This window comes from Oryctolagus cuniculus, chromosome 21, assembly GCF_051225735.1.
Source record: "Oryctolagus cuniculus isolate XC-2025 breed Fujian yellow rabbit chromosome 21, ASM5122573v1, whole genome shotgun sequence".
NCBI lineage: Eukaryota > Metazoa > Chordata > Mammalia > Lagomorpha > Leporidae > Oryctolagus > Oryctolagus cuniculus.
Window position 1 is genome coordinate 48,913,246 of NC_142887.1, and position 141,755 is coordinate 49,055,000.

Genomic DNA, 141,755 nt, shown 5'->3' on the forward strand with positions numbered 1-141,755 from the left:
GTTCCATACTACTAAAACATAAATACTTCAGTTTGTTTTAATGCCAAAAATGTATTTACAGGAGAGGCATAAATCCTCAGGGAACTAAGTCTCTTGCAAACACTGCATGCAATGAAAAGCATCCTCTACCATTGCAGAGCTGAAGGGTGATTTATCTTCCCCACCTGGTGTGAATATGCTGAGAAATAAATGGAGATAAACAGAACTTCTAGGTTAAGTCGAATTCTCCTTGGTGAGCTGCTCATTTGAGGACACAGCCTTTCTGCACTCTTGTGATACTTGCAATGGATTAAATTCAAGTCTAATTCACATTTGCTGGCCAGCAGCTCCTGGAATGCTTCTGACCACAACAGTGCTTCCTTCAGGGAAGGTCTGCAAGAGCAGTTCTCTAATGAGTTGTGCTCAGAGCAGTTGCCCTCCCAGCTCAGCAGTGAGCTGTTCAGATTGCAAACACAGGAATCTCAACTTACTTGATGAAAGCTTGCTACCTGCTTTTCTTGCCAATTGTGGCCTTCCCAGGAATGGTGGAGTTTTGCCATAGGTAGCTCAACCCAGTCTTCAATACTCTTAATCTTAAAAAAAAAAAGACAATTCATTAAGTGGTCATCCTTGAATACACTACTGAGCCTGAATGCATTTTTACCAAATAAAGTCACCTAATAGCTATAAACCAAAAGCCAACAACAGGCTTACCCACCTAAAATTACACTCAGTCCCAAAGTACTGAGCAGTTTCATCAGTTCCTCAGAATGTAACTACGCTGTGAGGACTAAAGATAGGACTGCCCAAATTTTAATTATCAATACACTGCATAGCTAATAAAGCAGATGCTGTCTCTGGCCCACAAAAGGAGACAGTTTCCCTGCAAGGTTTACCACAATCGGGAGACATTTTGCTCCTGATGGAACCCGCAGCGGGACTGCCTTGAGCCGGCTCCTCTGCTTCCCTTTCCACCTTTGGTCCTGGATGGGCCAGAGACCACACACAGGAGGTGCCATCAGTCACCCATGTCCCCCTATCCACCTGCAATGCTCCTGGGAGGCAGATGCCACAGAACAGTGATTTGTTCCATGATTGCCACTGTGTGAGATCAGCCCATCATGAGAAAATGACCATGGACTCGAATGAGATATCAACGGCAGAAGCACTGCCCCCAGCAGCAGTGCAGGAGGGTGGATGATGGAAGCACAGCACAGCCAGGATCTCTAGGGACCCCGCAAGACTCTGCTGCCCTGGATGCCTACAGCAGGCAGCTGCACAAGGGCCCAATGCGCCTCCAGAGCCCTCCTACCAAGCCCTTCCCCCTGTTTGCCCATGCAGACCACACAGATGCTGCGTCAGTGAGCAAATCAGCACCACACACTTGGTTCTCCTGCTAAGACTCGGCCTTCATTGCTTCCCCAAGTGCAGCATGTTCTGCAAGCCTCAGCCAGCAGGGCTGGCGGGAGAGGTGGGTGGTCACACTCACCAGGTCTGTCTCTTCTTCTCCTGCCCCTCCTGACTCTCGGGTCACCACCTGCATTCTAGCCCCAAGGTACAAAATGGACAAGAACCTAACCACACCCACGTCATCCGCACACACTGCAACTACCAGCTGCCCACCAATGACCACCACCTTTATAGCCAGCCCGGCATGGGGCACATCTGGCAGCCCTGGTCCTGCCCCAGGGCAGCGAAGATTGGCCCAAGGCCCCCCACCAGGTCGAGCCTGAGCTGCCCTGCAGCAGATTCTGGAAGCAAGGGAGCTGCTGATGGCTGAGGCCCTGACTCAGAGCACACTTAGGGAGACCCCATGCCCGGCAAGAGCACTGGGGCCCTGGACTTTCCCAGGCTACAGTCCTAGGGTGGAGGCTGGCTTGGCCCTTCTTCCCCCAACCCTGTCCACAGGTGGAGTGGGGTTCCCATGGGGGCATCTTCCTATGTGGGAGAGCGGGTGAACCCCAAATGCCACGACTCCCGGTGCCGGGTGCTGGCCTGCAGCCTTCCGGGAGGGAGTAGGAGACAGTGACTTTGTGGGGACGTGACACTTGAGCTGGGCCTGTATTTTGGGTTAGCTCTGGATGCACATCCCAGTGCGCCTGGACCTGCAGGGATGCTGCAGGCCTCCTGGAGGCTCTGGGAGCCGGGCGTCCTGGTGGCGAGGGCAGGAGGGCAGGAGGTCGAGGCGCTGAGCTCCTGTTGGGTGCACCAGGCACTTTGGAGCTGTCCAGAGTAAGGAGTCGAGGTCACCTCCTGAACCACTCCTGGTCCCAAACTCCTGGTTTGGGGTTTGCCAGAACCCTGAATTAGGGGTGTGGTGGGGGTGGTAGTGGTTGGCTTCAATGCACTTTATTTGTGAATTCTTCAAACACAGCTTCTCCCTACTCCTGCAGGCTTTCAGGGGATTGACAGGACAGAGTCCCTCAGCTGCAAAGTGACTGAATTTTGGAAACTACGTCCAGAACTTCACAGTGTGTATTCAGTTGGTCATCCTTCAGGCCTGCAGGTGGACAGCAAGAGCAACAGTAAGATATTAATCACTGTAGACACTCTCCTTTCTTTCCGGTAGACCCACCAAAAGAGAATGGGAGATGAGTACTTGAACATTGGAACCAGTCACCATGCTAAGGTGAGCTGCCAGTACTTGGAGCTTAGGAGTGGACATGGAGAGCAAAACATGCATTGCTACTAAAGAGGGCAGCTAGGTGTTTTACTGTGAAAAGGGAAATCATTTAGATGTGAGCAAGACACCTTAAGAAAAGGTCTGTATATTTATTTTTGTTTATTTGCAAGCAGAGAGAGTCCTTCCATTTACTGCTCATTCCTCAAATGTCTGCACCAACCAGAGCTGGGTCAGGCTGAAGCCAGGAACTCAGTGTGGGTCTCCCACATAGGTGGCAGGGACTCAAGTACTTGAGCCATCAGCTGCTGCCTCCCAGGGTTCTGTTAGCAGGAAGCCAGAAGCAGAAGCAGGGCTAGGGCTTGAGCCCGGGCATTCTGACTGGGATGTGGAAGGCTTTCCCACTATGCCAAACACATGCTCCAGTAAGGTGTTTCAACACGTTTGCAAAATGTAAGAATGTGGTTTTAAATATATGCTCTTCATTCTAAAAATTTGCATAATCTTATATTCAGTTTCATATGATTCAATACTTATTATTAAATACAAGTAACATTTAGACACATGCTCTACTCACCAATACAAACCTCAGTAATTTTTTCACTTAGAACCTTGAATATTAGCATTCATTCAGACTGAAGTTCACTCATAGGCTGGGAATTCTGACAAAGAGACAGTAGGGAAAAAAATCTAGATGTGTATCTGATACCTAATAAGATTCTGAACCTGACTGATAGAATCTGAGTAACTGTTCAGAGAGTCACTTCATACCTCTCCCCTCAGTAATGAGAAGACTGTGTCCTTTGGCCACTTTCACATGATGTTATGTAAATCTTACCTGAAAAGCCTTTTATAAATTCTGAAGTACCATACAGAAACATATTATGCATTTCCATATGTGTGAAAAAAGGCAATGTCAAAGGCATAGCTATTCCAGAGAGAAGTTAGGGGGATTAGCTCAGTTTGTAAGTGTGTAAGTACCATTAAATACCAACATATTTGAAACAGATTATAGAGTGTGAAGTTCATGATAGATATTTAATGAATGCAGTCTGGATAATAAGCAAATATCAGAAATAATGCCACACCCATCAGTGTTTAAACTCTTCAGACAGCTCCATGCCAGGGAAGTGCAGTGATCCCTGTAAATTAACAAAAATCAATCTGTGTATACCCATGGAAGCAACTGGTTTATATGCAGCCTATACTGAATGGCAGACAATTTTTTCTGAAAAGTATGTGGTTGCAAAATATAAACATAAATCAGTTTATAATTTTTGTGTCTGAATATTTTTATGCATTGAGACAATACCTGCAATAATCAGAAGACTTTTCCTCAAAAAGTTGCTATATGGATGCATTTTCATTTATTTATGTAATGTATGTTTAGGTAAAAGGAAGAGAGAAAGAGAGAGAGAGAGAGATCTCTGTCTTTCATCTGCTGGCTCACTTCCAGATGGCCACAATAGCTGGGGCTGAGCCAGGCCGAAACCAGGACCCTGGAACTCTGTCCCAGTCCCCCATGTGGGTGCAGGAACCCAAACTCTTGGGCAATCTTTGCTGCTTTCCCAAGCAAAGAGCTGGATGAGAAGTGAAGGAGGTGAGTCTCAAAGCAGTGCCATAAGGCATGCTGCTGTTGCAGTTGGCAACTTACCCCTTTGTGCCACAATGCTGGCCCTGGATTGATGACATATTTAAGTGCTGCCACTGGATTTTGGCTAAATAGGATGACTTAACATGTTTTCTACTCTGTGGAAGAGGAACAAATAAGGCAGTTGGTTGTAAAAGTTGCCCATGGAAACCACAGCCTCAGAAGGATGAATCAACTCACCTTGCATTTTCCACGTTGCATCTATACCACCCTTTTCTGGACAAACATCTGATTGTATGCCCTTGTGATGGAGGTTCTCACGGTGCTGGAATTTTTGTAATTTTTTTTTTAAAATATAGATTAAGAAGAAGGCAAATAAACAAAAAAATTATAAACTGCTGCCAATACCAAGAAGAGATTATTGAGAGTAAAAGGTCACCTGTTGGAGCCAGCACTGTGGCACATCAGGTTAAAGCCCTGGCCTGAAATACAGGCATCCCATATGAGTGCTGGTAGAGTCCCAGATGCTCCACTTCCAGTCCAGCCTCCTGCTAATGCACCTGGGAAAGCAGTAGAGGATGGCCCAAGTCCTTGGGCCTTTTCGCCCAAGCTCCTGGCTCCTGGATTCAGATCAGTGTGGGGAGCAACTGGGAGCAACTCAGACTAGACTAAGTTACTGGAATTAAGACTTATTCTATGCATCTGCTCTCCCACAATATGGCGCTGGGAGAGGAGAAAACAGCTTCTACGCAGCTGCCTCTTGCCAACTTGAGTGATGACCTCCAGGAGCTGATCCTGCTCCTGATTGGAGGAGAGCAGCGTACTCGGCGTGTGGGCAGCCGAGTTAGGATTGGTGGAGGAGGACTATAAAGGAGGAGAGAGACAACATGCACCAGGAACATCTAAGGGGAACATCTATCTGAAGGAACACCTGTGCAGCCCCCGAGAGAGCCGGCCGGTGGTGTGCCGCTCCCCTGCAGAAGTGGGGAAGGTGGCAGGGGGAACCGCCCTTCCACGGAGGTGGAAGGGTCGGTAGCCAACCCCGGAAGAACCAGCAGGAAACCCAGGGAGGGCAGAGCAGACGAAAGAACAGCGCAGGATCCTGTGTCGTTCCTCCACGAGGATGGGGAGCGACATAATGGTGCCGTGACTCGGATATGAAGCCTAGGCAGGATTTAGTGTCGTTCCTCCACGAAGAGGGGGAGTGACAGATCAGCTCAGCTCTGTCCATTGTAGCCATTTGGGGAGTGAACCAGCAGACAGAAGATTCTCTCTCTCTCTCTCTCTCTCTCTCTCTCTCTCTCTCTCTTTCTCTCTACCTCACTCTCTACCTCTCTATATAACTTTTTCAAATACATAAAATATTTTTTTTAAAAAAAGGTATCCTGCCATACTTCTTTCTTACCTGTTAATTACTAGGAATTAAAAATTGTTACAGGGCCAGCACTGTGGCAAAATGGGTTATACCAGCACCTGCAGCACTAGCATCCTCTATGGGCACCAATTGCATGTTCTACTACTGATCCAGCTCCCTGCTAACATACCTGGGAAAGCAGCAGAATATGGTACAAATCCTTGGGTCCTGCACCCAAGTGAGAGGCCTGGATGAAATTTCCCTGACTCCTGGATTTTTTTTTAAAGATTTGTTTATTTGAGTTACACACAAACACACACACACATACACACACACACAGAGAGAGAGAGAGAGAGAGGGAGGTCTTCCATCTGACGGTTTACTCCCCAAATGGTTGCAATGGCTGGAGCTGCACTGATCTGAAGCCAGGAACCAGGAGCTTCTTCCATGTCTCCCACTTAGTTGCAGGGGCCCAAGGACTTGGGCCATCTCCTACTGCTTTCCCAGGCCATAAGCTGAAAGCTCAATCAGAAGTGGAGCAGCCGGGTCTTGAACCAGTGACCTTATGGGATGCCAGTGCTTCAGGCCAGGGTGTTAATCTGCTGTGCCATAGCACTGGCCCCTACTCCTGGCTTTGCCCTGGCCCAGCCCCAGGTTTGCAGTAATTTGGGGAATGAACCAGCAGATGGAATACCTTTCTCAAGTAAATAAAACAAATCTTAAAAATATATAAATATATTTATGTAATAATCATGTTCATGGTTTAGAAATTTAGGGACCAAAATGTATGCTTTTCTGTATATTGCTCTTTGCTTTGCTTTTTTCAATCATTAAGATGTTTTAGGTCCTGAATTTATCAGTGCTATAAGCTTCTTTCTTGTATACCTTTGAAAGCTTAAGTGGTTTTTACTCTTATTTTTTAAAGGAAGATTCATGCATGTATTTGAAAATGTAGCAGAGTGGAAGAGAGATTATCTATCTGCTGGTTTACTCCTCAGGTGGCTGCAGTGGCCTGGGCTGGGCCAGACTGAAGACAGGAACTTCATCGGGGTGTCCCATGTGGGTGGCAGGGCCCCAGTTATCTTCTGTTGCCTTTCTGGGACCATTAGCAGGAAGCCAGATTGGAAGGGGAGCTGCAGGGACTCAGCTAGCACCCATATGGTATACCGGCATTGCAGGCAGCGTCTTACCTCATGCTACAGCATTGGCACCAAGTGGTCACATTTTACCTAGGGAAAAGAAAAATGAAAACTTAGGAAATTAAATGTCATGGGAAAAGGATGTGGTGAGTGGAAAAAAATGAAAACTTTTAGTACCTAGTGGATGGTCATATGAAAGATGTGGGACACTTACCTATATTATTACCTTTAGTCCAGTTTGAGTTTCTTTATTATTTTTTTTTTTACTTAATTGGGAGGCAGAGGGAGAGAGAATGAAAATGCACTCTGATTCTCTGCCTTACTCCCCAAGATGCCTGCTACAACCAGAACTGGGTCAGGCTGAAGCCAGGAGTGTGAACTCAATTTTTTTTTATTTATTTGACAGGTAGAGATAAAGATAGTGAGAGAAACAGAAAGAAAGGTCTCCATCTGCTGGCTCATTCCCCAAATGGCCACTACAGCTGGCACTATGCCAATTCAAAGCCAGGAGCCAGGTGCTTCTTCCTGGTCTCCCATGAAGGTGCAGGAGCCCAAGCACTTGGGCCATCCTCCACCGCCCTCTTGGGCCACAGCAGAGGGCTGGACTGGAAGAAGAATAACCAGGACTAGAACCCGGCTTCTGTCCCTCCCACTCTTCATGGAGGAACGACACTAAACCCTGCGCTGTTCTTTTGTCTGCTCAGCCCTCCCCGGGTTTGCTGCTGGTTCTTCCCGGGTTGGCTACCAACCCTTCCACCTCCGTGGAAGGGCGGTTCCTCTGCCACTTTCCCCACTTCCGCAGTGGTGCGGCACACCGCCGGCCGGCTCTCTCGGGGGCTGGACAGGTGTTCCTTCAGATAGATGTTCCTGGTGCATATTGTCTCTCTCCTCCTTTATAGTCCTCTTCCACCAATCCCAACTCTGCTACCCACACGCTGAGTACGCTGCTCTCCTCCAATCAGGAGCAGGTCCCACAGTCTATTGGTTGAACTGGAGGCAGCTGTATAGAAGCTGTTTCCTCCTCTCCCAGTGCCATATTGTGGGAGAGCAGATGCATAGAATAAGTCTTAATTCCAGTAACTTAGTCTAGTCCGAGTTGCTCCCCACAGGCACCCAAATGGAATGCCAGTGCTACAGGCAGAGGATTAACCAAGTGAGCCATGGCGCCAGCCCATGAACTCAATCTTAATCTCCCATGTGTGGGCAGAAACCGGAATACTTGAGCCATCAGTGCTGCCTTATAGGATCGGTATTTGCAGGAAGGTGGAGTTAGGAACCCGAGCTAGGCACTGAACCCCAGTACTCTGATGTAAGACTTGGGCATCTTTTTTTTCAAAGATTTATTTATTTATTTGAAAGGCAGAGTTACATAGAGAGAGAGAAGTCTTCCATCTGCTGGTTCACTTTCCAGTTGGCTGCAACGGCTGGAGCTGGGCTCATCCAAAGCTAGGAGTCAGGAGCTTCAAGGTCTCCCATGCATGTGCATGGGCCCAAGCACTTGGGCCATTTTCTACTGCTTTCCCAGACCATAGCAAGGAGCTGGATCAGAAGTGGAGCAGCAAGGACTCGAACCAGTGCCCATATGGGATGCCCATAATGTTTTCTTTAATTGGAGAAATGTTCCTTTGATGGAATGAGCGTATGACCCCACAATATTCTCTACTTACTCATAATAGGGTCTGAGATGTAAAAGTCATGATTAAATTCTTAGAATAAAATTTACATACCCAGAAGCAAAGAGAGAAAATTAACCTTTTATTTTTCTCATGAATGAATCAAAGTTTAAAAACTAACACTTAACTTGTATTTTAGAGGAGTTAATGACTTAACCAACTCTTCTATTAGAAATACTACATTGTGGCCAGTGCTGTGGCACAGCGGGTTAAAGCACTGGCCTGAAGTGCCAGCATCCCATATGGGCTCCGGTCCTAGTCCCGGCTGCTCCTCTTCTGATCCAGCTCTCTGCTATGGCCTGGGAAAGCAGTAGAAGATGGCCCAAGTCTTTGGGCTGTTCTGAGGCTCTTAGCGTAGTGAAGATATCTTAGATTCTCATTAGTGAAATCTTTAGAAATGTCAAAAAGCATGTAACTTTCTTTAACGATCTGAAACAGAGATGAGATCCATAAGGGCAGAACTGCTCAGCAGCCACACTTCAGGAATATGTATCTTTCTGATGATATCTTCATCTGCTTCTTGCAGTTGCAGCCAGTCTATGAGCTCTTCTGTTTCCTGCCCTTGGGAGGGCCTAGGGTGCTCTATATTATCTGTAAGGATTCAAAATTTGTTGTATATTAGTGTCTAATCATAAAATTTCCAAAGTGACAAGCTGGATGTAATAAACTATGCCAGAATGCAAAAAAAAAAGAAAAGAAAATACAAACATGGTGCACTGTCCATAAAGTACAGCGGTAAATCTGTATTATAGAGATACACATCTCTACACAATTCTCTGTTTCTTTCACTCTGAAAGTCTACATTTAGCTCTCGATGTTATGATTACTTAGGAATAGATTTCATATACTTTCATAATCAGTGAACTTGGAATTATTATTGTAGTATTGAGGATTGTACTGACTAAAACACTATGTTTATTCCACGTTAAATAACATCATCGTATCTTTGGATTCCATTTGTCCTGCTACTGATGTATTCACAGGAGAGGGGAGGTGGGAGGAAAACCCAAAATCCATCAGGGTGGAGGAGGAATGTCAGAGGCTGTGGTTCTATTGTACTGCAGCTTTGGTTCTGGAAGAACACATTAATGGACCCAGATGGCTTGAAGCTAACTGAGGGCCTATGTACTGTACGCTTGTCTGTGGTACTGCATTTTCATTTATGTAAAATTTATTTTCTTCAAGTAATCTATTAATTTGGATGGAAATGAAGATGTTAAGGAATTTTCAGAATGGGTCTGTTTAACCCTCATTGGCTTTGTTTTTAGTCACTTAACTCAGAAAAGATAGAAAAATACATTTTGGGTTCTCTTCATCTCTACCATGGCACTCTTTGGTTAAGATTTGTCATTTTGTCATATTTGATTCTCTAGACTCCCTGAAAAATCCCCTACTTCATTAGATGGAGTCCGTGTCTCACCATGGCAGTGAAAAGTTTAAAATGTTCCAGCTTTGCATTTAGCTAGGTCATGGACACATGCCATGGCACTTGCCAGCCAATTGTGTCAGGGACATCATCTGAATCAGAATTACTTGCATGAAAAAAAGGAGTTGCAGATTCTTCCAGTGAAAGTGGAGAGGAGCAGGAGCTGCAGAACACTGCCAGGGGTGAGTGTGCCATGGGATGCCATGTGGTGGCTGGTGTCTGGGGTGCTGGTTCTACAGAAGATAGGGTTTATGGGGGCTGGTGCTCTGGCGTAGCAGGTAAGGCTGCCGTCTGCAGTGCCAGCATCCCATATGGTCACCAGTTCAAGTCCCGGCTGCTCCACTTCCGATCCAGCTGTGCTATGGCCTGAGAAAGCAGTAGAAGATGGCCCACGTCCTTGGACCCCTGAACCCACATGGGAGACCTGGAAGAAGCTCCTAGCTCCTGGCTTTGGATCAGCTCAGCTCTGGCCATTGCATCCAATTGGGAGTAAACCAGCAGATGGAAGATTCTCTCTCTCTCTCTCTCTCTCTCTCTCTCTCTCTGCCTCTCCTCTCTCTGTGCAACTCTGACTTTCAAATAAATCTTTTCTTTAAAAGAGCTTATCCTTCGGGTAGTGGTCATGGAAAATGTATGGGACATTTTGCAGCAAGATTTTGGATGAATTTTCCAACTCCTGAACCTCCTAGAGATTAGAATAGACTTCTAATGCATAACTTCCCCTTATGCTTAATTAGGTTTTTGTTTTGAATTGTTTTGATGAAAGAGCAAGGAAGTCTGAGTTATAGACTTCCTATTTCAGAGACAGGAAAACACTGATGCCTGCATTATAATTAAATAATGCCTATCACCCTTTCTTAAGCAACAAATGATCACAGCTTCTCTCTTTGCTGCTAATTAATGAGCATCGTGATTCTTCCCACCGTAACCACCTTCCCACCTACACTCCCTCCCCTCTTCCTCCTCCCTCTCCTATTGACATGGAATGCCTTACATAGCTAGGGTGAACATTTAACCCGCTTGGCCCTAGGTGTTCATACACTTCAACTCTGTGGAATTATTAATATGCCCTTTTCATGACCAAGCTTATGTCAGAACAAAAAATTATATATTCACCTAATACTGAGAGTCATCAAATTGATTTCTATTTCCTTCTCTATTAGGCAGTTATTGAGAGGCAGAAATATTTATTTTGTATATCATTTATTTATTCAACTAAATGACTGTCAAGATGCTGAGTTTTAGTGTCAAAGCAAATATGTTTCTAGGCCCCATGAAGTTTACAGTCTGGCAAGAAAGAGCAATCTACCCAAAGAATATTGTTTAACATAGTGAATGCTGGTGTGAAGTCAGTGGATAAAGATTTAAGTATTCTTAATCTAGCACCAACTCTAATCCCATGATCTCTAATTGAGAGAAGTAATCAGAAACACAGAACTCCATGTTACCCAGTTATCTCTTTGAATTTCTGCTGAAAAAATAAAACATATCAAACAACACAAATACCTAGGAGTGTGTAATATTTATATACTACCTTGATATTAAAAATAAGAAAAAATAACCATGAAATAATAGCAACTTTGAATCTCCTTTGTTTTCTAGACAAGTTATAATCCTATGTGGTTCTTTATGGTAAATTATTACAGTAAATTATAGTAAATCATTACAGTAAATTATTACAGTAAATAATTACAGTAAATTATTTTTAGGTACTCTTCATCTCTCTCACATTTTTCCCTTTGAGAAATCAGATTTTAAAAACTGAGACCCAAGACAAAAGAAAGATTTTTAAGCTAGTATTATATGTTGATTAGCTCTCTAAAAAGATTTATTTATTTATTTGAAAGTCAGAGTTACACAGAGTAGAAGGGGGAGAGAGAGATAGAGATAGAGAGAGAGAGAGAGAGAGAGAGAGAGAGAGAGAGATCTTCCATCTTTTGGTTCACTCACCAATTGGTCACAATGGCTGGAGCTGTACTGATCCGATGCCAGCAGCCAGGAGCTTCTTCTGGGTCTCCCACACAGGTGCAGATGCCCAAGGACTTGGGCCATCTTTCACCGCTTTCCCTGGCCATAACAGAGAGTTGGATTGAAAGCAGAGTAGCTGGGACTCAACCTCCACCCATATGGAATGTCAATGCTGGCGGTAGCTTTACCTGCTATGCCACAGTGCTGGCCCCTTGATTGGCCTTTAACTTAGACTTTTTAATGATATTAAAAAACACCATGTTTTTCTAAGCTCTTTCCATTCAGTTTCTACTTTGTAAACTCCAGATAATACTGTCCCCAGAATTAATCTAAGGTATAAATGATATGATATAAGGCATTTAACCCCTTAACCTGTCTCCTTGAATACTCAGCTATGTAAGCTCTGTGTCCATTCTTCTGTCTCTGTAGTAGATGAATAAAAAGACAGAGTAAAATGATTTGAAAAGAACTATAAGGGGTCGGTGCTGTGGCACTGCTGCCAATTGGGGAGTGAAACAGCGGATGGAAAACCTCTCTCTCTCTCTCTCTCTGCATCTCCTTCTCTGTAAATCTGAATTCCAAATAAATAAATAAATCTTAAAAGAACTATAAACATCAATAAAGCACAAATGAAAATTGTATTCTCAAAACTGGATATTAAACCGTGCCTACTACACCTCTGTTAAAAGTTACATTCTATCATAGCCATTTATGATTTCTAGGGCCAAAGTAGTAAATAAGATTTTTCTGGAAGAGACAGAGGGTATGAGGGAGCCAGGATTTGGGGTCAGTTAGCAGCAGTGAGTGTCACTCTTTAAGATTTGATTCAGGAAAGGAAGAACAGCAACTGATCCTTGAGATTTTGGGGTGGGAAGGAAAGGAAGGAGGGACTTAACAAAAGCAAATGCCCTCTGGTTGTGGGCACCCACCCCAGACTGCAGCCCTTGGGGAGGGCCAGCTGGTGTCTCTAGGGATGCTGCGGCCTGGACTCCATTTCCCAGAGTTCCCAGGAGCTCCGATGTATTCTGCCTACCGAATGCCTGTGCGCATGCGCGTGCTAGTGCCAGTCCCTGGGGCTCTGAGTTGAACCAGAGGGAGTTCATTCCCTGCTCAGGGTCAGCCCTGGGGGCTGTGCTGCTCCTTCTCTGGCATTTACTGCATCTCCTCCTCTGCACGTGCGATCCCAGGCAGTTTCCAAGTGCTCACCCCAAGCCTGCCTCCTGCTGCTTCTTCCCTCTTCATCCTCCGCCTGTGGGTCCCACGTGCCAGGGAGTCTCTTCCCCGCACTCCCTGCTTCGCTCCCCGTGTGTCCGGAAGAAAGGGTACCTGCTCCCAGGACTTTCTCCTGCAGGTTTGGCATGCAGGAAGGGGCGGGGACGTGTGTGGGAGAAGGGTGGGTGCCTGGGTGCCGGAGATCATGGCAGTTTCCCCCGAGGTCAGGGCTGGGACCCGGGCTGTTCTGTCTCCCACCTCTGCTTCCCAGGCTCCCAGCGCCCAGACTCTCCCCTGCAGAACCTCACCCAAACTGTCCCTAATGTGCTTTATTTAGTGGTTACAGGAGAGAGAGGGCACCGTTCTGGGAACCTGCACATGCAGGGAAGGAAGGCGGAAAGACTCCTGCTCTCCACAGTTAAATAAGCTGGGTTCCCACTGTGGGTGGTCTCAGAATGCAGTCTGGCCAGGTCTCTTGATGTTTCCTGGGCTGGTTCCTGCAGGGTGGGGCTGGATGGCCTTCAGCAGGGAGCCTGGGGCAGCAGAGGGGTGGGAAGGAGGATCTGACTAGGATCTGCCCCACTGCTCTCATCCTGCACCTCATCTTCCTGGTGGGGTTCCCACAGACACACCTGCCGGGTGTGGCCCTGAGTGTTCAGATTTTTCCCAGAGGGAGCAGTGTGAAGCGTGAATAGCTGCTTTGTGCATTGATCCCTCTCAAGTATTAATTATCAGATTTTTCCAATCTGGAATTTGAAGCTGTTACAGAAACCTGGGGTGGGAAAACTCCCTTCTTTCAAACAGGCACAGAGACAGTGGAGGATCCTGGGAGTTTATATTAATGACCCTAGGCTCAACTGGAATGATTTCCTGAGAATTGAGCATCAAATTCAAGTTTCTTAGCTGTTACAGCATTGGTGAGTTTAAATGGCAGCCTACATGACTTAGGACCACATTTCCAATGGTCAGTGGGTCCAGTATGTTTGTAAAAGAGATGCCAGGGACAGATTTATTAGGACAGATTTATGACTGGAGTTTACAGAGGCAGAACTTAGGACACCTTCCCTCCCTAGAAAAGATTTCAGTGGGCAGCTGTTTCACTCGTTAATTGTGAGCATCCACTTTTAAAGGTTTGTGTTGGATGGGGTCCACTTCTCTTTCTTTGATGATTTATTTGGCTGCTTTTCATTTTCTGTCTTCAACTATTTCTTCTCCTGTTAGCAAGGCTGTCAACTGTTTTTACCTGCCACTGATCCCTTTGCAAAGTGAGAAGGGAACTAAAATCAATGCAAGTCTACTGTGTTGTCAAGAACTGGAGCTACTTTTTTAAAGATTTATTTATTCATTTGAAAGAGTTACACAGGGAGGAGAGAGAGAGAGAGAGAGAGAGAGAGGTCTTCCATCCGATGGTTCACTCCCCAATTGGCAGCAACAGCTGGAGCTGTGGCAGTCTGAAGCCAGTAGCCTGGAGCTTCTTCTGGGATGAAGCTGTTTTTTAAAATAATTATTTATTTATTTGAAAGGCAGAATTACTGAGTGGCAGAAGCACAGAGAGATGGCTGGAGCTGTTTGGATCCAAAACCAGGAGCCAGGAGCTTTTTCCAGGTCTCATAGGTGGGTGCAGGAGATAGGGGATTTGGGCCATCTTCTACTGTTTTCCCAGGCCACAGCAGAGAGCTGGATGGGAAGTGCAGCAGCCAGGATCCCAACCGGCACCCATATGGGATGCTGACACTGCAGGCAGTAGGTTTACCCGCTATGCAACAGTGCTGCCCACTAACTGGAGCTCTTTTAATCTGAGTTTGCATAAAGTGGAGAATTACAGCATCATAAATACAGATAAGTAGCAGTTTTCCTCTGCCCAGTACTTTACAGTTACCCAGGGATCCACTGAGAATCTTACATTCCACACTGTGTAATTAAGAAGGCCAGTTACTTGTCTTATTTTGGGTTCTGTGTTTAAACCCATGACATTTTTGACATGGGAGGATATTAGTTCTACAATTTCATAGAGACTGGTCTCTGGAAGCATCTATAGAAGTTATAACTGTGAGAGTGGTAAGAAAGAAGAGGGGAAGAAATAAGTGCCCCTTTCCCCCCACAGAGATGTCTGCAAGTGGAGTAGAAGATGTGCCCTTGAAAACTATGGCTGACTTTCTGGGACAAACTGTGTTTGAATGCTTCACATGTTCTGATAGAAAGGTATTGCCACCAGGTTATTACTATATTTATTTAGTTTGTTTTTAAAGATTTATTTATTTATTTGAAAATCAGAGTTACACAGAGAGAGAAGGAGAGGCAGAGAGAGAGAGAGAGAGAGAGAGGTCTTGCATCAGGTTCATTTCCCCAATGGCTTCATCATTGTGAACTTTGCTCAGTTCCTGACCTATACCTTTCCTTTAACCTAGTACTTTGCCATGTAGTAGCCCATGAAAACTGCAGACTGCATAAATGAATGAATACTTTGAGGGTTGTAATTTCTTAGAGAAACATCATGAGACAGAAGGAATAAAACAAAACAAAAGTATCCTCAGTATATAGAAGGTATACTGGTTTTGCAAGCCACAGAGAAGAGGAAGAAGAAGGAAAGTAGTGAGACTGGAAAGTATGTGGCAAAGGTAATAGGCACTGGTCAAGAATTTAACAAGCCCATTAGGAAAACATTAAGGTTTCCTTACTTCCATGTAGACTCTGCCCTAATGGTGAACAGGGTCCTCTAAACCCACTTGTTGCACAAATGAAAACCCCAGCATTGTCTTCTCCCACAGATGGAGTCTGCTATTGGTTTTGGTTTACATTTCCCTAATGGCTAGTGATATTGGGCATGTTCATATATGTCTTGACCATTTAGATTTCTTCTTCTGAGAAACATCTATTCTGATCATTGCCCATTTCTTAACTGTACATTTTGCTTCTTGTTTGGAGTTTTTCCAGTTCTATATATGTATGTTCTGGCTATCAATCGTTTGTCATATTCAGAGTTTTCAATGTTTTCTGCCATTCTGCCCATTGTATCTTCACTCTGTTGATTACTTTGTTGTGAAGATGTATCTTAATTTGATATGCTCAAATTTGTATATTTTATTTTTGTTACTTGTGCTTTTGGAATCTTACCCAAAACTGTTGTCTATGCTAATGTTTTACAGTTTCTCATATGTTTACTTAGTTTTTGGTTTTATATTTAGACTTTTAATTCACCTTGAGTTGCTTTTACATAGTGTATGAGGTGTTGGGGCATATTTTCAGGCTTCTACATATGGATAATCACTTTCCTTTAAACCATTTGCTAAAGGGATTCTTCTTTCTCCTGTTGGTTTTATTTCCTTTGTTAAATAGGAGTTGCCTGTAGAAAAGTCAGTTTATTTCAGCTGCCTATTCTTTTCCATTGAACTATGTGTCTGTTTTTCCAACAGTGCTAACACTGCTTCTATTTTTTTTAAGATTTATTTATTTATTTGAAAGGCCAGATGCTTCTTCCAAGTCTCTCATGTGGGTGCCAGCACCCAAGAACTCGGGCCATCTTCCACCGATTTCCCAGGTGCATTAGTAGGGAGCTGGATTGGAAGTGGAGCACCTGGTCTCCTAGCAGCAATATATGGGATGCATGCACAGCAGGTCAAGGCTTTAACCCACTATGCCACAGCACCATACCCTTCCTTATTTATTTCTGCTGTGATCTTTCATTATTCACTTTTTTCTACTGCCCTGCAACTTGACTCATTCCTGTTTTTTTCTGGGTCCTGGAGGATGGTAGTAGGTTGCTTCTGGGATATCTTTTTTGTGTTAGGAGATACTTGGTAATCTAAAATCATAGTTTTTAGTTTCTATATGTGTCTGCTAATCACGAGGACCTTCTAGATGACAGCAGAAAATGCTGGCAGAAATGAGGATATATTAATTTGCTAAGAAAATACCACAGAGAATATGATTTAAATCATGGAATTTTACTTCTCAGAGTTGTGAGGTTGAAAATATCAGATCAAGGTCCTAATAGGCTCAATTTTTCCAGAAGACTTTCTCCGATGAGGCAGACACATCTATCATTTGATCTGCTTAAATGCACTTTCTTCAGGTAGAGTCATGTTGGTGGTTAGCACTTCAGTGTTTGAGTTTTAGGGAGGCACATTTCAGTCCATAACAGCAAAAGGGGGCCCTGTGGTCTACTTCAATGACAGCCATCTCTGTGGAGGACAGAAAGTATGAAATCAGCGTTAGGATTTCTCACAGTATTACTGTCAGTGCTATCTCCATCAAATGTGCATTCATGTACACACAAACAAAACTGCCTGTACACATAAACACATTCAACAGTGGAAATGCCTGACGGTTGTGTACAGGTAACATCAATATAATAATCCATAAGATGGCCTATTAGCAGACATTAAAAAGAAAATTAGAAAGAATGACAACAAAATCTGCAGTTACCTATATTTATGTCTATATGTATGATATTCAGTATTTATAGTTGCTAAAAGATGAATACTGATGTGTGGGAATAAAAGCTAAACCTTACCTTGCAATATTGCAGCCTAGTCTACATGAAAGATGTCTTCCTAAAACCTTTCACTGGGCCCACTCTGTGGCATAGTAGAGTAAGCATCCACCTGCAGCACCAGCATCCCACATGGGCACCAGTTTGAGTCCCTGCTTCTGCACTTCCAATCCAGCTCTTTGCTAATGGCCTAGGAAAGCACAGGACTGCAGTACATATAGGAAAGATGCATTTAAAAATTATAAATCTAGTGCATTTTAGCAGACGTTTTAACAAATACTTCTGATTTTCTCAGCATTATGTACTAAATAAATGACATAATGAGTCACTGTCAGGTTTTTAGCTCTTTGACAGCCACTTATAATATTTAACAGCATTTTGAAATTTATTGCTAGTGTGTTTTTCTCAACACATGCACTGGATTTTACCAGTTTAGTGAACATGGAGTTGCCTATTATAGGATTTGCATTTTAATGGGTTTTCATGGCACATGTAATCAACATCTGCAAAGCCTCTAAAACACATAGATAATAACATGAATCAGGTTTTTTTTTTCTTAAAGATTTATTTATTTATTTGAAAGAGTTGCACAAATAGAGGAGAGGTAGAGAGAGAGAGCGAGACAGACAGACAGACAGAGACAGTGAGATCTTCCATCTGCTGGTTTACTCCCAGTTGGCCACAATGGCTGGTCTGTGTTGATCCGAAGCCAGGAGCTTCTTCTGAGTCTCTCACATGTGTGCAAGGCCCCAAGGACTTGGGCCACCTTCTACTGCTTTCCCAGGCCATAGCAGAGAGCTGGTTCAGAAGTGGAGCAGCCACGACTTGAACTGGCACCCATATGCCTTGCCAGCACTGCAGGCAGCAACTTTATCTGCTATGCCACAGCGCCAGCCCCGCATTGCATCTTTTTAAGATGATATGGATTTAATCAGGGGGTAAGTAACACCGCAGGGCACGGCTGTGCAGAATTGATGGTATTTAGCTTCCAGTCTTTGGCTCCTCTGGACACCCACTGGGTTGCCTAGGCTACTGAATTGTAGTGACTCAGTTCCTTAGCTCTCCCCCATTGATATGTAAATCCAGAGCGCAGGCCTGCTCTTTGTCTCTTGGGAATTCTAGCCTTGCAGCCTTGTAACCTTTGCAAGGTTAGGGGGAAGAGAAACCCCGAAGCTTTTTTTTTTCCTTCTTTCCGGTAGTGAGTTTGCTGCACTTTCCGGCCCCCCTCTAGATTCTGACCCCCGTTTCCCCACCAATGTCTCGGGTTATTGAGCTCACCTCCCCTTCCAGCGCCGATGTGTGGAGCGTCCCAAGTCTCCCCGCTGTTGTCTGTGTGGCATGCACTCCCCTTGGAGCACTGGGGCTTCTGAATAAATAAATAAAAAGAGAGAGATTTACCACGCATAACCTGAGGGTGTCACCTTTGCACACCCTTAACCTGGAAGAACCAGGCAGAGCTCTCAGGCCGCACCCATCTCAAGCCTCCAAGGCTCCTCCAACAGCAGGCAGTCCACTTAACACGGACACAGTATAAATAAAAAAAAAAAAGAAAGAAAGAAAAAAAAAACGCACAGTGACGCAAGAAGAATTAACTCTGCCGAGTAACAAACACAGAAATAGAGGGAGCAAGATCAACGATGACACTATGATGCCTCCAAATAAGCAAAACACCCCAAGCCAAGAGTATGAAGATGATGAGATAGAAGAAATGCAAGATACGGATTTCAAAAAATTTATGATAAGAACATTTAGAAGTTTTCAAAAGCAAATCCTTGAACTACAGAAATCCTTAATGGACAAGATTGAAAATCTCTCTCGTGAAAACGAAATTTTAAGGAAGAGTCAAAATGAAACTCAGAAACTAGTAGAACAGGAAAGTGTTATAGTGAAGAGAAATCAAAATGAAATGAAGAGCTCAATAGATCAAATGACAAACACATTAGAAAGCCTTAAAAACAGAATGGGTGAAGCAGAAGAGAGAATATCGGACTTAGAAGATAGAGCACAGGAAAACATACAGTCAAACCAAAGAAAAGAAGAGGAAATTAGAAACCTAAAAAATATTGTTGGGAATCTACAGGATACTATCAAAAAAACCAACATTCGAGTTCTAGGAGTTCCTGAAGGCATGGAGAGAGAGAAAGGATTGGAAGGCCTTTTTAGTGAGATACTAGCAGAGAACTTTCCAGGTTTGGAGAAGGACAGAGATATCCTAGTACAGGAAGCTCATAGAACCCCCAATAAACATGACCAAAAGAGATCCTCACCACGACACGTGGTAATTAAACTTACCACAGTGAAATATAAAGAAAAGATCCTAAAATGTGCAAGAGAGAAACGTCAGATTACTCTCAGAGGATCTCCAATCAGACTCACAGCTGACTTCTCATCAGAAACCCTACAGGCTAGGAGGGAATGGCGAGACATAGCACAGGTGCTAAGAGAGAAAAATTGCCAGCCCAGAATATTATATCCTGCCAAGCTCTCATTTGTGAATGAAGGTGAAATAAAGACCTTTCATAGCAAACAGAAATTGAAAGACTTTGTGGCCACTCGTCCGGCCCTGCAAAAGATACTTAAAGATGTGCTACACTCAGAAACACAGAAACACGGCCATCAATATGAAAGAAGGGAAGGGAAGAACACCTACCAGTAAAAGAGCATGGGAAGCTCAAAGCATATACTAGAAAATATTTCCGGGAAAATGGCAGGGCAAAGTCACTACGTATCAATAGTCACATTGAACATTAATGGTCTGAATTCTTCAGTTAAAAGACACCGTTTAGCTGACTGGCTCACAGAACACAACCCAACTATTTGTTGCCTACAAGAAACACATCTCTCTAACGAAGAGGCATGCAGACTGAAAGTGAAAGGTTGGAAAAAGATATTCCATGCCAACAGAAACCAAAAAAAAGCAGGTGTAGCCATATTAATATCAGACAAAATAAACTTTAATACAAAAACTGTTAAGGGAGACAAAGAGGGACACTATATAATGATTAAGGGTTCAATTCAACAGGAAGATGTAACTATTATAAATGTATATGCACCTAATTACAGGGCACCGGTCTATTTAAAAGATATGTTAAGGGACTTAAAGGGAGATTTAGATTCCAATACAATAGTACTGGGGGACTTCAATACTCCACTCTCAGAAATAGACAGATCATCCGGACAGAAGATCAACAAGGAAACAGCAGATTTAAATGACACTATAGCCCAAATGGATCTAACAGATATATACAGAACTTTCAACCCTACATCTACAGACTTCACATTCTTCTCAGCAGCGCATGGAACCTTCTCTAGGATTGACCACATACTAGGCCATAAAGCAAGTCTCAGCAAATTTAAAAGAATTAGAATCATACCATGCAGCTTCTCAGACCACAGCGGGATGAAGCTGGAAATTAGCAACTCAGGAAACCCCAGAAAGTATGCAAACACATGGAGACTGAACAACATGCTCCTGAATGAACACTGGGTCATTCAAGAAATCAAAAGAGAAATCAAAAACTTTCTGGAAGTAAATGAAGACAACAACACAACATATCAAAACTTATGGGATACAGCAAAAGCAGTATTGAGAGGCAAATTTATAGCAATAGGTGCCTATACCAAGAAATTGGAAAGGTACCAAATAAATGAGCTTTCAGCGCACCTCAAGGACCTAGAAAAACTGCAGCAAACCAGACCCAAATCTAGTAGGAGAAGAGAAATAATTAAAACCAGAGAAGAAATTAATAGGATTGAATCCAAAAAAACATTACAAAAAATCAGCCAAGCGAGAAGCTGGTTTTTTGAAAAAATAAACAAAATTGACACCCCATTGGCCCAACTAACTAAAAAAAGAAGAGAAAAGACCCAAATCAATAAAATCAGAGATGAAAAAGGAAACGTAACAACAGACACCACAGAAATAAAAAGAATCATCAGAAATTACTACAAGGACCTGTACGCCAGCAAACAGGGAAACCTATCAGAAATGGATAGATTCCTGGACACATGCAACCTACCTAAATTGAACCATGAAGACATCGAAAACCTAAATAGACCCATAACTGAAACAGAAATTGAAACAGTAATAAAGGCCCTCCCAACAAAGAAAAGCCCAGGACCAGATGGATTCACCGCTGAATTCTACCAGACATTTAAAGAAGAACTAATCCCATTTCTTCTCAAACTATTCAGAACAATCGAAAAAGAGGGAATCCTCCCAAATTCTTTCTATGAAGCCAGCATCACCTTAATCCCTAAGCCAGAGAAAGATGCAGCACTGAAAGAAAATTACAGACCAATATCCCTGATGAACATAGACGCAAAAATCCTCAATAAAATTCTGGCCAATAGAATACAACAACACATCAGGAAAATCATCCACCCAGACCAAGTGGGATTCATCCCTGGTATGCAGGGATGGTTCAACATTCGCAAATCAATCAATGTGATTCACCACATTAACAGACTGCAGAAGAAAAACCATATGATTATCTCAATTGATGCAGAGAAAGCATTTGATAAAATTCAACACCCTTTCATGATGAAAACTCTAAGCAAATTGGGTATAGAAGGAACATTCCTCAATATAATCAAAGCAATTTATAAAAAACCCACAGCCAGCATCCTATTGAATGGGGAAAAGTTGGAAGCATTTCCACTGAAATCTGGCACCAGGCAGGGATGCCCACTCTCACCACTGCTATTTAACATAGTTCTGGAAGTTTTAGCCAGAGCCATCAGACAAAAAAAAAAATCAAAGGAATACAAATCAAGAAGGAAGAAGTCAAACTATCCCTCTTTGCAGACGATATGATTCTGTACTTAGAGGATCCAAAGAACTCTACTAAGAGACTATTGGAACTCATAGAGGAGTTTGGCAAAGTGGCAGGATATAAAATCAATGCACAAAAATCAACAGCCTTTGTATACACAAGCAATGCCATGACTGAGAAAGAGCTGCTAAGGTCAATCCCATTCACAATAGCTACAAAAACAATCAAATACCTTGGAATAAACTTAACCAAGGACGTTAAAGATCTCTACGATGAAAATTACAAAACCTTAAAGAAAGAAATAGAAGAGGATACCAAAAAATGGAAAAATCTTCCATGCTCATGGATTGGAACAATCAACATCATCAAAATGTCCATTCTCCCAAAAGCAATTTATAGATTCAATGCAATCCCAATCAAGATACCAAAGACATTCTTCGCAGATCTAGAAAAAATGATGCTGAAATTCATATGGAGGCACAAGAGACCTCGAATAGCTAAAGCAATCTTGTACAACAAAAACAAAGCCGGAGGCATCACAATACCAGACTTCAGGACATACTACAGGGCAGTTGTAATCAAAACAGCATGGTACTGGTACAGAAACAGATGGATAGACCAATGGAACAGAATTGAAACACCAGAAATCAACCCAAACATCTACAGCCAACTTATATTTGATCAAGGATCTAAAACTAATTCCTGGAGCAAGGACACTCTATTCAATAAATGGTGCTGGGAAAACTGGATTTCCACGTGCAGAATCATGAAGCAAGACCCCTACCTTACACCTTACACAAAAATCCACTCAACGTGGATTAAAGACCTAAATCTTCGTCCTGACACCATTAAGTTATTAGAGAACATTGGAGAAACCCTTCAAGATATTGGCACAGGCAAAGAATTTCTGGAAAAGACCCGGGAGGCACAGACAGTCAAAGCCAAAATCAACTATTGGGATTGCATCAAATTGAGAAGTTTCTGTACTGCAAAAGAAACAGTCAGGAGAATGAAGAGACAACCGACAGAATGGGAAAAAATATTTGCAAACTATGCAACAGATAAAGGGTTAATAACCAGAATCTACAAAGAGATCAAGAAACTCCACAAAAACAAAACCAACAACCCACTTAAGAGATGGGCCAAGGACCTCAATAGACATTTTTCAAAAGAGGAAATCCAAATGGCCAACAGGCACATGAAAAAATGTTCAAGATCACTAGCAATCAGGGAAATGCAAATCAAAACCACAATGAGGTTTCACCTCACCCCGGTTAGAATGGCTCACATACAGAAATCTACCAACAACAGATGCTGGTGAGGATGTGGGGAAAAAGGGACACTAACCCACTGTTGGTGGGAATGCAAACTGGTCAAGCCACTATGGAAATCAGTCTGGAGATTCCTCAGAAACCTGAATATAACCCTACCATTCGACCCAGCCATCCCACTCCTTGGAATTTACCCAAAGGAGTTTAAATTGATAAATAAAAAAGCGGTCTGCACCCTAATGTTTATTGCAGCACAATTCACAATATCCATGATCTGGAACCAACCTAAATGCCCATCAACGGTAGACTGGATAAAGAAATTATGGGATATGTATTCTTTAGAGTACTATACCGCAGTAAGAAACAACGAAATCCAGTCATTTGCAACAAAATGGAGGAATCTGGAACACATCATGCTGAGTGAAGTAAGCCAGTCCCAAAGGGACAAATACCATATGTTCTCCCTGATCGGTGACAACTGACTGAACACCAAAAAGGAAACCTCCTGAAGTGAAATGGACACTATGAGAAATGGTGACTTGATCAGCATAGCTCTGACTGCTAATGGACAACTTAATACATTATCCCTCATAGTATTTTTTTTTGTCTGTTCTACTTAATATGACTGGTTTAATTCTGTAATTATCACACAGTTATTCTTAAGTGTTGAAAATTAACTGAAATGTGATCCCTGTTAAACATAAGAGTGGGAGTAAGAGAGGGAAGAGATGTATAATTTGGGACATGCTCGGGCTGACTTGCCCCAATTGGTAGAGTTGGAAACATACCAGGGGATTCCAATTCAATCCCATCAAGGTGGCATGTGCCAATGCCATCTCACTACTCCAAGTGATCAATTTCAGTTCACAATTGATCATAATGAAAGGACTAAGAGTCAAAGGGAGCACATAAACAAGTCTAGTATCTGCTAACACCAACCGATAGAATAAATAAAGGGGAGAGTGATCCAACATGGGAAGTGAGATACTCAGCAGACTCATAGAATGGCGGATGTCCTAAATAGCACTCTGGCCTCAGAATCAGCCCTAAAGGCACTCGGATCTGGCTGAAAAGCCCATGAGAGTATTTCAGGCATGGAAAGCCAAGACACTCTGGCAAAAAGATCTCTGTGAGTGAGATCCCAGTGGAAAGAACAGGTCTTCAAAGAGGGAGGTGCCTTTCTCTGAAGGGAGGAGAGAACCTCCACTTTGACTATGACCGTGTCTAAACAAGATTAGAGTCGGAGAACTCAAGGGGTTCCATAGCCTTGGAAACTCATAACTGGTGCATAGGGAGATTACTGATGCCATAAACAGGAGTGTCAATTGGTAAAGTCAACAACAGGAGTCACTGTGCACTTACTCCTCATGTAGGATCTCGGTCCTTAACGTGCTGTACACTGAGGCTTAATGCTATAACGAGTATTCAAACAGTATATTTCACTTTGTGTTTCTATGGGGGTGCAAACGACTGAAATCTTTACTTAATGTACACTAAACTGATCTTCTGTAAAAAAAAAAAAAAAAGAAAGAAAGAAATTTTCAATTCCCAACTTGACTCTCACTGGGATTAAACATGACAATAGGTCTGATCTGATTTCATCATCATTTAAAAAAATCATCTATTATTTTTCACTTTATGTTTCTGTGTGGGAGCAAACTGTTGAAATACTTACTTAAGGTATACTAAGCTGATCTTCTGTATATTAAAATAATCGAAAATGAATCTTGATGTGAATGGAAGGGGAGAGGGAGTGGGAAAGGGGAGGGTTGTTGGTGGGAGGGACGGTATGGGGGGGGAAGCCATTGTAACCCATGAGTCGTACTTTGGAAATTTATATTCATTAAATAAAAGATAAAAAAAAAGATGATATGGATTTATGTTCATGAAAAATTATTAGCAGAGTGGGAACTGATAGATATGGATGAAGCAGGATGGACTTGTTAGGAATGGTGATGTTAATTTTCTTATAAAATAAATAAATAAGAAATTAAATATGGTCAGCCATAAATGAAGACTAAATTTTATTAGTGGTGATCCAGAAAACATTGATCTCAGGTCTTTTTCTTCTAGTGTTAAGTTTATATTTTTAAATGCATATTAAGTGAACAAATTTCATGTAATTTATATATACAGATTTAAGAGCAAACTGATAACATCCTACCCTATCTTCCCTTGGTCTCATATTTCCAACTCCCTCCTTCTTGTTTTATTTTCTTTTAATTTTTACAGCTGCATGCTTTGATTTTATTTTAGAATCACAAGCTTTAACCCTCTACAAAATAAAGAATTCAGCAAGTAGTAGCAGAAATATCAATGAGTATATGTTGTATACTCTATCAAAGAGTACAGAAAAGTGCTATGAACAATACTCAAATCTCAAAATGTCAATTTAACTCCTATGCTACTTGTTGTTGTCTATATATTAATTACCACCAGCCAGAGAAAACATATGGTATTTGTCTTTTGGGGACTGGCTTCTTTCATGAAGCATAATTGTTTCCAGTTCATCCATTTAGTTACAAAAGATAGGATTTCATTCTCAATTGTGGCTGAATAGTATTTTACACTGTATATATAGCCATATTCTTTTTCCAGTCACCAGTTGATGGACATCTGGGTTGATTCCACGTTAGCTATTGTGAATTGAGCTGTAATAAACAAGAGGGTACAGATAACTCATGCCTATGCATATTCTATTTCATTTCATGTGGATAAATTCCCAGGAGTCAGATGGCAGGATCATATGGTATGTTTGTTTTCATATTTCTGAGGAACTTTTATACTACCTTCCATAATGGCTGTACTAGCTTCATTCCCACCAACAGCAGTTTAGGGTACTTTTTTCTCTACCTCTCCACCAGCCTTTATTGTTTGTTGACTTTTTCAAAAGAAGTATTTATTTGAAAGGTGGAGCTACAGAGAGGGAGAGGCAGAGGCAGAGGCAGAGAGCCATAAGTATTTTCTCTCTTTGTTATTCTCCATATAGCCCAACAGGTGGTGCTGGTCCAATCAGAAGCCAGAGTTAGGAGCATCTCCCTGGTCACCCAAGTGGGTGCAGGGACCCAGGCACTTGGGCCATCCTCCACTGCCCTCCCAGTCCAGAGCAGAAAGCTGGACTGGAAGAGAAGCAACCGGGACCAGAACTGGCACCCATATGGGATGCCGGCTCCACAGGTGGAGGATCAACCCAGTGTGCCACAGCACTGGCCCCCATCAGGGATATTTTTCTATAGTTCTCTTTCTCCACTGTATCTTTTTCTAGTTTAAGAATTAAGGTGATGCAGGGTTAATAGAAGGAGTTTGAGAGGCTTGTCTCTCTTTCAATTGTTTTGAATAGTTTGAGAAGAATTGGAATTAGTTCTTTAAAAGTCCTGTAGAATTCAATAGTGAGGCTGTCTGATCCTGCACTTTTCCTTGTTGGGAGGGTCTTTATTACTCATCCAATCTCTGTCTTGGTTTTTGATTTGTTTAGCTTTTCTATGTGTCTTCATGACTCAATTTTGGTATATTGTGTATGTCCAGGAATCTGTTGATTTTTCCTCTAGGTTTTCCAATTTGTTAGCCATCACAACAGATGCCCACATCCTATATTGCAGTGCTAATCTGAGTTTTGGGTACTCCACTTCCAAATCAGTTTCATGTTAATATCCCTGGGAAGCAATGGATGATAGCTCAAATTCTTTCATTCCTGTCATCTAATTTGGAGAACTGTAACCTAAATGGGGACTTGAGAACCTGGTCTTGCACAGTTGTAGCCATATAGAAAGTGAACCAGCAGATGGGAGATCTCTCTGCTTCTCTTTCCTTCTTGCTTTGTCTCTGTGTCTCTCTGCCTTTTTTATCATATTAAAATATTTAATTACTTATTTGAAAGAGTTACAGAGAGAGGGAGAGGCAGAAATCTTCTACCACCTAATTCATTTTTGAGATGACTTCAATAGCCAGAGTGTGGCCAGGTTGAAGCCAGGAGCTTTCCTCCGATGTGTGTGGCTGCATCCCAGGCACTTGGACCATCTTTCACTGCTTTTTCAGTCCATTGGTAAGGAGCTGGATCAGAAATGGAATAGTTGGTACTTGAACTGGTGCACATACAGGATGCCAATGTCATAGATAGCAGCTTTGTCCACTTCACCACAACCACCAGCTCCTCTTTCTGCCTTTCCAATAAATAAATCTTTTGAAAAAGAACTTAAGGTAGTAAAAGTCATCATGACTGAGCAATGGCAAATTTATTGAAGTGATCTACTTTCTAAAAGATCTATTTAAGAACTTGAAAGGCAGCACTAGAAAGAGAGAGTGGGAGAGATTGATCTTCCTCCTGGTTTGTTCACTCCTCAAATGGCTGCAATGACTGTGGCTAGGCCAGACTGATATCAGGAGCCAGGGGCTTCTTCCAGGTCTCTCACATGGGTGCAGGAGCCCCAATATTTGAGTCATCCTGTGCCGCTTTTCCAGACACATTAGCAGGGAACTGGATCAGTTTGGAGCATTAATGTCTATGATATTCTCCTTGCAGTTAAAGGATTTAGAATCCATTTTGTTTATGGGTGGGCCAAGTACAACAGCTTCCAATTGTCCAAGGTTTGGATTAGATGGGTTCTGAGAAATTTTATTAAAATAGTTATTAATCATAACTCTCAGTTTAAGCTTTTCTTACCAAATTCTCATGTTTGATGATGTTTATATCTATGGGAAAATTGGGTTCTGGATTGCAACCAATGAAAGCATCCAGACTAACAGTAATAAGGTCAACAGTCAGCAGAATGATGTCCAGCTGAACTGAAATAGCTTTTCTTATTTGGTAGAGGGGTTGCCTCCTGCATTATACTGACATACAGACATAGACAGTAGATATTGGAGCCTGTCCCTTCTGCCAAATGGAGAATGCCCCATTTTGGTCCATCATTTCAGTTAAATTTCAACACATAAGAATAACTGTGTATTAATTACAGAATTAAACCAGTCATATTAAGTAGAACAGACAAAAAAAAAAAAACTACTAACAGGAATAATGTATTAAGTTGTTCATTAACCGTCAGGGCTATGCTGATTAAGTTACTGTTTCTCATAGTGTCCATTTCACTTCAACAGGTTTCCTTTTTGGTGTTCAGTCAGTTGTCACCGATCAGGAAGAACATATGGTATTTATCCCTTTGGGACTGGCTTACTTCACTCAGCATGATGTGTTCCAGATTCCTACATTTTGTTGCAAATGACTGGATTTCATTGTTTCTTACTGCAGTATAGTATTCTAAAGAGCACATATCCCATAATTTCTTTATCCAGTCTACCGTTGATGGGCATTTAGGTTGGTTCCAGATCGTGGATATTGTGAATTGTGCTGCAATAAACATTAGGGTGCAGACCACTTTTTTGTTTGCCAATTTAAATTCCTTTGGGTAAATTCCAAGGAGTGGGATGGCTGGGTTGAACAGTAGGGTTATATTCAGGTTTCTGAGGAATCTCCAGACTGACTTCCATAGTGGCTTCACCAGTTTGCATTCCCACCAACAGTGGGTTAGTGTCCCTTTTTCCTCACATCCTCGCCAGCATCTGTTGTTGGTAGATTTCTGAATGTGAGCCATTCTAACCGGGGTGAGGTGAAACCTCATTGTGGTTTTGATTTGCATTTCCCTGATTGCTAGTGACCTTGAGCATTTTTTCATGTGCCTGTTGGCCATTTGGATTTCCTCTTTTGAAAAACATCTATTGAGGTCCTTGGCCCATCTCTTAAGTGGGTTGTTGGTTTTGTTTTTGTGGAGTTTCTTGATCTCTTTGTAGATTCTGGTTATTAACCCTTTATCTGTTCCATAGTTTGCAAATATTTTTTCCCATTCTGTCCGTTGCCTGTTCACTCTCCTGAGTATTTCTTTTGCAGTACAGAAACTTCTCAATTTGATGCAATCCCAAATGTTAATTTTGGCTTTCACTGCCTGTGCCTCCCGGGTCTTTTCCAGAAACTCTTTGCCTGTGCCAATATCTTGAAGGGTTTCTCCAATGTTCTCTAATAACTTGATGGTGTCAGGTCATAGATTTAGGTCTTTAATCCATGTTGAGTGGATTTTTGTGTAAGGTGTAAGGTAGGGGTCTTGCTTCATGCTTCTGCACGTGGAAATCCAGTTTTCCCAGCACAATTTATTGAATAGACTCTCCTTGCTCCAGGAATTGGTTTTAGATCCTTGATCAAACATAAGTTGGCTGTAGATGTTTGGATTGATTTCTGGTGTTTCTATTCTGTTCCATTGGTCTATCCATCTGTTCTGTACCAGTACCATGCTGTTTTGATTACAACTGCCCTGTAGTATGTCCTGAAATCTGGTATTGTGATGCCTCCAGCTTTGTTTTTGTTGTACAAGATTGCTTTAGCTATTCGAGGTCTCTTTTGCCTCCATATGAATTTCAGCATCATTTTTTCTAGATCTGAGAAGAATGTCTTTGGTATCCTGATTGGAATTGCATTGAATCTATAAATTGCTTTTGGGAAAATGGACATTTTGATGATGTTGATTCTTCCAATCCATGAGCATGGAAGATTTTTCCATTTTTTGGTATCCTCTTCTATTTCTTTCTTTAAGGTTTTGTAATTCTCATCGTAGAGATCTTTAACGTCCTTGGTTAAGTTTATTCCATGGCATTTGATTGTTTTTGTAGCTATTGTGAATGGGATTGATCTTAGCAGTTCTTTCTCAGCCATGGCATTGCTTGTGTATACAAAGGCTGTTGATTTTTGTGCATTGATTTTACATCCTGCCACTTTGCCAAACTCCTCTATGAGTTCTAATAGTCTCTTAGTAGAGTTCTTTGGATCCTCTAAGTAAAGAATCATATCATCTGCAAAGAGGGATAGTTTGACTTCTTCCTTCTCAATTTGTATTCCTTTAATTTCTTTTTCTTTCTGATGGTTCTGGCTAAAACTTCCAGAACTATGTTAAATAGTAGTGGTGAGAGTGGGCATCCCTATCTGGTACCACATCTCAGTGGAAATGCTTCCAACATTTCCCCATTCAATAGGATGCTGGCCGTGGGTTTTTTCATAAATTGCTTTGATTATACTGAGGAATGTTCCTTCTATACCCAATTTGCTTAGAGTTTTCATCATGAACAGGTGTTGAATTTTATCGAATGCATTCTCTGCATCTATTAAGATAATCACATTGTTTTCCTTCTGCAGTCTGTTAATGTGGTGAATCACATCGATTGATTTGCGAATGTTGATCCATCCCTGCATACCAGGGATAAATCCCACTTGGTCTGGGTGGATGATTTTCCTGATGTGTTGTTGTATTCTATTGGTGAGAATTTTATTGAGGATTTTTGCGTCTATGTTCATCAGGGATATTGGTCTATAATTTTCTTTCAGTGCTGCATCTTTCTTTGGCTTAGGGATTAAGGTGATGCTGGCTTCATAGAAAGAATTTGGGAGGATTCCCTCTTTTTCGATTGTTCTGAATAGTTTGAGAAGAAATGGGATTAGTTCTTCTTTAAATGTCTGGTAGAATTCAGCAGTGAATCCATCTGGTCCTGGGCTTTTCTTTGTTGGGAGGGCCTTTATTACTGTTTCAATTTCTATCTCAGTTATGGGTCTATTTAGGTTTTCTATGTCTTCATGGTTCAATTTAGGTAGGTTGCATGTGTCCAGGAATCTATCCATTTCTAATAGATATTCCTGTTTGCTTGCATACAGGTCCTTGTAGTAATTACTGATGATTCTTTTTATTTCTGTGGTGTCTGCTGTTACGTTTCCTTTTTCATCTCTGATTTTATTGATTTGGGTCTTTTCTTTTTTTAGTTTGTTGGGCCAAAGGGGTGTCAATTTTGTTTATTTTTTCAAAAAAAAAAAAACAGCTCTTTGCTTGGTTGATTTTTTGTAATGTTTTTTTGGATTCAGTCCTGTTAATTTCTTCTCTGATTTTAATTATTTCTCTTCTCCTACTAGATTTGGGTCTGGTTTGCTGCAGTTTTTCTAGGTCCTTGAGATGCGCTGAAAGCTCATTTATTTGGTGCCTTTCCAATTTCTTGATATAGGCCCCTATTGCTATAAACTTGCCTCTCAATACTGCTTTTACCGTATCACATAAGTGTTTATATGTTGTGTTGTTCTCCTCACTTACTTCCAGAAAGTTTTTCATTTCTCTTTTGATTTCTTGAATGACCCAGTGTTCATTCAGGAGCATATTGCTCAGTCTCCATTTGTTTGCATACTTTCTGGGGTTTCCTGAGTTGCTAATTTCCAGCTTCATTCCGCTGTGGTCTGAGAAGCTGCATGGTATGATTCTAATTCTTTTAAATTTGCTGAGACTTCCTTTATGACCTAGTATGTGATCAGTCCTAGAGAAGGTTCCATGCACTGCTGAGAAGAATGTAAAATCTTTAGATATAGGATTGAAAGTTCTGTAGATATCTGTTAGATCCATTTGGGCAATAGTGTCGATTAAATCTGCTGTTTCCTTGTTGATCTTCTGTCCGGATCATCTATCTATTTCTGAGAGTGGAGTATTGAAGTCCCCCAGTACTATTGTATTGGAATCTAAATCTCCATTTAAGTCCCTTAACATATCTTTTAAATAGACCGGTGCCCTGTAATTAGGTGCATATAGTAGTTATATCTTCCTGTTGAATTGAACCCTTAATCATTATATAGTGCCCTTCTTTGTCTCTCTTAACAGTTTTTGTATTAAAGTTTATTTTGTCTGATATTAATATGGCTACACCTACTTTTTTTGTTTCTGTTGGCATGGAATATCTTTTTCCAACCTTTCACTTTCAGTCTGCATGCCTCTTTGTTAGAGAGATGTGTTTCTTGTAGGCAACAAATAGTTGGGTGTTGTTCCTTAAGCCAATCAGCCAATTGATGTCTTTTAACTGAAGAGTTAAGTCCATTAACATTTAATATGACTATTGATATGCAGTGCCTTTGCCCTGCCATTTTCCCAGAGATATTTTCTAGTATATGCTTTGAGCTTCCCATGCTCTTTTACTGGTAGGTGTTCTTCCCTTCCCTTCTTTCATATTGATGGCGTGTTTCTGTGTTTCTGAGTGTAGCACATCTTTAAGTATCTTTTGCAGGGCCGGATGAGTGGCTGCAAAGTCTTTCAATTTCTGTTTGCTATGAAAGGTCTTTATTTCACCTTCATTCACAAATGAGAGCTTGGCAGGATATAATATTCTGGGCTGGCAGTTTTTCTCTCTTAGCACCTGTGCTATGTCTCGCCATTCCCTCCTAGCTTGTAGGGTTTCTGATGAGAAGTCTGCTGTGAGTCTGATTGGAGATCCTCTGAAAGTAATCTGATGTTTCTCTCTTGCACATTTTAGGATCTTCTCTTTATGTTTCACTGTGGAGAGTTTAATTACAACGTGTCGTGGTGAGGATCTCTTTTGGTCATGTTTATTGGGGGTTCTATGAGCTTCCTGTACTAGGATGTCTCTGTCCATCTCCATACCCGGAAAGTTCTCTGCTAGTATCTCACTAAAAAGGCCTTCTAATCCTTTCACTCTCTCCATGCCTTCAGGAACTCCTAGAACTCCAATGTTGGTGTTTTTAATAGTATCCTGTAGATTCCCAACAATATTTTTTAGATTTCTAATTTCCTCTTCTTTTCTTTGGTCTGACTGTATCCTTTCCTGTTCTCTGTCTTCTAAGTCCGATATTCTCTCTTCTGCTTCCCCCATTCTGTTTTTAAGGCTCTCTAATGTGTTTGTCATTTGATCTATGGAGCTCTTCATTTCATTTTGATTTCTCTTCACTATCACACTTTCCTGTTCTACTAGTTTCTGCATTTCATTTTGATTCTTCCTTAAAATTTCATTTTCACAAGAGAGATTCTCAATCCTGTCCAATAAGGATTTCTGTAGTTCAAGGATTTGCTTTTGAAAACTTCTAAATGTTCTTATCATAAATTTTTTGAAATCCGTATCTTGCATTTCTTCTATCTCATCATCTTCATAATCTTGGCTTGGGGTGTTTTGTTTATTTGGAGGTGTCATAGTGTCATCGTTGATCTTGTTCCCTCGATTTCTCTGTTTATTGATTGGCATGGTTAATTCTTTTTCCCTCACTGTGAGGTGTTTCTTTTTTTATACTATGTCCGTGTTAAGTGGACTGCCTGCTGTTGGAGGAGCCTTGGAGGCTTGAGATGGGTGTGGCCTGAGAGCTCTGCTTGGTTCTTCAGGGTTACAGGTGTGCAAAGGTGACACGCTCAGGTTATGCATGGTAAATCTCTCTTTATGTATTTATTTATTCATTTATTTATTTTATTTTATTTTATTTTATTTTATTTTTTATTCAGGATGTAAGTAATACTGCAAGGCTGAGCAGAATGGATGGTATTTAGCTTCCGATCTCTGGCTTCTACCCAAAGAGTCTGTGCAAGCTCCGTTTCTCCTGCAGCTCCCACTGGGTTGCCTATGCTACTGAAGTGTAGCCTTAACTCTCCTCTTTTATTATGTATATCCCAGCTCTTTGTCTCTTGCTTGCCTTTGCAAGGTTGGGGGAGAGAGGAACTTGTCTGTACCAGTACACCCCCACCTTTTTTTTTTCCTTCTCTCCTGTAGTCAGTCTGTTGAACTTTCCCACTTCAAAGCCCGCTTCCCTCTAAAATTCTGTCCGCCGTTTCCCCGCCAATGTCTCCGGTTACTGAGCTCACCTCTGCTTCCAGCACTGATGTGTGGACTCAGAACCCTGGGCATCCCTCCTCTCCCCGCTGGTGTCTGTGTCACATTGACCCCCCCTTCCCACACTGGTGCTCAGATTCTGCGGCTCCCACGGTTCGGCTTCCGCGCGGTGGGTGACCCTGCTGTCCCAGTAGGTCCTCTGAGTCACAGCCACTAGCTCTGCAAGAGTTTCCTCTGCAATTTTTTTCCTGATCCTTTTTCTGAGGCTGCTTTTATTAAACTAAATTAAACTAAATTAAACTGCTTTTATTAAACTCTGCTTTTATTAAACTAAATTTTCCCGGACTATCGGTGCACACCCTCACTATTCCTCCATCTTGGATATTATCTGTTTATAATTATTATATATTAAAAGGAAACCTGTTAAAGTGAAATGAACACTATGAGAAACGGTGACTTGATCAGCCCTTGCCCTGACTGTTGATGAACAACTTAACACATTATCCCTCTCAGTATTTTTGTTATTTATTTGTTCTGCTTAATATTTTTGGTTGAATACTGTAAGTGTTGAAACTTAACTGAAAAGTGATCTCTGTTAAATATAAGAGTGGGAGTAAGAGAGGGAAGAGATGTGCAATTCGGGACATGCTCAAGCTGACTTACCTCAAACGATAGAATATATATGAATATATTTATATACATGCAAATATAAATAAATGTACACATATATATAAAGAATTATTTATTTGACAGGTGTACTTACAGACAGTGAGAGGAAGAGACAGAGAGAAAGGTCTTCCATATGCTCATTTACTCCCCTAATGACTGCAATGTCTGGAGCTGGGCCAATCTGAGCTAGGAGCTTCCAGGTCTCCCACATTGTGGCAGGGAGCAAAGCACTTGGAACAGCTTCTATGGCTTCCCCAGCCTATTGCAGAGAGCTGGATGGGAAAAGGAGAAATGGGGACTAGAAGTGGTACACATATGGGGTACCAGCACTGCAGGTAAAGGATTACACCACTGCACCACAGTGCTGGCCCCAATCTATCCTTTATTAAGGAGATCTCAGTAATCATGTTCAGGTATTGCTGTCCTATATTCATGGCCAAAGTCCTAGCAGACAACATGATTTGGAGAATCAAAAGCACAAGGTGTGTAGGAGACTTCATTTCTCATACAGCACAGTTAATAACAAGGTTCCAAGAGGGGAAATTACTTGCATCTTTGAGAACAAATGGACATCACAGGTGATCTAAAGAATTCAGAAGGTTTGTGAGACCCTAGAGTGAAAAAGTCACTGGGAGCATAAGGACAGTGCCTAGAGTTTATTTTGATGGATTTTTACCCCTTTCATTGGAAGGAGGCCCACCTGTGGCTCAGGCACACCTAGTTCTAGTCCTGGTGGGAGCACCAGATTCTGTCCCAGTTGCTCCTCTTCTAGTCCAGCTCTCTGCTATGGCCCAGGAGTGCAGTGGAGGATGGCCCAAGTGCTTGGGCCCTGCACCTGCATGGGAGACCAGGAGGAAGCACCTGGCTCCTGGCTTTGGATCAGCACAGTGTGCCGGCCGCAGCACACTGGCCGCAGCAGCCACTGGGGGGTAAACCAACAGAAAAAGGAAGACCTTTCTCTCTGTCTCTCTCTCTCACCGTCCACTCTGCCTGTCAAAATAAAAAAATAATTTTTATAAAAAGACTTATTGGAGCCACTCTAGTGATTATACCCATGAAACTTTGTTAATAAATGCAAATAGAACCTGGGAAAATTGATGTTTATCTTATGCTGTAGAGACTTAAGATTGAACATCTTTTTTATCTTTTTTAATTATATAATTTAAAAACAAATTTTAGATTTTTTTTGACTTTACTAAGCCACAGCTCTGGCCCCATTAATATGTCTTAACAATGTTTTTTCCTCTCAGACTTATCTCTATTGTTTCAGTTAACTGCATGCCTTTTCTTTACATTCAGATTCTCTCAGCTGTCAAAGCTTATTCATCTTAATTCTGTTGTTCCTATTTCCCTCCCTTTTATTCTGTCCCTAGGCTAATTGAGGTCATGATTCTCCATTCCTTCTGTGTGGTGTCACAGTAGCCTTGAAGTGTTGTTTTTCTCTTCTGATTTCTAAAGAAAGAAATTATGTATTCCCGCAGTTTAGATATTTTAATAATTCATTCTAAAACAAAGGTTAAATGTTCTTAATTTGACAATAATTTTCAGGGCCAGCAGTGTGGTGTAGTGGGTAGAACCACCACTTGCAGTGCTGGCATCTCATATAGATCCAGATCTCTGCTATAGCCTGGGAAAGCAGTAGAAGGTGGCCCAAGTCCTGGGCCCCTGCACCCATGTGAGAGACCTGGAAGAAGCTCCTTGCTCCTGGCTTTGGATTGGTGCAACTCTGGCGATTGCAGCCAACTGGGGAGTGAACCAGTGGATGGAAGACCCCTCTCTCTTCTCTGCCTCTCTCTGTGTAACTCTTTCAAATAAATAAATAAATCTTTAAAAAAAGAATTTTTTCTAATTTTAGATTTGTTCTACTTCATTGCCACTTCAGGATGTGTGTGAGGAGTGCATATCCAGTTATTCTATTTTGGATTTTTGGGATTTTGTATTAGCTCTGCTGTCTATTCATTTTTCTCGAGCATTGGTGATATCTTCTCCTTAGTTGTATTAAGAGAGAGAGCAATAGCCCTCATGTCTTTTTAGGTAAGTAAGACATATTAAAAACAGAGCATTCAGTATACATTCATAGTATTTTGACTTGTTCAATTGGTTTTCCTGACCTCCCTTGGATATTCTTGGTCTCTGCTGTACAACTTTCTATACTCATTAATTCTTTGATATTCCCAAATCCAGAAAATGAATGATTCAACAGCTGTGTTCCTGTATTTGCTGGGACTCAGGGTAAGAAGCAAAGTGGAGGTGTTCAGGAATCTAAAGTTACATGCTACATAGCAAAGCAAATCATTTCCTATACAAAGTGACTGGGAAATCCAGAATCTTTTGCACACTATTGGATCCTGAACTATTACTGAACTATTCAGTAAGATTTTAATGTATTTATTTTCTGTGTGTGTGTTTGTATTTCTAAGTAAACTCTGCTGGGCTACTTAACATTAACGTGTATTGCAGAATTCTTTCATCAGTGTTTACTTTTAAATAAAAGTTTCTCTTTCAGTTTTATGGGAGAGGGTAGAAGTTTTCTGCTATGTAACTGAAAATTCATTCATTCATTAAAGTTAAAAATATTTGTTGGAAATTGGTGGAATACTATTAATTCTCATGTGATTTGCATGAAACTAAATACATTCTCTATTTTGTTTTGCTTAACATTTCTGCATGTGTGGACTTCTTTTTTCCTTATTGCCCCAAATCCCTTTGTGTATTGGGATGGCAAATGGGTTTTACACTGGACAAAACATGTTATTTTGGCAAAGAAGTACTTAGCCTTCCTGCTTCAAGTATTTAAATATTACATTAGAAATCAGTATATTTGTATACTGTACAAATGTCCTTCATACAATTTTGTAATATTCTGGGATGGGAGAGGGAGCAGGAAATAGGAGGGTTATGGGTGGGAGGGAAGTTATGGGGGAGGGGAAGCCACTGTAATCCAAAAGCTGTACTTTGGAAATTTATATTTCTTAAATGAAAGTTAAACAATTTTGTAATCTTCACCTTTTTATTTAGTCCTTTTTTAAAAAAGATTTATTTATTTTACTTGAAAGTCAGAGTTACACACACAGAGAAGGAGAGAGAGAGAGAGAGAGAGAGAGAGAGCAGTCTTCCAACCGCTGGTTCACTCCTGATTTGGCCACAATGGCTGGAGCTGTGCCGATCCAAAGCCAGGAGCCAGTAGCTTCTTTTGGGTCTCCTATGCAGGTGCAGGAGCCCAAGGGTCTGGGTCATCCTCTACTGCTGGATAGTAAGTCTTACTTGCCTAAAAAGCTGGATAGTAATTTGAGTAGCCAGGACTTGAACTGGCACCCGTGTGGGATGTCGGCACTGCAAGCCACAGCTTTACTTGCTATGCCACAGCATCGGCCCTTTTATTCTTATGACTATTGCTACGCTATTGGAATTTATAATTGATAATGCTGAACAATTGAAACTGTCTTATGTACAATTGTAGTACTGGATATGGCAGTTTTACTTGAAGTAAAGTATGTAGCCTGCTTATTGTATGATTTTTGGTAAAGCATGCATTTATATGTAAAGCAGATCTGTTAATCATTTAAAAGTGAATTATCATGATTACCCAGATATAAAGAATGCAATATGTGCTAATGAGTTAGCAGTCACAGACATTTAGAATTAGAGGGATTTTAGAACCTTTTCAATACTGCAGTTTTTATGAAAAACAGAATTTTTTTATTTGACAGGTAGAGTTATAGACAGTGAGAAAGACAGAAAGGTCTTCCTTCCATTGGTTCACTTCCCAAATGGCCACCACAGTTGGAGCTGTGCCTTTCCAAAGCCAGGAGCCAGGTGCTTCCTCCTGGTCTCCCATGCGGGTGCAGGGCCCAAGCACTTGGGCCATCCTCCACTGCCTTCCCAGGCCATAGCAGAGAGCTGGACTGAAAGAGGAGCAACCAGGACTAGAACCCTTTGCCCAGATGGGATACCAGCACCACAGGCGGAGAATTAACCAAGTGAGCCACGGCGCTGGCCCCCGATAAATTTACTCTTAACAAAATATCAAAATATCTTATTCAGTATAAAGTTAGTAGTGAAAGAGACTACCTTGTTGAACACAGAAATTTGAGATTATATTTCTTGGTATTAATTTGCATCTTAAGGCTTATTGCCTAGTTTACTTCAATATTTCAATCTAATATTACTAATAATATCTTGTACTTAGTGGTTCACTGTGTGCAAGACAATATTCTTTTGATTTTTTTAAAGATTTATTTATTTATTTGGAAGTCAGAGTTACACAGATAGTGAACAAGAGGAAGAGAGAGAGAGAGAGGTCCTCCATCTGCTGGTTCACTCCCCAGATCACCTAAAAGGTCAGAGATATGCCAATCTGAAGCCAGGAGCCAGGACCTCTTCAGGGTCTCCCATGCAGATTCAGGGGCCCAAGGACTTGGGCCAACTTCCTACTGCTCTCCCAGGCTCTAGCAGAGAGCTGGATGGAAAGTGGAGCAGCTGGGACTTGAACCGGCCTCCATATGGGATGCCCACACTGCATGCAGTGGCTTTACTGGCTACACCATGGTGCTGGCCTCAAGACAATGCTCTAAAATGATGCATTAATTATTCCCAAATATTGAAAAGTGGCATGGTACACATTTGAATGTGTTGTTTTGTACTAGTTGTAGAAACAGTTTAAAATATATTTATATTTAAAAATGTAAGCTTTGATCTAAAGTATTACTTTCCCTTAAGGTACCTGTTTGGAAACTGAGAGATCGTTGAAGTCTATCTTGAGTACCACTGATATGATCCAAGCCTCCTTTATCACATGAGGATGCTAAATGCCAAGGCCCAGAGAAGTAAAGTGAATTGTTGAAGGTCACATAGGTAAGTTGTAGCAGGGATAATTCTGTATTAGAATTAGGTATCCTGATACATAGGCCACTGTTCTGTCAATTTAGTACTCCTTCTGGAGTTAAAGATTCTAAATTGTGGAAAATTAACTTTGGAAATTTAGTGGTTGCTATGTCGTTATGGTGAGAAATTTCTGTGTATAGCTATGAGTTGCTTAAATTTTATTCAATATATTTTTCTAGTATGTTTGCTATTTATTTGAAATGTATAACAAATAGCTTCATCTATTTGCCAAAAGAAGTTTTTAAAGATTTATTTATATTATTTGAAAGTCAGAATTACACAGAGAGAGAAGGAGAGGCAGAGAGAGTGGTCTTCCATTCACTGGTTCACTCCACAGTTGGCCTCCATGGCTGGAGCTGTGCCAACTAGAAGGCAGGAGCCAGGAGCCTCTTCCTGGTCTCCTATGCAGGTTCAGGGGCCCAAGGACTTGGACCATTTTATAGTGCTTTCCCAGGCCATAGCAGAGAGCTGGATAGGGAGTGGAGCAGCCAGGTCTTAAACCGATGCCCCTATAGAATACCAGCACTGCAGGTGGCAGCCTCACCCATTATGCCACAGTGCCAGCCCGTGCCAAAAGAATTTATAGAAGCTATTACATATATACACTTAACAATTATTTAGTTACTTGACACGAACTATCCCTGCATATTTGAAATTTTTGAATGGTATCACTTGGGTTTTAAGAATGTTATATTTTAGGTCTCTTAATATTTTTAGTGATGATGTTTTAAAGGCCCTTTCTGTTTTATGAAAAATGATAAGGATTTTGTTTTACAATGGCCATAGTATTACCACTTAAAGCAATAGATTAAATAACACTTTTAAACAAAGTCATTTAATACTGAATTCTAATACACTGGTATATTTTAAAGTGAGAAACCGGATTTCTTTCAGATAGTCTAAATAAGAATGATAATCAAAATTGAAGACATCTACAGTTTTTAATCACTTGTTTTAAATATTGGTCATAATGGTCCAATTTAGAGTTTTAATTTTAATTACCTTTTAAAAGATTCAATATGGTTTATACAAAGAATTCAGAGAACATAATTATATACTCAACCTCCCTCCCTTCTTTTTCCTTCTTTGTCATTTTTTAGCTTATGAAATGACATTTTCAGTTTGCATTACATTAAAAAGTGTTGTTGAATCAAGGGCAAGTTTAACAGGCAAAAAGCAAAAAGATCCTAATTTAGAGGGAATACAGACAATGGCTCTAAACAATATTTGAATATCACATCTAAACAATATTTGAAGAAATTGATAAATAAATATTTTAGTTTCTCCTACTAAAATGCTCAGAGAAAGTCTTTCATTATTTATCAAATATTAGTGCAAAAATATGGATTTAAATGATCCCAAAAAGTGATCAAGTTTTGTGTAATAAAGTCCAATTTTTGTCAAGGCTTTTTGACAGTCTCACAGAAAACTTGTGTTTGTGAATGGGAAGAATAATATCAAAATGTCCATACTACCAAAAGCAATTTGCAAATTCAATGCAATCCCAATCAACATACCAACGATGTTCTTCTCAGAGCTAGAAAAAATGATGCTAAAATTCATATAGAAACATGAGAGATGCTTAACATCTAAAGCAATGTTATAAAGCAAAAAAAAAAAAAGCTGGAGACATCACACCATATTTTAAGACATATTACAAGGGTCAGCACTATGACAAAGCAGGTAAAGTCACCGTCTGCAGTGCCGACATCTCATATGGGTGCCAGTATGTTTCCCAGCTGCTCCACTTCTTATACCCCTCTCTGTTATAGCCTGAGAAAAAAGTAGAAAATGGCCAACGTCTTTGGGCCCCTGCACCTGCATAGAGACCTGTTAGAGGCTCCTGACACTTGGATTCAGATCAACACAGCTCGGCCATTGTGGCCATTTGGGGAGTAAACCAGTGGATGGAAGACCTCTCTCTCTCTGCCTCTACCTCTCTGTAACTCTGCCTTTCAAATAAATAAATAAACTGCAAAAAAAAAAAAAGAAGAGGTGTTAGCACTGACATAATAACAGACACATAGTTCAATGGACAAGAATAGGTAGCATAGAAATAAACCCAAATTTCTACCAGCAACTCATATTTAACAAAGGAACTAAAATGACCTGGAGAAAGAAGAATCTCTTTCACAAGTGGTGCAGAGGAACTTGATTATCCATATGTAGAAGCCTGAAAATAGACTCCAACATCTCTTACACTATGTGAAAGTGAACTCACAGTGAATTAAAAATCTAATCATAAGACCAAAACCCAAGTAAACATAGGGAAACTCTAAATATTGTCAACAGACAATAGCTTTTGGGTAAGATTCCAATAGCAATAGTAACAAAAATAAAAACAGAGACATTTGAGTGTATCAAACTAAAATACTTCTTCACAACAAAGTAAACATCAGAGTGTAGATACAGCAAACAGAATGGCAGGAAAAATTAACACTCTGAATGTTTACAGATTTCCAGAACATTTACATAAATTGGAAAAACTCCAAAAAATACAGTGAAGAAACAGGCAAGGATCTGAATAGGCATTTCTCAGAAGAAATGTAAATGGTCAAAACATGTGAATATGCCCGATGTCACTAGCCATTATGTAAATATAAATCAGAACACAATATCAGTCTCCAACACCTGTGGGAGAATACAATGCTCAGGTTTTTGTGTGTGCAGCAAGTGGGTTTAGAGGACCCTGTTCACCTCTGGAGAGCAGAGTCTACAGGGGGGTAAAGAAACCTTACTGCTTTCCTAATGGGCTTATTAAGTTCTTGACCAGTGCCTGTTAGTCTTGCCACAAACTTTCTAGTCTCACTGCTTTCCTTCTTCTTCCTCTTCTCTGTGACTTGCAAAATAGTATACATTCTATATACTGTGGATACTTTTGATTTATTTTATTCCTTCTGTCTCTTATGAAGTTCCTCCACGAAAGCACAGACCTCAAAATATTCATTCATTTATGCAGTCTGCAGATTTCATGAGCTACTAAATTCCAAGTAGTATGTCAAAGGCAAGATCTAGGCCTAAGAAAAAAGTGGTCTGAATTCTGTGCCTAGGAGAGGATTTGGGACATAGTAGAACTTCAGTGAAGTGCTATGTGAATGACATGCACTCAGTAAATGAGTAATCTAAAGCATACACTGCATTTAAGCAACACAGCAGCCCTACTCACCTCAAGTAGAGCAATTGAGAGGAATAATGTGAACAAAAATAAGACATCAATAAGTTGAATAATAACAGAAAAAATGAGATGGATGCCAACATTACTGACCTATTTTTGAGGAATTAAATTGATAGAGGGGCTGGCATTGTGGCTAAGTGGGGTAAGCTGCAATCTGTGAGGCCAGCATATCATGTGAGTTCCGCTTTGAGTTTAGGAATCTCCACTTCCAATTTAGCTCACTGCTAAATACCTGGGAAACCAGCAGAAGATGGACGAAGGACTTGGATCCTTGCCACTCACGTGGGAGACTTGGATGAAGCTCCTGACTTCAGCATGCCCCAGGCTCAGCTGTTGAAACTCTGGGGTGTGAGCCAGCAGATGAAAGCTATCTCTGTCTTTCCCTCTCTCTCTAAATCCACCTTTCAAATAAACAAATATTTAAGAAACAAATTATCTGATTTAAAAATACACAAAACCATGAACAATACTATATCATCTTTATGCCAAAATGATAAAAAATAACAAATGCTAGAGAGCATATGGGAAAAGAAAACCTTCATATATGGTGGGTGAAAGCACAAATTAGTACAGATGTTATGGAGAACAGTATGGTCATTCCTTAAAAAGGATAAAAATTGGGGCCGGCGCTGTTGTGCAGTGGGTTAAAGCCCTGGCCTGAAGGGCCATGGACAGTGCATCTGAAGGGGCAAACCACCTTTCACAACCTCTCCACTTACAGCTAAAAGGGTTTTTTCCTGTATGTGTTGTCCTGGGGACTATCGCATGAGAGTTTTTTAAAGATTTATTTATTTATTTGTTTGTTTGAAAGTCAGAATTACAGAAAGCAAGAGTGAGATAGAGATCTTCCATCCACTGGTTCATTCCCTAAATGGCCACAATGGTCAGGGCTGGGCCAGGCTGAAACCAGGAGCCAGGATCTTCATCTGGGTCTCCCATGTGAGTACAGGGGCCCAAGTACTGGGGCTATCTTCCACTGCTTTTCCAGGTATATTAGCAGGGAGCTGGATCCAAAACAGAGCAGCCAGGACTTGAACTGGCACCCATAGGTGATGCAGGCTATTGCAGACAACACAGCTGTGGTCCCACATGAGAAATTTTAAAGTAGGTCTTGTCACATCCTGGATAACTACAGATGGGACTTCTTATTCTGGAAGAGTCAATCTGAGAAAAGACTTTAGCTGCTAAATGGGAAAACCCAGGAATGGAGGCAATGGGAGAGCCTGGTATCATCTGAGCTCACCATTGGCATCTATGGGCTTTGTAAAAAGCACTGAGGTACAAGAGATATGACAGCTGCTTTGGGCACCTGAGAACCCATCATCAGCTTTTGTCCTGAGGCCATGGGCCAGCTGATATCTATACATGACTGTCTCTGAGGTAGGCAGAGAAAAGTCAAAGTGAGCACCCTCTTTTTCATCAACTTCTGCCACTGTTTCACTCACATCTCTGTTTGGTGACCCAGCTGCACAAGGTATGTCTTTCCCTTGCAGTGTTACATTTAGGTGGATTCTTTGAAAGGGGTTGTCCTTAACACTTGGAGATGCTGGCTGCATTTACTGGCAGGATCGGTGGCTACAAAGGTGGGCATCAGCTGCAGGATGCAACACACTGACGGCATGAGCCTTGGGCAACTTGGAGGAGAGACATTGGGATGTTTTCTTCCTCTGAATGGTGCAGCAATGTGCAGCTTCACTGGATTGGAAAATGACTTGAGGTATTTTACTTGAAGTAGATGGTGCAATCAGATTGACAATAGGGTTCAAATTCTGAGTGGCTGTAAGGTAGAGTCAACAAAATGTGGAAATGAAAATAGGATGTCCTCAGAGTCAGATTCTCTCCCTCTGATGTGTGAGATACTTATGCAATGGGTCTGTTTTCAAGGAATTTTGTAAAATCAGACACCCAGTTGCAAGTCACTGACTTTGAGTGTCTTAAAAGTACTTTGCAGTTTTGCTCCAGAAATTCAAACTCTTCTGACCTTTGAGAAATTGTTTCCTCCATTACTTATGGCTATGCTGCGTGCCATCTGCCCTCTCCTCATTCAGGTAGTTGCTCCACCTGCTCTATGCTGTGGGCACAGGCAGAGCCTGCAGCCAGCCAACCAGTGGAATGTGTGTGTGAGGCACTGGCCACTGAGCTGCTGCTTCCCAACCATGAGAATCTGCATCAGTGGTATGTGCTCCCAATCACCAGCAGCAGTGTGATCCACCAGCCTTGCCCAGAGTAATTCCGCAGTCACCTGATTTAGTGCTGCCCTGGTCCTCACCACCCCTCTCCACTCATGCCCCACCATGGGCTAGGGGACTGTGCTGCATGAGGGGGTCTACCCAAGAGGCCTGGGGTCAGTGGTGACCCAGAGTGTTCTAGACAACCAGCCCAGCCAGAGGGAGGGAGACAACTAGTTCCTATAGTTCGACTCACAGTCATACTTACAAAAAGGAAGCAGGTATACCTTTCTTTCTAATGAAGATAACACTGGGAAGGCATTGTGCTTAGCAGTTAAGATGCCATTTTGGGGGGATGGTGCTGCAGTTTAGTAGGTTAAGCCTTCACCTGCAGCCCTGACAACCCATATGGGTGTCAGTTTATGTCCTGATTGCTCCTCTTCTGATCCAGCTATCTGCTTAAGGCCTGGGAAAGTAGTTGAAGATGGCACAAGGATTTGGGCCCCTGCATCCACATGGGAGACCTGAAGGAAGCTCCTGGCTCCTGGCATTTGATTGGCCCAGTTCTGGCCATTGCAGCTATTTGGAGAAAAACCCTGAGGATGGAAGACCTCTCTCTCTCTCTCTCTCTCTCTCTCTCTCTTTCTCTCTGCCTCCTAAATAAAGGAATAAATCTTTTTTTAAAAGATGCCATTTGGGAACAGTGTCCCACGTTGGAGAACTTGGCTTCACATCTTGGCTCCGGATGCTTACTCCACTCTCCTGCCAGCACAGACCCTGAGAGGCAGTGCTGACTGGTCAGGTAGTAGGGATCCCCACTCATGTGGGAGCCTTGCATTCAGTTCCAGCTCCTGGCTTTAGGCTGACTCAGATCTACGTTGTTGGTGTTTGAGAAGTGAACCAACAGATGAGAGCTCTGCTACAGTCTCTCCCTCTCAAGTAATTTTTAAAATGTTTTTCTCATTGTAAAACAAGGCAGCATGGAAAACAAGAATATTGAAAGTTTCAAGAAAATCTATAATTCTATCATACAATTAACATTATGGGCATTGATTTCTACACATTAAATGATTGTCAGTATAAATTATTGCCCTACACTTTTTATAGACACTATTCAAAGCATATCCTCAACTAATTCAATTAATTTAAAGGATTTATTAAATGATAGACTACATTAAATTTATGGATGAATTTTATCAAGCATCACCCAATGTAAATGATTACCATATGTTTGCACTTTTGGGACTCATTCTATTGTGAATATTTTGGCATCAATATAATTCTGTTTAAAATTTCTTCATGAAAAAATATCTGGACTAGAAATCAATTGAATAGTATTTCATGGTTTTGTTACCTAATGACAAATTGCCTTCATTGAGGTTTATAAGTATTTATTCTTTCAACACTAATGTTATGTGTTTATCAAATACAGTTATATTAAGATACATTTGGGGTTGGCACTGTGGCATAGCGGGTAAAGCTGCAGCCTGGCACTGCTAGCATCCCAAATGGATGCTGGTTCGAGTCCCGGCTGCTCCACTTCTGAGCCAGCTCTCTGCTAAGGCCTGGGAAAGCACTGGAAGATGGTCCAAGTCCATGGGCCCCAGAACTCACATGGAGGACCCAGAAGAAGCTCCTGGCTCCTGGCTTTGGGTCAGTGCAGCTCTAGTCATTGCAGCCAATTGGGGAGGGAACCAGCAGATGGAAGACCTCTCTCTCTCCTTTCTGCCTCTTCTTCTCTCTCTGTGTAAATCTGGCTTTCCAATAAATAAATAAATAATTTTTTAAAAGATACGTTTGTTTGCAAACAATATGTGACATCAATACAACTACTTAAATTTTCTCATACAAGTAGTTTAATTTGGGGCCCTGAATTATGGCTGATTGGTTCTATAGTCTAATGCTATCTTTGAACCCAACTATTTTCCCCTTCTGTATTAATTTCAGTGTTGTATATTACTAGAATTCTGAAAAAAATTCACAGGAACTTTTTAGGCATCATCTAAACATCATAATCTCCAAAGAGCAAAAATTATTGCAAGCCATGATTTTCTAGAATTATTTCTTTGTATAATGCTACAATTTTATTGTAGCTTTAAATTGAGCACACACACACACACACACACACACCCATGTACCCTACATACATTCACAAATGCACATACACAATTAGCAAGTCTCCAATGCATTTACCAAAGTGCATCCATATGCTAGTTTAAGATTACTGCCAAAGAATAGTCCCTCTCTTTAAATACCAATTTACTCTATTGATTTATTTTTGACCTAAAATGATGCAGTTTAGTTACTGTTTTGAAAAAGAGGCAGGTATCATCACAAAGCACAAATGAGTGAATAAGTTATATTATCTAGGGAATTAGATAAGAAACGGCTCACTCATCAAATTAAAATGAATTGAATCCAGTTTGAGTTACCATATCAAGAAAAATATGAAATTTTACAAAAATTGAATATATATAATTTCAAATAAATTTTGAGTTGTATCTAAATGTGTACACTACAACATTAAGCATAAAGGCACAGATATTTAAATACCTTTATTTAGGAAAATGTGAATAGATAATAATAATAATTGCTAACATTTATTTTATACCAGGTGCTGTTTCTAGAATTTTATGTTTCCAGAAAAATGGAGGTAGCTCCTGTTATCTTAACTTTAAAGAAAATGCAACTGAGGCATGAAGAGGTAAGTAACTGGTTTGCCCAAGGATATATAATCATGAAGTGGCAAAGCCTTAGACTTGGCATGATCTGAATGGCAGCATTTTTTTTTTCACAAATTCAATGTTTGATCTATTTCATATATTCACTAAAAGGATTTACTATCAAATACTTTCTGATAAAACCTATGAAAACTGAAGATGAGTATTGCTCCAAACCCGATACTTAAGCCTAGCATTAGGTGTAGCAGGTAAAGCCATTGTCTTTAAATTTAGCAAAGATATGCCTTGTTAGATGAGTGTACTTTGTGTAATTCTTCTTGTCAGTGTATACACTTTAGAAATTGAATTCAGGGGCCAGTGCTGTGGCACAGCATGTTAAAACCCCGGCCTATGGTCCCAGCATCCCATATGGGTGCTGGTTTGAGTCCCAGTTGCTCCATTTCTGACCTGGCTCCTTGCTAATGCACCTGGGAAAGCATCAGAGGATGGCTCAAGTCCTTGGGCCCCTGCACCCATGTGGGAGACCTGAGAAAAGCACCCAGCTCTGGGCTTCAGATCAGCTCAGCTCTGGCTTTTGCAGCCAATTGGGAAGTGAACCAGCAGATTGAAGACTTTTCTCTCTGTCTCTACCTGTCTATGTAACTCTGTCTTTCAAATAAATAAAAATAAATCTAGAAAAAAATTGATTACATCAGGCAACACATATGAACTTTTTATAGAAAGATTGACCTTTAGAAAAATTTTAGACCTACAGAAAACAAATTGGTACAAATGTGAACTTTTGAATAAAACTCTATTTTTCATGAATGCATGGTGTTATAAAACACAGCAATACATCATTGAGAACCAAAAATAAATTGGACTATCTCATTCTGTGATTTGAAATCTATTGACAAATATCCTTTATTTTTCTTACAGAGAATGTAAATAGTGTTGTGATATCAAACTCATTCTAAGTTTATGTACCCCATGGAAAGTTTGATCTAATGAAAACAAATCTGCTGGATCACTTACCTCATACATTCCACTACCATTAAAATAATATATCTGTCATAATACATCAAGAATAAAACATATTTATGCCTAAAAATACAAATTCAACTATTACAAAAAGTTCAGCAAAATTTAAAATTGTATGTTTTTAATATTCTAAAATGAAACATTTTTCTTTGCTTCTCAATAAAAATGTGATACACTTTAACATCTTCAGAATAAGAACTGAGAGTGTACAAAGCATTATTTATTTATTTATTTATTTATTTATTTTTTGCCAGGCAGAGTTAGACAGTGAGAGAGAGAGACAGAGAGAAAGGTCTTCCTTCCATTGTTTCACCCCCCAAATGGCCACCATGGCCTCCCGATATCCCATGTGGGTGCAGGGCCCAAGCACTTGGGCCATCCTCCACTGCTCTCCTGGGCCACAGCAGAGAGATGGACTGGAAGAGGAACAACCAGGACAGAACCAGCACCCCAACTGGGACTAGAACCTGGGGTGCCAGCACTGCAGGCAGAGGATTAGCCTTGCGAGCCACATCACTGGTGAAATATATTTTAAGGAGAGAATTTGTAATGTTCATTTTTAAAGTAACAAAAACTTTTTTCACTTCTTGGTTTGCATTTTAAATTTGTATTTTAGCCATCCTTACTGGTTACTGCAAATTACCACATACTAGAATTAATTGCTTCTCAACATTTACAATTTGCTTCTTCACTTTCAAGGAAAATATTTGTGTCTCTTGAGTAAACAAGTAAATATTATGATTTGGCATCATTTTATAAAACTCAAATCTGTAAGAACTCAAAAACCACTGCTGAAATATTCTATAAGAATGTACTCATGCATATTGTTCTTACAATAGATTCACCCGTGTCATAGGAGAGCAACTCCTTGCTCAACATTCAAAATTTTCACGTTCTTCTAAATATTCCTTTTAACATAGTGACCACAGTTGGACACAAGAGAGTCTTTAAAATTAAAAGAAACAATTTGGGTATGCTGACTTTCCTAGTCTTGTTTTCCTGGGACAGAGTATCTTTTTTGAATGTAGGCTGACAAGGATACAACCCCCTCCACAAAGTAAAATTCCTAATCATTAGAGCACCTCTCCCGACCCCTGCTCACTTGTTCCTCTATGTGGGATTTATGAATGACTTGCATGAATGGAGATATAGGAAAGAGGCAATGAGCTACCACCCCCCCTTTTCTTTATTTAGCACTTTTCTAGGATGCCTATGAGAGAACATGAGTTCTTGTCTGCCCTGTTTTATACTGTAAATTTAGCAAAAAACCTGTACTCTGTAAGTGACTAGGTAAGGATGCAATGTAATGTACTAGAGCAATGGAAGGGAATCTTTGTTGCTAAGCACCAAGACCAACAACTCTGTGGGCTAGAAAGCTTACATTTTGACTTCTTTCCATGTCCAGCTTGAATCATTCAGAATTCAGAGAAAGTATGAATGTAAGTTGTGAACACACTTCACTGCCACAAATGTTATGATACTCATCAGTTTGCAATCAGGAATGATTTAAAATTTAACCAAAAATACCACAGTAAACTATGGCAGATTCATCAACACCTACACTTATAATTAACATCCACATTTATAATTGTATCTTTCTATGAATGATCTGACAGGAATTATTATCTGGGATGGATAATTAACAACTCCTTTTACAATTTTTATAATGTACCAAAAAAGTGAACTTTGAATCCTTTGGGAATTGGATAAGCTAAATATATTTGTATATGATGAGTCCAGGCTGAGAACTTGTAAGCACAATACCAACCATAATACCTACTAAAAAATTAAATACCTAGGAATAAATGTAACTAAGAATTTGAAAGATTTTAACAATGAAAATTACAAAACATTAAAGAAAGAAATAGAAGAACACACAAAAAATGGAAAAATATTGCATGTTTGTGCACTGGAAAAATTAATATCATCAAAATGTTTATACTACCCAAGGTGATTTATAGATTCAATGAGATCCCAATCAAAACTCCAAGAACATTCTTCTCAGATCTAGAAAAAAGAATGCTAAAATTTGTGTAGAAACACAAGAGACCCCCAAATAACTAAAGCAACATTAAACAAGAAAAAATTGGAAGTATCAGAAGACCAGATATCAAGACATACTACAGGGCAGTTACAAACAAAATAGCCTGGGACTGGAAGAAAAAAAGACATGTATACCAATGAAACAAAATATAAACCAAAAAAATTAATCCATGCAGCTACAACCAACTAGTCTTTGACAAACCAGCTAAAATCAATCCCTGGAGAAAGGACAGTCTCTTCAACAAATAGTGTTGGGAAAATTGGATCTCAACATGCAGGCATATGAAACAAAACCTGTATTTACACGCTCACAAAAATCAACTCACAACTGATCATGAATCTAAATCTATGACCTGATATCAACATATTACTAGAGGAAACTCTGCAAGATATTGGCATAGGAAAGACTTCTTGGAAAAGACCCCAGAAGCACAGGCAATGAAAGCAGAAAGAGACAAAAGGGATTACATCAGGCTTAGAAGATTTGTGCTGCAAAGGAAACACTAAACAAAGTGAAGAGTGGTAGAAAATATTTGCAAACTATATAACTGATAAAAGCTTAATATCTTGAAGTAACACCTTAACAGTAGGGACTCCAGTTTGGAACACTTGAGACTCCATTCTGGAAAGGTGTCCCCCCACACACCATGAGATTCTGCTCTGAAACTATGATCTAAAACAGTTGAATAATAGCAGTCCACTACATCACACTTGGCAGAGCACAGAAACCCCCTAGCATGATCGATCAAGCTTGGAAGCAGATAGACTACACCTAGATTAATGATAAAAATGTAATTTGTCTATGTTCTACGTATGATTAAAATCAATACCTGGATTAATGTCAAGATTATAATTGGAATTGTTAAGATTGTAACTGGTATTGTCAATATTATAATTGATACTAGTTTACTGATACTAGATTATTGATACTAGCTTATAATTGATACCAGTTTCACATAGGTTTTAAGTCAGTAACCAGTAACCAGATCTTGGATTGAGATAGCCACAACACACCAGATATTTCTGCATTCCTCCAGGCATATCCGGACAAAGTGGTGTGGAATTTGGGTGAAATTTAACCAAAAAATCACCATCACAGTTGTTTTGGAGAAAAGCACAATCTTTCTCTTAGGCAAGTGGAACCACTGACATGTTTACAAACACAAATATCATGTTTCCTCGGGTTTCTGAAGCTTTCTGCCAGGAGAACTTGAATGTGTGGAGGATTTGACTCCATGTGGAATCAATTAGTGTTTGTGGGCAGAAAACAAAAAGTTACATGGTAAAATTCACTCAAAACCTAATGTCCCTATATAATGTCCAGAACACATATACAAACGCAACGGTTTTAGCAAGACCTAGGATTGACATAGCCACAACTCAACAGATATTTCTGCTTTCCTCCAGGCATATCCAGACAAACTGTTGTGGAATTCAGGTGAAATTTAACCCAAAAATCATCATCAAAGTGGTTTTGGGAAAAGCACAAACTTTCTCTTCGGCTTGTGGATCCAATGTCATGTTTACAAACAAAATATCATGTTTGCTTTGATTTCTGAAGCTTTCTGCCTAGAAAACTTGAATGTGTGGATGATTTGAGTCCATGTGCAACCAATTAGCGTTTGCCAGCAGAAAACAAAAAGTTAGATTATAAAATTCATTCAAAACCTAAACTTCGTAGATAATGTCAAGAAAACAGACAAACATAGAGGCTATAACAAGATCTCGGATTGAGATAGCCACAACACACCAGATATTTCTGCTTTCTTCCAGGCATATCCGGTCAAAGTGGTGTGGAATTCAGGTAAAATTTAACCAAGAAATCACCTTCAAAATTGTTTTGGAGGAAATTGGAATCTTTCTTTCGGCAAGTGAATCCAGTGTCATGTTTACAAAAGCAAATATCATGTTTGCACAGGTTTCTGAAGCTTTCTGCCTAGAAAACTCGAATATGTGGAGGATTTGACTCCATGTGCAACCAATCAGCGTTTGCCAGCAGAAAACAAAAAGGTTACATGCTAAACTGCATTCAAAGCCATAAAATCCGTAGACAAAGTCCAGAAAACACAAACACAGAGGCTGTAGCAAGAACTAGGATTGACATAGCCACAACTCACCAGATATTTCTGCTTTCATCCAGGCATATCTGGACAAATTGTTGTGGAATTCGGGTGAAATTTAACCAAAAAAAATCACCGTCAAAGTGGTTTTGGAGAAAAACACACTCTTTCTGTTCATCGAATGGATCCTAGGTCATGTTTACAAACACAAATAGCATGTTTGCTCAGGTTTCTGGAGCTTTCTGCCAGGAAAACTGGAATGTGTGGAGTATTTGACTCCGTGTGGACCAATTAGCCAGCAGAAAGCTAAAAGATTATAAAATTCACTCAAAACCGTAAAGTCCATAGATAATGTCCAGAAATCACAAACAAACACAGAGGCTGTAGCAAGATATGGGATTGAGACAGTCACAACCCACCAGATATTTCTGCTTTCATCCAGGCATATCCAGACAAACTGGAGTAGAATTCGGGTGAAATTTAACCAAGAAATCACCATCAAAATTGTTTTGGAGGAAATTGGAATCTTTCTTTCAGCAAGTGAATCTAGTGTCATGTTTACAAAGGCAAATATCATGTTTGCACAGGTTTCTGAAGCTTTCTGCCTAGATAACTCGAATGTGTGGAGGATTTGACTCCATGTGGAACCAATTCGGGTTTGCCGGCAGAAAAGCAAAAATTACATGCTAAAATTCACTCAAAACCAGCCGGCGCCGTGGCTCAATAGGCTAATCCTCCACCTTGCGGCGCCGGCACACCGGGTTCTAGACCCGGTTGGGGTGCCGGATTCCGTCCCGGTTGCCCCCCTTCCAGGCCAGCTCTCTGCTATGGCCAGGGAGTGCAGTGGAGGATGGCCCAGGTGCTTGGGCCCTGCACCCCATGGGAGACCAGGAAAAGCACCTGGATCCTGGCTCCTGCCATCGGATCAGCGCGGTGCGCCGGCTGCAGCGGCGGCCATTGGAGGGTGAACCAACGGCAAAGGAAGACCTTTCTCTCTCTGTCTCTCTCTCTCACTGTCCACTCTGCCTGTCAAAAAAAAAAAATTCACTCAAAACCGTAAAGACCATAGATAATGTCCAGAAAACACAAACAAACACAGAGGCTGTAGCAAGATCTAGGATTGAAATAGCCACAACTCACCAGATATTTCTGCTTTCATCCAGGTATATCTGGACAAAGTGTTGTGGAATTCGGGTGAAATTTATCCAAAAAATCACTGTCAAAATGGTTTTGGAGAAAAGCACACTCTTCCTCTTCGGAAGAGTGTTAGTGACTTCAGGCTTAGCTGTCCTAAACTAGCTGCCTGCGGAGCCTACATCATTTTTGCCTCCCTTGTGGTGGGGCAGAAACCCCCAAGCAGCTTTGTCTGGGTGCACTTTGGGCCTCTTGTGCATTCTTATTTGTAAGTGGACTGAAGAATCTTAAGTCGGTATCAAAAAACACAGTCAAATCCAGTTTTAAATAATCAGTTCATATTCCTGTTACCATGATGACTGTGCCCTTTTAGACTTTACACACATAGGAAAACACTTTAAAAAATTATTTATTTATTTGAAAGGCAGAGTTACAGAGAGGCAGAGGCAGAGAGAGAGAGAGAGAGAGAGAGAGAGAGAGAGAGGCCTTCTATCCGCTGGTTCACTCCCCAATTGGCCGCAATGGCCAGAGCTGCACCAATCTGAAGCCAGGTGCCAGGAGCTTCTTCCATGTCTCCCACATGGGTGCAAGGACCCAAGGACTTGGGACATCTTCCACTGCTTTCCCAGGCCATAGCAGAGGGCTGGATTGAAAGTAGAAAGTCAGGGGCTGGCACCAGGGCTCACTTGGTTGATCCTCTGCCTGTGGTGCTGGCATCCCATATGGGCACTGAGTTCTAGTCCTGGCTGCTTATCTTCCAGTCCAGCTCTCTGCTGTGGCCCGGGAGGGCATTGGAGAATGGCCCAGGTGCTTGGGCCCCTGCACCCACATGGGAGACCAGGAAGAAGCTCCTGGCTTCAGATTGGCGCAGCACTGGCTGTAGTGTCTATTTGGGGAGTAAACCAATGGAAGGAAGACCTTTCTCTCTGTGTCTCTCTCTCACTGTCTGTAACTCTACCTGTCAAATAAAAAAATTAAAAGATAAAAAAGATAGCTGTGCTATTCTTTAAAAAAAAAAAAGTAGAACTGTTGGGACTCGATCCAGCACCCACATGGTATGCCAGCACTGCAGGTGGCAGCTTTACCCATTATGCCACTGTGCCGGCCCCTGCCGTTGCTTCTTAGTTTCCCCAAATGGCTGGGATGGCCAGGATTAGCCAAGCTGACACTGGAAACAAGGAGCTTCTTCCAGGTCTCCCATATGGGCCATCTTCTACTATTTTCCCAGGCACATTAACAGGGAGCTGGATCTGAAGTGGAGGAGCCGAGACTCAAACTGGTGTACATTTGGGATGTTTGTATCTGGATGTTGCCTCTACCAACCAAATGGATTATTCATTTGATTTAAAAAGGCCAGGTGAATAAGAGCATCAAGAGGAACAATTCAGTGTAACCAACTCCCAGGATGTGTGTAGAACGTGCCTTCATCTGACAGGGAATTCTCTTGAAGGCAGGCCATGGACATGACTCAGGCCCTTCTCTCATAGAGTTGTGTGCATCACTTCTGGTGAGGAGAGGCCAAAAAAGTAAATCAACTGCAAAACTAGAGTAGCAGCCAGAGCCCAGGGCAAAGGGAGAAAAGTTCCAATTGCATGAAGAAGATCCCAAAATGCCCTCTATCTGTGAACAAAATAGATTCATCACTGGGTGGGGTGATCTGTTATGGGCCTGTGTATCTTAACGTTTATTGCACAGAGAGAACTGAAAGTGGAGGCACACATACAGCGCACAAGTAGGGTAGCATTTATTGGAATAATGGAGAGAACATCCTTTCACTCGTGAGCATGGGCTGCTTCACAAGGAGAGATATCTGAATGTCATGAGTGGGCCCCAGAGTTCCTGTGTGGAGAGAGAAGGGGAGGAGGAGGCCCCAGATGGATCCCTGAGTATGGTCATGAGCAAAGAGGGCCCACCCACATGACCAGACTGTTAGGAGCTAGGGGGCAGTGCCTGGATTGAATATACCAATAGGGTAGAGTGTAGTAAGTGTGAGGCTTTCTGGAGGTTTTATGGCACCTCCACGTGGATTTTAACTTCCTCAAAGACCTAATGGTGTCTCCTCTTTCCTGGTCCTGGGCAAGCCACAGGTGCATCCTGGGAAAGTGAGGGGATTAGGGTTACAGTACAGGGCTGGCAGAAATTCCAGCTCCCCTGTTTTTGCCTAATCTTCCTGCCTAGTTCCCCATATGGATTCCAGCACAATCATGCTGAAAGGCAGTGCTTTTTCTTAACTGCACTTTCCAGATCTTTCCGTGGGAATCTGGGAGAGGAAACTATTAAACCTCACAGGTTTCTCCAAGGCTTTATTTTGATAATTACTTTTTTTTTTTTAAATGAGAGTGAAAACTTTCAGATTTGGGACTGGGTTTTTTTCTCTTTGGAAAATACTGGGGACTTTAAGAGTCTCAGGGCTGGCGCTGTGGCATAATAGGTAAAGCTGCTGCCTGCAGTGTCAGCATCCTGTATGGGTGCCAGTTCGAGTCCTGGCTGCTCCACTTCCAATCCAGCTCTCTGCTGTGGCCTGGGAAAGCAGTGGAAGACGGCCCAAGTCCTTGGGCCCCTGCACCCACTTGGGAGAATCAGAAGCTCCTGGTTCCTTGCTTTGGATCAACTGAGATCCAGCAGTTGTGGCATATGGGGAGGGAACCAGCAGATGGAAGACCTCTCCCTCTGCCTCTGCCTCTCTGTAACTCTGCCATTCAAATAAATAAATAACTTTTTTTGACAGGCAGAGTTAGACAGTGAGAGAGAGAGAAAGGTCTTCCTTCCATTGGTCTCTCCCCCCAGATGGCCGGTACAGCCAGTACGCTGTGCCAATCTGAAGCCAGGAGCCAGGTACCTCCTCCTGGTCTCCCATGTGGGTACAGGGGCCATATGGGATGCCGGCATTTCAGGCCAGGGCATTAACCCGTGGCACCACAGCACTGGCCCCTCTGTTTACTTTTTCAAAAAACCAGCTCTCAGGTGCCAGCACTGTGGTATAATAGGTAAAGCCAATGCTTTCATTTCTGGCATCCAATATGGGCGCTGGTTTGAGTCCCAGCTGATCCTCTTTCGATCCAGCTCTCTGCTAATGTGTGTGTGGAAGCAATGGAAGATGGCCAAGTCCTTGGGCCCCTGCACCCACGTGGGAGACCCAGAAGAAAATCCTGGCTCCTGGCTTTGGACTGGTTCAGCTCCAGCTGTTGCAGCCACTTGGGGAGTGAACCAGCAGGTGGAAGACCTTTCTGTCTCTCTGTCTTTCTGCCTCTATCTGTCTCTGCCTCTCTGTAACTCTGCCTTCCAAATAAATAAATATTTTTGAAAAACCATCTCTTGGTTTTGTAGGCCTTTTCTATTGTTTTTCTAGTCTATTTCATTTCTGAGTATTTCTGCTTTGATTTTTATTATCATTCCTACCTCCCTGATTAAATTTGGGCTTTGTTCTTATTTTTTCTAGATCCTTGAGAGGTCATGTTAGGTTGCTACTCGAGATCTTTCTCATTCATTTATTTGTTTTTTAGAAGATTTTTTGGGACCAGCATTGTGGCATAGTTGGTAAAGCCACTGCCTGCAATGCTGGCATCCCATATGGGCACCCATTTGAGTCCTGGCTGCTCCACTTCCATTCCAGTGCCCTGCTAATGGCCTGGGAAAGCGGCAGAAGATGGTCCAGGTCCTTGGGCCCCTGTTCCAATGTGAGAGACCCATAGGAACCTCCTTGCTCTTGGCTTTGGCCTGCCCTAGCCCTGGTTGTTGCAACTAATTGGGGAGTGAGCCAGAGGATAGAAGATTTCTCTCAGGGCTGGCGCTGTGGTGGAGTGGGTAAAGCCACTGCCTAAGTGCTGGCATCCCATGTGGGTGCCGGTTCAAGTCCTGGCTGCTCTAGTTCCAATTCAGCTCTCTGCTATGGCCTGGGAAAGCAGTAGAAGATGGCCTGAGCCATTGGGCCCCTGTACCTGTGTGGGAGACCTGGAAGAAGCTCCTGTCTCCTGGCTTCAGATCTGTGAAACTCTGGCTGTTGTGGCCATCTGGAGAGTGAACCAGTGGATGGAGGACCTCTCTTTCTCTCTCGCTCTCCCCCTCTCTCTCTGCCTCTGCCTCTCTGTAACTCTGCCTTTCAAATAAATAAATATTAAAAAAAAAGATTCATGTGCCCATATGGGATGCTGGTGTTGCAGGTGGTGGCTTAACCAATTGTGCCATAAATCTGGCCTGGCTTCCATCCTTTTTGATGTATTCCTTTGTTGCTGTAAATTTCCCTCCAAGAGTTGCTTTTGCTGCATCCCACAAATTTTGGTGTGGGGCTAAGGGAACTGGGTGCAACTGCGCCCAAGAGCTGTGATGTCCCAGGTAGTCTCCTGAGTGGCTGGGGCTGTGGCAGACAGCAGAGGGAGGGTGGGCCTGGGAGCACAGAGGGAGAGTTCTGCTTCCCTTGTGAGTCCTCACTGCGGAGCAGGACTCTAAACAGAGCTGGGAGGAGACCACACTCTGGCTCTGTTTGCCAGTTCTCTGAGGCTGGAAACCAGCTCTGCCCACAACCCACCCTTGGAGAGACTTCTGGGGCTGCACCCAGGCTTGGAGGCTCACTTTCCTATTGGTCAGCTCCAAACATGAGACTTAAGAATGTTGTAGATCTTCACATCACCGTTAGAAGGTAGGGCTTTCAAAATGTTAGAATCTATGGGAATAAAGCTTAATGACAGGATTTACTTTAACAAACAGTAATTACATGGTATGACTTATCTTTTTATTTATTTATTTTTAAAATTTTTGTTTATTTGAAAGGCAGAGTTACAGAGAAATATGGAGAGAGAGAGAGAGAGAGAGAGAGAGAGAGAGAGAGAGAAATCTTCCACCTGCTGGTTCACTCCCCAAATGGCTGCAGCAACTGGGGATGGGTCAGGATGAAGTGGGGAACCTGAAGTCCATCGGCTCTCTCCCAAGCACCTGGGCCATCTCCTGCTGCTTTCCCAGGTGCCTTAACAGGCAGCTGGGTTGCCAAGTGGAGCAGCTGGGACTCAAACTGCCACTCACGTGGGATGCTGGAATCAGAGGTGGAAGCCAACTTGTTGTGTTGTAACACTGGCTCTGGAATGCCTGTATCTTTTTCTCTTTTTTTTCAGATTTATTTATTTATTTTTGAAATTCAGAGTTGGGGGGGATTTTCCATCCCTTGGTTCACTCTACTTGGTCACTACCACTAGCCCTGGGCCAAGCTGAAGTCGGGAGCCAAGAGCTTCATCCTGGTCTCCAGTGTAGGTAGTAGGAGCCCAAGCATTAGCATTGAGAATGGATTAATGCAACTCACCATCCACTTTTTGACCCCACCAATCTCAGAGGTTGGGATAGCAATTCAAGCCATTGAAATTTACATTTTCATTGTCAGTTCTCTTAGTATGAAAGAGGTCCCTTTTCATTTATTTAAAAGCAACTATTTTTTTTTGCAATACCAATCAAGATACCGAAGACCTTCTTCTCAGATATAGAAAAAATGGTGCTGAAATTTATATGGAGGCACAAGAGACCGCGAATAGCTAAAGCAATCTTGTACAACAAAAACAAAGCTGGAGGCATCACAATACCAGATTTCAGGACATACTACAGGGCAGTTGTAATCAAAACAGCATGGTACTGGTACAGAAACAGATGGATAGACCAATGGAACAGAATTGAAAAACCAGAAATCAACCCAAACATCTACAGCCAACTTATATTTGATCAAGGATCTAAAACTAATTCCTGGAGCAAGGACAGTCTATTCAATAAATGGTGCTGGGAAAATTGGATTTCCACATGCTGAATCATGAAGCAAGACCCCTACCTTACACCTTACACAAAAATCCACTCAACATGAATTAAAGACTTAAATCTATGACCCGACACCATCAAGTTACTAGAGAACATTGGAGAAACCCTTCAAGATATTGGCACAGGCAAAGAATTTCTGGAAAAGACCTGGGAGGCACAGGCAGTCAAAGCCAAAATCAACTATTGGGATTGCATCAAATTGAGAAGTTTCTGTACTGCAAAAGAAACAGTCAGGAGAGTGAAGAGACAACCGACAGAATGGGAAAAATATTTGCAAACTATGCAACAGAAAAAGGGTTAATAACCAGAATCTACAAAGAGATCAAGAAACTCCACAAAAACAAAACCAACAACCCACTTAAGAGATGGGCCAAGGACCTCAATAGACATTTTTCAAAAGAGGAAATCCAAATGGCCAACAGGCACATGAAAAAATGTTCAAGGTCATTAGCAATCAGGGAAATGCAAATCAAAACCACAATGAGGTTTCACCTCACCCCAGTTAGAATGGCTCACATGCAGAAATCTACCAACAACAGATGCTGGAGAGGATGTGGGGAAAAAGGGACACTAACCCACTGTTGGTGGGAATGCAAACTGGTCAAGCCACTATGGAAGTCAGTCTGGAGATTCCTCAGAAACCTGAAGATAACCCTACCGTTCAACCCAGCCATCCCACTCCTTGGAATTTACCCAAAGGAATTTAAATTGGCAAACAAAAAAGAGGTCTGCACCCTAATGTTTATTGCAGCTCAATTCACAATAGCTAAGACCTGGAACCAACCTAAATGCCCATCAATGATAGACTGGATAAAGAAATTATGGGATATGTACTCTTTAGAATACTATACCGCAGTAAGAAAAACAACGAAATCCAGTCATTTGCAACAAAATGGAGGAATCTGGAACACATCATGCTGAGTGAAATAAGCCAGTCCCAAAGGGACAAATACCATATGTTCTCCCTGATCAGTGACGACTGACTGAACACCAAGAGGGAAACCTGTTGGAGTGAGGTGGACACTATGGGAAATGGTGGCTTGATCAGCATAGCCCTGACTGTTAATGAACAACTTAATACATTATCCCTCTTAGTAGTTTTTTTTATCTGTTCTACTTAATATGACTGGTTTAGTTCTGTAATTGATGCACAGTTATTCTTAAGTGTTGAAAATTAACTGAAATGTGATCCCTGTTGAACATGGGAGTGGGAATGGGAGAGGGAAGAGATGTATAATTTGGGACATGCTCAGGCTGACTTGCCCCATGTGGTGCAGTTGGAAGCATACCAGGGGATTCCAATTCAATCCCATCGAGGTGGCATGTACCAATGCCATCTCACTGTTCCAGGTGATCAATTTCAGTTCACAGTTGGTCATGGTGGAGGGACTGGGAGTCAAAGGGAGCACATAGACAAGTCTAGTACCTGCTAATGCTAACCGATGGAGTAAATAAGGGGAGAGTGATCCAACATGGGAAGTGAGATACTCAGCAGACTCATAGAATGGCAGATGTCCTAAATAGCACTCTGGCCTCAGAATCAGCCCTAAAGGCATTCGGATCTGGCTGAAAAGCCCATGAGAGTATTTCAGGCATGGAAAGCCAAGACACTCTGGCAAAAGACCTCTGTGAGTGAGATCCCAGTGGAAAGAACAGGTCATCAAAGAAGGAGGTACCTTTCTCTGAAGGGAGGAGAGAACCTCCACTTTGACTATGACCTTTTCTAAACAAGATAAGAGTCGGAGAACTCAGAGGGCTTCCATAGCCTTGGAAACTCATGACTGGAGCATAGGGAGATTACTGATGCCATAGACAGGAGTGTCAATTGGTAAAGTCAACAACAGGAGTCACTGTGCACTTACTCCTCATGTAGGATCTCTGTCCTTAATGTGCTGTACATTGAGATTTAATGCTATAACGAGTATTCAAACAGTATATTTCACTTTGTGTTTCTATGGGGGTGCAAACTGTTGAAATCCTTACTTAATGCATACTAAACTGATCCTCTGTAAAAAAAAGAAAAAAGAAATTATCAATTCCCAACTTGACACTCACTGGGATTAAACATGACAATAGGTCTGATCTGATTTCATCATCATTTAAAAAAAATCATCTATTATTTTTCACATTATGTTTCTGTGTGGGAGCAAACTGTTGAAATCCATACTTAATGTATACTAAGCTGATCTTCTGTATATTAAGATAATCGAAAATGAAACTTGATGTGAATGGAAGGGGAGAGGGAGTGGGAAAGGGGAGGGTTGTGGGTGGGAGGGACGGTATGTGGGGGAAGCCATTGTAATCCATAAGTCGTACTTTGGAAATTTATATTCATTAAATAAAAGTTGTAAAAAAAGTAACTCTTTTTAATATTGCGATGGGAGAGGGACACCGCAGCTGAGCAGGTAAGCCCACTAGGGCCAGGGAAGTCTTGGCAAGATAGGGCTCCACCTTGTTGCCTGTGACCCCAGTCACCTAGAAAATGACACCTTGGGTATCAGGCATGACCCCGATGTGACTTGAACACGCAACCTCCTGATTTGGAGTCAAACACGCTACCATTGTGCCACGAGGTCACCCAGGGAAACAATGCTGACTTTTGATGCTTTAAAACTTTTTCATTATGCACCCTGGCCACTTCCTTCTGTGATTTTTTTTTTGATGCGTTGCAGATCAAACGGGAAAGAGCTCGCTTCTGCTCCACTGCACAACTGCAGGGCTGGGCAGCTTAGTCTCTGCAGCCCCAGAGTCGGCCAGGCTGCTGGCTCCCGGGGCTCAGAGCCTGTGCCAAGGTCGGGAGCCACAGTCCCCGTGAGGCCGGGTAGTGGCTGCAGCATCTGTAATGTGGTCAGTGCGCAGCAGCGAGGGCCAGGGTTCACGCGTGCTGCACGGGGCTCCAGTCCCTAGCGTCCGGATAGAAGTGGCCCGAAAGACCCCGTGGCCACACTCAGGAAGTGACTTTGTCACTCAGCAGTAAGCACAGGTGCAAAACTAAGACCCGTTTTTGAACATTTGGACATTACGGAAAAGTTGTAAAAAATGCAAAGCAATGATCCCGTGCCCTGCTGGCACCTTAAGGGGTGGGTTCACCTCCGTGCCCACCCCTGGGTTAGTGCTTTCCTTCCCAAGCCCTTCTCTCTCAGTTGATACTCATTGGTAATCCAGTTGGTTTGTTCCTTAACACATGCACACTGATGGGGGTTTATTTTCTTGCATTCTAGCTTATGTGAAATATAACCGTAATTCCAAGTGTCTGGATTATAGAAAAGGCTGTATTAAAGCCTCTGCCACTCTCCCATCATTTCCCCTACCTTCCACCCATTTGTCAACCACCCCTGTAAATAATCTCTTCACTGACTGATCATTCCTGCATTCTTCTGCACACCTGGGCAGAGAAGATGCCTTTGTGATCTCCTTACTATTACAAAGCAAAGCAGACCATAAATGCCCTTTTGCACTTAAGTTTTGCACTCTTTCTGGCCACTTTATCCTGGAAAATTCATCCCTAGCAGCTCACGGTGTTCTTCCTTGATTCTTTTTTTTTTTTTTTTTTTTTTTTTACAGCTAGGTTAGAATCCTTTGCCACATAGCTCATTCAACTGCTTTCCTCTGGTTTTTGCATGTTTCCAGGATTTCTGTTACTGCACTTCTCAGTACTCCATTCTCTTTTGTTGGGGAATACAATTCCATTGTGTGGCAATACTATATTTCATTTATTCATTCACCAGTTTGGGTTGTTCCCTGTTTTGGTTATGCACAATGGTTCCGTGAACATTCCCACACATTAGCTGACTGACAGATGTACCACAGATCTTTAGCTGACCTCTATACAGTGTGATGGTGACAAAGGATGAACATAAATTCTAGAAACTCCCCAAGGTTGCAAAGGCAGAGATTATAACTCAGGATCGAGCTGTGCCAAGTCAGAGGAGCTTAGTAAACACCTTGGAGCTTCCATTGGCTCCCAAGAGGACCACGTGTTAGGATCGAAGGCAAAACCGAAGCAAAGTCCAAAGCTGACCATCAGTGGGATTGAGGTGACTCACTAGAATACTGCTGAAATAAATTAGGGCTCCCTACAATGTTCTCATCTATACTTTCTGGTATCAAATGAAATAGTGGAAGGTATGTGGAGATGCAAAAAAAAAAGTACATGTGACCAGACAACAGGAAATAGGAATAAACCCAGAAGTGAAGAAGCTATTGCAGTTAAGAGCCAAGGACTTAACAGCACTACAACAACCAGCAAACCAGAGCAAGGTATGCAGGGTGTCAGCAGATAATTAGAATCCAAATAAGATGAAAATTTCAGAAATAAACTGATGAAAATTAAAGACAGGTTTAATAGATTAAAAGCAAGTACAACAGATGTTAGAAGACAGAAATACAGGAGAGCAAAAGGTATCCACTTTGATGCACAGAAAGATAAAAAATGGAAAATACTGCAAATAACGAGACATTTGGAACTCAGTGTAGAGTTCTAGCCCATCTGTAACTGGAATCGGAATGAGGGGGAGAGAGGGAATGGGACAGATGCAATATTTGAAGAAAGCTGGCTGAGAATATTCCCACTGATGAAAGATATCACAGGGACACTAACCCACTGTTGGTGGGAATGCAAACTTGTTAAGCCACTATGGAAGTCAGTTTGGAGATTCCTCAGAAACCTGAATATAACCCTACCAAGCCGGTGCTGCAGCTCAATAGGCTAATCCTCCTCCTAGCGGCACCGGCACACGGTGCTGTAGTCCCGGTTGGGGCACCGGATTCTGTCCTGGTTGCCCCTCTTCCAGGCCAGCTCTCTGCTATGGCCCAGGAGTGCAGTGGAGGATGCCCCAGGTGCTTGGGCCTTGCACCCCATGGGAGACCAGGAGAAGCGCCTGGCTCCTGCCTTCAGATTGGCACAATGCACTGGCTGCAGTGCGCCAGCCGCGGCAGCCATTGGAGGGTGAACCAATGACAAAAGGAAGACTTTTCTCTTTGTCTCTCTCTCTCACTGTCCACTCTGCCTGTAAAAAAAGAAAAAAAAAAAAAACAAGAACAACCAACCCCTACCATAAAACCCAGCCATACCACTCCTTGGAATTTACCCAAAGGAAATTAAATTGGCAAACAAAAAAGATGTCTGCACCTTAATGTTTATTGCAGCTCAATTCACAATAGCTAAGACCTGGAACCAACCCAATTGCCCATCAACACTAGACTGGATAAAGAAATTATGGGACAATGCACTCTATAGAATACTACACAGCAGTCAAAAACAATGCAACAATTGGAGGAATCTGGAAAACATTATGCTGAGTGAATTAAGCCAGTCCCAAAGGGAAAAATATCATATGTTCTCCCTGATCGGCGACTACTGAGCACCAAAGAGGAAACCTGTTGAAGTGAAATGGACACTATGAGAAACAGTGACTTGATTAGCTCTTTTCCTGACTGTTGATGTACAATGTACTTCAAACATTTCAGTATTTTTTTTTGTTCTAGTACTATTGGTTGGACTCTGTAATTAACACACAATTAGTCTTAGGTGTTTAAATTTTAACAGAAAAGTGATCTCTGTTAAATATAAGACTGGGTATAAGAGAGGGAGGAGATGTACAATTTGGGACATGCTCAATTGGACTTGCCCAAATGGTGGAGTTAGAAATGTGCTAGGGGATTCCAATTCAATCCCATCAAGGTGGCATGTACCAATGCCATCTCACTGGTCCAAGTGATCAACTTCAGTTCACAATTGATCACACTGATAGGTCTAAGAGTCAAAGGGATCACACAAACAAGACTGGTCTGCTAATATTAACTGATAGAATCAAAAAGGGAGAGAACAATCCAACATGGGAAATGAGATACACAGGAGACTCATAGAATGGCAGATGTCCTAAATAGCACTCTGGCCTCAGAATCAGCCCTTAAGGCATTTGAATCTGGCTGAAGAGCCCATGAGAGTATTTTAGGCATGGAAAGCCAAGACACTTTGGAAGAAAAAGAAGACCTAAATGAAAGATCTCTGTGAGTGAGATCCCAGTGGAAATTATGGGCCATCAAAGAAGGAGGTACCTTTCTCTGAAGGGAGGAGAGAACTTCCACTTTGACTATGCCCCTGTCGGAATAAGATCAAAGTCAGCGAACTCAAAAGGCTTCCATAGCCTTGGCAACTCATAACTAGAGCCTAAGGAGATTACTGATGCCATAAACAAGAGTGTCAAATTGTTAAGTCAACAACAGGAGTCACTGTGTACTTATTTCTCATGTGGGATCTGTCCTTAATGTGTTGTCCAATGTGAAGTAATGCTATAACTAGTACTGAAACAGTATTTTTATACTTTGTGTTTCTGTGTGGGTGCAAACTGATGAAATCTTTACTTACTATATACTGAATTGATCTGTATATAAAGATAATTGAAAATGAATCTTGATGTGAATGGAATGGAAGAGCGGGAGATGGGAGGGGTGTGAGTGGGAGGGAAATTATGGGGGTGAAAGTCAATGTAATCCATAAACTGTACTTTGGAAATTTATATTTACTAAATAAAAGTTAAAAAAATTCTTATCATAAAATAAGACATCACAGGACTGTCTCAAGCTCTACAAATTTCAACTATGATTTAAAAACAAAGTCTACACCCAGGGACATTGCAGTGAAACATAAAAAATCCAAGGACAAAAGGAAACTAGTAAGTAGCTAGAGAAAAACAAAAACAAGAAACACATAACTATTTAAAATGGTATCTTCCCCCATGTACAATTTTTATTTATTTGAAAGGCAGAGAGAGAGAGAGAGAGAGATTGTTGAAAGGCACGGTGATGTAGACATGCTCACACAAACAATCTTTGATGATCTTCTACTCCCCTCAAATGCCTGCAACAGCTGGGCTGGACCAGACCAAAGCCAGGAGCCTGGAGCTTCATCTGGGTTGCCCACGTGGGTGGCAGAGACCCAAGTACCCAAGTCAGAGTTACAGAGAGATAGAAGGAGAGGCAGAGAGAGAGAGAGGTCTTCCATCTGCTGGTTCACTCCCAAACTGGCCACAACAGCCAGAGCTGCACTGAATCGAAGCCAGGAGCCAGGAGCTTCTTCTGGGTCTCCCATGCAGGTGCAGGGGCTCAAGGACTTGGGCCATCCCCTACTGCTTTCCCAGGCCATAGCAGAGAGCTGGATCAGAAGTGGAGCAGCCGGGACTCAAACCGGCACCCATATGGGATGCCGGCACTGCAGGCTGCAGCTTTATCTGCTATGCCACAGAGCTGGCCTTGGTATTTGAAATTAAAATGATAAAAGTTATCAATATTTATTGAAAAAATAACCCACAACATGGTATTGGAAAATGTTATTTTAATACGAATATTTTTAAGACAAAAATTAGATGCAAAGAGTGGCATTGTTTTCCATTTTGGCACACCTCTTTAACATCTTCATTTGCAGGACTGTGGTAAGAAAATACCACAGAATGGATGGCTTATAGGATAGAAACCGGTTTTCTCACAATTCTGGATGTTGGATGGAGGTCCAACATCAAAATGCCTGAAGGGTTGGCTTCTCCTGAGGTTCCTCTCCTTGGGTTGCTAATAGCTTCTCTCTTGTCTTGCTGTGTTCTAAGTCCCCTTCTTATTAGGAAATCGGTTGGATTGGAGTAGGGCTGATCCTCAGGCTCTCTTCTTTAATGAATCACATCTTTCAGGATTCTATTTCCAGATACAGTCACATTCTGAGATGCTGGGTGTTAGGGCTTCTATACAGGAGTTTTGGCAGGGGTGGTGGGTGGAAGGGCTGGGTACTATCAAGTTTGTAACAAGAGCTTAAGATAAGTGAATTAGCATATTTCCTTCTGCACTAAATTTGCAGTATCACATGTCATGTAGTTTCTGGAAAACCTCATTGTTCATTCAAGAGAACAAGAGTGAAAAAGGCAAATAATGTCTCAGATTTATTATGAGGTTAGTTTTCAGAACCACTGCTCTAAATAATTAGTGAGTATACATTACATTGACTAGAGTAAAAAATGAGATAATGAAAAACTTCTGGTTAATGTACAGAAAAGCAAGAAAGGGGAAATAAAGGAAGAAACAGATTAAACAAATAACAAGATGAGAAATTTAAATCTAACTGCACTAGCAATTTACATTAAATGTAAATGGATTAAACACTCCAATTAACAAAGATCATTAGACAAGATAAAAATGATGCCTACATATATACTGCTTACAAGAGATCTGCTTTAAGGACAGAGATTAGCTGAAAGTAGAAGAATGAAAAAAGACACACCATATGTAATGTTTTCTATTGCTGTGTAACACCAACTGTGGATTAGCTCACAGCTGTGTAGGTCAGAAATCCAAGAATGCACTGTCTGGGTCTCAAGTCTGAAATCAAGGGGTCAACTGGATTGCATTTCACCTGGGGACTTGGGAAGAACCCACGTGCAAACTTGTCAACTTGTGAGCAGAGCTGAGGTCCCCATTTCTTTGCTGGCTGTTGTCCACACACTGCTCTGTCATCAGTTTGCCTACAATCCTTGAGACATAGCCCCACCACCTTCAAAGTCAGCCACAAAGCTGATGTCTCACCCTGACTCCACATGGTATGAAACCTTTCTCACCAGCAGAGCACCTGGTTATGTCACACCCTCTGAGGGCCATTTCCCTTGGGGTTAGTTGACCTAGAGCCTTAATTAAAATTAATTTTAAATGAATTAAAATTGTAACATCCCTTCACAAAAGCACCTAGGTTTTAGAGTTTGAATAGCTGGGAACTGCATGCACACCAGGAGCTGGGAATTTGGAGACCATTGTAGAATTCTGCCTACCATACCATACAAATACTAACCGAAGGAAAATTGCCTCGATTATATTAGGACTGGAAAAAAAAAACTGATTGTAAAAAAAGAAATTAGACAGCCAGAGGAGGCTATTTAATATCGACAAAAGTATCAGCTCAACTGGAGGATGTAAGAATCCTAAATTTGTATGAACTGAATATAGCTTGATAGTGGTGGTGGCTCTAAGTTTGTGAAAGCCCATTAGGTGCTCACTTCAACAGCACATAGACTAAAATTGGAATGAGACACAGATGATTAACATGTCTGCTGCACAAGGATGACATGCAAATTCATGAATTGTTCCATTAAAAAAAAAACATCAAAACATAAGGTTAAATTAGATGCAACTTGTTCCATCTATTTTTATCAATAAAAATGATAAAAATAAAATAAAAACCTATTGGATGCAGATAAGTACTCATGAAGAAATGCATAAATACAAATATTAGCAAAAAAGAAATGATGAAAATCAACTGTCTAAGATCTCATTCCAAGAATCTACAAAAGGAAGTGAATCATATCTAAATAGAATACATAGGAGGTAATAATATGAAAACTAGCTAATAGTTGAGACTTTTTTAAAACATTAAAATCCTTAGATAGCTTCAATAAGAAAACTTTAAAAAGAGAGCAAACAGATACCAATATGGGGACTGAAAAGGGGGTCTTCACTTTAAATCATACAGATATGTGATAAGAAGATATTATGAATTATTGAAAGTCAAAAATTAAGTTATTTTGGTGAAATGATATGGACAAATTATCAAAACATTCATTTCTAAAACTTACATGATAGAAAATTTGAATCATCCTATATCAAATTAATAATTAATATCAAGTTAATAGAATCCATAGTTGAAAAATTTCTTCAAAGAAAACTAGCCTAAGAAAGCTTCATTGGTCATTTTTATGGAAAACACGTATGGCAAAAATAACAGCTATACCAGTGATGCCACTCTTTTACACTCTTCCAGAGGACTAAGAACAAGTAACACACACACACACACACACACACACACCCCACCCTGGAAAAAAAATGAAAAGGAAGTATCTTCCATCTGCTGGTTCACTCCCCAAATGACCACAGTGACTGGGGCTGGATCAGGTTACAGCCAGGAGCCCAGGAGCATCTGGGTCTCCCAAGCAGATACCGGGGCCCAAGGACTTGGGCCATCTTCTACTACTTTCCTCGGCCACAGCAGAGAGCTGGATTGGAAGTGGAGCAGCCAAGTCTCAAACTGGAGCCCATATGGGATGCCAGCACTGCAGAAGGCAGCTTCATCTGCCATGCCACAGTGCTGGCCCCTGGAACTACTTTAAAAAAAATATTTATTTATTTATTTGAAATTCAGAGTTACACAGAGAGAGGAAAGGCACAGAGAGAGAGAGAGAGGACTTCTATCCACTGGTTCACTCCCCAATTGGCCACAATGGCCAGAGCCGTGCCCATTCAAAGCCAGGAGCCAGGAGCTTCTTCTGGGTCTCCCATGGGATGCAGGGGCCTAAAGACTTGGGCCATCTTCTACTGTTTTCCCAGGCCAAAGCAGAGAGCTGGATCTGAAGAAGAGCAGCTGGGACTAGAACCAGCGCCCATATGGGATGCCAGCCCTTCAGGCCAGGGTGTTAACCCACTGTACCACAGTGCCAGCCCCTGGAACTACTTTTTTGAGACTGTAGTCTTCTGGTCTACAGCCTGTACAAAGTTCCAGATATTTTGGGGCATGTCTTTCATTTGAACTTTTCACTACTTCCTCCAGATGAAATTCAGGGAGTGGAAGGAATGAAGTACTGGGTAAGTTTTTGGGAGTCTACCCAACATTAGAACCAATTCTCATGCTTTTAGACCCTAGAGTACCCTTTCCTCACCTATGTATAAGCAACACCTATAGGAGTGCCTGGGACACAGTAGGTGTCAAATAAATTTCCTTCACAAGAAAGATGCTATTCATTTTTTATGTAAATATTACATACTAATTGTAAAGAAAAACTTACACACACAGAAAAGTCAAACAAAAAGTACCTGATAGTCCACCAACCCTGAAACAACCATCATTAAGTTTCCAGAGACTACTTCATTCGTCCCTTCAAAGTTCACATAAATATAGAATATTGCATAGTTTTACACCATATGCTACATTTGCATGTTTCCATTTTTCCAGTCTTCCCCTCCTCCCTTCTCCCCACATCTCTTCTCCCTCAAGGTAACCAGTATTGATACCTGGTGTATAGTCTTCCATTGTTTTCTCCATGCACATCCAATCTCATACACACAGAAGTACATAATACATGGTATAATCATTAACAAAAACGGAACCTTGTGTATATACATTCCTGCTATAAAGCAATTATTTACCAAAACATTGTGGAACTATCATGAAGTTCTCCCATACAGACAGAACTCATTTTAAAAATTATCCTCATGCAGCTTCAAAATAAGGATTTATCACAATTTATCTAGTAATGAGTGCTTACTTTTCCAAATGGGGCTTTTCTCCCTCTCCCTCTAAACAATACTTCAGGAAACACTCTTATTTGTCTTTTTTTTTTTTTTTACAGGCAGAGTGGATGGTGAGAGAGAGAGAGACAGAGAGAAAGGTCTTCCTTTGCCATTGGTTCACCCTCCAATGGCTGACACAGCCGGCCCGCTGCGGCTGGCGCACCGCACTGATCCGAAGGCAGGAGCCAGGTGCTTCTCCTGGTCTCCCATGGGGTGCAGGGCCCAAGCACTTGGGCCATCCTCCACTGCACTCCCTGGCCACAGCAGAGAGCTGGCCTGGAAGAAGGGCAACCGGGACAGAATCCAGCGCCCCGACCAGGACTAGAACCCGGTGTGCCGGCACCGCTAGGTGGAGGATTAGCTTTTTGAGCCATGGCACCGGCCCTATTTGTATTCTTATGCATTGATATTATTTTTATTTCCATGGGAAAAATTCTCAAAATTGCATCTTCTAGGTCAAAGGATAAATATGTATATTTTAAATAGTTTGCATTGCTGGACTGCTGGTACAAATACAAGCTAGAACACTTAGGTAAGAATACATGGTTATTTGTATAAGCTGCTCCCTTAATTTTATGAAAACCTCTTAGGGGCTGGCCCTGTGGTGTACTAGGTTAATCCTCTTCCTGCAGTGCTGGCATCCCATATGGGCTGCTCACTCCACTTCCGATCCAGTTCTCTGCTAAGGTGCCTGGGAAAATAGCGGAGGATGGCCTAGGTCCTTGGGCCCCTGCACCCACATGGGAGACCCGAAAGAAGCTCCTGACTCCTGGTCGGCTCAGCTCCGGCCATTGTGACCATTTGGGGAGTGAACCAGTGGATGGAAGACCTCTCTCTCTCTCTGTGTATGTGTCTCTATTTCTCTCTGTAACTCTTTCAAGTAAATAAATCTTTTTTTAAACAAAACACTTAAATACTTTTTTGATATTTAAATGTGACATTTCCCAAAATAAACCAAAGTTCCTCACAAACAAGCAAAAAAACAAAAATACACATGTCCCCCAAGTCCAATTAGCAACAGATCTCTTGATTTTTTTCTATCTCCATGAGTGGAAGCTTGATCTCATTGGAAGTTTAGTCTGCGTTTCCCTGAGTACTACTTGGGTTCAAATCTTCTCACAGGTTAATGGCCATTTGGAGTAGTAATGAAGGCTTTTCCATTTTCAGTACATTTATAGAGTTTTTCTCCAGTGTGAATTTTTTATGATAAAATATGAGAGCTGGCTGAATACTTTCCTATATTCACTACATTCATAAGGTTTTTCTTTGGGTGTGTTCTCTGATGTTGAATGACCTATAGCGAAAGGCTTTTTCACATGTGCCACATTCATAGGGTTTTTCTTTTTTAATGATTTCTCCCTCAAAGTGAGTTCTGAAGTCTGCCTTATGGATTTGATGTCTTCTGGATCCTTGCCAATTACCTTCCCCAAGTAGGTATCTGTAATCAAATCCAAATTTTTTGTGAACCCTTCCTCTTGTGTTTGGAATTTTCTGTAGGGCTCTTCCATGACAACTTTTGGTTCTGGAAAAGGAACAGATCCAAATCTAAAGCCTCTTTGACCAGTGGGCATTTTCTTTTGTGTAACAATCTTTTGACTCAAGTGACTCTCCAGACTATTTTGCAATCTCAAAATCCTGTCATTCCATGTCCATAATCTTCCCATTCTGGAATCCCATAGGCCACTTTCTGTGAGTTTCTCTACTATGGCTTCCTGTGATAAATCTTCAGAAGTATCCTCTGTTAGTACAGCATTCCTGGTTGTAAGTTTAGTTTCCAAGTCTAGGGAGGGAAAAAGAGAAAATCAAATAACTTCTACTTCCTAAGCTGAAGAAATCTCACTAAGTGAGATAAATCATGTGAAAAATGGACTGGTAAATGAACATTTGGTTTTAATTGCCGTAAACTGACCTTACTTTCTAGGAAGAAAAAGGTAGGATTAAGGGAAGGTGGTTGAGCAAATAATCAAATTGGCTCATTCAGTGATATTTTCTCCTATTAAAAAAAATCCATGGAGCAAGCATTTAGCTTAGTGGTTAAGATGCTGGTTAAGATACCTGCATCTCACATCAGAGTACCTGCATTTGACACCTGACTCCAGCTTATGCCTCATGCAGACCCTAAAGGCAGTGGTGATGGGAGACCAATGCCTGCAGATTCTCCATGAAATGTGTGAGGCTAAATAGTTAAGAATTTTCAATAGCCTCATATGGAAAGACAGATTTGAATATAGGGTGACCAAAGGGGTCATCCCTGGGACTCACAGGGTTTGCCTGGAACTTCAAGGTGAAATGCTCTAAGGACAGGATGAATAAAAAAAAAAAAAAAAAAAAAAAAAAACAGAGCAGGTTGTTCAAGGAATAATCAGCTCAGTTAAATTTCCAAGTGAATCAAAGTAGCTGAGGATTGATAGAACCCCTAATACAGCAGCCAATCAAAAGTAAATATTATTTCTTGGTGGGAAAAGATTATATATTACACAATTTCAAATTACTGCTATAGGTTTTAATAGCCAATTCTTGAAAACCAAAATAGGCATACACAAGGAGACAAAAGTCACTTGAGAAAAAAGGCAAAAAGAAATAACAGAAACATATCTAAAATCAATCTATATATTTTAATGACCATAAACTTTAGAATTAATCTGTAAAATTGTTTATTTTTAAAAGATTTACTTAATTTATTTGAAAGGCAGTGTTACAGAGAGAGAGAGATTGATTGAGAGAGATCTTCCATCCACTGGTTCACTCCCCAAATGGCCACAATGTCCAGGGCTGGGCCATGATGAAGCCAGGAGCCAGGAGTTTCAATTGGGTCTCTGTCGCTCCCCCTCTTCGTGGAGGAACGACACAGGACCCTGCGCTGTTCTTTTGTCCGCTCGGCCCTCCCCGGGTTTGCTGCTGGTTCTTCCCGGGTTGGCTACTATCCCTTCCACCTCCGTGGAAGGGCAGTTCCCCCTGGCCGCATTCCCCACTTCCACAGGGGAGCGGCACACCGCCGGCCGGCTTTCTCGGGGGCTGCACGGGTTCCCTTAGATGTTCCCCTTAGATGTTCCTCGTGCATGCCGTTTCTCTCCTCCTTTATAGTCCTCCTCTGCCAATCCCAACTCGGCTGCCCACACGCCGAGTACGCTGCTCTCCAATCAGGAGCAAGTCCTACAGTTAATTGGTTGAACTGGAGGCAGCTGTGCGGAAGCTGTTTACTTCTCTCCCAGCGCCATATTGTGGGAGAGCAGATGCATAGAATAAGTCTTAATTCGAGTAACTTAGTCTAGTCCGGATTGCTCCCCACAGATCCCCCTTTCTTTTTATTTTTTAGCGTTGATACGCGCCTGTCTTCGGTGTCCCGCGGCACACACTCTGCTCTACTTGCTAGAGTTGCCACAGGCTCTTACAAGTCCTATCAGGCAAACCGAATCCGGGTCCTCTCTTCGCCATGTTGTGAGGAGGTTTTTAGGCGCTGATGCGTGCCTGTGTTCGGTGCCCTGCAGCGCATGCTCTGCTCTGCTAGAACTGCCTGCAGGTGTTCACAAAACCTATCAGGCAAACCGAATCCAAGCCTTCTCATTGCCGTATTGTGGGGGAGACTTATTAGTGTTGGTTTGTGCCTATCCTCGGTGACCTGCAGCTCATACTCTGGTCGAGCTGCTTGCTGGCGCTTACCGCCTTAATTAGGCAGACCGAATCCAAGCCTCCTAATGGTTGTATTGTGGGGAAGCCTTACTGATGTTAATTCGTGCCTGTCTTCGGTGACCTGCGGCGCATAAGCTGCTAGCCGCCCAGGTGCTCATCGCCTCACTAATCGGGCAGACCGAATCCAAGCCTTCTAATTGCCATGTTGAGGGGAGGCCTCTCTATTTCTCTATTTCTCTATCTCCGGGCATTCCTATTTCTCCCATTCTACTTCCATCTTCCAGCATTCCTATTTTTCTCATCTTACTTCTAAACTTCTGTTTCTCTTATCCCTGCGGCTTTCCGGCACCTCGCCCCGCCGGCGGGTTCCCGGCTCTGCGCCGCTTCAGCCCGCGTGCCTCTCTCATCTGAGCAGCTTCCGGGCTTTGCGCGGCTCGGCTTCGCGCGCTCCGCGGTCTCCACGCTTAACCCTTTCGCGTCTGAACCACGGCCTATGCCAGCCCCGTTCCCTATCTACTTGTGCCCCGCACGCTCTCTCTGCGCACGGCAGCCTCCGCGAGTCACACAGCGTGTAGCTTACGTGTCCGCCACTAGCATTCAATCTAAGTTCCCCGGGCTAGCCTGGCGAATTCAACCCAGCATACGTCTCCGCCCCACGATTTGGCTTCCCGTCCTTTGCTCCCCGGGCTAATCAGACGGACCCCAATCTGGCTCACGTTTCAGCTTCTGGTTTCAACTTTTCGCCCCCTATTCCCGGGCTAACTTGAGAATCTCAAAGTGGCTTTCGTGTCCGCCTTGGCCTGCCCCCCGCGGCTTCAATTTCCCTAACATTTTTCTCTACCCGGTATGTTTCCTTAAGTTTTCTTCCAACAATACTCCTCCCTCATTTCTCCTGGCCTCTCCCCACAGTCCGCGTCCGAGTCTGTTTGTTCTAGCTTTCACTTTCGCTTTTGACCTTAGAGATTTCTCCCAGCTTCCCCCCGTAGTCCGTATCTGAGTCTATGCCTAGGCTTTCAATAGCTCCTTCCGGCACCTTTATCGTCCGGCTTTTCCCTAGGCTGTTTCGAGTCTATGCCTAGGCTTTCAATAGCTTCTTCCGGCTCCTTTTTCGTCCGGCTTTTCCCTAGGCTGTTTGCTAGTTTCTCTCTCCGATATTTTCCCTAGTTCTTCCCGTTTCTTCCCTCCTAAGTTTCCTATCCGTCCTAGGTTTCCTAATCCGAGTCAGGTTTCCTATCTGTCCTAGGTTTTCTATCCGAGTCACGGCACCATTATGTCGCTCCCCCTCTTCGTGGAGGAGCAACACAGGACCCTGCGCTGTTCTTTTGTCCGCTCGGCCCTCCCCGGGTTTGCTGCTGGTTCTTCCCGGGTTGGCTACTATCCCTTCCACCTCCGTGGAAGGGCAGTTCCCCCTGGCCGCATTCCCCACTTCTGCAGGGGAGCGGCACACCGCCGGCCGGCTTTCTCGGGGGCTGCACGGGTTCCCTTAGATGTTCCCCTTAGATGTTCCTCGTGCATGCCGTTTCTCTCCTCCTTTATAGTCCTCCTCTGCCAATCCCAACTCGGCTGCCCACACGCCGAGTACGCTGCTCTCCAATCAGGAGCAAGTCCTACAGTTTATTAGTTGAACTGGAGGCAGCTGCGCGGAAGCTGTTTACTTCTCTCCCAGCGCCATATTGTGGGAGAGCAGATGCATAGAATAAGTCTTAATTCGAGTAACTTAGTCTAGTCCGGATTGCTCCCCACAGGTCTCCCATGTGGGAGCAGGGCCCAAGGACTTGGGCATCCTCTGCTGCTCTCCCAGGCACATTAGCAGGGAGCTGGATTGGAAGTGGAGCAGCCAGTACTTGAACAGGAGTCCATATGGGATGCCAGCACTACAGGAGGTGCTTACACTCATTAGGCCACAACACCGACCCCCCCAACCCATAAACTTTAAAATAACCATAACAATGTTAGGTAGGAAGGCAGAAATTTAGCCTGTGTTTGTGAGAAAGGCCTGAAAACCAGCACCTACTGCAGAAGCTCCAGAGCCCAGTATTTTGCACTTCAAAGTCCTGCTCAGGTAGTCCCAGCCCTTCCTCACAAGGAAAGCTCCCAGGAGTATTCTCTCCTCAGGACCAAATGGGTTACCTGACTGATAACATGAGGCAATAAAACCTTCACAGACCCCTAAGGGAAGCCTCTCTACTCTGCTCCAGCCAGCAAATCTGGGGAAGAAGTTGCTAATTTTCACCCAGCAAACCCTTCAGTCAGGACTCTCCCTCTTTCGTCCTGGAGGAGAGGGGGAGGTGGGTAAACAGACTCCCTTAAAAACCTAGGGAGTCCAAATGGACTGTGTGCTCAGCCCTCTGCCTCTCTGCTGAGCCATCTGCCTGGCTGGGCCTGGCCTGGCCTGCCCAGGTGTATTCTCTCCACTCAACCATGTAACCTCACTCTACCCCAGTTTGAGTGACTGGGCACTCTATCTGTCCCTTCCATTCTGATGGATGCCCTATCCCTAATAAAACTTTATCACTTTGCTGTCTCATGCCTTAATTCTTTCTTGCATGAAGACAAGAACCCAACAGCTTCCATGGCCTTTTCTCTGGTGACAACAATATTCAAGAACATTAAGAAAATATTAATAATTTCATCAAAGAATTAGAAAGCACAAGGGCCATGCCTGGGAAGGCAGTGCAGGATTGCCTGGGTGCTTGGGCCTCTGCCACTCGTGTGGGAGACCAGGAAGGAATTTCTGGCTCCTGGCTTTGGCGTGACCCATACCTATCTGGTGCAACCACTTGGAGAATGAACCAGCAGATGAAGATCTGTCTCTCCCTCCCTCTGTTGCTCTGCTATTCAAAACAGGTAAATAAACAAATCTTAAAAAGAATTATAAAATACAAAATAAAAACCAAATGGAGGGCTAGCACTGTGGCACAATGGGTTAAAGCCCCAGCCTGCAGCACTGGCATCCCATATGGGCACTGGTTTGAGTTTTGGCTGCTCTGATTTAGATCCAGCTCTCTGCTAATGCACCTGGGAAGGCAACAGAAGATGGTCCAAGAGCTTGGGCCCCTACACCCAGGTGCGAGACCCAGAAGGAACTCCTGGTTCCTGCCTTTGGACAGGCCCAGCCTCAGCCATTGCAGCTACATGGGGAGTGAACCAGAAGATGGATCTTTTTCTTTCTCTGTAATTCTGCCTTTTAAATAGAAAATATTTAAAAATATATAGAGAGAGTCTATGGGAAAAGACAATTAAGAAAAAAAAAGTAAGGATTTCAAAAAAAATTTTACACCAAAATAAGCTTATCTTTTAATTCTATTATTCCACAAACTGTTTGAAGTACTCTGGTATACTTGGGAACACAGGATTCTTTTTTTTTTTAAGATTTATTTATTTTATATATTTGAGAGTCAGAGTTACACAGAGAGAGGAGAGGCAGAGGGAGGTCTTCCATCCTCTGGTTCACTCCCCAGTTGGCCGCAATGGCCAGAGCTGTGCTGAACCAAAGCCAGGAGCCAGGAACTACTTCTGGGTTTCCCACATGGGTGCAGGGGCCCAAAGACTTGGGCCATCCTCGACCGCTTTTACCAGGCCATAGCAGAGAGCTGGATTAGAAGTGGAGCAGCCAGGTCTTGAACCAATGCCCATATGGGATGCCAGTGTTTCAAGCTAGGGCATTAACATGCTGCACCATAGCGCTGGCCCCAGGATTCTTAACTTATCAAAAATATCCACCAAAAATGAAGGTCAGGGACTGGCGCTGTGGCACAGCAGGTTAATTCCCTGGCCTGAAGCGCTGGCATCCCATATGGGTTCCAATTCTAGTCCCGGCTGCTCCTCTTCCTTTCCAGCTCTCTGCTGTGGCCTGAGGAAACAGTGGAAGATGGCCCAAGCCATTGGGCCCCTGTGTCCATGCGGGAAACCTAGAAGAAGCTCTTGGCTCCTGGCTTCAGATCAGCACAGCTCCAGCCATTGCAGCCAATTAGGGAATGAACCATCGGATGGAAGAGCTCTCTCTCTCTCTGCCTCTCCTCTCTGTGTAATCTGACTTTCAAACAACTAAATAAATAAATCTTAAAAAAAAAGAAGGTCAAATAAAGACCTTTTGTGGCAACAAAAACAAACAAAAAACTCCAACCAAACCAAACCAAAACAAAGGACAGTCTTTGAAAGAATACCTGAACAAAAGGAAATGCTAATGTGGGTTTATTATCCCAGATAAAGCTCAGAAATGAAGAAAAAAAGTGAACATAAAGGAATGATAGAAATAAACATAAAGTAATAATAATAACATCTGATGAGATCTGAGATACACAAAATTAAAATATATAACTTCAATAAAATATAAGTGAAGGTAAATGGAATAAGCTATTATAATTTCCTTCTATCTTGGAGAGGAGAGAAACTTGTATTAAATTGTTGATTCAAGAAGGCATGTTATAATCTCAGTTTTAATTACTAAACAATTAAAAACTGCATAATTAGCAACTGACTAATAATTACCAAGGAAACAAAAAGAACAATAAGAGGTAGTACATCTAAAGGTAGACATGGATGGAAGGAAAAAGAATACAGAATAGGCAAGAGACTTTCACAATTAGATGGCAGAGCTAGATACGATGTAAGCATATTAGTTGCGAATGGACTAAACACTCCAAAAAACATAGACTGTCAGATTGGTTTAAAAAATTAACAGGGGCCAGTGCTGTGGCGCATCCATCGGGTTAAAGCCCTGGCCTGAAGTGACTCCCCTATGGGCACTGGTTCTAGACCAGGCTGCTTCTCTTCTAATCTGGCTCTCTGCTATGGCCTGGGAAAGCAGTAGAGGATGGCCCAAGTCCTTGGGCCCCTGCACCTGCGTGGGAGACCTGGAGGAATCTCCTGGCTCCTGGCTTCAGATCAGCTCAGTTTCCGATTGGCTCAGCTCCAGCTGTTTTGGCCAATTGGGGAGTGAAGCAGTGGATGGAAGACCTCTGTCTCTACCTCTCTCTGTAACTCTTTCAAATAAATAAAATAAATCTTTTTTTTAAAAGAAGGGGGGGCAGTGCTGTGCTGCAGTGGGTTAACACCCTGGCCTGAAGTGCCAGCATCCAATATGGGCACTGGTTCTAGTCCTGGCTGCTCTACTTCCCATCCAGCTCTCTGCTATGGCCTGGGAAAGCAGTAGAAAATGGCCCAAGCCTTGGGCCTCTGCACCGGCATGGGAGATCAGGAAGAATCTCCTGGCTCCTGGCTTCAGATTGGAGCAGGAGCTTTATTACAGCCAATTGGGGAGTTAACCAGCAGATGGAAGACCTCTCCCCCCCCCCGCCTCTCCTTTCTGTGTAACCCTGACTTTTAAGTAAATAAATAAATCTTAAAAAATAAAATTAATGCATGTTATTTATAAAAGAAATACATAAAAATTAGAAGTGAAAAGATGAAAAGAGGTAACAGCAGAGAAAACAATAACCAAAAAGAGGATGTTTTAGTGATATTAATATTAGACAAAACATGGCCAGCACCGCGGCTCACTAGGCTAATCCTCTGCCTGTGGCGCCGGCACACTGGGTTCTAGTCCCAGTTGGGGTGCTGGATTCTGTCCCAGTTGCTCCTCTTCCAGTCCAGCTCTCTGCTGTGGCCTGGGAAGGCAGTGGATGGCCCAAGTGCTTGGGCCCTGCACCCACATGGGAGATCAGGAGGAAGCACCTGGCTCCTGGCTTCGGATCGGTGCAGCGCACCGGCTGTAGCAGCCATTTGGGGAGTAAGCCAATGGAAGGAAAACCTTCCTCTCTGTCTCTCTTACTGTCTAACTCTGCCTGTCAAAAAAAATTAGACAAAACAGACTTTAAGGAAAAAAACCATGAACAAAGATAAGAACTAGAATCCACTTGTCTTTCCAAGACCATGATCCTAACTAAGTTACTATCTCTTGCCTAGACTGTTTGAACAACCTCTTAACCTAGCCTGCTTTATGTCACTCAATCAGAGTTGTTTCCTAATAGTCTTTTATTGAAATTTTTCCATGCTCTGCACTCACTTGGATTAGAACCCAAGCTCCTGACCATCATCTGCAAAGCCCTGCAGGGGCAGCTTCCCTCCAGGTCCAGCTTTACTCCCTACCAGTCTCCGCCTCCCTTGAGTTTCCATAGCAGCAAATCCCTCCTTATTTAGGATGTATTATAATCCTTTTCCTATCAGGTATTTTGCATTGCTATTCCCTTTGCCTGGCAAGATGATCTCTCCACTTCCCCAGGATGGCTGCTCTGACCTTTCATGGCCCAGTTTAAATGTCCCATCTCCAGAAGCTGCCCTTGTCCACTTGATCTGAGGGAAACACTTTCACCCCCATCCCAGTTACTATTTCATGTTCTCCAGCTTGTCTCAAAACAGAAAGGCATTAAATACTAAGTGGGTACTGCATTTTGATTCTCAACTGATGCATTTCTTGTTTGTACTCTCAATTAGTTAAGAACTGGAGGGAAGAAAGTTCCCCTCAAAATTTCAGCAGGCTTGCAAGTGAAAAATCAAAACTTAAGTTCTAGTTTGAAATAGGTTTACCTTAAAAGAAGCATTTTAGCTTAAAGAAATAAGGTTAGCATAAGAAAACATTTTTAGGAAATGAAGGAAGGCCAGATAATGGTGAAACAAATAAGCAAAACAGAATTAACTGGAAAGGATAAAGTGATAGGGATATTTTGTGCATGTTCTAATAAAAAGGAAGAAAAAATCTGAAAATTAAGAAAGCAGAGTAGGTGGGATAGGAAACCAAAAGTAGGGAACAGAGAGGAGAGGCAGAGATGAAGAGGATGGGGCAGGGTGGGGGGAGATTTTTTGCTTTGAGACAACGTTGAGCAGAGGTACTCCCCAAAATATTTCAGATATTCCATTGAACATTCCCCAGTGATATTATTTGAAATAAAACCTTTTTCTTGATTCTGATTAATTTACCTGGATAGGGGCCTCTTGAAATTTCTCTCAGCACTGCCCAGGGTCCTTTTCCATTCTCCAAATGAGATTTCATATCTGGTATGAAAACTGCAAGCCCTGTTCAAAAATAAATAAATAGGATTTGATTGATGTTGTGAGAACTACTGCCAAATTCAGTCTCAGTTCTCAATTTTCTACATAGAGTGGCTATTACAGAAAGATACAGAGCTGCACTGTCCAATACAGTTGCTAATAGCAATGCATGACAGTTTAAACTAGACTTTAAATTAAATTAAAAATCCAGTTCTTTAGGTGGAGCAAATTTGAACTGCTCAAAAGCCACAAGTGGCTTGAATGTGTGATATAGGCTAGCAAAGATACAGGTTTCTGGTTTGTTTGGTTTTTTTTAAGATTTATTTATTTGAAAGTCAGAGTTACACAGAGAGTGGAGAGGCACAGTGAGAGAGAAAGGTCTTCCATCTGATGGTTCACTTTCCAATTGGCCACAATGGCTGGAGCTGTGCCGAACCAAAGCCAGGCACCAGGAGCTTCCTCTGGGTCTCCCATGTGGGTGCAGGGGCCCAAGGACTTGAGCCATCCTCTACTGCTTTCCCAGGTCATAGCAGAGAGCTGGATTGGAAGTAGAGCATCCGGGTCTTGAACCAGCACCCATATGGGATGCTGGCACTTCAGGCCAGGGTGTTAACCTGCTGTACCACAGCACCAGCCCCACAGATTTCTGTTTTTTAGATTTATTTTTATTTATTTGAGTGGTTACAGAGAGTTACAGAGAGGGAGAGGAAGAGACAGAGAGGTCTTCCATCCAATGGTTCACTCCCTAATTGCCTGCAATGGCCTGAGCTGAGCTGATCCAAAGCTAGGAGCCAGGAGCTTCTTCTAGGTCTCCCTCATGGGTGCAGGGCCCAAGGACTTGGGTCATCTTCCACTGCTTTCCCATGCCATAGCAGAGAGCTGGATCTGAAGAGGAGCAGCCGGGACATGAACTGGCACCCATATGGAATTCCAGTGCAATAGGCAGAGGCATAGAGCCTCTCTATCATAGCAGAATATTCTATTGTACAGTAACAATCTAGAGAATTATAAAGGTATTTATCTCAAGAGAGCTTAATACTATGGTTTCATGTGATAATGAATCATGGGAATAATTCAAATAAACACAAAATGGGGGGGCCAGCACTGTGGCGTAGTGGGCAAAGCCTCCGCCCACAGTGCCAGCATCCCATATGGGCACTGGTTCAGGTCCTGGCTATTCTACTTCAGATCCAGCTCTCTACTGTGGCCTGGGAAAGCAGTGGAGGATGGCTCAAGTCCTTGGGTCCCTGTACCCACATGGGAGACCTGGAGCAAGCTCCTGGCTCCTAGCTTCAGGTTGGCACAGCTCCACCTGTTGAGCTCATCTGGAGAGTGAATCAGCAAATGGGAGACTGCCCCTGCCTGCCTCTCTGGAATTCTTATTTTCAAATAAATAATAAATAAATAAATATTTTTTTTAAAAAATGGTTGTAGGTGTTTGGCATAGTGGTCAAGATACTGCTTAGGACACCCACATCACATCAGAGGCCTGAGTTTGAATTCTGTCTCAATTTCCAATGTACATCCTGGGAGGTAACAGGTGATGGATCAAGTAGTTGGGCCCCTGTCATCCATGTGGGAGGCCTAGGCTGAGTTCTGGATTCCTGGCTTCAGCTTGGTCCAGCTCTGGCTGTGAGACATCTGGAGAGTGACAAGTAGATGGAAGATTTCTCTCCCTCTCGCTCATTCTGTTTTTCAAATTAATTATTAATTAAAAAGAAAATGGACACATTTGTTTTCTTTCTTTTTAGAAGCACTGATAATTCCTTTATGGAACAGATGAGAATAAACTTTGGAACTAGATTCCCAAAAAAAAAAAAAAAAAAAAAAAAAAAAAATATTGAAAGGACTTCAAAAAGTTCATGATAAATGGAATTAAAAGATACAAAAATAAAATGTTATTTCTCAACATGAGCTTACAAGTTGAAGATACTTGTAAACAATGATACCAGCCACTTAGTCCAACATGAAAGAACTGAGGGCTCTGGGATTTTAACCACATCACTGTAGCTTTTTAACTGAGAAAAATGGGCATTCTTTAAGATCTTTTAAGATTAGGAAACAAAAACAAGTCAGAAGGAGCTGTAAGGTGGATGCCTGATGTTTTCCCTAAAAACACTCACAATACTGCCCTTGTTCAACAAGCGGAATGAGGAGGAGCATTACTGTGGTGAAGGACACTCTGGGAAAGCTTCCCTGCATGGTTTTTCAGCTAAACTTTGACCAACTTTCTCAAAAACATTCTATAAGTAGACGTTATTGTTCTTTAGCCTTTCAGAGAAAGTCAACATACAAAATGCCTTAAGCACCCCCAAAATCTGGCTACCATGACCTTTGCTCTGATGAGACCACTTCCACCTTCAGTAGTTATTGCTTTGTCTGTGCTCTGCCTTCTGGATTATACTGGTAAAGACATGTTTCATCTCCTCTTACAATTCTCGAAAGAAATTGATCCAGTTTTACAATTTCCTATGGTAGTCTCTGCTCTTATCTGGGGCTGATCTGGGGGATCAAGTGGAAATTCTGCTCCACTTTATTTTTCAGTCAGAACTAGGCAGACTGAGGCAATTGGGATGTTTAGGGATGGCTACTGTTGTGCTACTGTCAGGTCTCTTTAATTAAAGCACAAGCAAGATTAATTTTTCCCTTACAAATTGTCATGGATTGCCTGCTGCTAATGTGTTCATCTTTAACATCACCCTGCTGCTTTTTAAAATGAGTTTTCTATTAGTAAACTGATTTCTCTGGAGGCATTGTCCCAGAAAACTTTTTTTTATTTTTTAATTTTATTTATTTATTTGAGAGGGAGAGTCACAGACAGTGAGAGGAAGAGACAGAGAGAAAAGTCTTCCTTTTGTTGGTTCACTCCCCAAATGGCTGCAATGGCTAGAGCTGAGCCAATCAGAAGCCAGAAGCCAGGAGCCAGGAGCTTCTTCAGGGTCTCCCATGCAGGTGCAGGGGCTCAAGAACATGGGCCATCTTCCACTGCTTTCACAGGCCATAGCAGAGAGCTGGACTGGAAGAGAAGCAGCGGGGATGACAAGTGGCACCCATATGGGGTGCTGGCATCGCAGATGGAGGATTAACCTACTGTGCCGTGGTGCCAGCCCCCCTGAAAATTTTTAATAAGCATAAATGATTTCATCATTCTTCCAGCCCATGCTTCAACATAAATATGATGTTTGTTTTGTTTCAATTTTAGCAGAATTTAGAATTCAGGTGCTCTGTTAGGATCTCCTTTCAAACTGATGTCTTATCCTCAAACTAGAACCTATTCAGACATGTTACAGCAAGTCAGTATGAGCTTATTTTGGTGTAAAAATGTGAAATCCATGTAGTTTGTCATAATACACATTTCCATAAACTTTCTGAAGACCCCTTGCAGTTATTATTCTACAATAAGTAGATCATTTAGTTAAGAATGACGAACAGCACGATGACCAACAATGTTCTCTAAAGATTCAGAGAGCTTGACACCTAAACTCAAACCTAAAATTCAGTTAGGTACTTTAGAAGCTCTGTATCCTCAGTAAACTGAGTCAAGGGGGAAAATTTATCAACATATAAGAGGAATTAACCTTACCCAGGGAGACACGATTCCTGTAATTCTCTAGCATCACATCCTTGTGCAGGTTGCTCTGTGTAGGGTCCATCAATCTCCATTCCTCCAATGTGAAGTCATATCATTAAAAAGATGTGAAGCCACATCTTTAAAAGTCAGTGATTCCTAGAATAAATAAATCGTGATCACCCAGAGACTATACTAACACCCCTGTTAGGCAGAATAACATGTATAAAACTGGAGAAAAACTCCAGAAATTAGAATCACCAAATGATTATGTATGCTAACTGCTTAATCCTTATAGGACATATAGATCTCTCCAGTGATAAGAACTTAAAACCATAAGAGGAAGCCTATTCCATCTTTGGAGTTCCATCTGCGAGTAGTTTTACCAAATTCAAATTTGGTTTTCTAGAAACTCTACATATTGATCCTCCTATACTTTCTGGAGGCAAACAGCATGGCTTTTTCCTTCTCTAGAAAGTCTAAAATATTTGTTTACAGCTAGTCGTTTCTACCCAAATAACCTGCTATCTCAGAAAACCCTGACTTGTGTAAAAGATCTTCTTTCAGTTCTAATCTGTAGAATATGGCTTAATAAAAGATACTGCATCAATTAGATCACAGATACAAAATGCTATAAGCTCTGAGACAGAAAAGAACACATGAGACTTTGGGGGGCAGTTCTTTGGTTAGGATATGAAATATGTACAAATGCTTGTATAAATAATGGAAGAATGAGTCCAAAGTATTTTTAATGATGAACTACTGCTGGTGCCGTGGCTCAATAGGCTAATCCTCCACCTTGCAGCACCGGCACACTGGGTTCTAGTCCCGGTCGGGGCACCGGATTCTGTCCCAGTTGCCCCTCTTCCAGGCCAGCTCTCTGCTGTGGCCCAGGAGTGCAGTGGAGGATGGCCCAAGTGCTTGGGCCCTGCACCCCATGGGAGACCAGGAGAAGCACCTGGCTCCTGCCTTTGGATCAGCACGATGCACCAGCCACAGCACACCGGCCGCAGCACGCCAGCTGCGGCAGCCATTGGAGGGTAAACCAATGTCAAAGGAAGACCTATCTCTCTCTGTCTCTCTCTCACTGTCCACTCTGCCTGTCAAAAAAAATGATGAACTACTGAGAGAAGGAGGAAACAGAGTAGAGAAAACTGAAATAGAACCTAGGCTCTTTGGAATATTTCTTGTTTCGTATATTTGACTTTTGAACTGTGGAAATATTTTATATTGTTTTAAAACAAGGATTAAACTTCAAGAAAGCAATCTAGTAGACTACAACCAGCTGGAATAGCATACCCATTTATCAGAGAGGAACTATTCTGAGTGATTTTAACACAGTAATTTTTCTGTACCTCTGAGTAAGAACTCCAAAACAAAGACAGTAACAAAAACAAGACATTTTCAGTAAGCAATCTTATTGGTAGTAGAAGTAGAAATGATATTCTGTAACTTTTGTGTGTGCAGTGCTGGATAAAGCAAATTAGTCTATCACTGTTCCTAAAAACTAATCAATTTGGTATGGGAGAACAAAGATATAAAGAGGAAGATATAAATATAATACTGATGAGATTAGGTTAAAAACTCCATGGTTCTGAACTTGAAGTCTCAGTACAGACTCATGAAATATTTCATGTTCAAGGGAAAGAACTAGCTTTAACAATATGAAATAAGAATGCATTATGCTGGGGCTGGCATTGTAGAGTAGCGGGTAGGATCACCACCTGCAGTGCCGGCATTCCATATGGGCACTGGTCCGAATCTGGGCTGTATCACTTCCAATCCAGCTTTCTGCTATGGCCTGGGAAAGCACTAGAAGATGGTTCAAGTCCTTGGGCCCCTGCACCTGCATGGGAGACCCGGAAGAAGCTCCTGGCTCCTGGCTTTGGAAAAGCACAACTCTGGCTGTTGCAACCAATTGGGGAGTGAACCATTGCATGGAAGACCTTTCTCTCTCTCTCCCTCTCTGCCTCTTCTTCTCTCTCTTTGTAACTCTGACTTTCAAATAAATAAATAAACCTTAAAAAATTAATAATGATATGAGCCTTAACCTCTGAAAATTAGGGATGCATATGACCAGGCTATAATACATTACTAAACCAACATAGAACTACTGATCAAGTGTTTCTTACAAAACTTGTATTTCAAAGTCACTGTTAAAACACTTTTTTTTAAATCAGATTAATACCTATTCCAAGCACATATACACTTGAATGTCCTTAGGTAAAATTAAAATATTCAACATAACATCTAATTTCTAGTCTTGTCTTTTACAGCTTTCCAACTTGATTCAGTAGCTTAGTCACTGTTCACTACTTCAAAGCCTGCCCGTAAGCTCTCTTCTCACCAGGATACCCTCACAAATACTTTTTGACAAGTTAAATCCCACCTATAATTGGGTAACAGCTTAAATCTATTCTCATGAATTTTCTGTTGACCAACTTAGCTAACACTAATGTCCCAACTGAAAGATTCTTTAAGAAAAAGATCTATTTTTAATTTTTTTTTAAAAAACATTACTGTTTATTTTATTTTAGCGGATATCTCCATCTCCTGGTTTATTTGCCAAGTGTTCCAACAACTAGGGCTGCACCAGGCTGGAACCAGTAGCTGTGAATTTTTGGAAAGTGAATCTTCTAATAGATTGTATTTTACCATGATGAACCCAAATTTCCTGTGTCAAACTGTTAGGTTCAGTTTCCAGAGAGGGTTGGGTGAGGCAAAGTCCCAAACTTCAGAAGTAGAATACACGCAAATCAATACAGCAGGTTGGAAACAGAGGAAATCTTAACACACCAGAGGTCCAATGGAAAAAAAAAACTACAGCAGCCATGATCTCTGCTTCTGTGTTTCCCTCTCCAGAAAGAGTCGAGTCCGGCAAAGACATATCTGCAGAAGACAGGAAGTCACACAAACCAATATCGCTAGGGAGTTTCAGATACAAGTGAGCATGATCTACCTAAGGGAACACAAGAGTAATGTTCAAGATGAGAGAAGACCAAAGACTTTTGGTCCAAGAGATCTTGAAATCTATTGTAATAATTATTTTCTGTAATTGTTTTAAAAATTGATTCTAAAGGCAGAGAGAGAGAGAGAGAGAGAGAGAGAGAGAGAATGAATGAATGAATGTCAACCACTGGTTCACTGCCAAATGCCTGCAAAAGCCAGGACTGGGCCAGGTCAAGGTTGGGAGCCAGGAAATCAATCTCTCTCCCATATGGGTGGCAGAGACTGAATTATTTGAGCCATCATCTGCTGCCTCCTGGAGTGAGCATTAGCAGGAAGCCAGAACCTGGAACAGAGCCAGTACTTTATCCCAGGCACTACAATATGGGATGCAGGCATTCCAGGCATCTTATCTGCTACACCTAATGCCCATCCCAGATCTCAAGATTTTAATACTATTACAGGTAGTTACAGTTAGCAGGCCAGACATTGTACAAAGATTTTTTTTTAAAGATTTATCTATTAACTTGAAAGGCAGAGTTACAGAGAGGCAGAGAAAGAGAGAGGGGTCTTTCATCTCCAAATGGTCACAATGGCTGGAGCTGAGCCAACCTGAAGCCAGGAGCTTCTTCCAGGTCTCCCATGTGGGTGCAGGGGCCCAAGGACTCATGCCACCTTTCTACTGCTTTCCCAGGCCACAGCAGAGAGCTGGAATGGAAGTGGAGCAGCTGGGACTCAAACTGCTGCCCAAATGGGATGCTAGCACTGCAGGAAGCAGCTTTACCTACTAAGCCACAGAGCTGGCACCAGAGTTTAAAAAATACTCTTGGGGCTGGAATTATTTTATAGTGGGCAAAGCCACCACTTGTGACACCAGCATCCCACATGAGCATTTCTTCAAGTACTGGCTGCTCCATGCTTGCACCAGGGAAAGTAGTGCAAAGTGGCCCAAGTACTTGGGCCCCTGCCACCCATGTGGGAGATCCCTGGCTTCAGCCTGGCTAAGCCCCAGCCATTGTGGCCATTTGGAGGAGTGAACCAGTGTATAGAAGATGTCTTTCCAGCTGGCGCCATGGCTCACTAGGCTAATCCTCCACCTGCAGTGCCGGCACCCCAGGTTCTAGTCCCAGTTGGGGTGCCGGATTCTGTCCCAGTTGCTCCTCTTCCAGTCCAGCTCTCTGCTGTGGCCTGGGAAGGCAGTGGAGGATGGCCCAAGTGCTTGGGTCCTGCACCCACATGGGAGACCAGGAGAAAGCACCTGGCTCCTGGCTTCGGATCGGTACAGCATCCGGCAGTAGCAGCCATTTGGGGAGTGAACCAATGGAAGGAAGACCTTTCTGTCTAACTCTGCCTGTCAAAAAAAAAAAAAAAAGTCTCTCTTTCTCCCTCTCTTTAAATAAATCTTAAGATAAAAAAAACTATCATTTAATGTTCACATCAAGCCAACGGAGATTATATTTATATTCCATATATAAGGCAAGAGAGGTTTACAATAAGGAAACTACATATTTAAGGTCATGCAGATACATGACTTCTAATCAATGTAATTTCTTTCTTTTTTCCTTAAAAGATTTATTTATTTTATTTGAAAGGCAGTTACAGAGAGAGAGAGAGAGAGAAACAGACTGAAAGATCTTTCATCCTCTGGTTCACTCCCCAAATGGCTGCAATGGCTGCAACTGGCAGATTAAGCCAGGATCCAGGAGTTTCTTCCAGGTCTCCCACATGGATGCAGGGGACCAAGCACTTGAGTCATTCTTCACTGCTTTCCAGGCCATTATCAGGGAGCTGGGTCAAAAGTGGACCACAGGCAGAGAGTTAACTCAATACGCCACAGTGCCAGCCCCTAATCAATGTAATTTCAAAGCTCATACCTTTCCCACTAAATCAACTTGCTGTATAAAGTGGAAGAAAATTCAATGTTTCTTTGACACAGTCACCCTCTCATTAAACAAAGACATATTCCAAGAATATCTTTTTCCTTCCTTTTGTGTGAAAAGTCAATTTTTAAAAAATATTTCTGTTTTATTTGAAAGAATTAGAAGAGAGAGAGAGAGAGAGAGAGAGAGATCTTCCATCTGTTGGTTTGCTCCCCAAGTGGCTGCAATATCCAGAGCTGGGCTGGGCTGAAGCCAGGAGCTTCATCTGGATCTCCCATGTGGATGCAGGGGCCCAAGGACTGGGGTCATCTTCCACTGCTTTCCCATGCCATTTGCAAGAAGCTGAATTGGAAGTGGAGCAGCCAGGAATCAAACCAGTGCCCACATGGGATGCCTGCATTGCAGGCAGCAGCTTTACCCATTACATCACAACACTGACCTTGAGTCAATTTCTTAAAATTTCCAGAGACTGCAGTTTCACTAAAGTGAACACCACAACTTCAAAATTTAAATACTGGATACCTTGACATTCCCCCTCTAATCTCATATTCAAATAATTTTTAATCTCTCTTTCTACATAAGGCAAATCAAAATAAACAAGACACAGGGATAACAAGAATAATAGAAAATAAAGTGGAATTCAATGCACAAAGCATTGAGTAGTCTTTTTATATTGAAGACACATGCCCATTCAAGGTTTTATACTATGGAGGAGTAGGGTGGTGGAGATCTTGTTCAGACGTGCCTGGCACTGATTCTGCTTTTCCACCTGTATAAAGGAGGTAACTTGCTACTGCTGAATCTGGTTCAAGAATCAGAAGCACCCGATGTATAACATTTCCTTATACCCCCTGGTAGAGACTGTTAACACAAATTCTTCCAGGATGGGACCGTAAGACTCAGGAACAAAAGGGCAATGACAGAAAAAATATTTTTCAAAGATTTATTTATCTTATTTGAAAGGCAGAGAGAGAGAGAGAGAGAGAATACTCCATTCACTGGTTCACTCAAATGGGTGCAATGGCAGGAGCTGGGCCAGTCTGAAGCCAGGAGCCAGGAGCTTTATCCAGGTCACTCACATCCGAGCAAAACCCAAGTACCTGGGCCATGTTCCACTGCTTTCCCAGGTGCATTGCAGGGAGCTGGATTGGAAGTGGAGCAGCTGGGGCTCAAACCAGTGTCCACGTGGGATGCTGGTGCTGCACATGGCGGCTTTACCAGCTATACCACATCAGCCCTGAAAGAACAAGTATTGAGTTTTGGAAAACTCTAACTTGTGTAATTAAATGTTCCCTCATTTAGGGACTCTGTTATGCTTAAACATACTGAGTCTGCACCTGCCATGAATGGGTACCTTACTCCCCATAAGGTTTAACAGCTTGCCCTATAAATAGAGCAGAACTAAATCTAATTTTAATATAGACTATGCCAATCAGAACCTCATCTGAATGATACTTGCAATAGTTAACCAGTACTTTGCTGAAAAGCAAGAATTAAAATACATAAAGCAAGACTGTCATAAATGCAAAGAACATTAGAGATACAGAAGTTAAGCAGATGTGAATATAATAAAACTAACATCTAAAAGTTATTTTCAGGCACTCAGGGAGCATTTGCTAAGATCTGACACAGACCACAAAGAAAAAGTTACAATCAAAAAGAAGAAACTAGGGTTGGTGCTGAGGTGTAGTGGGTAAAGCCACCACCTGCAGTGCCGGAATCCCATATGGGCTCCGATTCGAATCCTGGCTGTTCCTCTTCTGATCGGTTCTCTGCTATGGCCTGGGAAAGCAGTGGAGGGTGGCCCAAGTCCTTGGGCCCCTGCACCCATGTGGGAGACCTGGAAGAAGCTCTTGGCTCCCGGCTTCAGATCAGTGCAGCTCTGGCCATTGTGGCCAATTGGGGAATGAGCCAATGGATGGAAGACCTCTCTCTCTCTCTGCCTCTCCTCCTCTCTCTGTGTAACTCTTTCAAGTAAATAAATAAATCTTTAAAAAATAAAAAGAAATTGAATAGAGTACATTCTCTAAACGTGATGCAATAGAATACAAATGTAAATGGAAGTTTGGACCAGAGGAATTTTTTTTTGGCCTTGAACTTAAAATAGGTACTCCTTAGTAGCTACTAAGTCAAAAATAAAATTTTAAAATTTAATTGCCAGTGAGTTAGGAAATGAAAGTATTATACATTAGACATACATGATTGCTGCCAAAGTTTTAAGGAGATTGAATTTATATCCCTAAATATTTTCAGGTAGGATTTTGGCAAAGAGCAAAAACATTATGTGTTCAAAATAAAGAAGAAAAACACTTAGCAAGGTAGCCATAAGAAAACTAAGAGGTAAAAATGATAAAGGAAGAAACTAATGAATTAAAAAAAAGCAAATAAAAAACAGGTGACAAAGCAAAGATCTGATTCTCTAAATAATGAAATCTAGAAGCCACTGGCTAAAGCAGGAAAAAACAAAACAAAACAAAACAGAAAAAAGAGGCTATAATAAACATTTTTTTTCTTTCTTTTTTTTTTTTTTTTTTTTGACAGGCAGAGTGGACAGTGAGAGAGAGAGAGACAGAGAGAAAGGTCTTCCTTCTTGCCATTGGTTCACCCTCCAATGGCTGCCACAGCTGGCGCGCTGTGGCAGGCACACTGCACTGATCCGATGGCAGGAGCCAGGTGCTTCTCCTGGTCTCCCATGGGGTGCAGGGCCCAAGTACTTGGGCCATCATCCTCCACTGCCTTCCCAGGCCACAGCAGAGAGCTGGCCTGGAAGAGGGGCAACTGGGACAGAATCCAGCGCCCCACTGGGACTAGAACCAGGTGTGCCGGCGCCGCAAGGTGGAGAATTAGCCTAGTGAGCGGCGGCGCTGGCCTATAATAAACATTTAAAAACTGCATGCCAATAAAAATAAACTTCTCAAAGGATAATTTGTTTAAACATGTTCTGTAGCTGGAGGCAGGTGTTTGGTGCTGCTTGGGAGACCAGAGACCAATATTTGAGAGCCTGGGTTTGAGTCTCAGGTCCTGATTCCAGCTTCCTGCTGATGTGCAGCCTAGCAGACAACAGGTGGAAGACCTGGACTGAGTTCTGAGCTGTGGGCTTTGGCCTGGCCCAGCCATAGTGCTAGCAGGCATCTGGGGGAGTGTCTGTCTTCCCTGCCTTTCCAATTAAATAATCAGATCTGTAAAGATGAATCAAGTCTCACTTGGCAACACACTCTGTAGATTATGCTTGTAAAATATGTTTCACTACCAGGCTGTGCAATTAGCACATTTAAAATTGTAGACGCAGAAAACGTCATGCTAGTTAAAGGTCAGTATTATTCAGCTTTGTATCAGTCGATATCAACATACCCACAGGAAGAAAAGGCTGCAGGTGACCAAGCCAAAACTCTCCTGAGACCTCAGGGGCTGTGTTTCCCACTCCTCATGTTCTATATGGTCCAGGTGGACAGTGAGAAGCGGCCACACACAGTGCGGAACCAGCCTAAAGGAGGAGAAACTTCCCTCGCTTGTCTAGACCCCAAGTCGGTGCAGTCGTCTAAGAGCGATGAAGGACCCCACATTCCTGAAGCAGCCTGCAGCGGCCAAGAATGCCACCGTCAGCTCACGGGGGCGACAGGTGATGTACCCGTGATTCTCCGAAATGCCCCCAAAATGGGCCCGCAAGGAAGAGCGGTGCAGGCTGCCCAAAGGGAAACCGAGGTCCACCTGCCGGCCTCATCCTCACTCCTTAACCCGCTCTGGGTTCCCCTCCAGGAAGGGCCAGCCCAAGCCCAGGCCCCACGTCCGAGCCTGGCAGGACTCCCGACCCCGGAGAGGAGGCTCGGGACCCGGTTGAGCAGGAGTCCAGGGCGAGGGATGCCCAGACAGAGACGGTGCCTGGGGAGCTGCCCAGCCCCAATCATGTCCCTCACAGGTGGGCGGGCCCGGGTCTGCCCGGGTCCGGGGTGCCAGAGCGAACGGCCACGCCCCGGATGCCGCCGCGAGCCAAGCGCTTAAGGAGGAGTGGAGAGTGAAAGAGGCCTGGCGCCAGGGCAACGACTACCTTACCTGGTGGTCTCACTGAGGACAACTGAGGACGCTCTCAGAGCAGGGCGGGAACGCTTCCAGCAATGGCGCCAACTCGGTGGGCGAAATGCCAAGCAAGCCAGTGCGCCTGCGCCAATGCGGGACTGGAACTGCAATGCCCAGAATCCTCCGCACGTGTGGCTCCGCCCCCTTACAGCAGCCTTTGTGAGGAAGTTGACTGTGTTTAACCCTGCTCTTTGGGGGACCTCTGTAATTCAGCTGAACACCCTGTTCTCTGATCCTTGGAAGCTGAATGGGCAACCCAGACTTCCACCCTCACCTGACTGTGGAACAGATTAGTTACTGCAGTGGTTATGTCAGCGTGTGCAAAGCCTAGGCACCTGCTGATACTGAACCTCTCCTCAGTCTCAACTGGAGCCCTGTGGGAAGCAGGAATAATGAGCTTCCTCCACTCCCAGCCAAGGTGTTATCAGCGGTGGCTTATTGGGGCGCCTGAAATATTATCCCTGCTCAACACTAACAAGGGACTCCCCCTCCCCAAAGCTGCCAAGGGAGGCCGGGTCAGGAGCTTGGAATTCCACTCTCAGCCACAGCCAGGTAAGTGACTTTCTTACCCACCAGACTGGTGCCAGGTGAGGCTGGCTTGCTATAAACCCGAGGTTTAAGTAACATCCAGGTTAGCATAATACTCAAAGTGCACCCAAATTTAGCATGAATCCACAAATTCAAGAAGGTAAGAAAATGCCCAGCAAGATAACACACAAAGAAATCCGCTCTGAAAGATAATAACCCCCGGAGAACTCAAGACAAACCCTGACAACAGCAAGAGAGGAGACAAAGCCATGCAAGTAACAGCAACAACACGTTCAAATACCAGTAGATTTCTCATGAGACAGCTGGGAGGCCAAAAGGAAGCGGAATGTTTTTCAAGCACTGAAGAAAACAACTGTCAACTCAGAATTCTCTATTAAAATACACATAGGATTTTTCTATGAAAAGATACATAGGAATCAAAGCATTCTCAGATAATGGAAAACAAAGATAATTTATCATGGGCAGATCTACTCTAAAAGAATGGCCAAAAAATTGGGGGTACAAGTAAAAAATTTCAGTCATAGGAACCTGACAAAATTCATTACCAGCTGTGACAGGCAAAATAATATCCTCCCAAAGATGTTCACGTCCTAATCCATGGAATTCGGAAAAGGAGCTTGGCAGATGTAATTCAATTAAGATACGATTAAGAAGGGGAGAGTACACCAACTTATCCAGGTGGACACAATACAGCTATCTATGGCCCTTTAAAGTGGAGATCCTCCCTTCGCTCTGGTCAGAGGGGGATGCAACTATGGGAGAATGGCACAGGGGCTGGTGTTGTAGCCAAGCAAGTCAAGTCGATGCTTGTGATGTTGACATCCCAGGCTGGAGTGCTGTTTCCATTCCTGACTGTTTTCCACTCAGCTTCCTGTGAATGTGCCTGGGAAGGCACCAGAAGATGACCCAAGTACCCTGCCACCAATGTGGGAGATCAGGTTGGAGTTCCAGGCTTGGCCTGGCCTCAACTTGGCTGTTGTAGTCTTTTGGGGAGTGAACCAATGGATGGAAGATATCTTTTTTCTCTATCACTTTGCCTTTCAAATAGATATATCTTTAAAAAAGAGGAAAGCACAGAGAAGCACAATGATTTTTGAAAATTTATTTGAGAGGCAGAGAGAGACATAGAGAGAGGTCCCATCTGCTGGCTCATTCCACAACTACAATCACTTCTGCTTCCCAGGGTCTGCATTAGCAGGACACTGGAATCAGGAGCCATAGCTGAGAACTAAACTAGGTACTTTGAAATGAGGCATCGGCAGCCTGACCAGAATCTTTTTTTAAGGATTCATTTATTATTTTTTTTTGAAAGGCACAGTTTACAGAGAGGAAGGGAGGGAGGGAGAGAGGGAGAGAGAGAAAGAAAATCTTCTATCCACAGGTTCACTCACTAAATAGCTGCAATGCTTGAGTTTGGGCTGGTTCAAAGCCAGCAACCAGGTGCTTCTTCTGGGTCTTCCCATGGGGGTGGCAGGGGCCTCAGGATTTGGGCCATCTTCTGCTGCTTTCTCAGGCATAATAGCAGAGAGCTGGATCTGAAGTGGAGCAGCCAGAACATGAACCTGTGCTCGTATGGGAGCCAGCATCACAGGTGGCAGCTTTATCCACTATACCACAACGCCAGCCCCCTTAACCAGAATCTTAACTGCTAGGCTGAATACCTTTGCAAAGAATGGTGGTTCACTCCCCAATTAGCGACGATGGTTGCGGCTGGACCATGCCAAAGCCAGGAGCCTGAAACTCCATCTGTGTCTCCCACATGGGTGGTAGGCCCAAATAGTTGGGACATCTTCTGTTGCTTTTCCAGCCTCATTAGCAGGGAGCTGGGTGGGAAGCAGAACAGCCAGGACTCAAACCAGCCCTTTGATGTGGGATACTGGTGTTACAGGTGTCCGCTTAACCCACTGTGCCACAATGCTGACCCCAATGATGATGATTTTAAATGAGTTTTGTTCCTTTTTGGAACAGCACACACAGTATAAAAACTTAATAATCCACTCTATCTGAGTTTTCATAGATCTTCAACTTCAGCTCTGTATTTTGCAAACTTTCTGGCAGGTTCTGAATTTTTGTATTAGATGGAATAGCACAGGAAAATCTGTCAATTTAGTGATTTGGCTTATCATTTTCCTCAGAATGGTCACTACTTTGACTTATTTATCCTTCTCAAAAGCTGTTTGATGTGTGTGCTGCTGTTCTGAACAAGTTATTCTAGTTTCTTTTGTTACTGGTATAAGGTTATAATACTTAATGTCTCAATGCATTAATGATCAAATGTGACTTCTTTAGGTGTTTTTCAATGGCACCCTCTGGTATTGATTAACATGTTGGGAAAACCAGACATAGCTCCTTGTGCAGCCATAGTGCCTGCTGCCAATTGGTTTCACTCAAGTCCATTGACAATGTGTATTTCCTTGCGCTTTACAGGAAATTATTTTGGGGGATGGAGTTTATTGAGTGAGAGAGAAAGAGCAAGTACTAAGTCAGAAGATTGCCCCAGCTTCAAGTGGAAAGCTCCTTTTGTGAGAGGAAATGCTTTCTGAGAAATTGACAAGTACCTCTGCATGTTGCCATTATGAAATCTGTATTCTTATGCAGATGGGAGATATCTCTCTCTGCTTTTCAAATAAAATGACAACAAAAATCAAGTTTAAAAAAGTTTAGAGGTCTTCCCCTTTCAAAGGAGAATTGCTTTTTATTATATCAAGTGGCAGTGTATGTGTTTTGATATGCCACTGTTTGAACCTCCTTCTTGAAAGAATCTCAAATATGCTGATATTAGATGTTCAGTATGTTTGAGACAAAGCAATCTGGAAAGAATATATTTTTTTTCCTGGGGTAAGATCAAAATGCTAATTTTTGGTTTATTGTGTAAGACTATGAATACTTTTGTCTGAGTTTTGTTTCTGTTCTTTCCTGAAAACAAATATTCATTTGCCCAAGAAAAGGGGTAAAATGTGAGAACTCTCCTTGATAAGTACATTAATTCACATTGTGGCCTTTTAAGAGTTCTGAGAGGGGCTGGTGCTGTGACATAGCGGGTTAAGCCACCGCCTGCAATGCTGGCATCCCATATAGGCTCCAGTTTGAGTCTCAGAGCTTCACTTCCAATCCAGCTTCCTACTAATGTGCCTGGGAAAGAAGTGAAAGATGGCCCCAGAGCTTGGATCCCTGCACTCATGTGGGAGACCTGGATGAAGCTCCTGGCTCCTGGCTTTAGCATGGCCAGCCCTAGTTGTTGTGCCCATCTAGGGAGTGAGTGGAAGATCTCTCTTTCTGTCTCTCCCTCTGTCCCTCTGTAACGCTGCCTTTCAAATAATTAAAATCAAAAAAAAAAAAAAAAGACAGCGCTGTGGTATAGTGGGTAAAGCCACCACCTGCAGTGCTGTAATCCCATATGGGCTCTGATTGGAATCCTGGCTGCTCCTCTTCTGATCCAGCTCCCTGCTATGGCCTGGGAAAGCAGTAGAAGATGGCTCAAGTCCTTGGGCCCCTGCACCCATGTGGGAGACATGGAAGAAGCTCCTGACTCCTGTCTTCAGATCAGCGCAGCTCTGGCCTTTGTGGCCATCTGAGGAGTAAACCAGCAGATGGAAAATTACCTCTGAGGCCGGTGTCACAGCTCAATAGGCTAATCCTCCACCTGTGGTGCCGGCACACTAGTTCTAGTCCTGGTAAGGGTGCTAGATTCTGTCCCAGTTGCCCCTCTTCCAGGCCAGCTCTTTGCTGTGGCCCAGGAGTGCAGTGGAGGATGGCTCAAGTTCTTGGGCCCTGCACCCACATGGGAGACCAGGAGAAGCACCTGGCTCCTGGCTTTGGATCAGTGCAGTGAACCAACGGCAAAGGAAGACCTTTCTGTCTCTCTCTCTCACTGTCCACTCTGCCTGTCAAAAAAAAAAAAAAAAAGGAAAAGAAAAGAAAAAGAAAATTACTTCTGCAAGCTCTCCCAAATTCATTGCATTTGTATGGCTGTTCTCCAGAATGGGTCCTCAGGTGCCCAGTGGGATGTGGGTCACTGCTAAAAGCTTTCTCACAATTTGCTGTATTTAGTGGACTTCTCTCCAATGTGAACTCATTGATATCTGGCAAATTTGATGTCTAGTCAGATGCTTTTCAATATTCATGAAATATGTAAAGTTTCTCTTCAGTATCAATTCCCAGATGTTGGGTAAGATGTGCATATTTATGGAAGGCTTTTCCACAGACTGTGCACTCATAGGGTTTCTTCCATATGAATCCTCTGATGGATTGAGTTGGGAGAACAACAGAGGGCTTTCCCACATTTGTTACATTTTTTTCTTCTTTTTCTTCTTTTTTAAAGATTTATTTATTTACTTGAAAGTCAGAGTTACACTGAGAAAGAAGGAGAGGCAGAGACAGAAAGGTCTTCCATCTGCTGGTTCACTCCCCAAATGATGGCAATGACTGGAGCTCTGCCAACCCAAATCCAAGAGCCAGGAGCTTCTTCTGGGTCTCCCACACAAGCAAAGGGGCCCAAGGACTTGGGCCATCCTCTACTGCTTTCCCAGGCCACAGCAAAGAGCTGGATCAGACGTGGAACAGCCGGGACTTGAACCCGCACCCATATGGGATGCCAGTGCCATAGGCAGAGGCTTAGCTTTCTATGTCACAGCGACAGCCCCTACAATTGACTCTTGATGCATATAGGGCCTGTGTGTAGTCACCATTGACTTATAAAAAAGATAAAGCTGTACCAACCAGTAAGTTGTAAATGATTTTTGTTTGGTAGACAAGATAGTTCCAAAGGTTATGGTAGTAGCCCTGCAGGACCAATTTTCTAATTAGCAATCTTATTTGAGCTTTTATTACTTCACTACACACACACACACACACACACACACACACACAAATACCCCATCTCTGGTGTTTTCTTTCAAGCTGATCTACTAGTTTAATAATTCCTTCATCAAGTCCAAATCTTTATCAACTTAAAAAAATTATAACTTGACATCTTGTCTCCCAAGAAAACAGCAACATTTATTGTCTCATTTTCTGTTTTGGATAATGGAAACTGCTTTTGTTTTAGGAATGTGGCTTATACAAACCAAAAATAATGTCTACCCAGTATATGTGGGTATAACTGTGTGCTTAAGAGATCTTAGTTATAGCTGTGAACCAAGATGAGCAATGGGAGAAGACAGAGAGCCCTTCACAGAGGATGAGAGGAGGAAGCTTTATCTGAGATGCCACCGTCTCTTCCCTACTTGCTGATGTACAACCTCCACACTTGCTCCCAGCCATCAGTTTTGTTCTTCCTTCTATTGTCCATACTGCAAAACTAAACTTGGTCTGTGTTATCTCACTTGCTAAAAATGACAATTGAAATCCTCTGGTTCCTTGCTTCCATATCTGAAGCACCAGCATCCCATATGGGTGCCGGTTTGAGTCCCAGCTGCTCCACTTCTGATCCAACTCTCTGCTATGGCCTGGGAAAGCAGTAGAGGATGGGCCAGGTCTTTGAGCCCCTGCACCCACGTGGGAGACCCAGAAGAAGCTCTTGGCTCCTGGCTTTGGATCACCATAGCTCCAGCCCATTGCAGCCAAATATGGAGTGAACCAGCGGATGGAAGACATTTCTCCCTGCTACTCTGGTTTTCCATGCTCTACACAAATATAAACACATAATATGTAGTTCCTGAAAATCACAAACCTTCAGCTCCCACCTTCTCCCTCTAGAACATCATACCCTTCCATATCATTTCTTCATGCACAATTCCTTCTCCCTGGGATGCAGCTGTGATGACATCTTCTTGGCTTTGTAAGGTGCCAACTTATCTGACCATGAAACACTGTGTTGGGTGTTCCTCCTGTGTTTCTGGTCTCTGATGCACCCTGTGAACTAGCACTTCTCATACCAGATTGCAGCGATCTGTTTGCATAGCTATCTCTCTTAGCTAAGGGCCCTGTGTCTTTGCCATCATTTTATCATCAGCACCTAGCACCTGGCACATAGAACTTGCCCACAAGGACAGTCTGAACCATACTGGGCATGGACAAGGAATATCCATGGGAACCAGTCACCAGAATGAAAAAAAAAATCATCATTAAGCTAAGGAGTTCAAATAATTATAAGGTCAAAATGTCAGGCATAGCATACATATGACTTCTCATAGTACTTAGAAAGCTGCAAAGGAGACTGTATTTTCTGGACCTCATTAGAGAAGTTTGGATGGGAGCAAGTGGTCTATTTTGGAGAATAAAATTCTAAGTAGAAGTGAAGGGTATCAGTGCAAGGTCCCTTAGTTCTTGTCTTTCTATGCAGCATGGCAAAAGCTATACAATTGAGTATCCCTTAGCTGATGTCCTTGGGACCAGGAGTGTATTTGATTTTGAATTTCTTGGGATTCTGGTATATTTGCAAATATATAATCAGATATCTCAGGGTCAGGGTCCAAGTCTAAAAAATTCATTTGTATTTCATCTACACCTTACACACATGACTAAATGGTAATTTTATACAATATTTTTAGTGTGTCTGTGTTTGGACAAGTCACATGAGTCCAGATATGGAGTTCTCACGTTGGTGTTTAACATTTTTTGATTTCCAGATTAGAGATTTCCAATCTGTATCTGAGACAGTGGCTATTTTTTTTTTATTTGAGAGGCAGAGTGGACAGTGAGAGAGAGAGAGACAGAGAGAAAGGTCTTCCTTTTGCCATTGGTTCACCCTCCAATTGCTGCCGTGGCTGGCGCACTGTGGCTGGTGCACCACGCTGAACCAATGGCAGGAGCCAGGTACTTATCCTGGTCTCCCATGGGGTGCAGGGCCCAAGCACTTGGGCCATCCTCCAATGCACTCCCAGGCCACAGCAGAGAGCTGGCCTGGAAGAGGGGCAACTGGGACAGAATCCGGCACCCTGACCAGGACTAGAACCCGGTGTGCCAGTGCCGCAGGTGGAGGATTAGCCTAGTGAGCCATGGCGCCGGCCCGACAGTGGCTATTTCAATAGAGTGTTGTGGGGCAATAGGTTAAGCTATGGCCTGCAAGGTTGGCATCCAATATGAGTGCTGGTTCAGTTTCCAGCTACTCCACTTGCCATCAGTTCTCTGATAACGGGCCTGGGAAAGCAGCACAGGATGACCCAAGTCTTTGGACCCCTGAGCACATGTGGGAGACCTTGAAGAAACTGCTATCTCCATTCTATGGCCTGGCTCCACCATTGTGATCATTTGGGAAGTGAACCAGCAGATGGATGACCCCTCTCTCTCTGCAACTTTGTCCTTCAAATAAATAAATATGTCTAAGTATAAAAAGAATGGGCTTGATCTAGCAATGCCTCTGATTCCCATGATGTGAACTTTTCTGACACTAATCATGTGTTTATGGGTGAACTGATGGGAATAGGAGGGAGGTGAAGTATGTACCTTTGATTTAGAGTAACTCAAGCTAAGGGCAGATTATCTGGTTTATGGATGAACAGATTAAAAAAACAAGAGGTATATAGTGAAAAATGTAAATGATTCAGTGAAAACATATAATTTTTTTAGGGCATTAACTGGAACAATACAGTAACCCATAGATGCCGCATTGCATGTATAACCAACTACAGGGGAATACTCTTTCCCCTGACCAGTAAAATTTATGGTAAGGGAGAACTCAGATGGGTCTGGGCCCCAATATTTCCCATTTTAGGCCAAAAATAAGTATAAGAAGGGAAAAGAGAACATGGGAACATATAGCTTCTAACTTGAATCCTGTTCTAGTATTTTATTTTTTAAAGATTTATTTATTTACTTACAATCAGTTACATAGAAAGAGGAGAGGCAGAGAGAGAGAGAGAGAGAGAGAGAGAGAGAGAGAGATCTTCCATCTGATGGTTCACTCCCTAATTGGCTGCAATGGCTAGAGCTATGCCCATCTGAAGCCAGGAGCCAGGAGCCTCCTCTGGGTCTCCCATGCGGGTGCAGGGTCCCAAGGACTTGGGCCATCTTCTATAGCTTTCCCAGGCCACAGCATAGAGGTGGATCAGAAGTGGAGCAGCTGGGTTTGGAACTGGCACCCATTTGGGATGCCACTGCACCACAGTGCCAGCCCCATTTTAGAATTTTTAAAAGTGAGGATTTATCTAAGAAATAAAAACTATGAGTATCTTTTAAAAGATGATTGAACACTTACCAACAGATTTGAATGTTTAATTATTCTTAATCTTTTTTTAAATTTTTTTTTTGACAGGCAGAGTGGATAGTGAGAGAGAGACAGAGAGAAAGGTCTTCCTTTGCCGTTGGTTCACCCTCCAGTAGCCGCTGCAGCCGGCGCACCACGCTGATCTGATGGCAGGAGCCGGGTTCTTATCCTGGTCTCCCATGGGGTGCAGGGCCCAAGCACTTGGGCCATCCTCCACTGCACTCCCTGGTCACAGCAGAGAGCTGGCCTGGAAGAGGGGCACCAGGACAGAATCTGGCGCCCCAACCAGAACTAGAACCCAGTGTGCCGGTGCCACAAGGTGGAGGATTAGCCTAGTGAGCTGTGGCACCAGCCCCTATTCTTAATCATTTTATATCTGTGTGCTGTTAAATTGCTTTTCCCCAAACCATATATATTTCAAACTTCAGTGTTTTAAAGCCTATTTTGCCTGGTTTTACTGTCTTCCTTTTATTGTTGCCCCATTGCCCCTGCAAAGGGAATAGTGCCTGTGCTTGGCCTGAGATTCAGTACTACATGATAGAAACCACCCTCCTCTCCTCCTCAACTTATATATATGTAGGCTCCCAAGGGCATCTCCATCTCATCTTCCAGATGAACAATTAGGAATGTGATTGGCTTCCTGGATATGGAGATAATTTATGTTGGTCCTTCTTTACATCATGAAAGATTCTATATTATGTGAACTTAAAAGCAATTTACACAAGTTCCTCACTCTCTCTCTCTCTCTCTCTCTCTCTCTCTCTATATATATATATATATAATGTATATAATATATATATTATATAGTTCCTATATAGGTACAATATATAAGTTCCTGACTATATATAATATATATGTATATATTATGTATAATATATAATATAGCTTCTAACTTGAATCCTGTTCTAGTCTTTTAATTTTTAAAGAGTTATTTATTTATTTGCAATCAGTTACACAGGGAGAGGAGGCAGAGAGAGAGAGAGAGAGGGAGAGAGAGATCTTCCATCTGATGGTTCACTCCCTATTGGCTGCAAATACATATATATATGTATATATATGTGTGTGTTTCAAATGTTTTTGGTTACCTATAAACAATTTGTTCTTACTATCCCATTGTCAATAAAGATGTTATTTGTATATATTGACAATGGGATAGTAAGAATAAATTGTTTATAGGTAACCAAAAACATTTGAAACACACAACATTAAAGCTTTCAACATTTACGCTGGAGTACAAACACACAGTCAAGTTGAACATTGGGTGTAATGAATACAAATACTGAAACACAAAGAGCCATATTTCCCAGTAAAATTAACAGTGGAGTTAAGTCCCTTCACATTAAATTGCAAACTTGTTTCTGGAGCCAGCAAATAGCTCCTGTTTAAGTCAGACCCATAAGGAAAAAAGCATCTTCCAGGAGATCTCAAAGAGGCTGTGCAGCACCAGAAAAGAAGCAAGAGCAGGAAGAAGTAAATCTTCAACTCTGTGACAGGCCAGGGAGCAGGGCAGTCATGGTTCTTAATAGGTAAAAAAAAAAAAAAGTATGGAGAATACAATGACTCTCAACTTCCACGGGCTGATTCTTAGCCACATCATTTTACACACACACACACATACATATACACACAGGCTTCAAAAAGCTCTTGGGAAATCTGAATTATGAAAATATATTATGCACAGGTTTTGAAAAACTTTAGCACCAAAATATACATACTTTTAATTCCACTGACTTTCTGAGGCACTCTCGTATACAAGTGTACACATATGTACACAAACACACATACACACACACACCACACTCTGATGCTTAACTGCTTCATATAGGAATAAATGTAGACAGTGAAGGGGGAATTGGGAGTACTTGCTCGCATAAGTGGAAGGGGGGCTCCTCATGCTTTTGCACCAGATTCTTTCGATGTACTGTCTTATTTAATCCTCATGACAACATTATGAGAAAGGGATGATTTATTTCCATTTTATGAATAAAGAAACTGAGACTCAGAATAAGTTGCTTCCTAAGGTCACACAATTGCTAACTGAGCTTGGTAGATTTTAAGCTCAACTTTCAAACACCCATGGTGGGCATGCATATTTTGTTAGTTTAAATGTGGCCCCCAAATGAATTTCTTTTCACTGAACCATATGGTATATTTAAAACATTTCACAGCTTCAATTCTCTCCACAACACATGGTAACATCCTAAGTTAGGAACATTTTGATGCATTTCCCATCTCTTTTATTTTCCTTTCACATAAACTCACACGGTTCTGTAATCTTAACAATAAACTAGAGGGACAGGGCTACTGTTATGGAGTAGTAACAACTCAGTGTTCATCTGCATTGCTCTGCTTACCAGTTTGGTACATGGAGGTAACTTCAATGGCTTTAGTCCCTAGTGAAGGATTACTTCACCATTACTACAACTTCTCCAATTTCTCTGTTTTCTCTGTCTCTACCTCACTTCTTGACAGATGCTCTAGCATAGGAGCTAGCATTTTCTGTAGAGCCAGATAGTAAATATTTTAGGGACATACAATCTGCTGTTGACTGAATGTCCAAAGTCCATACCCTGAAACCCAGTCAATACCTATGTGATGGTCTTTGTAGGTAGGGCCCTTGTGAATGAGATTAGTGTCCTTATAAGATGGGCCCCATTCTACCTAGTGAGGACACAGTGTAAAGGTGCCTTCTATCAACCAGAAAGTAGGCCTTCATCAGACCCCAAATCTGCCAATGCCTTGATCTTGGGACCTCTTAACTTCCAGAACTATGAGAACTATATCTCAGCTGCTTATAAGCTACACAGTTTTATTTTGTTAAAGCAGTCAGAAGACAATTTCTATTGTAGCTACTTGATTCTGCCACTGCAAGGAAAGGCAACCAAAGACAACATGTAAATGAATGCGTGGCTGAGTTTCAATAAAATTATATTTAGAGAAATGGACTGTAGGCCCAAGTTTATCTATGGGTCTGGGCTACAGTTGTCTGCTCAAAACTATTAATACTGAATATTAAGGTGGTGAAAGAGTTCCTTTTCCTACATTGTGATGAGTCAGCCATTATCCTACCCAAACCCTTCAGACCCAAGTCTTCCCTCCCAACACTATCTCCTTCAATGTTTTTTTGTTCATTCTACAATCTCTTTGTCAAGAGCCCTTTTGTTCTCATTTCCATCATTGCTAGATTTATATTCCATGCATCCCTAATGATAGTGCTCTTCACTATCCCTACTTCTTTAATCTATCTCCCTACTTTTCTTCCATCATAAAATTAAGTTCTACTGAGAGGGAACTGTACAGGTAACTGGGATTATGTGGAAGGGACAAGAGTATAGACTGATAATTGATCATGAAGGATAGGAGTCAGGAGAGAAGAAAGTAGAAATCTGTACTTTTTATCATTTTACATAATTTTCTTTATATAGAACATATATAGAATAAAAATGGCATTTACATAGTGTTTTACTATTTATTTGACCTTTGGCTTTTGTGTTTCCAATCCCACCACTGGTCTTGGTCACCCTTGTAATTTATGCTAATATATCACTGTGATTTCATGCCTTATCCATCTTTAGAACTCTGGGATAAAGACCAACCAATACATGGAGAACAACAATAACAACAATAGGATAAACATTAAGGACAGAGAAACTGCTTTTTCAGCTGCTTATGTCAAGTGAGTTGCTTGAGGATTGTCCTGTTATTATTTTCCATACCTGACAGGGATGTATGAGCTACTGTCTCACAGTTGCTTCAGTTCTTCTTGACTGGAACCTTAAATATAATAACACATTGATCCAATCCATCAGCTTTCCAAACCCTCAATACCCATGGGGTCTTTTCTCAAAGTGACACAGCACAATTTACAGATGCTAAATAACATGGAGAAACAATGTTTCCTGGATATTTGTGGACATTAGAAAACCAAGGATTTATGCAATGCCAAGGATAAACAAAGAGGGGCTTGATCAACACTTAAGATTCTGACCAACTCTGTATTTCAGGCTAACTCCAGGAAAAGGTGGAAAATGAAGATAGATTTCTATATACAGGGATAACAGTGCTTCAATCTATAATTAATATAACTCATATGACCATAACTCAGAACCTGCTGTAAATACTTTGTTTATATTCATAAAAGTAGATAGCAACTTTTGGGAGATAGGAAGGAAATCCAAAACAACTTTCAACTCTTGGCTTATTTAGCTTTTTTGGATAATAGAAATGACATTTTCTAGAGAAATGTATCACCTGTATATCTGGATCTCTATTTTGGATTCAAAGATTTATAACTTTGTGAACTCTTCATGATAAGGATCTACTATAAGCTATCAACCTAACCTATCAAATAAGAATTTCCTTTCCAAAGTGACAAACTACAATAGGGCTCCAATATGACCAGGAGAAGGGAAAACAATTTCATAATTTATAATGCTACCCTCTCTGGGATTGCATGCATTTCCTTGGATGGGTATTTGAGAGGTTGAATATTAAAATTTTGAGATCTCTGGACAGAAGTTTTAATAAGCAAATCAATGGACATAAGAACCATCCTGTCTGTGGCTCAAAACTATGTATTATGTGAGTGAAATTAGATGCTTATATAAAATTAATCTTCAAGTGCATACAATGGCTTTACATCTAAACACTTAGGTACTTAACACAGTTATAAACCCAACTTATATTATTTTACATTCAAGGATGTTTTAGGGTTATTCTTCAATGTGAATTCTTTGATGAGGGATGAACTACACTTAAAGCTTTTCCCACATTCATTACATCTAAAGGGTGTGCGGGCCAGCCACACCAGTTGAACGGAACCTGAAGGAGGGAGTGGCAATGAAAACAGGGACAAGGGTGCAGAGAATGGAGCCAAGACAAAAGTCTGATCAAGGCTCATTTATTCCAGTATCTCAGAGATATTTATGCATAACCAGCTATAACTCAAGGCAACTCAGAAGTTAACAACACATGCAAGCAACTTATCAGGCTTTCTGCAAAACAGTCACAACATAGTCAATTTTAACAGAGTGTTCTTGTTTGATCATTCTCCTTCAACATGGGAGTATGGGGCTTTTTCATCCCAGGAATTCCACAAGCCAAGACTGACCTTGACTTGTCTATGACTTGTTTATGGGCTGCCTACAAAAGGGCTTCTCTCCAGTTTGAGTTCTCTGGTGTTGAGTAAGAGCTGATGAATGAATGAAGGCTTTCCCACACTCACTACATTTGTAGGGTTTCCTTCCAATGCAAATTCTTTGATGTTTAGCAAAATCTGAGCTCTGACTAGAGGTTTTCCCACATTCACTACACTCATAGGGTTTCTCTCCAGTATGAATTCTCTGATGCTGAACAAAATGTGTGCTTTGACTAAAAGTTTTTCCACATTGACTACATTCATATGGCTTTTCCCCAGTATGAACCCTCTGGTGCTTAGTAAGGGATGAACAGTGTCTAAAGGCTTTCCTACATTCTTGACATTTACAGGGTTTCTCTCCAGTATGAGTTCTTTGATTTTAATAAGTGCTGATAAATGAATGAACGCTTTATCACATTCATTACACTCATAGGGCTTAACTCCAGTATGAATCAACTGATGTACAAGATGTGTACTTTGGTTAAAACCCTTCCCACATTTGCAGCATTCATATGGTTTTTCTTCAATGTGAATCCTCTGATGAATTGGAAGGGATGAACTTTCTGTGAAGGTAGAGAATTCTAGTATGAGTTCTCTGATGCTTTGTTAAATTAGCTCTGTGGGTAAAAGATTTCCCACATTCATTGCAGGTATAAGATTTCTCTCCAGTGTGGACTCTCTGGCATTGAATAAGTACTGAATGGTAAGTGAAGAGTTCACCACAATCATTGCAGTTAGGAGGCTTCTTTTCTTTAGACATTCTCTGCTTTTTCATTAAGCTTAACTTCTGTTTCAATCTTTTATCAAGTGTATGAAAGGAACAGGATCCTTTGGGAACTCTGTCTTGAGTGGTAAGAACTGACTTCTGACTGTAGTTCTCCCCATCAACATCATGTTCATGATCTGTTTCTTCAGGTAATGAACCATGTTGGTGAACATTTCTCCCAAGTGTCTCTCCTGACTTCCTTGCATATTCTCTAACCAACTGTCACATTCAAGAGCTGTTTCCAAGCCATTATTCTTTGTCAGTCTCTCTATTATTGCAACCTGGCAGGAATCTTCTTTGGAAAAATCTTGCACTGAAGTTGAATCCTTGCTCTTGGGTCTTGTCTCCATGTCTGAAAGACATTGGAAATGCAAATTCCCTTCATTTTCTGTGCTCAACAGAAAGGCAATTCTGTAATAGGTAAAAGTTAATGAAAGTGAAAGGCATGCCTTCACGGAGTAAGTGGATCTGACTCATTAGATGATTTGTAAAGAGAAGCAAATGGAGGGAAACAAATATTCAGTATATGCAGAGAAAATGAGTATACTCCATCCAGGAGAGTCCCAAGAGGGAAAAGACATCCAGAAATATAGGAAAATATGGGTTATATATGAAGCAATATATCCATTTATGAGCAGACAATGAGTGCATCAGGTCAGATGGGAGAAGTAACTTTTTATACAACACACATTGCTGCAATAAATATCCAGGCAATTATCTCAGCATATAGTTATGACTTCTAAGTTCTCAGTCTTCCAATCTTACCACTTCCAAATTTAAAACCCACTGCCAGTTTAATATTCCTAACAATGCTTTTCTACTATTCTCCTCATTAGAAACCTTCTACGGTCTCTCAAAGTAATTTCTAAGTAAAAAAGAGTATAATTTAGCATGCATGGTTTGCTTTTGGTGTAGGAAAAAAGGGAAGGGTAGCAATAAAAATCTTCAAAAAGATCGTAGAAAATGCATATCATGAAAAAACCAAAGAGGGTTTTCAAATCTTGCCACACCCAAATAAACATCTTTTGGGACCGGCACTGTGGCATAGCAGGTAAAGCCGCTGCCTGAAGTGCCAGCATCCCACATGGGCACCGTTCAAGTACTGGCTGCTCCACTTCCAATCCAGCTATCTGCTATGGCCTGGGAAAGCAGTAGAAGGTGGCCCAAGTCCTTGGTCCCCTGCAACTGCGCAGGAGACCCAGAAGAAGCTCCTGGCTCCTGGCTTCAGATAGGCACAGCTCCAGACATTGCAGCCAATTGGGGAGTGACCCAGCAGATGGAAGACCTTTCTCTCTCTCTGCTTCTCCTTCTCTCTCTGTGTAACTCTGACTTTCAAGTAAAATAAATAAATCTTTAAAAACAAAACAAAACAAACATCTTTTAATTCTATTTTCCACGATGTTTCATGTACCCTGTATATACAGTATTTGGTTATAGTTTCAAAAGCCAAAGGATGCATGAAAAACTAATGAAAATGATTACTTATAGAGAAAATATCAGAACATAAAAAAGAGGGCCGGAATGAGAGCTAAACTTTTCTAAATACCTTTAATATAAATATACTGCAATTTTTGTATCTAATAAACTTTTATAAAGACAAAATAAACTGTGGTTCAAAGGAATAAACATATTAGTGAAATAGAAGAGCAAGTTCAAAAGTAAATTCAAGTATATATAAGAATTAGAGATAATATGAAGGAGGTATTTCAGTTAGTGAATAAGATTTGTTTTTCCAACAAATGGTGCCATGACAATTAAACATTTGAATAATATTAAATTAGATTTAGTTATATCTCTCCTTTTATTACACCCAAATAAATTCTATTCCCCAACTTATCTACTATTTATTGATTTTATTCAATAGTATTCATATCTAATGAATATACACCATGTGCTACATACACTGTTAGTCCCTGAGGAAAACCACATATAGTTCCTATGTACGTGATGGAAGAGAATTTAATCTAACAATCACAAATACAAAACTATACTTGTTAAAAGTACTGAGGTATTGAGAAGTCAAAGGCATATGATGCTATGAAGACAGAATGAGAGGAGGAATATGAGGGAGACACTTCTCTGAAGGAAGTACATCACTGAGCTGAACCAAAGGAGCTGGAGCTGGGGTTTGGGATGAGCATTTGAAATAAGCACACAAGTGGGCCGGTGATGTGGTGTAGCAGGTAAAGCTGCCTCCTGCAGTGCCAGCATCCCATATGGGTGCTGGTTCGAGTCACAGCTGTTCCACTTCCAATCCAGGTCTTGCTGTGGCCTGTGAAAGCAGAATATGGCTCAAGTCCTTGGGCCCCTGAACCCATGTGGGAGACCCAGAAGAAGCTCCTGGCCCCTGGCTTCAGATTAGTAAAGCTCTGGCCATTGTGGCCATCTGGGGAGTGAAGCAGTGGATGGAAGACCTCTCTCTGCCTCTACCTCTCTGTAACTCTGTCTTTCAAATAAATAATCTTTAAAAAAATAAGTACACAAGCACTGATGTGAGTGTTTCAGGTGGAGGGAAGGAAATGTAGGAAAGCCCTGTGGGGAGGGGGCCATCCAGGAAAAGCACAGTGCAAATTGGGCTCTGCCATCAGAACATATGAATCTGAATCCCAGCTCTGCCTTTTACAGGGGCATCAGGGACCTAAGCATTTGAGCTATCACCTGCTGCCACCCAGGATAACCTCTAGCAGGGAGCTGGGATTAGGAGCACAGCCAGAATCTAAATCCAAGCTCTGATAGGGGATGCAGGTGTCTTAACCACTAGGCCAAATGGCTGTCCTTGTATCTAATCTTTAATTAACTACCTCCTGCTTAGTTTGAGAGTCTTATAGCAGAACAGTCATAATTATATCTGACAAGGATTGTAAATATAAAACACTTCTCCCTTTTCCAACTATCTATCTAGGTCATAATGGATTTTCTTCATACACTTAAACTAGAACAACAGCATATCACAGGTGCTGGTACCATGGCACAATGGGTTAGGATGTGGCCTGTGATGCCAAGCATATCATATCTCAGTGCTGGTTAGGATTACAGTTACTCGGCTTCCAATCCAGCTCCCAGCTAATGTGCTTGGGAAAGCAGTGGAGGATACCTCAAGTACTTGGGCCCCTGACACCCAAGTGGGAAACCTAGATAGAACTCCCAGCTTCTGGTTTCAGCCTGGACTAGCTACAGCCATTGTGACCATCTGTGTAGTTAAAGCAACAGATGGAAGATCTCCCTCCCCTTCTCCTTCAAATAAATAAATCTTTAAAAAGTAAACATAAAATAACCCCAACATATCACAAAAAACTGCATTCAGAAGCAACTATGAAAATAATTATCTTTAATGAGGCATATTTTGGAGAGATTTACAGAAATGTGGAAAAAAAAAAAAAGAAATCCTGTATGGGTGTTGATTTGAATCCCAGCTGCTCCACTTCTGATCCTGCTCCCTGCTAATGAGCCTGTGAAAGCAGCAGAGAATGGCCCAAGTCCTTGGGCCTCTGTACTCACATGGGAGACCTGGAAGAAGCTCCAGGCTCCTGGCTTTGCCCTGGCCCAGCCGTGGTCATTATGGACATTTGGGAAGTAAACTAGCACATGTAAGACTTCTCTCTTTCTCTGTAACTCTGCCTTCCAAGTAAATAAAATAAATCTTTAAAAAAGTCAAGAAAACTACAAAAACTCACCACTCTTATAGGTAACATATATTTGTTCATGAAATTTTCTTCATAAAAATTGTAATGTATTATCACTTCTCAGCCTTTTTGTTAAGATCAAGTGTAGTAAAAATTGTAATGCAGTAGAGGGTAATGGGTTTATAATTATTTTAAAATTAATAGCTTATTTTTGCTCAGTCTTAATTTTTTTAATATTTCCTCCTTTTTTGATTTATTTATTTACTTGAGAGGCATAATTACAGACAGAGAGAGGGAGAGACAGAGAAAGAAAGTTATCTGCCATTCACTGGTTCACTCCGCAAATGGCTGCAATGGCTGGAGCTGGGCCAAGCTGAAGCCAGGAGCTAGAAGTTACTTCCTGGTCACCCGCATGGGTGCAGGGGCCCAAGCAGTTGGACCATCCTCCACTGCTTTCCTGAGCCATAGCAGAGAGCTGGATTGGAAGTACAGCAGCTGGGACTAGAACCAGTGGCCATATGAGATGCAGGCACCGAAGGTGGATGCTTAACCTACTGCACCACAAAACTGGAACCTTAGTTTTCATTTCTAATGTGGTATTTTGGTAGATATCACCTGTATGGACAAAATCTCTTTACAGTCTTCAATAATTTTTAGTTACACTAGGTCTATGGATGCGAAAACATTCAAGAACTGCTAAGACACAGCCCGGGGAAGGAGGGAAATCAGGGGAGGTAAAAATGTCAAAGTGAGTAAAAGCCAGAGTTTTACAAGATTTTGTCAGCCTCAAGGATTTTGGTCATTAAGCCAATGGGTGTGAGAATCCTTGAAGTGTTTGGAGCAAAGGGATAACTTGATTTGACTTGATTTTGAAAACATCACTCTCAGTACAATGTAGAGAATGGAAGGCATGGGGCAAAGGCAGAATTGGGGAGATTTATCATAACCATTCAGGCAAACAACAGGCATATGGGTGTTAATAGTGCATGAGTATTTGCTAATTACATTAAAATGTAATTAAGAAAATGTGTTCATGCATAAAGGAGAGGATAAAAAGTAAAAACTGTCCACAGAGTTCTGGCATGTACAATTTGATAAGGCAGGGAGTATCAGTAAGACAACTACTGGAAAAGTATCCTGTTTGCATGGGAATTTGGGCATATTTCAGGCATTCAGTTTTAAGCATGTTTTACTGAGATGTCTTTGACATAGTAAATAAAGGCATCAAATAGTTATACTGTGCAGGTGTTCAGAATAGGCTCTGAGGAGAGACCTAGGATGGAAATAGCAATTTGGAACTCATCTGGATAAATGATAGTGGGTTGTGGGAATGATGAGATGACTAAGGGGAAGGTAGAAGCTACAGGTAGATGACCTGTTGGCCACGTCTGACTGCTATGTTGTGTTTGACCCATACTGTTTATGCAAATTAAAAACAATTAGTTGCCAACATTTAAAAATAGGGAGAATTTACAAAGTAATCTAAATTTTGATCATGTCTTGAAAATTACCATAGAATGATACTCTATGTCAACAACCAGTGAGGGCAGGAATTGGCAACAGTCACCTGCTACCTACTTTTCTAAATAAAGCTTTATTGGAATATAGTCATACCCATTTATTTTTATACATTGTTGAAGCTGCTTTCACATGAATGGTTGTGAAGACAACATGTGCCACAAAATTCACTGTTTGCCATCTAGCCCTTTATATCAAAGTCTGCCTACCCCTGAGTGACAGTGAGTTGAGTGAAGGCTTTTACTTTCAGTTGAGGCATGTATTCTAGCTTCCAGCACCCACCCAGCTCACTTCATTTAGTAATATTACATGACAGCCATCTAAGCACTCAAGTCTACAGCTATTTATACAGAGGAGAGGAAATTAAAATCAAAGCCTGAACAATTCAAACATCTAACTACTCTAAAAAGAAGGCTAAGAGGATGCTCCCAGAGGAGTAAGAGGTGACTCCAAATGGAAGAAGGATTTCAAGGAAAAATCAGGGATGGTTCAATGTGCGCAAAACAATCAATGTGATTCACCACATTAACAGACTGCAGAAGAAAAACCATATGATTATCTCAATAGATGCTGAGAAAGCATTTGATAAAATACAACACCATTTCATGATGAAAACTCTAAGCAAACTGGGTATGAAAGGAACATTCCTCAATACAATCAAAGCAATTTATGAAAAAACCCACGGCCAGCATCCTATTGAATGGGGGAAAGTTGGAAGCATTTCCACTGAGATCTGGTACCAGACAGGGATGCCCACTCTCACCACTGCTATTCAATATAGTTCTGGAAGGTCTAGCCAGAGCTATTAGGCAAGAAAAAGAAATTAAAGGGATACAAATTGGGAAGGAAGAACTCAAACTATCCCTCTTTGCAGATGATATGATTCTTTACTTAGGGGACCCAAAGAACTCTACTAAGAGACTATTAGAACTCATAGAAGAGTTTGGCAAAGTAGCAGGATATAAAATCAATGCACAAAAATCAACAGCCTTTGTATACACAGCCAATGCCATGGCTGAGGAAGAACTTCTAAGATCAATCCTATTCACAATAGCTACAAAAAACAATCAAATACCTTGGAATAAACTTAACCAAGGACGTTAAAGATCTCTACAATGAGAATTACAAAACCTTAAAGAAAGAAATAGAAGAGGATACCAAAAAATGGAAAAATCTTCCATGCTCATGGATTGGAAGAATCAACATCATCAAAATGTCCATTCTCCCAAAAGCAATTTATACATTCAATGCAATACCAATCAAGATACCAAAGACATTCTTCTCAGATCTGGAAAAAAATGATGCTGAAATGCATATGGAGACACAGGAGACCTCGAATAGCTAAAGCAATCTTGTACAACAAAAACAAAGCTGGAGGCATCTCAATACCAGATTTCAGGACATACTACAGGGCAGTTGTAATCAAAAGAGCATGGTACTGGTACAGAAACAGATGGATAGACCAATGGAACAGAATAGAAACACCAGAAATCAACCCAAACATCTACAGCCAACTCATATTTGATCAAGGATCCAAAACCAGTCCCTGGAGTAAGGACAGTCTATTCAATAAATGGTTCTGGGAAAATTGGATTTCCACGTGCAGAATCATGAAGCAAGACCCCTACCTTTCACCTTACACAAAAATTCACTCAACATGAATTAAAGACTTAAATCTATGACCCGACACCATCAAATTATTAGAGAGCATTGGAGAAACCCTGCAAGGTACAGGTACTGGCAAAGACTTCTTGGAAAAGACCCCAGAAGCACAAGCAGTCAAAGCCAAAATTAACATTTGGGATTGCATCAAATTGAGAAGTTTCTGTACTGCAAAAGAAACAGTCAGGAGAGTGAAGAGACAACCGTCAGAATGGGAAAAAACATTTGCAAACTATGCAACAGATAAAGGGTTGAAAACCAGAATCTACAAAGAAATCAAGAAACTCCAGAACATTAAAACAAACAACCCACTTAAGAGATGGGCCAAGGACCTCAATAGACATTTTTCAAAAGAGGTTATCCAAATGGCCAACAGACACATGAAAAAATGTTCAATATCACTAGCAATCAGGGAAATGCAAATCAAAACTACAAGGAGGTTTCACCTCACCCTGGTTAGCATGGCTCACATTCAGAAACCTACCAACAATAGATGCTGGAGAGGATGTGGGGGAAAAGGGACACTAACCCACTGTTGGTGGGAATGCAAACTGGTGAAGCCACTATGGAAGTCAGTCTGGAGATTCCTCAGAAACCTGAAGATATCCCTACCATACAACCCAGCCATACCATTCCTTGGAATTTACCCAAAGGAAATTAAATTGGCAAACAAAAGCTGTCTCCACATTAATGTTTATTGCAGTTCAGTTCACAATAGCTAAGACCTGGAACCAAAACGGGACATGTACTCTATAGAATACTATACAGCAGTCAAAAATAATGAAACCCAATCATTTGCAACAAAACGGAGGAATATAGAAAACATTATGCTGAGTGAATTAAGCCAGTCCCAAAGGGACAAATATCATATGTTCTCCCTGATCGGCGACAACTAACTGAGCACCAAAGGGGAAACCTGTTGAAGTGAAATGGACACCATGAGAAACAGTGACTTGATCAGCTCTTGTCCTGACTGTTGATGTACAATGTAATACTTTATCCATTTTAATATTTTTTGTTCTAGTACTATTGGTTGAACTCTGTAATTAACACACAATTATTCTAAGGTGTTTGAATTTCAACTGAAAAGTTATCCTTGCTAAATGTAAGAGTGGGAATAAGAGAGGGAGGAGATGTACAATTTGGGACATGCTCAATCGGACTTGCCCAAATGGTGGAGTTAGAAATGTGCCAGGGGATTCCAATTCAATCCCATCAAGGTGGCATGTACCAATGCCATCTCACTGGTCCAAGTGATCAACTTCAGTTCAAAATTGATCACACTGATAGGTCTAAGAGTCAAAGGGATCACACAAACAAGACTAGTGTCTGCTAATACTAACTGATAGAATCAAAAAGGGAGAGAACAATCCAACATGGGAAGCAGGATACACAGCAGACTCATAGAATGGCAGATGTCCTAAATAGCACTCTGGCCTCAGAATCAGCCCTTAAGGCATTCGAATCTGGCTGAAGAGTCCGTGAGACTGTTTTAGGCATGGAAAGCCAAGACACTCTGGAAAAAAAAGAAGAAGACCTAAATGAAAGATCTCTGCAAGTGAGATCCCAGTGGAAATTATGGGCCATCAAAGAAGGAGGTACCTTTCTCTGAAGGGAGGAGAGAACTTCCACTTTGACTATGCCCCTGTCGGAATAAGATCAAAGTCTGCGAACCCAAAAGGCTTCCATAGCTTTGGCAACTCATAACTAGAGCCTAAGGAGATTACTGATGCCATAAACAAGAGTGTCAAATTGTTCAGTCAACAACAGGAGTCACTGTGTACTTACTTCTCATGTGGGATCTGTCCTTAATGTGTTGTCCAATGTGAAGTAATGCTATAACTAGTACTGAAACAGTATTTTTATACTTTGTGTTTCTGTGTGAGTGCAAACTGATGAAATCTTTACTTAATATATACTGAATTGATCTTCTGTATATAAAGATAATTGAAAATGAATCTTGATGTGAATGGAATGGGGGAGGGAGCAGGAGATGGGAGGCGTGCGAGTGGGAGGGAAATTATGGGGGGGAAGTCAATGTAATCCATAAACTGTACTTTGGAAATTTATATTTACTAAATAAAAAAAAAAAAAAGAAAAACTGCCGCCTGCAGTGCTGGCATCCCATATGGGTGCTGATTTGAGTCCTGGCTGCTCCACTTCTGATACAGCTCTCTGCTATGGCCTGGGAAAATAGCAGAAGATGGCTCAAGTACTTGGGCCCCTGCACCCACGTGGGAGACCCGGAAGAAACTTCTGGTTCCTGGCTTTAGATCACTGCAACTCTGCCCCTTTGAGGCCAAATATGGAGTGAACCAGTGGATGGAAGACCTTTCTCTCTCTTTCCCTCTCATTGTCTTTAACTCTACCTCTCAAGTAAATATATATATGTAATAGCATTTTACACCAGTCAGACTGATGAAAATAACAAGTCTGAAAACATTAACTGTTGGCCAGCATGGCAGTAGGAGCTTTGCATCCCTAATAAAGCTAAATCTGTGACACATTAAGTCTCAGTAATTCCTCTTCCTGTTACGCACCCTAAACCAACTATCAACATGAATATATAAGGAGACAATAAATGGATGATCATTGCAACTCTGCTACTAATAGTACAGAAATAAAAAATAAACTGCTGAGTTTATTTATATAGTGGACTTACTCCATAACAGTTAAAATAAATATGATTCTTATGTGTTAAAACATAGCTTAATACAAAAATACAATATGAAGTTAAAAAATACAACAGAAGGAAAAAATAACAAAGTATATATATATATTGTTTTATGTACACACATAACTGTATATGTGTGTATACATACATATGGATGCAAACAGGGAAGTGATTCATATCAATTTCAAGATATAGTGTTATTTCTAGTAGAGGAAGAGAATGAAAGGGTTTTAACTGAGTCTAATATTTTTTATTAAGTAAAAGATATCACACATTCATAAGAATGGCTCAAATGAAGACAGACAATTAGGTGTTGATAAACATGTGGAACAAATAGAACTGACAAATTGTGCTGTGGGTATCTAGAATGATGATGCTACAAACCTCTTTGGTGTTACCTACTAAAAATGAACACACACCTACCTCATAGCTTAATAATTCTAATTGTATATATCCAATAGGACTGCATGTATGTGTTCACCAAGACATGTAAAGAATATAAATAGCAGCAATGTTAGCCCCAAACTGGAAACTATTCAAATTCCTACCTTCAGGAGAATGGATAAATGGTATACTGACATAATGGAAGCATGTACAACAATGAGAATGAGGGAAATACAATGATATGCACAAGCTAATGTTCTGCAAAGGAAGCCAGACACAAGAATATATACAATATGGTTTCATTTATGTGAAACTCAAGAGCAGTCAAAATTAGTCTATGGTGTATCCAGTTAGGATCAGGTTACCCTTGGGAGAAGAGAGGTGATACAAAGAGGGGCCTGTAGTGGTGCTGCTGAGTTGTTTTCCTGATCTAGCCACTGGGTATGTGGATGTCTTTACTTTGTGAAAATTAGGACTGTACAGTTAAGATGCAGTTATAATGCTTTTATGCATTTTATATTGTGAAGAAAGAGGCAAATGAGGCAAAATATTACCATGTCTTTAGTCTTGGTGATGAATACATGCGTATTACTTTCTTTTCTGGACTTCTGTATGTATCTGAAATGATTTAGAATTTAAAAGATTTAAAAAAATAAAGGCACATTACACTCCTAATATTCTTCCTTGGGCAGTGAAAATACCACTTCTTCACTGTCCTGCTGGACTGTCATGTCTAAAGACGCCCATCGCCGACTCACCTAGATAGCTGCTACTGGGCACTTTTCTCTCAAGCATCAATGGCTCTTTTCCATTCTCCAAATCGTAGCTCTCAGGTTTGGAAATGGGAAGCCCTATTCATAAAAAAAGAAAAGGAAAGGAAAGAAAGAAGAAATGGGTCTTAGATACTTGTGGTATGCATAAAGATCTACAGCATAGTTTCCACCCTCTTGATCTACAAAGAAGACAAGTTATTACAGAAAGATCTGGTAAGAAGTAGCTAAATGGATTTGTACAGATGAATTGTTCATCCATCAAAAGATGAGAATGTCTTTTAATTGTGTCAGGAAATTCCAGAGAGATATTACATATTAGTCCTATCTTAGGAAAGAAAATGGAAAAAGTGGGACCTCATGGCAGGACAAAATTATGACTGCAGTAATTAGAAGTTTTGTCTGGTTTTTACTTCCCTCCTTCTTCAGGTAGTAGTAGAAGTTTCTGATGGGATTTGCCATGTGAGGTTTGGGAGGGGCTTATCCGCATACAAACATATGCATACAGGTTTGCATACACACACACACACACACACACACAGGCAAAGGATCCAGAAGAGGCCAGAGAGTCCTTGGCTTTTCCGGCTCCAGTGCTGGGCTTGTGACACTATTTGCAGGCATTTTTTTGTTTTTGCTGATCTCTCTAACAGGAAGAATACCATAGCACCGGGGCTGCCAATGGCCATCTCTGCCATGTGGGAGATGTAAGAATAAAGCTGAGTGAAGCCCAGCCAACTGACTGAAAATAAACAAAAGAAATCCTAATGATACATTCGATTCCTTGAACCAAGATGTGGATTTTGTTTCTGTCACTTGAATCCAGACTCAGAGCAAACACACACATTTTACCAAGAACATAAAGCAGAAACAGATTTTTCTCAACGTTCCAAAGAATGGACACTTTGTTAAGCTGTTTTTACTTTTATAAAGTGACGACATCTCCCTGAGTAGGTTTCAAGTCAGAGAGTGAGTCTGTTCTTACACAGTGAGACCAGGTTCCTGTAGTTCTCCAGCAGCACTGCCCTTTGTGTAGGGCCCAGCTTCTCCCACTCTTCCAGTGTGAAGTCCATGGCCACATCCTTGAATGTCACTGTTGTCTGGGACACAAAATACACTTTTGGTCAGTTACATGCGACAGCCTCTTTGTCATCCCTCACTTTCTGCATAAACCACTGCTTAAAAGGAGGGAAAATACCAAAGGAGAAACAAAGAAAGCATAGGAAACAGAAACATAAAAGTCACTTGGTGGGGCAGTGCTGTGGCATAGCGGGTAAAGTGCTGGCATCCCATATGGGTGCCGGTTCAAGTCCCAGCCGCTCCACTCCCAATCCTGTTCTCTGCTATGGCCTGGGAAAGCAGTATAAGATGGCCCAAGTCCTTGGGCCCATGCACCCATGTGGGAGATCCAGAAGAAGCTCCTGGCTCCTGGCTTCAGATTGGCTCAGTTCTGGCCATTGGGGCCATCTGGGGAGTGACCAGCAGATGGAAGATTGATCTCTCTCTCTTTCTGCCTCTCTGTAACTTCCTTTCAAATAAACAAATTTTAAAAGTCACTTGGCAAGAAGAATTCAAAACATATATTTTAAATGTGAATGAGTAAATTTCCTTATTAAAAGGTTTTTTGTTTGTTTTCTAAAAAGCTGTATCCCGTTTACATAATAGGCCACCCAAACAAAATATTATTGCCAAGGCTGGAGACTAGAAAGGAAATGGAAGGAAATACAATACAATAGATGCCTACAGTAGTGCAAGCTCAAACAAAAGTATGGGAAAATATACATCAGTAGGGAGAGGTGAGAAAGTAATATTACCTTTACATTTCTAGTCTGTGCTGTTCTTTCTTGTTAAATAGGCTAGAAAATTTTGTAAGTAAAAGATAAAAAATAGCCAAGTCAAATTCTAACAAGAAAAGACCTGCAAAACCAGAGGTATTTTTTATTTCTCTAACAGTTTCCAACCATCCGGCTGCTACAACAATCTTGAATCCAGTATCACAGGGTTGGAATGGATGAAGTAATCACCCTCCCTCTACTACCTGAACCCTGACATTCCCTCTAGCCCTGATCCCTGGCCACTTTCATTGAGTTGGTATAGTCTGGGTAGCACTGACTCTTGGGTGAGATATGTTTGTAGCGTATGTGTAAGTCTATTCCACACAGAGTTCCACATAGAGTTGACCAGTAACTGGTTCAGATACGGGCAAATTAACTTGATAGAATTAATCTCAGCACTTCTGCCAGAATTTCTAGGAAAGAAGCTGCCTCTTTTCTCTGGCCCTCAACATGAGAAGATGTAAGTAAGCCTAAACCTGTTTGTAGCCAATGCTGGAGGAAAATTGTGCTTGAGAGCAAAACCCATGGAGAAAAAGAAAGCTTTGTGAAATGAAGACAATAGGTTTTAACGTTATTTCCTGGGCCCCACATCTGGCCAGACCTCAATTTTTCAATAACATTTCAGTCAATAAATACCTCTCTTTGCTTAAGCCAGTTTTTTTCATCAGCTCCAACTGACTAATAAAGTCTTCAAGAGTAATGTAAGGTGGCTGAGAAGCCAATGGAAGACAGCAAGTATATAAAGGACCTGCAAAGTCACTTGTATACACACTGCCAGTGTCTAGTAATTACTGTGTATGCCCTGGATCACAGTGGCCAAGAGAAAGGCAGAGGAATCTTTGGGTTGTGGCACTCCACACACAACATGGACAGCTCCCTTTCTCCTCAGCTCCTTCAAATAAAACTTTTCAAAATGTATAAACTTGAAAGACAAACACAATGATCACCCATATAGTATGACTACCACCTAAATTCAGCAATTTAAATATATATATTATATATGTATATATGTATATATGTATATATATATATATATATATTTGAAAGGCAGAGCAACAGGGAGAATGAGAGAGAGGACGAGGGAGTGGAGGGGAGAGAGAGTGAGAGCTAGAGAGATCGATCCTCCATTCACCGGTTAACTCCTGAAATGTCCACAACAGTCAATGCTGAGCCAGAAATTCTATCCAGGTCTCCCATGCAGATGGCAGTAGCCCAAGCACCATCAGCAGGAAGCTGGGCTGGAAGTGGAGCAGCTGGGACTCAAGCTAGCACTCCGATACATGATGCTCACGTCAGAAGCAAAAGCTTAACCCACTGTGTCATAATGTTAGCCCCAACAATTCTTAATATTAGCTATTCTGGCCCTGTTGGGGGAAGGGCAACAACTTACAATTGCAGACACACTACCTCAACATACTTCATCTTGGAGGGCTGAATTCTAATTGTGACCACTGGATTCTCATAGGTCTTCCTTTTAACTATCCGGACACTTGTTTTTAGAATCACATCAGCATTTAAGGTGCTTTCCTAAATTCCTTCAAAGGCATATGTGTGTTGTTTCCCCATAGAAAAACAAGTTTTAAGTGACATGTACCACATTATCTGCAAAATAGTTTCCCATATGACCAAACAGAAATTAGCACAGCAGGTAGAAAGAGGAAAATACTGCTTATTTGTCTGCCAAACAATAAATATGGATGGAGAAAAAAGGAACCATGGGTAAGTAGGAGACATTTTCTACTGAGCCCTTTGTAATTGCCTAGAACTCAGCTCTCTATAGAGTGGATCTAGTGGACAAAGAAACTCCGTGTCACAAAGGAATGCACCTGTACTTTGAGAAGTAAGGTGGGATTTCCACAATCATTGGCGCTCACACTCACCTGGGATCTGGCTGTGAGGTGCAGAGCTGCCACTTCACCTTCTTCTGCACTCTTTTCTTGGGAAAGAGGAGACTCCTGGAACAACAGAGCCAAGGGCAAGGAAGCAGTAATGATGGGGCCTCAGCCACTCTTGTCCTCAGAACTGCAAGTCTAAAAATCCTGCTCCCACACAAAATGTGCTCCCTACAAACACTGAGACTGAAGGGAGCCCAAGTCAACCCACTGCCTTGCAAGACCATGGAAAGTGTTCATGAATATTGCTACTTGGGGTTTATATCTGAACACATTCTAGAAGGTGGCACTCTCTGATCCAGAAATTAGAACACATCAGTTCCTTTTGTTGGAGAAGTAGGCTCCATGGCCCTCAAAACTTATTCCATATGCTTATTTAAAATGTAGACTGCTGGAGCCGATGCTGTGGCATAGCTGGTAAAGCTGCCACCTGCAGTGCTGGCATCCCAGTTGGACACCAGTTTGAGTCCCGGCTGCTCCACTTCCAATCCAGCTCTCTGCTATGGCCAGGGAAAGCAGTGGAGGATGGCCTAAGTCCTTGGGCCCCTGCACCCACACGGGACACCTGGAGGAAGCTCCTGACTCCTGGATTCTGATCGGTGAAGCTCCAGCCATTGCAGCCACTTGGGGGGTGAACCAGTGGATGGAAGACCTCTCTCTCTCTCTGCCTTTGCCTCTCTGTAACTCTGCCTTTCAAAGAAATAAATCTTAAAAAAATAAATAAAATGTAGGATGCCAAACCCCACCTCAAATTAACTTTCACTGGTTGAGCCCAGGGTGCAATCTAGAAGTTTCTTAAGTATGAGAGAAGGAAGAGAAATCTCATGTAGAGATCACAAACCAAACTTCAAGTGACCATTGGTCTAGCAGAATTGGAAGTCGCTGACCAACTTCCACATCTGTTTTCTTGTATGTTCAATGACAAAATTCGCTGTACTGAGATCACAGGGTAATTGTACAGATAAGTGGGTAGCAGGTTTGGGGCCGTGTTTTTTTGCCAAGAGCAAACCTTAATTCTCAGACCACCGGATGGAGACCGCTGGGACAATAATTTGGGAGGAAAAACGTGAGAAAAAGTAATTGAGGACACTATGCTCATGCCTCTAGAGCTTAGCATTTTGCTGTTTTTGGTGGTTCTGAAGGGTCTACCAGCACCCTGCAGGGCTGTGGCTCCATCCCAAGCCCTGCATACTCCAAAGAGCCCATGCATCCCCAAGATGATCGCGACAGCCAGCCAAGCAGGGATCTCCCCCCAAGCAACCGTTTTCCCTTCCAGAGTAGCTTCCCGCCCTTCCACAGGTTCAATCCTACCTCTTCCTCGGCATTTCGCCAAATCTGTCTCCATGCTCCCAGCCTCCTCCATGCCCCAAAGATGCTGTGCTTCTCCCCAGCTCAGGACTCTGCGGGCAGAACAGCCAGAAGCCCTCAGGGGTCTCGCAGTCGTCCTTGCTGCCTTCCCGTGGGGGAATCTGCAGAAAGGTCATGGTCAGGTCTGGATGGTGTCTGGCTCACAGTGGAGCTTGCCTCGGTGCCACCAAGCAGGAGCCTGGAAAGCCGGGGACAGCACCCTGAGGCTGGGTCCTTACTCGTCCCTACCCTTGGCAGCAGTCCTTGGGGTGGGGGTGGGGGCCCAAGATCATGCGGGGGTCATCCCTGGGGCACAAGGAGCGTGGACAAGTCCCACTCCGCTCCAGGCGCTGGCCCCAGACCAGCGCCTGCCCCGTGTCCGCAGCTCTGCCCGCCCCGCCCGTCGCGCACCGGTGTCCCAGAGGGGAGGGCTTCCAGCTTGTGGTCAGTCCCTCCAGCCCCCTTTATCAAACACAGACTCCTCACGGAACAATCCCCAGGCCCAACACCTAGCCCACACACCCAACTCACCTCCCATCCCAGGCTGGACAAAGGCTACAAACTTCTTGGGCCAGCTCAGAGTTGCGCATGCCTAAGAAACAGCGGAGCGAGGCTGTCGGGCCTTTTCCCACTCGGAACTACAGTTCCCAGCAACGCCTGCGCCCCGCCAGCCTGTTTCACAGGTGGGAGTGCGCATGAGGCTCCGAGGTTCCAGCAGGATCCTTCCCTCTCGCGAGAGTTTTTGGCGGCGTGTCTTGCGTGTGATAACTGAGTTGGGGAGGCAGCGAACGCCTGAGACGTGGGTTCCTCCTTGGGCTTTGTCTACCCGTGTGCTCATAGTGCGGCACTTAGGACTGCTGAGTTTAAACCAGGTTAATGTGCTGTTAGGCATGTTGGAGTATTTGGCTTTTATCCATGCCTTTGCCCTCCTCAAACTCATCCTTTGCCTTCAAACAACGTGAACGGTTTTAGGTTCTTAGGAACAGGGCTTGGATGCAGACTCCGTCCGATGTTCTTGCAACCTTAGGCTACCTGTAATACTTAAAATTCACCTGTGTGAGATGAGCTGGAAAAATTGAACCATTAAAAAAATGTTCAAGCCATAGCCTCTTTGGAGGCATAACAATTAGTTTCAATCTATCAGAAACGTTTGTTGTTGCTAGGGAGTGTACACTGATTCAACCCCCTCAAACTCAGCATGTCTAAACTGTCGTCCCTTCTCAGTGAATGATACTGCTTCCCACACCAGTTTCACAACCCAGAACCGGAATATTCTCGTCTTCTCCCTCACTGGCTATTTTTTTTAACACTGAGTCCTATTTATTATATGACTTAAATAACCCACCAATTTGTCCACTTCTGTTTTCACTAGTGTTCCCTTGGTTGGGGGCCCCATCATTTCTTTAGGAATACAAACATAATCATCCTAAATGAATTCCTTAAGTCAAGTTTTCTCTCCCACCAATCTGTTCTCCATTCCTTTTGGATAGTGACCATTGTAATGCCAGAATGTGATGGTGCTTTACTGCTTAAAACCCTTCAATGACTTTCAAAAATTTTGAGGAAAGGTGGTTTCCAGATCCCACAGAAGGGACTGTGACTTGCATTTCACAAGTCTCCTGGAAAGTCATGTCCTTGCGTGATCCCTTCCCCTTCAGTGTGGTTGGGATGCAATGAGCTTCCAACCAGTATATTACAACAAAAGCTGACACAGAGTCTAATGCTTGTCTTGCTAGGAGACTCTTCTCTTCCTGGCTTTGATGAAGTTGTGTGGTGATGTTGTAGAGGTCCACATGACAAGGAACTGGGCATGGCCTCCAGCTTGGGTGAGCAAGAACACAGAACCCACAGTTCCAGAAACTGCAAGGACCTGAACCCTTTCTCCAGCCCACATGGTTAAGGTAGAGCATTCTTTTTCTCTTCCCATGAGAACCCACTCCTGCCTGACACCTTGATACAGCAGGCTGCAGAGGACCCAGGTGGGCCATGCCCAGACCCTCACCCACAGAAACTCTGAGATAATAAGTGTGTGCTCTTATTGTTATGTGTGGTATTATTATGCAGGAAAACAGAAATAACACAGCATTCTAACATAAACAGCTGTTTTCTTTCCCAAAATGGTGGCTATAATGGAAGATTCCTAGATGCCACAGGGGTTTTGTGTGGAGTTGCTGCAGGCAGTGGGGATGCATTTTAGGGTTTTATTGTGCTGCTTCCTGTCTACTTCCCACATTACTTTGGGTAAATCTTTGCCCACTTTTCGCTATTGCAAGGGATAGTTTAGTGCTGGGCTGGGAGAGGGGTGGATATCAACAGATATAAGCAGACTCACCTCAAAGGGTTTTATTTACATACCTCTGACCACATACACACAAAAACACTGTGAGACAGATGATTACTGTACAAAGAGATGGAAATAGAGAGGTTTTCTGAGGGATAGGGTCCCCTGGTTGAAAGAAAATGCTAGACAGAGCTTGGTCTCACCCAATTGGAAAACCACAGACTCTCTGCTTTAGGATACACATAAAACAGCTTCCTGGCAATACTGGCCCTCGGAAGGAGCAGGGAGATGGCTCAAGTAATTGGGTTCCTACTGGGTCATTCAAGAAATCAAAAGAGAAATCAAAAACTTTCTGGAAGTAAATGAGGATACCAACACAACATATCAAAACTTATAGGATACAGCAAAAGCAGTACTGAGAGGCAAGTTTATAGCAATAGGGGCCTATATCAAGAAATTGGAAAGGTACCAAATAAATGAGCTTTCAGCGCATCTCAAGGACCTAGAAAAACTGCAGCAAACCAAACCCAAATCTAGTAGGAGAAGAGAAATAATTAAAATCAGAGAAGAAATTAGCAGGATTGAATAAAAAAAAAAGTTACAAAAAATCAACCAAGTGAGAAGCTGGTTTTTTGAAAAAATAAACAAAATTGACACCCCATTGGCCCAACTAACTAAAAAAAGAAAATACCCAAATCAGTAAAATCAGAGATGAAAAAGGAAACATAAAAACAGACACCACATAAATAAAAAGAATCATCAGAAATTACTACAAGGACCTGTATGCCAGCAAACAGGAATATCTATTAAAAATGGATAGATTCCTGGACACATGCAACCTACCTAAATTGAACCAAGAAGACATAGAAAACCTAAATAGACCCATAACTGAGATAGAAATTGAAACAGTAATAAAGGCCCTCCCAACAAAGAAAAGCCCAGGACCAGATGGATTCACTGCTGAATTCTACCAGACATTTAAAGAAGAACTGACTCCAATTCTTCTCAAACTATTCAGAACAATCGAAAAAGAGAGAATCCTCCCAAATTCTTTCTATGAAGCCAGCATCACCTTAATCCCTAAGCCAGAGAAAGATGCAGCACTGAAAGAAAATTATAGACCAATATCCCTGATGAACATAGACGCAAAAATCCTCAATAAAATTCTCACCAATAGAATACAACAACACATCAGAAAAATCACCCACCCAGACCAAGTGGGATTCATCCCTGGTATGCAGGGATGGTTCAACATTTGCAAATCAATCAATGTGATTCACCACATTAACAGATGGCAAAAGAAAAACCATATGATTATCTCAATTGATGCAGAGAAAGCATTTGATAAAATTCAACACCCTTTCATGATGAAAACTCGAAGCAAATTGGGTATGAAAGGAACATTCCTCAATATTATCAAAGCAATTTATGAAAAACCCACGGCCAGCATCCTATTGAATGTGGAAAAGTTGGAAGCATTTCCAGTGAGATCTGGTACCGGACAGGGATGCCCACTCTCACCACTACTATTTAACATAGTTCTGGAGGTTTTAGCCAGAGCCATCAGACAAGAAAAAGAAATTAAAGGAATACAAATTGAGAAGGAAGAAGTCAAACTATCCCTCTTTGCAGATGATATGATTCTTTACTTAGAGGATCCAAAGAACTCTACTAAGAGACTATTGGAACTCATAGAGGAGTTTGGCAAAGTGGCAGGATATAAAATCAATGCATAAAAATCAACAGCCTGTGTATACACAAGCAATGCCACGGCTGAGAAAGAACTGCTAAGATCAATCCCATTCACAATAGCTACAAAAACAATCAAATACCTTGGAATAAACTTAACCAAGGACGTTAAAGATCTCTACGATGAGAATTACAAAACCTTTAAGAAAGAAATAGAAGAGGATACCAAAAAATGGAAAAATCTTCCATGCTCATGGATTGGAAGAATCAACATCTTCAAAATGTCCATTCTCCCAAAAGCAATTTATAGATTCAATGCAATTCCAATCAGGATACCAAAGACATTCTTCTCAGATCTGGAAAAAATGATGCTGAAATTCATATGGAGGCAAAAGCGACCTCAAATAGCTAAAGCAATCTGTACAACAAAAACAAAGCCGGAGGCATCTCAATACCAGATTTCAGGACATACTACAGAGCAGTTGTAATCAAAAGAGCATGGTACTGGTACAGAAACAGATGGATAGACCAATGGGACAGAATTGAAACACCAGAAATCAACCCAAACATCTACAGCCAACTCATATTTGATCAAGGATCTAAAACCAATTTCTGGAGAAAGGACAGTCTATTCAATAAATGGTGCTGGGAAAACTGGATTTCCACGTGCAGAAGCATGAAGCAAGACCCCTACATTACACCTTACACAAAAATCCACTCAACATGGATTAAAGACCTAAATCTATGACCTGACACCATCAAGTTATTAGAGAACATTGGAGAAACCCTTCAAGATATTGGCACAGGCAAAGAGTTTCTGGAAAAGACCTGGGAGGCACAGGCAGTCAAAGCCAAAATCAACTATTGGGATTGCATCAAATTGAGAAGTTTCTGAACTGCAAAAGAAACAGGAGAGTGAAGAGACAACTGACAGAATGGGAAAAAATATTTGCAAACTATGCAACAGATAAAGGGTTAATAACCAGAATCTACAAAGAGATCAAGAAACTCCACAACATCAAAACAAACAACCCATTTAAGAGATGGGCCAAGGACCTCAATAGACATTTTTCAAAAGAGGATATCCAAATGGACAACAGGCACATGAAAAAATGTTCAAGATCACTAGCAATCAGGGAAATGCAAATCAAAACCACCATGAGGTTTCACCTCACCCTGGTTAAATGGCTCACATACAGAAATCTACCAACAACAGATGCTGGCGAGGATGTGGGGAAAAAGGGACACTAACCCACTGTTGGTGGGAATGCAAACTGGTCAGGCCACTATGGAAGTCAGTCTGGAGATTCCTCAGAAACCTGAATATAACCCTACTGTTCAACCCAGCCATACCACTCCTTGGAATTTACCCAAAGGAATTTAAATTGGCAAACAAAAAAGTGGTCTGCACCCTAATGTTTATTGCAGCACAATTCACAACAGCCAAGACCTGGAACCAACCTAAATGCCCATCAACAGTAGACTGGATAAAGAAATTATGGGATATGTACTCTTTAGAATACTATACCGCAGTAAGAAACAACGAAATCCAGTCATTTGCAACAACATGGAGGAATCTGGAACACATCATGCTGAGTGAAATAAGCCAGTCCCAAAGGGACAAATACCATATGTTCTCCCTGATTGGTGACAACTGACTGAACACCAAAAAGGAAACCTGTTGAAGTGAAATGGACACTATGTGAAACAGTGACTTGATCAGCATAGCCCTGACTGTTAATGAACAACTTAATACATTATCCCTCTTGGTAGTTTTTTTGTCTGTTCTACTTAATATGACTGGTTTAATTCTGTAATTAATACACAGTTATTCTTACGTGTTGAAATTTAACTGAAATGTGATCCCTGTTAAACATAAGAGTGGGAATAAGAGAGGGAAGAGATGTACAATTTGGGACATGCTCAAGCTGACTTGCCCCAAATGGTAGACGTAGAAACATACCAGGGAACTCCAATTCAATCCCATCAAGGTGGCATGTACCAATGCCATCTCACTGGTCCAAGTGATCAATTTCAGTTCACAATTGATCATAATGAAAGGACTAAGAGTCAAAGGGAGCACATAAACAAGTCTAGTACCTGCTAATACTAACCGATAGAATAAATAAAGGGGAGAGTGATCCAACATGGGAAGCGAGATACTCAGCAGACTCATAGAATGGCAGATGTCCTAAACAGCACTCTGGCCTCAGAATCAGCCCTAAAGGCATTCGGATCTGGCTGAAAAGCCCATGAGAGTATTTCAGGCATGGAAAGCCAAGACACTCTGGCAAAAAAAAAAAGACCTAAATGAAAGATCTCTGCGAGTGAGATCCCAGTGGAAAGAACAGGTCTTCAAAGAAGGAGGTACCTTTCTCTGAAGGGAGGAGAGAACCTCCACTTTGACTATGACCTTGTCTAAACAAGATAAGAGTCAGAGAACTCAAAAGGCTTCCATAGCCTTGGAATCTCATGACTAGAGCATAGGGAGATTACTGATACCATAAACAGGAGTGTCAGTTTGTAAAGTCAACAACAGGAGTCACTGTGCACTTACTCCTCATGTAGGATCTCTGTCCTTAATGTGCTGTACATTGAGATTTAATGCTATAACGAGTATTCAAACAGTATATTTCACTTTGTGTTTCTATGGGGGTGCAAACTGTTGATATCTTTACTTAATATATACTAAACTGATCTTCTGTAAAAAAAAAAAAAAAAAAAAGAAGAAGAAGAAATTATCAATTCCCAACTTGACTCTCACTGGGATTAAACATGACAATAGGTCTGATCTAATTTCATCATCATTTTAAAAATCACCTATTATTTTTCACTTTATGTTTCTGTGTGGGAGCAAACTGTTGAAATCTTTACTTAATGTATGCTAAACTGATCTTCTGTATATAAAGAGAAACAAAAATGAATCTTGATGTGAATGGAAGGGGAGAGGGTGTGGGAAAGGGGAGGGTTGTGGGTGGGAGGGACGTTATGGGGGGAAGCCATTTTAATCCATAAGCCGTACTTTGGAAATTTATATTCATTAAATACAAGTTTTAAAAAAAAAGTAATTGGGTTCCTGCCTCCCACATGGGAGACCTGGATTGTGTTCCCTGCTGCTGGCTTCCCTCCCACCCCCTTCACTTGGGTGTTGCAAGCATTTGAGGAGTGAGCCAGCAGTTAAAATCTCTCTCTTAAATCAATAAATGAGTCTTTCTAAAAAAATAAAGAAAAGTTATGGGGCCGGTACTGTGGTGTAGAGGGTAAAGCACTGCCTGCAGTGCCGACATCCCATATGGGTGTCAGTTCAAGTCCCAGCTGCTCCAATTTTGATCTAGCTTTCTGCGATGGCCTGGGAAAGCAGTAGAAGATGGCCCAAGTCTTTGGGCTCCTGCACCCATGTGGGAGACCCAGAAGAATCTCCTCGCTCCTGACTTAGGATCAGCACAGCTTCGGCCATTGCAGCCAATTGGGGAGTGAACCAGTGGATGGAAGACTCTCTCTCTCTCTCTCTCTCTCTCCCTCTCCCTCTCTTTCTCTCTGTGTGTAACTGACTTTCAAATAAATAAATATTTAAAAAAAATAAGAAAAGTTAAGGACCTTATATTGATAATTTGCATAAAGCCAAATAAGAAAAGTATGAAAATATACCACACATGATAGTGAAATCTAACTATAAAAAAGAGAAAAATTCAGACAGAACACAGATCATAGGATCTCTGTCCTTAATGTGCTGTACAGTGTGATTTAATGCTATAACTAGTACTCAAACATTATTTTTCACTTTGTGTTTCTATTTGGGTGCAAACTGTTGAAATCTTTACTTAATATATGCTAAACTGATCTTCTGTATATAAACAGAATTGAAAATGAATCTTGATGTGAATGGAAGGGGGGAGGGAGAGGGAAAGGGGAGGGTTGCAGGTGGGAGGGAAGTTATGGGGGTGAAGCAATTGTAATCCATAAGCTGTACTTTGGAAATTTATATTTATTAAATAAAAGTTAAAAAATAAATAAAAAAAGAACACAGATCATGTACAAAACAGAAACTTGCAATTCTTTGAAAAAACTTATTGTATCTCCAGTGTCAAAAATGGTGCTTGACACTTTGTGGGCCTTCTACAAGGAATAATTGGAAAACATATCTGATTTGTCAATCTAAACTGACAAGTAATCAAGACAGAAATTAAATCAATAATAAAGACCCTCACAGCAAAGAAAAGCACTGGACTGGGTGGCTTCACTGCTGAATTCTACCAGACATTTAAAGAACTAACTCAAATACTTCTCAACCTATTCAAAACAATTGAAAGAGAGGGAATCCTTCTAAACTCCTTCTATGAAGCCAGCATTACCTTAATTACTAATCCTGAAAAAAAAAGAGAAGAAAAGCTACAGAACAGTTTTTCTGATGAACATAAACATAAAAATTCCTAACAATATAAGTCAATTGAATCCAACAACACATCAGAAAATCAATCACCCAGAATAAGTGGGGTTTATCACAGGTATGTAGAGATGATTCAACATTTGCAAATCAATGTGATACATCACATTCACAAAATGAAGAACAAAAACCATATGATTATCACAATAGGTGATTTCAAAGAGAGATTTTAAAATTCTCTATGATGAGAATTACAACTCATTAAAGAAACAATAGAAGACACAAAAAATGCAAAAAATTGTTCCTGTTCATGGATTAGAAGAATCAATATCATCAAAATGTCAATACATCTGGTGCCACAGCTCACTTGGCTAATCCCCCGCCTGCAGCACTGGCACCCTGGGTTCTAGTCCTGGTTGGGGTGCTGGATTCTGTCCCGGTTGCTCCTTTTCCAGTCCAGCTCTCTGCTGTGGCCCAGGAAGGCAGTGGAGGATGGCCCAAGTCCTTGGGCCCTGCACCCACATGGGAGACCAGGAGGAAGCACCTGGCTCCTGGCTTCGGATCAGCACAGTGTGCCAGACGTAGCGGCCATTTGGGGGTGAACCAATGGAAGGAAGACCTTTCTCTGTCTGTCTCTCTCACTGTCTAACTCTTCCTATAAAAAAAAAACACCAAAATGTCCATACTATTAAAAGCAATTTACAAAATCAATGTGATGCCAATCAAAATACCAAGGACATTCCTCTCAGACATAGAGAAAATGATACTGAAATCCATATGGAAACACAAGAGACCCTGAATAGCTGAAGCAATCTTATAGAACAAAAACAAAGTTCGAAGCACCACAATACCGGATTTCCAGATATACTGCAAGAGATCTATAATGAAAAAACCCAGATACTGGCAGGAAAAAAGACAGACAGACCAATGAAACAGAATAGAAACTCCAGAAATCAACCCATGCTTCTACTACCACCTTATCTTTGACAAAGGAGCCAAAATCAATCCCTGGAGCAGGGATAGTCTCTTCAACAAATGGTGCTGGAAAACTGGATCTCCACATGCAGAAGCATGAAGCAAGACTACTACCTTACTCCCTATACAAAAACTACTCAAAATGGAAAAAGACATAAATCTGTGACTCAATACCATCAAATTACTAAATAAAACATTGGTGAAACCCTCCGAGACACTGGCATAGACAAAGAGTTCTTGGAAAAGAGCCCAGAGGCACAGCCAAACAAAGCCAAAATTGGCAAATGGGATTATATCAATTTGAGAAGCTTCTGCAGTGCAAAACAAACACTCAGCAAAGTGAAAAGGCCACCAACAGAATGAGAGAAATTATTTGCAACCCATGCGACTAATAAAGGATTAATAACCAGATTATGTAAAGAGCTCAAGAAACTAAGCAACAATAAAACAAACAATCCAGTCAAGAGATGGGCAAAGGTCTTAAATGGTTATTTTTCAAAAGAAGAAATCCAAATAGACACATGAAAAAATGCCTGGTATCACTAGCTATCAGGGAAATACAAATAAAAACCACAATGAAGTTTCACTTCATCTCCATTTGAATGGCTTTCAACAACAAATGGTGGTGAGAATGGAAGAAAAGGTAATCTGATCCACGGTTTGTGGGAATGTAAACTGGTACAGCCACTATGAAAGACAGTATGGAGATACCTCAGAAATCTGAATATAGAACTACCATATGACCCAGCCATCCCACTCTTGGAATTTTACCCAATGGAAATGGAATTTGCATATGCAAGAGTTATCTGTACACCCATGTTTATCGTAGCTCAATTCACAACAGCTAAGACATGGAATAAATCCAAATGCCCATCAGCTGAAGACCTGATAAAGAAATTATGGGGTATATACACCATGGAATACTACAGAGCAATAAAAAAAATGAAATCCTGTCAGTTGGGATACAATACATGTAACTGCACAACATCATACTTAGTGAAATAAGTCAGTCCCAAAAGGACAAACACACTCTCTATAATCTGTGATACCTAATACAGCACCTAAATGATAATCTATAGAAGTGGAATTAACATTTTGAGATTTCATGACTTTGAACAGCACTTGTCTTGACTGTTGAGAAAAACAATTTTTTTTCACACAACTTGTGGAACTCAGTATAGTTAATTGAATGCTTATGAAATTATTTGAAAATAGATCTTAGTAAAAATAAGACTGGGAATAGGAGAGGGTGGAGGAAGAGGAGTGGGAGTGTGGGAAAAATCACTATATTCCTAAAGTTGTTTTTATAAAATATAAATAAATATTTACACATTCAAAAACAAAAACAAAAAAAAACAAAAACAAAAAAAAGAAAACAAGATCAAAGTTGGAGGTCTCATAGTTCCTTAATACAGAAGGGAAAGTAACAAAAAAAGTGTCCTATTAGCATTAAAACAGATACACAGACCAAAGGACTGGAACAGAGAGACAAGCATTTAATATATAAGCTATGCTAATAAAAGAAAAGGAATTGGTTGTGTTTTTTATTTCCTAATGGATCCTCTGTCTAAACTCTTGTTTGTATTGCGTCAGAATACAAAATGTGGGAGGGAGAAAGGCAAAACCAACTCAGACCCAGAAACCATTTAGGAAATTGCCGCTCCAGAAACCAAAAGTCGGCTGAAGCACCCAAAACAATGACAGAAAGCCAGAATTGGAGCAAGCCAACAGCTGTGCCCTGATTGAAAAGGACCATTCCTTCCGTGTCTTGAACTCCATATTCCAGCCTCAAAGTCAAAGCTCACATCAGAAAATTCATTACAAACCATGATAAATAAGAAAAATGGGAAAAAAGCCAAAGAAATGCAAGAGTCCTTTGTGATATTGGGCTTGATTTAGTCACAAGGAAACCGGCTGTTTCCGGATTCATCCACCCCTTCCAGCTGACTGGCTTTGGAAACTAATTGAATTCACCTGAAAATCTCTGTCAAACTGAATTGGAGGGGAATTAATTATCGGTCCCCTCTGCAAAAGGGTTCCATTTATTTTTCCAAAACACAAAAACTCATCTTGGTCGTGCTGCCTGGAGATTTCTAAGCATGACACGCCAATTGGTTGTGTTTTTTATTTCCTAATGGATCTTCTGTCAAAACTCTTGTTTGAGCTTTGATTTTGAGGCTGGAATATGGAGTTCAAGACACGGAAGCAATGGGCTTTTTCAATCAGGGCACAGCTGTTGGCTTGCTCCAATTCTGGCTTTCTGTCATTGTTTTGGGTGCTTCAGCTGACTTTTGGTTTCTGGAGCGGCAATTTCCTAAATGGTTTCTGGGTCTGAGTTGGTTTTGCCTTCTTCCCTCCCACATTTTGTATTCTGACGCAATACAAACAAGAGTTTAGACAGAGGATCCATTATGAAATAAAAAACACAACCAATTGGTGTGTCATGCTTAGAAATCTCCAGGCAGCACAACCATGATGAGCTTTTGTGTTTTGGAAAAAGAAATGGAACCCTTTTGCAGAGGGGACCTATAATTAATTCCCCTCCAATCAAGTTTGATGGAGATTTTCAGGTGAATTCAATTAGTTTCCAAAGCCAGTCAGCTGGGAGGGGTGGATGGATCCAGAAACAGCCGGTTTCCTTGTGACTAAATCAAGCCCAATATCACAAAGGACTCTTGCATTTCTTTGGCTTTTTTCCCATTTTTCTTATTTATCATGGTTTGTAATGAATTTTCGAATGTGAACTTTGATTTTGAGGCTGGAATATGGAGTTCAAGACACGGAAGGAATGGTCCTTTTCAATCAGGGCACAGCTGTTGGCTTGCTCCAATTCTGGCTTTCTGTCATTGTTTTGGGTGCTTCAGCCGACTTTTGGTTTCTTGAGCGGCAATTTCCTAAATGGTTTCTGGGTCTGAGTTGGTTTTGCCTTCTTCTGAAGGGTTAAAAAGTTAAAAGCCGCTTCCTCCCAACCTCCTCTGGTGAACTTTCCTGACCTCCTTAGACTTGCTCTGCATAGCCATTAGTCAGTAAATTACCCCAATGTGAGCGTAACCTCAGTTTCACCTAAGTGAGATAGAAGAAATCACCATATATCTCTGCCTCCTGGACCCCTGACCCCACCATGTGTCCCTTATCACCATTCGGCTGCATTCCTAGGTATCACTCCTTGTATTCATAAATCAACTGGTTGTAAAATCACTTAACTTGTATCAATTGTTTACTCTATACCTCTGTCTGCTCTATGCAATGATTGATTTTCTTTGTTTCAATGTGTATAAAAACCCCAACCCAAGACTATTCGAGGCCGCTAGCCTGTACTGGGACGGGGGCCCCGACATGTCGGAACATCAATAAACTTTACCCTTTGTTAATTACATGAGAGAAGGTCTCTTGGAGCGTTTTTGGGGTGGCAAGAGCAATTCAACTCTAATTCGACTCTAACATATGGAGGTCCCACCGAGACAGCTCTGCTGCCCACAGACGTCTCCAACGGACATCTCTCGGGGTAAGTAAAGGCGCCTAAAGGATAGGGACTCTGTGCACGTGCATTTCTGTTTCTGTATCTGGTTCAGGCCTGAAGCGGTTTCAGTTTGGGCTGGCACGGTAGACGTTGGGCTGACAGACGTGCCCGGAAGCCACAACGCTACAGCCCCGAGGGACGCCTCGGGAGGACCGGGAGACTGAGGACGCTCAGCGAAACTCCCATCTGGAATTCCCGCGGTCGGGAATTTGGTGCCAGCATCAGTATTCATCCTTTCTCTTTCAGGTTTTACTTCTATTGCATAAACTGTTTTCAGACTCACGTTCTGTTTGTACTGCTGCGTCACAGGGCTCTGATGCAGTTCCAGAGTCTGTGTTTGTCTGTTTGTGTGTGGCATTGTCGCAAGACTCTGAAGTGGTCCCAGAGTCTGCATTTGTAGGTTCTGAAGTGGTTCCAGAACTTGCATTCGTATTGCCAGCATCGTCACAGGGCTCTGATGTGGTTCCAGAGTCTGTGTTTGTCTGTTTGTGTGTGGCATTGTCGCGAGACTCTGAAGTGGTCCCAGAGTCTGCATTTGTAGGTTCTGAAGTGGTTCCGGAACTTGCATTTGTATTGCCGGCATCGTTACAGGGCTCTGAGGCGGTTCCAGAGTCTGTGTTTGTAGGTCTTTGTGTGTTGCATTGTCGCGAGACTATGAAGTGGTCCCAGAGTCTGCATTTGTAGGTTCTGAAGTGATTCCGGAACTTGCATTCGTATCTGTGTCTGTGTGTCAGTGTGGTTCTTGGACCCCATCTGGGACTCTGTAGGGGGCCAGGCTCCCCACCTCTGTAGGAACGAAGCGGGTCGCTCCGCAGTGCGGAGTGAGGCCGACGTTCCATTTTTGTCTTTTTTGTTTTGTTCAGTGCCTTTTTGTGAGTTTCTTTGGTGTTTGTTTTTGGCTATTTGTATTTACCTTTCTGAAATTCAGACAATGGGACGGATTTAGACAACTCTTAGAAAGGGAGACTAACCACCCTTTGTTCTTCAGATTGGCCTACCTTTGAAGTAGGGTGGGCACCTGAGGGCACCCTTGACATCCTGGTCTGGCAAGATCTGGTAAAAACTCCCTTTCCTGGTTAAAGCCTTTTTTTTACTCCCTCAGAAACAGCCTTCAAAAAAAGATTTTAGTCGTCCAGGACCGTCCCAGCAAAGCAGATAAAACAAACTAAGACTTCAGCCTCGGAGCCGCTCTATTCTGTTTTACAGAGCGACTCTGAAGATTTGATTTTCCCTCCTCCCTACCAGCCGCCCGGCCCTGGCTGTGGGGCCGGCAGCGGGGGCCACAGGAGAGGGTACGAGAAGCAGCTCCCCAGGGGCCAGCAGATCCCTCCACTCTCCCTTCACAGGCAGCAGGGAAACCCCTGCTGTGCCATTAGCAAGTGCTGAAACCCCCTGTGTGTTCAAACAAAGCTGGCCCTTTGAGCCTCAACCTGCAGGACTCAGCTGGGGCCCAGGAATGGCAGGCAGAGGATGGGAAGGCGCGCCTCCTGACTTATTCCTCAGGATCCTAACTCCCCAGCCATACCCGTCCCCCCAGACTGACTCCCCATGGCCAACCAAATGGGGCAAATGGATGGATCTCCTGGACTTCAGGACCCGGTAAGTCACCCTGGGGCACTCAGTACTCAGGCCCGCCTTTGTGCGGAAGGGGGGGCTTCTGTTGCCCCTCTACCAGGGACCTGCCTGGTGTCTGCAATGGAAAAGAGCGTGTGTGTGGTGTAAATGTGTTTGTGGCTCCACGGCCCTGCAGCTACAGAGTCTAAATGGGCCGTAACCTGCAGCTCCGTGTTCACCAGGCGGGCGAAGCAATCTCACTCCGGATCAGTGCCTGTTCCGGAGGTCTTTATCTCTAGTTTTGTACAACCAAGAGGGACACATTATGGAAAAATTCCATTCAAAACCAACTGTTCTAAACTGTATAATAAAAACTTTAAAAATATTGTCTTAATTTAAAAATTTAAAAATTTTTTAAAAAAAATGTAAATGAGTTTTTATCAGCTCTTTTCTGTGAGGCTGTCCCTGACTTAGCTGATAAGAGTTTCATTTGTCTTGAAGGTTTCATGTTTTTCTATTTGTAGTACTGAGACTACGTTGTTTATCTGTTTTTAATGTTTGAGTGATTACCCAACTGATCAAAAATGTACTAATTTTGGCTAAATGGTTTGACTCTGACAGCTTAAATTCTAAATCAAGTCTTCCAACTTTGGGCTTCCAGTCGGATCCCTGGAACTCTCAAAGGATGAGACTCTGAATTTGTTAAAGTAACAGCTGCTTGAGTCAATTCAGATTATGTAAAATGTATTAAAATGTTATAAATGGTGTTAGACCTATGCTGTATTCATGTTTTTACTTTCCAGCTAAAATGGTCTTATAAAAATAAGACTAAATTCTGTGTATACAAGCCTTTATGTTGTTAACTAAAGTAAGCCAATGCAGATTGGTTCAGAAAATTGAGGTAATGCAAATGCCCTTAGGTTTGCTCAGTGGCTTGCTTGCTCAGTTTTACATGTCTTTGATGTGCTTTAAACTTGTTTCTTTTAATGATAAAGATCTTTTCAAAGTTGTAACCATGCACTAGTGACCGTGTTTGCTGCTCAGGAGGAGTTGTCCTTATATTACTTAAAAGCATGGAAATGTAATTTTGACTTTTATTTCAGATACTGGTATGGTATTCATTAATAACTCTGTGTCTTAAGTCATCTAGGCATCAGTACTAAGTAAAACTTGGGAGAGTGTATTATGTGTACTTTTAACATCTCAAATTCGATAAGAGAGACTGTTTGAGTTTGTTAGCATGTATTCTCATAGGTTGTCCACACATAACAATTCAAGGCTATATAAAAGTAACTACCGGTGTAAAGTTTCCAAAGGTGTAAGCAAGTCATAAAAAGTTTTAAAATGTTTAAAAATGGTCTAAATCATAAATCTTAAAATCTGTTTTCACAAAAACTGTAATGTCTATTTTAACAGTGTCTGCTTAATCGGCTACCCTGCCATTTCTAAAATTAGGTCCTGTAAGCTCTTTTTGACTCTGTTAAATTATTCTGAGTTATGTGATAATTTTGTGTACTAACTCTAATGTTCAGGGTTTTTATTTCTGGTTTATTCGACAACAAGAGACATAGAATTCATGTTCTGCCTAAGTAATTTATTGTGTAACAACCAGGCATTGCTAGTTCAAATGTAGATCAAATAGGCCCTGGCTGAGGGCGCATGCGCAAGCCAACCCAGGGAGCAGGGAAGCCAGCCAGCGGAGGACTCTGCCGGGGGTGGGGGCCCCTCCCCACCCCAGCTTCCCTCAGAGGATGCTTGTGGGGCTCAGGGAGGCCCGCAGGCTTGCTCCTGAGGCCTGCCACTGCCTCTGGCTAGCACCTGTGGCCACTTGGCAGTGCCGGCTGGCTGGGTCCTGAAGGCTCCGAGTGCGAATGGCCTATGGAAGCCGAGGGGGCCAGCCTGCTCCTAAGCTTGCTGCAGCCAGAAACACAGGGCATGGGGGGGGGTCACGTCTAGGTTTGCCTTCTGGTGCAAGAGCACAGCAGCCAGGTGAGGTACAGCCAGGTCCATCTCCTGGGAACTGCCAGCAGAGGCCTCCTGGGGAGCGTGCACTGGGAACTCTGGGCTTGGCCTGGAGACCTCCCATCTCTGTTCCTCAGCTGTCCAGGCAGGCTGGAGGGTCACGCATGGCCGTGGGTCTATGGAGCTGGCTGCCCGTGGGCGGGGCCTGCAAGCGCAAGGTGGCACAGGCTGTCCTGGGGCTGTGCCTCATCCTGGCCCAAGGGAGGTGGGGGATCCTAGGAGGCTCCCGGGAGCGCAGGAGTGCCCAGACTGCGGTCCTGCAGGGAACACGCGAGGGCCCAAGCGTGGCTGCTCAGGCTCAGGAGGCTGTCGTGGGACAGCCCGCACCCCAGCTCCGAGCTCATCTCGCCTGGATGGCCCCAGTGGGCATCAGGACTGGGTGTGTCCCAGCAGCAGCCCCAGGGAACGTGCCCCGCCCTTGCAGCCCCTAGCCCCACAGGAAAGGCTTGTTTAGGGAGGGGCCATTCCCAGGGGGGTGGCTGCTGCTGGGACACACCTACTCCTGACACCCACTGGGGTGGTCCACGCGAGATGAGCTCGGTGCTGGGGTATGGGCTGTCCCACCGTGGCCTCCTGAGCCCAAGCGGACACGTGTGGGCCCTCTCCGAGTGCCGGCAGGGCCGGAGTCTGGACCCTCCTGCGTTCCTGGGCACCTCCGAGGTTCCCCCCACCTCCCTTGGGTCCCCGGGTCATACAAACATTGTCTGAGGACAGTTAGAGCCCACGGCAGCATCCTCCTCTGGCTCTCTGGCTCCCTGGCTCATGCATGTGCAGACCAGGACTCCCTGCGCTAAGAGCTGGTAGGGCGGGGCTGTTCCTAGGGGCTCCTGCTGGGACACACCTACTCCTGATGCGCACAGGGTGGTCCACGCGAGATGATGAGCTCGG

General features: G+C 42.2%; 2 protein-coding genes and 2 non-coding genes across 9 annotated transcripts; 1 reads left to right on the forward strand and 3 right to left on the reverse strand.

The window, feature by feature from the left end:
• Nucleotides 1-16,885: 16,885 nt before the first annotated feature.
• Nucleotides 16,886-95,391, reverse strand: LOC138848297 (zinc finger protein 624-like). 6 transcript variants are annotated; one of them, XR_016227121.1, is made up of 5 exons: nucleotides 94,119-94,707; nucleotides 85,258-85,401; nucleotides 81,603-81,698; nucleotides 18,733-18,820; nucleotides 16,886-17,143 (listed from the first exon to the last, which is right to left on the reverse strand). XR_016227121.1 is itself a non-coding variant. In XM_089323200.1 (5 exons), the coding sequence occupies exons 3-5, from the start codon at nucleotides 85,325-85,327 to the stop codon at nucleotides 72,227-72,229; spliced, it is 774 nt and encodes a 257-aa protein (XP_089179326.1). In that variant the 5' UTR covers nucleotides 85,328-85,401; nucleotides 93,420-93,552; nucleotides 94,119-94,715; the 3' UTR covers nucleotides 70,144-72,226. The 6 variants fall into 6 exon arrangements, 3 of the variants coding, with proteins under 3 accessions (XP_089179326.1, XP_089179327.1, XP_069923928.1); XM_089323200.1 differs by lacking the exons at nucleotides 16,886-17,143; nucleotides 18,733-18,820 and adding exons at nucleotides 70,144-72,834; nucleotides 93,420-93,552 and having other exon boundaries at nucleotides 94,119-94,715; XR_016227123.1 differs by lacking the exon at nucleotides 85,258-85,401 and having other exon boundaries at nucleotides 94,119-94,715.
• TRNAW-CCA (transfer RNA tryptophan (anticodon CCA)) lies at nucleotides 62,243-62,314 on the reverse strand. Its single transcript has one exon. It is a non-coding gene; the product is annotated as a tRNA-Trp (tRNA).
• LOC138848853 (U6 spliceosomal RNA) lies at nucleotides 68,763-68,869 on the forward strand. The gene has a single exon (XR_016227536.1). It is a non-coding gene; the product is annotated as a U6 spliceosomal RNA (small nuclear RNA).
• Nucleotides 95,392-107,730: 12,339 nt separating the features above from the next.
• On the reverse strand, nucleotides 107,731-125,280 carry LOC138848298 (uncharacterized). The gene is given in 9 exon segments (XM_089323198.1): nucleotides 107,731-108,352; nucleotides 108,355-108,548; nucleotides 108,550-108,901; nucleotides 108,904-109,092; nucleotides 119,360-119,452; nucleotides 120,354-120,468; nucleotides 123,084-123,158; nucleotides 124,407-124,475; nucleotides 125,044-125,280. Coding segments are annotated over 9 exon segments (1,719 nt in total). The 3' UTR covers nucleotides 107,731-107,957.
• Between the last annotated feature and the right edge of the window lie 16,475 nt (nucleotides 125,281-141,755).

Coding starts and splice junctions, on each gene's coding strand:
- LOC138848297 (XM_089323201.1), bottom strand. CDS start 85,327: ATGGACCCTACACAGAGCAACCTGCACAAGGATGTGATGCTAGAGAAT. Junction 81,699..85,257: donor CAGGAATCGTGTCTCCCTGG/GTAAGGTTAATT, acceptor ATTTTTGAACAG/GGCTTGCAGTTTTCATACCA. Junction 72,835..81,602: donor TTCAAGAGGCCCCTATCCAG/GTAAATTAATCA, acceptor TTCCCTCCCTAG/ACTTGGAAACTAAACTTACA.